The sequence below is a fragment of the Bactrocera dorsalis genome, chromosome 3, assembly GCF_023373825.1.
Source record: "Bactrocera dorsalis isolate Fly_Bdor chromosome 3, ASM2337382v1, whole genome shotgun sequence".
NCBI classification, from domain to species: Eukaryota; Metazoa; Arthropoda; class Insecta; order Diptera; family Tephritidae; genus Bactrocera; species Bactrocera dorsalis.
The window spans coordinates 13,570,154-13,688,955 of record NC_064305.1 but is presented as its reverse complement, the minus strand read 5'-3'; the positions used below and the strand labels follow the sequence as shown (position 1 = coordinate 13,688,955).

The 118,802-nt window shown below is 37.9% G+C and overlaps 9 protein-coding genes across 19 annotated transcripts; 4 read left to right on the top strand and 5 right to left on the bottom strand.

Annotated features, from left to right (window-relative positions):
* The first annotated feature begins 63,151 nt into the window (after nucleotides 1-63,151).
* Nucleotides 63,152-64,121, top strand: LOC105225084 (uncharacterized). Its single transcript, XM_011203420.3, has one exon. It carries the CDS (start codon nucleotides 63,250-63,252, stop codon nucleotides 63,817-63,819), a length of 570 nt encoding a protein of 189 aa, XP_011201722.1. The 5' UTR covers nucleotides 63,152-63,249; the 3' UTR covers nucleotides 63,820-64,121.
* Nucleotides 64,122-65,158: 1,037 nt separating this feature from the next.
* LOC105225082 (facilitated trehalose transporter Tret1) lies at nucleotides 65,159-66,797 on the bottom strand. The gene has a single exon (XM_011203419.4). It carries the CDS (start codon nucleotides 66,655-66,657, stop codon nucleotides 65,296-65,298), a length of 1,362 nt encoding a protein of 453 aa, XP_011201721.1. The 5' UTR covers nucleotides 66,658-66,797; the 3' UTR covers nucleotides 65,159-65,295.
* Nucleotides 66,798-67,084: 287 nt separating this feature from the next.
* On the top strand, nucleotides 67,085-67,604 carry LOC105225081 (protein PET100 homolog, mitochondrial). Its single transcript, XM_011203418.4, has one exon. The coding sequence runs from the start codon at nucleotides 67,198-67,200 to the stop codon at nucleotides 67,441-67,443; it is 246 nt and encodes an 81-aa protein (XP_011201720.1). The 5' UTR covers nucleotides 67,085-67,197; the 3' UTR covers nucleotides 67,444-67,604.
* A 154-nt stretch (nucleotides 67,605-67,758) lies between these two features.
* Nucleotides 67,759-69,805, bottom strand: LOC105225080 (uncharacterized). 2 transcript variants are annotated; one of them, XM_011203417.4, is made up of 4 exons: nucleotides 69,714-69,805; nucleotides 68,870-69,426; nucleotides 68,606-68,805; nucleotides 67,759-68,528 (listed from the first exon to the last, which is right to left on the bottom strand). In XM_011203417.4, exons 2-4 carry the CDS (start codon nucleotides 69,175-69,177, stop codon nucleotides 68,011-68,013), a joined length of 1,026 nt encoding a protein of 341 aa, XP_011201719.1. In that variant the 5' UTR covers nucleotides 69,178-69,426; nucleotides 69,714-69,805; the 3' UTR covers nucleotides 67,759-68,010. The 2 variants fall into 2 exon arrangements, with proteins under 2 accessions (XP_011201719.1, XP_011201718.1); XM_011203416.4 differs by lacking the exon at nucleotides 69,714-69,805 and having other exon boundaries at nucleotides 67,759-68,537; nucleotides 68,870-69,427.
* Nucleotides 69,806-69,900: 95 nt separating this feature from the next.
* On the top strand, nucleotides 69,901-81,090 carry LOC105225079 (SR-related and CTD-associated factor 4). Of its 2 annotated transcripts, XM_011203414.4 has the most exons (9): nucleotides 69,904-70,176; nucleotides 70,982-71,548; nucleotides 71,718-72,224; nucleotides 72,680-72,844; nucleotides 72,932-73,018; nucleotides 74,816-75,116; nucleotides 77,437-78,846; nucleotides 78,913-79,158; nucleotides 79,254-81,090. In XM_011203414.4, the coding sequence occupies exons 1-9, from the start codon at nucleotides 70,147-70,149 to the stop codon at nucleotides 80,114-80,116; spliced, it is 4,176 nt and encodes a 1,391-aa protein (XP_011201716.1). In that variant the 5' UTR covers nucleotides 69,904-70,146; the 3' UTR covers nucleotides 80,117-81,090. The 2 variants fall into 2 exon arrangements, with proteins under 2 accessions (XP_011201717.1, XP_011201716.1); XM_011203415.4 differs by lacking the exon at nucleotides 71,718-72,224 and having other exon boundaries at nucleotides 69,901-70,176.
* A 758-nt stretch (nucleotides 81,091-81,848) lies between these two features.
* LOC105225078 (U6 snRNA-associated Sm-like protein LSm1) lies at nucleotides 81,849-82,731 on the bottom strand. Its single transcript, XM_011203413.4, has 3 exons — nucleotides 82,503-82,731; nucleotides 82,249-82,433; nucleotides 81,849-82,192 (listed from the first exon to the last, which is right to left on the bottom strand). The coding sequence occupies exons 1-3, from the start codon at nucleotides 82,555-82,557 to the stop codon at nucleotides 82,019-82,021; spliced, it is 414 nt and encodes a 137-aa protein (XP_011201715.1). The 5' UTR covers nucleotides 82,558-82,731; the 3' UTR covers nucleotides 81,849-82,018.
* Nucleotides 82,732-83,201: 470 nt separating this feature from the next.
* Nucleotides 83,202-101,740, top strand: LOC105225077 (mitochondrial proton/calcium exchanger protein). 8 transcript variants are annotated; one of them, XM_011203412.4, is made up of 6 exons: nucleotides 83,202-83,349; nucleotides 84,199-84,398; nucleotides 97,283-99,195; nucleotides 99,296-99,400; nucleotides 99,469-99,747; nucleotides 99,809-101,740. In XM_011203412.4, exons 2-6 carry the CDS (start codon nucleotides 84,314-84,316, stop codon nucleotides 99,968-99,970), a joined length of 2,544 nt encoding a protein of 847 aa, XP_011201714.1. In that variant the 5' UTR covers nucleotides 83,202-83,349; nucleotides 84,199-84,313; the 3' UTR covers nucleotides 99,971-101,740. The 8 variants fall into 8 exon arrangements, with proteins under 8 accessions (XP_011201714.1, XP_011201709.1, XP_049309874.1 ...); XM_011203407.4 differs by having other exon boundaries at nucleotides 83,213-83,470; XM_049453917.1 differs by having other exon boundaries at nucleotides 83,213-83,470; nucleotides 84,153-84,398.
* A 2,679-nt stretch (nucleotides 101,741-104,419) lies between these two features.
* LOC105225075 (uncharacterized) lies at nucleotides 104,420-110,581 on the bottom strand. 2 transcript variants are annotated; one of them, XM_011203403.4, is made up of 8 exons: nucleotides 110,303-110,581; nucleotides 109,800-109,991; nucleotides 109,460-109,686; nucleotides 108,552-109,388; nucleotides 108,312-108,487; nucleotides 106,827-108,164; nucleotides 105,200-105,534; nucleotides 104,420-105,061 (listed from the first exon to the last, which is right to left on the bottom strand). In XM_011203403.4, the coding sequence occupies exons 2-8, from the start codon at nucleotides 109,934-109,936 to the stop codon at nucleotides 104,527-104,529; spliced, it is 3,585 nt and encodes a 1,194-aa protein (XP_011201705.1). In that variant the 5' UTR covers nucleotides 109,937-109,991; nucleotides 110,303-110,581; the 3' UTR covers nucleotides 104,420-104,526. The 2 variants fall into 2 exon arrangements, with proteins under 2 accessions (XP_011201705.1, XP_049309869.1); XM_049453912.1 differs by lacking the exon at nucleotides 110,303-110,581 and having other exon boundaries at nucleotides 109,800-109,992.
* Nucleotides 105,543-106,720, bottom strand: LOC125777864 (uncharacterized). The gene has a single exon (XM_049453932.1). It carries the CDS (start codon nucleotides 106,712-106,714, stop codon nucleotides 106,208-106,210), a length of 507 nt encoding a protein of 168 aa, XP_049309889.1. The 5' UTR covers nucleotides 106,715-106,720; the 3' UTR covers nucleotides 105,543-106,207.
* Nucleotides 110,582-118,802: the final 8,221 nt, after the last annotated feature.

Here is a 118,802-nt window from a genome sequence, read left to right as displayed (position 1 = left end):
TGAGACAAGATGAATTTTGTTAAGGGAAAGAATTTTGCAAGGATCTTCCAAGAGCGGTTCGTCGACCAACGCCTGCCAAGCGCACGCTTTCCATTGGTCGTGCAAGAGCGTCCCCTACTGCTAGTTTATTAGCTTTGCAGTTGGCGGCGATTCCGACCACTCCTCCAACCTTCCTTCCTAACTTTGATCCACACGTTAAATCGTTAGTATGTTAGCACAGAAACCGTCTTCAGGAATAGGCTCTGCGATGTAGTGGCCCAAGTTTTCAGGGATACAATTGTAGAAGGAGATATTTTCAGCATATCCTTGTTGTAATCCAGCAATGTACCTGCCAACCTGTGTATTCTGTAGTGCACCGGAATTGCCAATGAGAACCGCTCTTTGGACACCTTCAAACTTCTTAGCGAGTGTATACTTTTTGAGTGCATTCAACCAGACGAAAACATCTTAGAACATTATTGACTTTCATAGAGCCAAAACATCATCTTCGGTTTCCTCATAGCTTCTCTAAAACAATATAGCCTATGACTCTTTACTCCATCCTCAATATTTGACATCCATAAAGGCTTTCCATCCCAGATAAGCCTTAGGTGTTTCATCTTATCAATAGGTTTAAGATTGGAGCTTCCGAATGAAAGAATAGGAAGGTCTGAAATCTTATACTACATCGCAAATAAAATAAAATCACTTTTACTGGGGCTGATGGCTAAGCCGTGACCAGATTTTGATCGATCGGTTGGTATGGCAGCAGTGCATGTCCTATAGTGGGTCGATATCGGCGGTTCCGACAAATGAATAGATTCGTTAATAGACTAAGTAATATACTGCAGGAAACGACAGTTTGCCTCATTCCATGGCGATGTGATTCTGAGTTATTATAGTCAATTTTGGTCAAACTGGAAACCTAAACCACTATTACAACGTAACCGGAGGACCTTTAGACCAAAGATTATTAACTTGGTACCAGTTACAATGATAAAAATGATATAGCTGCTGATGCCGATGTAGCTAGCAACCCCTTCCGATTAACGTTATGCCCGCAGGCTGCTTGCTGAGATAATCTAAGGGCCTACAGTACAGTAGCGAACCACAAGAAGCCAACGCAACTCCTGCCCGTTCCCATTCCGTAGTTATTGAGACTGAAAAACCTGTCCTAGCAAGCTCATAGCCACCGGCTAGCGTGTGTTCGATTGACCATTCTCTGCTATACTCTTAATGCACATAAGCTGGCGAAAAGCTTTTATCTCCAGGTAATTAGCCATCTCTCTCAATCTCCAAATATTGAAGAGCCCAGCCAGCAGAACACTCTGCTTTTAAATCCGCGCTGTACTTTCTGATTGGTATGTAAATTTAGACAGCAAACATATTGCCACATATTTAGGAAATATGCTACTAAACTTGAAAATGAAAATTTCACTTAAAATAATTGGAAACACCCACTATAATAAACGAGCAGAAACTTATGCTCGCATGTCTGTGCAAAAACTAGCACTTCAAAGTTTCAGAGTAATATTTTTAATGCGAAACAAAAGAGGAAATTGAAAAGTGTTTCAATATTGCAGAAGATTGAGTGAAAGTGGAAGTGGAAGTCGCTGCAGCAAAGAATGCACTCAAGTAACTAAAAGTGCAATTTATTTTATTTTACTTTTACTTGCAATTTCGTGGCAGCAAAATGAAGTCAAGACGGATGAAGAAGCAGCTGCTGCAACTACCTCGAACATACAACATGACTACATATAGTATATATACTTATATAAATATATATTTGACATGGGTCAATATATAAATATCGAAAGCAGCACAGGAAGCAAGTGAAAATGGAGAATACTTGGCGAGAAAAGTGTGGAAATTTGGACCAACGGCACGCGGTGTAGTTGCCTTAAAGAAGTGATAATGCCCGGGTCTTAAGTACTTACATGACAGGTCAATATGTAAACACGTGCACATAAAGGGTGATCCATTTCCAGATTCCCTACTTTTTTAAAGAATTTTTCAGAAACTTCAAACTTAATGAGGAATATTTATTATCATTCGAAAGAACATTCCTCGCCATTTATATTTTGAAGATTATCTCTTTCAAATGTTGGCCGCGGCTAAGTCTCAGATGGTTCATCCGTTGAGTGTAATTTTCGATGACTCATTCGAACATTCCGACTGGGAACTGGCGAATGACACGTGAGATTTTTTACTCCCAATCGTTCGAAAGGTTCTCAAGAGTATCGCTCTGTACTTTCCTTCAAGCTGGTCTTTAGTCTATTCACAATTGTTAGGAGGTCTACAGCTCCCAGGACCATCACATAACTCTAGAAGACTTGGTAACTTTTATCCACAACAGTGGCTTGGTAACTTTTACATTTTGTTTCAGCAAGCGAAGAAAGTAAGATGTTTTGCTCCAAATTGTTCGAAAAGTTCTCAAGAGTATCGCTATGCACTTTCCCTTCTTCATATGGTCCGACCCCTCAAAACAGCACGTTTCCAGGACCTACCGTCGACCTAATCGAACCTTACCACCCAAACTTCAACAATAACAAGAACAAACATACTTCGTTCGTCCAGTCGTCTGTTATGCAATATTCGCTTGGGTGTTAAAGTTCGAGTTTGCAGTCATTGAAGTCTTCTGGACTCTGGGGCCTACATTATAGGAATGGACCGGAATTTTTATCCGATCAATGACTTTCAATTTCGCAATATTCTTCAAAACTATTTTAATTCCTAGAACAACAAATGCATAAGTACTGAAAGAACTCTTAATTCCGCAGTTTATGATTGAAGATGTTGAACCCAAAATGGAAATAGAAGCTCGTATAAATACGAGGGCTGTCCGATAAATAACCGACCTAACCATGATGCACGCGACTTTTTCAAATTTTTTTTTTTATTTTTCTACATAGTCTCCTTGTAACTCCACACACTTCTCCCAGCGATGCTCCCATCTCTGCAACCCTTCCAAATAGTACTTGGCGTCTTTGTCTGCAAAATACGAGTTCACGAAAGAGATTGCCTCCTCATTCGACGAAAATCTCTGGCCGCCGAGCGCAGTTTTAAGTTGAGGAAACAAAAAAAAGTCGCTTGGGGCTAGATCCGGTGAATAAGGTGGATGGTCAAGCAGTTCGAACCGCAATTCGTGGATTTTCGCCATGGCGACTATTGAGGTGTGAGATGGTGCGTTGTCTTGGTGGAACAAGACTTTCTTTTTTTGCAAATGTGGCCGATTTTTCGAAATTTCTTCCTTTAGTTTGACCAATAATGATGCGTAGTATGCTCCTGTTATAGTTTTTCCTTTTTCAAGATAGTCGATAAAAATAATTCCATGGCTGTCCCAAAAAACACTCGCCATCATTTTCCCAGCCGAATACACAGCTTTAGGTTTTTTTGGGGCTGGTTCCCCCTTTTCAATCCACTGTTTAGATTGGTTTTTTGTTTCGGGCGTATAATGATGAATCCAAGTTTCGTCTACAGTTATCAATCGGCGTCAAAACTCGGTCTTATTGCCTCTAAACTGAGCCAACAGAGCGCTGGAAATGTTCATGCGCGCACGTTTGTGGTCTAGCGTAAGCAAACGCGGCACCCAACGCGCGGACAGCTTTCTCATGCCCAAATCTTGGTTTAATATGTGACAAACAGTTTCTTTTGACATCTTCATAATCTCAGCTATTTCCCTAACTTTAATCCGGCCGTAGTCTAGTAACAATTGATGAACTTTAGCGATGTTATCGTTAGTGGTTACAGTTTTTGGACGCCCAGGACGTTCATCATCTTCCAAGCTCCTGCGACCACGTTTAAATTCAGCTGCCCAAAATTTTACGGTGGTAAACGATGGTGCAGAGTCACCATACACAGAGTCCAACTCATCTTTGATTTGTGAAGGCGTATTGCCTTTCAAAAATAAAAATTTAATTACAGCTCGATATTCAATTTTTTCCATTTTGGGGAAATCACCGAAATAGACTCACAAAAACGACTGTCAACAGATAATTGCGCAAGATAAATTTCTGAAATTTTGGCGAGTAGCTATTATAATATGCACAATTTGAAGTAGAAACTTTTTTTTCAGATGTGCCGCTAGCTTCACGTTGAGGTCGGTTATTTATCGGACAGCCCTCGTACAGCAACTGCAAGCTCTTATCGCAAATTTTGAAATCTGATATAATGTCGACGACCAGCTGCGACCAGACTCGATAATAGCTGCGTAATATAGAAGTCTGCTTCTCCGTGTCGTCTCTCAGTCCAGGCAAGGAGAACGTATCACTTACGTATCTTTTTTTTTTCTGGCATATCCCGTAACGTTCGCCACTTATCGAGACTCGTCGCCCTTTATTTCCTTACCCTCGTCCGTTGACGTAAGACCAGATATGACTGCATTCTAAGCGCGCTGACGACTCTGAGGGCGCATAGCCTGATATTATGATGACGAACCGTTGCTGTGCTATCTGAGAAACTTTTGACCCCCTTAGGACCGACTTCTTAACCTAACCGAAACTAAGCTGATATTCTTTCTTAGAGCCAGATGGAGGTCTTATGTTTCAGGGTCAGAATCCTTAACTCTAAAAACTTCTCTCTAAAAACTCCGGCATGAAACCTCTAAGTATACGGTTCACCCTTATTTAAATATTTGTCTGTGTGTATATAGTTGTTAATGGGTCCACATGGTAACCACGAGTCTGCAAATTATTAATGTAAGTCTGTTGTCGGAGACTGTCAGCAAGTGACTATATCGACTCGACTCGACTATGTGTGTCGACATATTCTCCTACATGTATGTTTGTATGTGCACCGCTATGCGTGCCTGGAAAATGCACTTAAGCGGCGACACAAATTGATAGATGCGCTGAAGCTATGCGCCACTTAAATGCACATTCAAGCGGACAGCGAGCAGAAAAAGCAACACGCACGGAATTTTGCGCAAAAAAAGGCGCAAAAAAATCCACAACAGTGGCTATAAAAGGCAGTTCACCACCACATTACCGCCCCATTTGCTGCTTAGAGAGTTACATGCGACACGCCGCCACTAGGAGCAACACCTCACACGACCGCATTGTCCTCGCATGTCCTGTCGACATGACTTGTTACAGTTTGGCTGTTCGTTGTAGTATCTGCGACATGCGGAAATATCTGTCCATGGAAACATGAAAAATGAAACCAATATGTGTGAATATATTTGTGGGTTATAGGTTGAAATGACGACAACAAAAAGTGATTGTCAGCGGTGGGCGAGTGACTTTGGTAACATGAACAGAGTTTTTGGTTTTGTTGCTCGTCTTTTGGCCACCGAATTTTTGTGCAATGACCGTTGATGTTTTTGAAGTTTTTTTTTTTTTTTTATTTGCCATATTTATTTTTGAAACTGTGTCGCAAATTTTCTCCGTTGGAATTGTTATTTTTGAGTTGGTGGTGCAGTTTGAGGTGTCTTCTGACCCATTTTGCGTTGTTCGATGTGAAATATTATCATGGTCAGCATGAAAGTGAAGAATTTGATAGTAACAAGTCGACAAGTTTCAGTGAAAACGAAAGTAGCTGTCTTAGTTTCAAAAGGGACGATAAGGTCTTTACAATTACACAATCGCCATGGGGCCTCTTTCTAGCTGCAGTCAATAATAGGCTTCAAAAATTTGTATTCAAGTCAATTAATCGGCTAACTAGCCGTTCATTATGTCTTTTAAATTGGTGCCAATAATTCTCACTCGCCAAATTTGGGTCTCACAGTCGCACAAGTTTTGTTGTCGCCCAGCGCGTTCCAAAATCATGCATGAACCAATGCTAGAACGCAAGACGACAGCGGAGTAACGACTCGTTGTCAACCTGCTAAAATCGAGACAAGGGTCGTAGTGGAGCTCTGTCATCAGAGTGAATGCACACCTTGGAGCAACACATCTACTACTGGCAATAATAGCAACCACCACCTCTTGGAAGCCACAACGATAGTCTGGTAATGTGTAGCTAGAGTTGATAAGGAGCGCTCGATAGAAGACCTGACCTCCCACCTTTCCCCTAAGCTTCGATCCATCCGTGAGAAAGCACACTGAAACTCTTCTCCAGCGACTTCTCTGCCACGTATCCCTGCCAGGTAAAGGTGGGCACGTTACAACTATCCATAAAACATGTTTGCCATGACTACTATATCATGAAGCCCGAATAACACATAGGCTATAGTCACGAATGCTCCTCTACAGTATTAGTAATATAAGGTAACCGATCCAATCCCGCCGGGAATAAGCCACAAGTATTTCATCTTGTCCTCAATTTGCCGACTAGAGCCTCCCTATAAGAGGTAAGAAATATCTGTTATTTGGACTGCTCAACCACTTCTGTTTGCTGTGGTTACCACATACAGGTAACCTTGGGTACTCTACTAGAGAAGTTTAGTAATTTTCCTTTTAACAAAAGAGCTACACCATCCACGTAGGCAATCACTCGAGATGCTCGTTCCTCCAACTCCTTCCCTCCAGGAATCAGACTAAAGGAGATGGGGTTAGATTGAAATTTGTATAGATCAGCCTTTAGGGTCTAGAACCCGCACAAAAAAATTATCGTTGCAATGTGCATTTCACACTTTTTTATTTTTTCGAGCCCTCTGGGCATATGATTCTCCACTGCCGTTCTTTAATTCTGAGTTCTTGGAGCACTATTGCAGCCCACTCTTTCATTTGAACTCACACAAATTCCGATTGCGATTTATGGTTGTTCCCTCCACTACATACCTTGAGAGGAAGAAACAAATATGTTCTGCACTTTCCTCGGCGCTGCTGCAGGAGCAAGTTGCGTCACTGTGGCCGAATCTGTGGAGGTACTTCCTAGACAATAACACGATAACAACAACGGCACATAGATGTCTGCCTTTCCGTCCGCAGCCATGTACGTATATTTTTTTTTGTGTTGCAAGAGTCTTTAAAGAATCCGTAATTTTCCGGTATGATTCCTATTGTCCGCTAAAGACACACCTCCTTTGGGACCACACCCAAGCAGGACTTGCGGTACAGTACGCCTACGAACTAAACCCTGAACTTCGTTGTCATTGCTTGTATTCTGCACACGGGACTACCGTTAGTATGGCCAAGCTTAGCAATTCGACACTTCAGTCACTCATATTCCCCCTAAGTCCGGTTAATTCTCTGCTTTTTGGCGTTGCCCCTTTATCTTCCTTATCTCTTGTATTCCCACGCTCTCACTCTGTCCCAGACCACCTTCGACTGGATCATGTGAGGGACGTTATTCTCCGACATCACTTGATCGTTCATCAGCTTCTCTATTTCAAATCTCTTTTTTCATACTTTGGCCAGCTACTTCGTCAACGTTTCCATATTTGTAGACATATATACCTTGCCCTGTTGAAAACTGTGCGAGATAGAAATTAGTTTCCCCATGTTTCCGTTCTACTCATACTTGGACGCTTCCAATAAGTCTGTGCGTCTATCTCCCCGTCGTTGCTTCGTCCCATCATTTCTGCCATTCGTTTAAGCTTGTTTGTTTTTCTTGCTTACTCTCTTCTTTCGTTAAGCGAGTGCCAGTGCTTTTTGTTTTATCGAATACTCGCTTAATTTTCATGGCCATTATGTCTGGTGGCGTGAGACCTGCCATGACCACAGCCACCGGTCGTGATACAGTTCGGTAGGCACAAGCAATCCTGATTACATTTAGTCCTATTATTGACTTTCGGAGTAGGTTTTCTGCTGCAGTGCTGTTCCTTATAAATATAAGCGCAGCGTATATAAGTGTGGACTGTCCTACTTTGGTCAAAAGGGCTCGTGGAGATGTTTCAGTGACTGCGGTGTCGTAATGGTATAGCCATGAATCCATGAATCGTTGCGTGTGGCGACCTCTAGCTTCTTTCTTCTTCTTCTTCTTCTTTACTGGCGTAGACACCGCTTACGCGATTATAGCCGAGTCAACAACAGCGCGCCAGTCGTTTCTTCTTTTCGCTACGTGGCGCCAATTGGATATTCCATGCGAAGCCAGGTCCTTCTCCACTTGGTCCTTCCAACGGAGTGGAGGTCTTCCTCTTCCTCTGCTTCCCCCGGCGGGTACTGCGTAGAATACTTTCAGAGCTGGAGTGTTTTCATCCATCCGGACAACATGACCTAGCCAGCTTAGCCGCTGTCTTTTAATTCGCTGAACTATGTCAATGGCGTCGTATATCTCGTACAGCTCATCATTCCATCGAATGCGATATTCGCCGTGGCCAACGCACAAAGGACCATAAATCTTTCGCAGAACTTTTCTCTCGAAAACTCGCAACGTCGACTCATCGGTTGTTGTCATCGTACAAGCCTCTGCACCATATAGCAGGACGGGAATTATGAGCGACTTATAGAGTTTGGTTTTTGTTCGTCGAGAGAGGACTTTACTTTTCAATTGCCTACTCAGTCCGAAGTAGCACCTGTTTATTTGTACTTCCTTGGGCAATGGGTAAGATGTTCCACAAAAGTGGATCCAGGACTGAGCCTTGTGGAACTCCGCTCGTCACTTTACTTATAGCTTTGTTGGCCTCCGGCTGTGTCATATAGTAGTAGCCTGTCCGACAGTTAGTTGGTGATGATCTTCAGCAAAGAGAGCGGTGTTTTTTCTTTGAAGAGCTCTTATTAAATGGGACCAATAGGCCGAGTTGGAGCCATTTTTAGCATCGAATGTGACTACTGACAGTACTTGCCTTTTGGCTTTGCCATGTACTTACGTATATGAAAATATATAAGTATATATACGTGCTTTGTTGTTGCCACATTTACATACATGCTAACGGCAGTTTTGTAGACGTCACAGTCAACTTGGCAGCTTTCAATATTCCATACGCTTATCAGCAATAAGACAGTAATTGCCCGCAAATATGGCTTACAACCATTATCGTTTAACGCGAAGAAGCAGAGAGAGAGAAAGCATTGACGGTTTCATTGAAATCTTCATACTTCGGTACACATTTACATTTCCTCAAACTCCTCTACAATGAAAGCTGTCATACACCAACAAATGGTATATTTCTGTGGCTTGTGATATGCCGCCACAACATTTTCATGAATTTCATTCAGCACTTAGGGCGCGTACACTAAGCTGTCTCTCCCTACATTGGCTCAACTCAAATATACATATATAAATTTATATATGTAGGTACATATACATATATACTCAAATATAATATATATCTTGATTTTATTGTTCAATCGTCGTTGAACAATATTTAGCAACATGTAAGCCCTGTCATTACATTTAGCCCATTTTGTTAACAACAAATCTCACATATCATTTCAGCTCAGCCCCCCGGCAGCCTGGCATTATCGTCGTAATATAAATGTGAATATATTATTACAGAATGAAAAATCGACTGTTTACTGAACTTTCAACCTGATGACTATGCAAACTGCATATTTACTCCTCATACTTGAGAGCACACGCTTCCTGGCTACATCCCTGTGTGGGCCACTCAAGTTCGTACTTCCCGCCGTTAAGGCCAACAAATGAAGCTGAAAATGCGCTCGCTAAAATATCATTTATCATATTTTCTGAAGTGGCAAAAGCAAAAAATAAAATCCAACGGCATTTTCAACATAAATAAACAGAGATTTGTGCAGGCGTAGACGCTCCCCGTGCCGTATACATTGTGGCTGGACGTGTACGTCAGAGATTGTGGTTGCTGCTGCCGCGCTTTGTACGTTTTACGGCATATTTGCTTCAACTTTTTCCACGCTTTAACCTCGGGAACTTTGCGAATTTGTGTCTGCATGACTGCCTGTTGTTTGCCCTAGCCGGTAATTATTGTGATTTCAAGTGTTGGTGGGCTGTGTGGGTGTGATTTTTAGTCTCAACGCCTCTTCGGTCTTGCTTTATTCCCACCAGTGTCCGTCTGTTGGCAGATGGTTCATACCTACACTTTCTGTTCGTTTTTCCGGCATTTCCACAGCAGATATTTTTGCATTTTGATGTTATCTTTTGCTGTCAGATGTATTGTTTTTGTAGTTGGAGTGAAGCAAATTGTTGAGGCTTATTCTTATCACAAGTAAAAGTTTTTTATGGTCAATTAAAATTATTTTTCTTTTTAAAGCAAGTGGCCAGAATATGAAATACAGCCACTGTAGTTAATAGAGGTACCTCAAAATTCTCTGGTTTTTGGATGAAAATATTCATTTTAATACAATCGACTCTCACGCTTCATATATGTTTTGAGAGCAAATCTATCGAAGAATTTACGAAGGAGATTCCGGGCAATTCGGTTTCCAGAAAGAAGGAAGCACAGTTGATGCTATAAATACTGTCACCAAAATAGCTGGAATGAGTATTAAAAGGGAATAGGTGACGTTGGGATGACAAACAGTACTGTATAGTCATTACCCTGGACATTAAAACCGCCGTCAACTCAGCGAACTGGACTCTAATTATTAGAGCTCTAACAGAGTTAAAGGTTCCTGACTACCTTTTTCGAATTATGGCAAGAAAACATAGTTCTGGTCAAGGACACAGAAGTTGGATCTGAAACGTACAAATTTACAGGCGGTGTTCCGCAAGGGTCAAGTTTCGGCCCTGTACTCTGGAACGTAATGTACAGTGGTGTTCTGAGAGTCACGTGCCGGATGCGGTAAGCACAGTAGAATATGTGAACGATTATGCGGTCGTAGTTGTAGCGAAACCCCTTGACGAAGCGAGGAATAAGTATAATGAAAGCATCAGCAATATTAAAGAATGGCTCGAGACTGCTGGCTTACAACTAGCTGCTCAGAAAACTAAAGTGCTATTAATGAGTGGTCGTAAGAGAGTTGGAACAATTGAGCTTTGTATTGAAGAGCATAGCATAAAATCGAGCCCTGATCTCAAATATTTGGGAATGATCCTGGATCAGAGACTTTTATTCAAGCGGCACTTAAGAGCAACACACACCAAAGCGCCGAGGTCTGTGTCTGAAATTGCTAGACTAATTCCCAATATGCAGGACCCAGACAACCAGTGAGAAAGCTGCGGACAGGAGTCAGTAGTTCGATTATTCTATACGCGGCACCAATTTGGTTATCTGCGACTAGACATAGCTGGTATATGAAAGGAGTTACTTTGGTACACAGACGGGAGTCATTAAGAACCTGCTACGCGTTTAGAACAGTACCGGATGATGCAATCAATGTTATATTGGAAACACTCTCCATAGATATAGCAACAGAGCTTTACTCATCAGTCCAAGACATGAGGGGCTAACGAAACATCTAGCTAATATACACAAGAACTGGCAAAAATGTTAGAAAAGTGCATCTAGCAATAGCAGAAAAGATATGGAATACCTCAACAAAGGGTAGCTGGACCCAGTCTCTGATATGCGATATTATAAACTGGGGATCATGCTGATGTGAACTACCACCTTACGCAGTTTTTATCTGGTCATGGCTGCTTCAGTCGATTATGGAAAATATTAGCCAGGACCGTCACATAAGCAGCCAAGACATCGCTAAGGAACTTAACATTTATCATCATACGGTTTAGAACCATTTAAAAAAGGCTGGCTACAAAAAGAAGCTCGATGTTTGGGTACGACATGAATGGTCTGTGAAAAATTTAATGGACTGTATTAACATCTGTAATTCTTTATTGAAACGAAATGAAATAGAACCATTTCTGAAGCGAATGCTAATACGAGACGAAAAGTGGATCAAATACAAACAATTATGTGCGAAAAAGATCATGTTCCAAGCCTGGTGAAGCTCAACAAATGGTCGCAAAGCCAGGATTGACGCCTCGAAAGGTTATGCCGAGTGTTTGAAGGGTTTGGAAAGGAATCGTTCACTAAGAGCTCCTCCAGCCTGTTCAAACGATTGATTCTAGATTTTACTGTCAACAATTGATGAGATTAAAGCAAACAATCGAAAAAAATGGCCAGAACTGATCAACAGAAAGTGCTTCGTCTTCCATCAGGACAACGCTAGACCAGACACACATCTTTGGTGACTCGGCAAAAATTGGGAGAGCTTGGCTGGGAAGTTTTGTTGCATCCACCATATAGCACTGACCTTACGCCAACGAATTACTATTTGTTTCGGTCAATGCAGAACTCCCTTAATGGAGTAAAGTTGGCTTCAAGAGAAGCCTGTGAAAATTACTTGTCGCAATTTTTCGCTGATAACACTGGTGAATGGCAACTGGTCGACCAAAATGGTTCAAAAAATTATTCACACCATAGTGCCACACTTTAAATTTTCATTGCAGTCCATCGCTTTAACTTTCGTGCCTAAAGAAGTTTCTTTTCATAGAAATTATTTTTATTTATTAAACATAAATTTCACATTACAAACACTTGCCAATCACGTCTATTAACTAACCAATTCTAAACGCATTGAAGCCGCAAAAGAATTCTATAAATTCTACTTCATATTTCTGCCATAAAAATATCTAACCACATAGTAATTTATTTACGAAAATTACTAATATATTTGCCTCTAAGTATCCAACGAAATTTATGACTCTAAAATAAACGAGCTTTTCATGGTTTGTTGCTCTTTTATATGACATATGTTTTTTGGCGAGAGTTTTTTATGCTTTCGCCATTAAACTTTCGTGGCACGCTTTTTTATTGAGCTCTTTGCGCTTTTCGGTTGTGTGTATGTGTGTGTGTGTGTGGCATTAGATTTAATAGACAATATATCATAAAATATTAGTCTTTTATTGCTGACTATGTATTCGTGCAGAGTCATGCGCGATTTTGCAGTGTGGCATGTGGAGAGCGACATTCCTTTGGCAACACGCAAATTAATAGACAATTTATCAAAAACAAAAGCAGCAAAAAAAAACGCAACAAAAAACGGAAATTGTCATTGTAAACAAAATGAAACATAAATCAAAAACTATGTGTCGAGAGAGTGGGATGCGAAGAGTGTGGGGAGTGAGTAGCGGCTGGAGTACTTCCGGTTTACAAGGCGCATAGCAAATTATTTCTATGCATGCGAGTATATACATATAATATAAATGACAATAAATATGTATAACGGATAGTCAAAATTATGTTTGCTAAGTGAACAGTAAATTTCAAGTGCGGTAGAGCGAGGTAGCAAGTTAATATGATAGATAGGATAAGCGAAGTAGGTAGATAGGCAAGTAGAGTGATTTTCTCTCATTGTAAAACCACTTCGCTCTATTACGTCCTCTCTGAAACCCTGATGAAGTTCATCAATACTCGTACAAACAATTTTAATTAAGCAACTTCTGGGAGATCATTCAGAAACCCTCGACCGATAGTAGAGATCAGATGTTAAGGATCGCCTCGTCTTGAATCTGGCTTAGTATCAAAAGTTTCCGAGTGGTCCGTCCCTAACTTGATGCGACGTTTCGGACTTTGCACATGATCATTCAGCAAAATTTTGCCGAAGTACCAAGCGTAGACAATGCGACATACACATGCCATATCGCGCTATCGACAAGGGATCTGTGATCGACGATGAAATTGAGTGTGTCGTTTTCATCTTCTATTCCAGGACTTCCCGCAGTCTGAATATTCGGGGATCTGTGATCGACGAAGAGATTGAGTGTGTCGTTTTCATCTTCTATTCCAGGACTTCCCGCAGTTTGAATATTCGGGGATCTGTGATCGACGAAGAGATTGAGTGTGTCGTTTTCATCTTCTATTCCAGGACTTCCCGCTGTCTGAATATTCGGTCAATGTCCATCATAACGCTATTGGCCATTGACTCCACCGAGAGTTCTTCTTCTTTATAGCCAGGTTCTTCTCCACCTGGTCTTTCTAACAGAGTGCAGGTATTCCTTTTCTTCTGCTTCCTCCGTCAGGCACTGCGTCGAATACTTTCAGAGCTGTAGTGGTATCATCTATTCGAACGACATATAATAGCCACCGAGATTTAGCTATTTATATAACATATTTGTGGATTAGATATCTACAAGAAGCCAAAGACATGAGTAGCTCATTCAGCTCGCGATTGAAGAACACAAGCTATGAACTAATACCTCACAATTTTAGGGGTTCTTACTGAACACTGCCGAATAGGCATTCATGAGGTAAGGCTAAAAATCTTTTAGGACGCTAGATTTCACAGTTGGATGTAGGAGCTGGCAACATCCACCCGCTTTCTCCTCCACTGTCCAGCCTTTGCAAAGCTTAGGCTGAGACATCTCGGTAGTCTTACTCTAGGCAAACCAGAACACATAGACGAAACTAACTTTAGTCGTCTCACAACTATATGATAGGCTTAAGGAGCTTTGTCGATTTTTAGCGGTCTCATGATTTTCTTCTTTTCTGGACGAATATTATATATGAGTTTTAGGTACCACAATGGAACGACGTTCTAAGCTATCCAAGTGAGTTGTCTGTTAAGAACGACCTCTTAACCTAACCTATCACCTCACTCATATACAAACTCTCATCGCCAGTTTCGAACCCCAGCTATTACTTTCACTTTCCCAGGCTCGTGGGAAAATAATTTCAGCACTTCAAAATACAACCTCTAAATAAACATTCACCATTCACTATTTATATGGCATTAATCTCACCTATCTATTTCCTTCGGCAAATAAAAAATATTTCTACTTTACCAACACACACACACACACACTCAATAATCCCCGCCAGCTCGCGAGCATACCGAAAATTTGCACTCCAATAGCTTGCCTCTCTCCCACTGCTGCACAGTATCCATACACCGCAAACTTGCTCACCAACACGGTGTGCACCGTTACAAATTAATTCGCTTGCTTTCGCGTAAAGTACACACTGTTGGTGTGGCGCCACCACTGCCGACGTCATCGCCATCACTACATCACCGCAACAGCCAGTGAGAGCGGCAACTGTCGATTGCCAACGATTGCTAGCAATTGTCATTGCGGTGCGCCAACAACGAATTTCACACCCGAACGGCAATAAAAATTGTTGAACTCGATTTATACTCCAACGCGTTGCCGCTGTTGAAACAAAAGCAAGGAAAACTCCGTTGCATTACACACGAAGCCGCTCAAACGAGCAATAAAAAACCCAAAACAGCCATTACCACCTGCAACCGACGATGAACTAATTTTTACTAGGGCATGCAGGGGTTCCTACAAATACGCGTTGGTCGTGGTGAATCGAGGCACAACGGAAGCGGGTAGAGATTCACGAAATTTAATGAAAGCTGAAAGTTTGAATGGGAATTTTGAGTCGCGTGGTTGTTTGGTCTAACAGGAAATATAAATAAAGCAGAGTAAATAGCAGTTAGGGAAGGTATAAGTTTGTCGGGAAACATATAGGAACTGGCAAAGGTGTTCAGTTTTCAGTTAGAAAAAATGTAGAAAATTTCGGCTTTCCGCTTTTTTAACTCGTCCGGGAGGACATAGGTTGAAAATAAATCTCAAATCTGCAGTGTAACCCTCGACTCTTCCACGTACTTGTATATTTGGATCAACCGATCAATATCGCCAAATTAGTTTTTCCCAAGTTATCACTGCCGTAAAGAAGTCTCTACTAACTGATTTATATCTTATAAGAAAATGATTTGAAATCTGTTTCGCAGGAGGATCCGACTAACTCTTCATAACGCACAAGGTTAGAAATACCTACTCTCTATTGGCGTGGTGGAGGTAGAGGGAAACCTGTCTTCTGTAAACTTCGATTCACTGTCGTATTGAAGTCTCTTGTATGACTTATATCCTGTACGAATCTTAAAAAAATGATTTGGAACCTGTACTGCAGTAGACTCCGTCTCACTCTTCCCGATGCACTAAGATAGAAATCACTACCCGCCAATGACGTGGAGGATACGTATGTATGTCGAGCTATTCAGCATCCGCGCAAAAATTCGCCAAAGAATTTCTGTTCATTGGTATCACCAAGAGGTAGAGGGAAACCTGTCCTGTAGACATTGAAACTCTGGGAAATCAGTAAACTAGGAAGTTCTTCAATAAAAGCCTATTAACTGAAAATTATTGGTTTACACTCGTCGACATTAAAGTCGCTAATTGGCGCGTCCAGATTCTGTCGTTGTAGCAGACGCAGAGCATGTTCTGGGTCCACCACACGAGGTATGGTTACCTTCGCTTTGAGCACCAATGGAATACTGCTACGATCCACCATCTCCAGTTTCAACTCATTTCCACAGTTTTAAAAGCATATTGACCGCTTCCCTTACCCAAGTTAGTTTCGGGTCGTCGGTCTGTGAGCGCGACAGTCAAACGTCGTCTCGCAATCTCTTTAGCTACCACCGCTGCCTTGGACGTTGTCGTTTTTCCGCGTGCTTGACATCTAGCTTCCCGGCTTCTTCTTTACACTTCCTATTTTTCGAAAGCGCCTTCTGCTCACACTCCGTCGAATGCTGCCTTTTGACAGCCACATGCTCCTTAATGCGATTAGCATACGCTGGATCCGAGGCAATACACCAATTTCAAGTGGCAAAGAGGGCTCGGCCATTCTTAACCTCCTCTCTAACCCAAGCCAGCCGTTTCACCTCTTCTTCTTTCAGGCTGGAATTGCCCTCGAGACGGTTACATATTCCGACCGCCGTGCAAAGTTTTTGCCTTCAACCCCATCTTGCTTGACTTCTTCCAGAGTTCTCTATTGTAGCCAGAGTTGACACCCTCAGCTGTCTGCACAAGAGAGTGAAGAAGCTCTTCTGTTTTTTTCTACGTTAATGCTTATAGCGCTTTCTTGGTCCAAGTCTTCATGGACTGTTGCACCCGTGCGCTGTAAAGCTGGTTTGGCAGTAGTACTACAGCCACCGTAACCCGCTCCCGTTGCAGAGGAGGTGTGGCCGCTGGCGACACAGGTCATACGATCGCTGTGCCCACCGGTAGTGGGAGTCTCGTCTCCAACCGACGTGTGGACTGATACCCCAGTCCGCTATGTTCCTTTCTTTCCTCCAGGATAAGTTTTTGATTCGAGGGTCTCTAATCCTAGCGTTTTATAGCTACCGCCCGGTACAACTGAACGCAATACCTGAAAAAAAGTTAACGTTGGCGGCATCGAAGCTATAGTACTTTTTTCATCGGCTCAGCTCGTCGCACCAAGGTAAAGCGGTTCACAAAAACATAGCGAAATAAAACCCGTCAGCTTTCAAACTATCTCAAAACAAAATTTCAAACTCATTAATAAAATAAGCCCAAAAGTCCTACGCTTCACACCGACATTCACACTTTTCCTGACGGGTACTTTGTCCAATAAGCTGACGAGAACTCACACTAGTGCTACTAACAATTTCCGCAAGCGCCTAAACCACAGCAAGACAAGCGATTTGGTCACTTTATTTGTACAAGTGTGTAGATGCTCCTTGGAAAACTGTTGGGTATGCCCAAATAGAAAAGCGAAAGCTGGAGAAAAAAGTTGCGAGCACACTTGAAAAAGCGTTGTGGCTTGCAGCAGGTAACTAGCTACCAACTAGCATTAGCGCAGGTGTCTAGTGTGCGGTAAGCATGTATATAACTGTCACATGTGTGACCGCATCGTAAGCGCCATAATCCGCTAGTGGAGCGCCATGAAGTGCCACAGCAGCCGCCAGCCGCGTTGTTGCCAAGTTGGGAGCAGCAATTGTGATTTAAGTTGCTTTGCGGCAGGTAGCGCCATCTGTGGCGCTGATTAAGTTGTTCCACACAATCTTTTTTACCCCTTAGTAGCTGTATTGTTATTGTTTGCTGGAGCTTGGCGTAAAGTGCTTTCTTTTTATTTGATTTTTTCAACAGACTTTCTTACCTTTTCATTGCGCTATTTGCCAACTTTTATTTCTAAACATTTATTTGTTTTCACCACACCATTGTAGACCATGTGAATATGTAAGGCGACGTGGAGCGTTGTGTTTGTTGCCGAACAACCATTGGGTCTCATTTTTTATTGTTTTTTCTTCTTCTATAAGTACACAGATACCACATTTCCGTTGTGGTTAATCGCTTAACTTTGGCCGTGGCGCTCAAGCAGACTTCCCACGGCATCCGCCAGCAGCTTAAATGCCATTCCACACAGTTTATCTTTGCTTTCGGTGTAAACGAAAATGTTCGCGCATGCACACACACGATTTATGTACTCACACGTCTTATAACGGCGCTGCCAACACGTGTTAAGTCATACTACCGTTACTACTGGTACTCCGTGCACATTTACCCACTCACCACGAATGCCACTGTTGGACTGTGCTTACCGCTGGCAGAACATGTAAATGCACTTGTGAACTTTATACCTGCATCTCACAGATGGCAGATGTTTATTATAAGACTGTAGAACTGACAATGGATGACTAGATGCTCTGGGAACACTGTATCGAGTTCTAGTCCATCCTTGGAGCTATACAAGCAAGCCGTTATGAAATTTTTTCACTTTCCTAAGCTCGAATGTTAACATTTATTTCGGATTGTTGATATTCTTAATAAGATCACAGAGGTCATAGCTTAGAAGATCCTTTTAACTTTAAAGTTTCCCCGGTTTCCCAGCGGACATGGCTAAAAAGTTCCATTTAAGTTTAAAGGTTCATGGTTTCTCCTTTGTTTGAGTTTAATATCTGAGGTTATATGAGATAGTGGTAAGCCAGGTAACTTTAAAACACTAAAGATCTCTAGACAGCACGGTTTTTAAGTTTCACCTGGCAGTTTTTCTGACATCCTGTTCAAATGACTGTCGAACCAACTGAAAAAACTCTGGTCCACAAAGAGTAAATATCATAGTCGGGTTAATCTAAATCCAATCCGGTTAGTAAGTGACATCCGTCTTCTTCATGATATCATAATGAACTCTACTAAAATATATGTATCACTCAGAGACTTCTCTACGACAGCAATAACTGATGAAAATACTTATTTGGAGATATTGTTCAAATGGTTCAAATATTCATTAAAGTCACGGAGGTTACGAGAGCTCATCTGTGAAAATATCTGAAAGACTCTTAAAGAAAAGGATCTATATTTCTACAGCACTTCATATTTATTTTAGTGCTCTGGTTTCCTGGTCAGGTTAAGAAAGCGGAACGTAGATCTGCCTACACAATTTAAGTACTTTGGTTGGTCTTAAACTGACTGGTTCATCGGGGACCACCAACAAAAACAGCAGCCTCGAACTCCGGTCTGTGTAGGCAATTGAGAAGTAAAGTCCTCTCTCGACGAACAAAGACTAAACTCTACGAGTCACTCAACATCCCGTCCTGCTATATGCTGCAGAGGAATGGACGATGATAACATCCGATAGGTCCGCGTTACGAGATTTCGAGAGGGAGTTCCTGCGAAAGATTCATGGTCCTTTACGCGTTGGCCGTGGCGAATATCGCATTCGATGAAACGATGAGCTATACGAGATATACGTCGACATTGACATAGTTTAGCGTTTTAAGAGACAGCTGGCTAGATTATGTCGTTCGAATGGATGAAAACATTCCGGTTCTGAGAGTATTTGACGCAGTACCCGCCGATGGAGGCATAGGAAGAGGAAGGCCTTTACTCGGTTGAAAAGACCAGGTAAAGAAGGATCTGGCCACACTTGGAGTCTCTATTTGGACTAATAGCGAAAAAAAGAATGAGCGGTCTCCTCACGTCAATAAAGAAGGGGAAGTATTTCTATGCTGATATTTCTATTACGATCCACATTATCTAAATTCCGTTTCCGGTCGAACCTAAGCTAACTTACTTTTCTACAAACTGCAGCCGCGACGTGACCTACAAAAGCATAGCGAGTATGCGTTGAGATTGGCCCAAGCCCAAATCGGTAAATAGGTATAAGCTGCGAACTGGAAAATATTGAAGATTTTTCGTTTGCAAAAACAACAACGCACAACAACAATATGTGGCAGTGTTATCAAAACTTGGAGTGTTGAAAATATTTGTGGACTAAGGCATACGAATGCGTAAAAAAGCGGTAGACGAACAATATTTGCTTATGACCTGGCAACTTATTCTCCATAAAACTCTTCGTTTTTGTTACCCGCGCGGCGATTAGGCATTGGAATGCAAAAATTCATTTCTTGGCAATGTTTTCGTTTGTGCCGTTATGTGTGAGGTGGCTTGTAGCACTTAAGCCATGTTGGAAGAGAAAACGAAAAAGCAATAATGTGAATTGAGCGCCAAAAATAACAGTGAATTACTAAACTTCAGCGCCGAAATGTGTGCATTTGCAATTCTTCTTACATTTATTGATTTCTTTATACGGTTTGTTTTCTTCCCTTTTTTTCAGAAAATCAAATGTTTGTGTCACGCTCCACTTGGCGTCGTCCGTCTGGGCGTGTTGATTTATTTTTGCCTAAAGCTTGGCAAGCTTTCGCGCTTACTTTGCAAGTTCTTTTGAATTTTGTGCTTCATTTTTTTCTACTTAGAACTATATTTACCTCTTAATCTGTTAGTTTAGCTCACATACATTTTCTTTATAATGCTACATGATTTTCCTTTTTATTATGTTCGCCTGCGTTTTTGTGTAACAATGATTTTTTGGTTTAGAAAAGTTCTACCGTTATTTGATTTCGTACACAGTCTGATAAAATCAACATCTTAATATGAATTATTTTTACTTTCTTAACTGCTGTGTCTGAAAACTGCTATACGAAGTTAGACTAGTACTCCATTTTTCTTGAACATTCTAAAATGTCAAAGAATCCTTCGAAGAATCTGTTATAATTTCAAAATAGCGTATCTTAATTACTTTGGAAAATCAAATCCGATTGAACTTAGATCAGGACTTCGTTATTTGGAGTGAAAATGAAAATAAATCAATTGGATTCGAACACAGATTTATTTGTTTCTTCTTTATTGGCATAGACAACGCTTACGCGGTTATATTCGAGTTCACAATAACGGACCAGTCGTTCTTCTTTTTCGCTGTATGGCTTCAATTTGAGATACCACCGGGTCCTTCACCATGTAGTCTTTCCAATGGAGGCTTTCCTCTACCTCTGCTTCCTCCGACTTTGAAGTTAAGACTGCCAACAGAAACATGGGAACCAAGTCGCGAATGCGACGAGTGTCTGTTCGATGACAGGAGATACTTCGTCTTGTTCTCGTTCGGTACCATACGCTGTGCTGCCTTATCCAGTTTGGAGAAAGCAGAACTAACGTCGCGGTTGTTGAGGTCACTAATATCGGCGTCCTCACTCTAAAGATTATATCTTCTCTATTTAGCTCTGCAACTCGATTATTTTCTCCAGGAGTAGATTGTCTGAAAACTCGCTTGGTATCGAATCAATCGAAGAGGTCAAATTCCGACCTAGCTACATAAAGGCACTTTCCTTTTTTTACTATCAAAAGCAGCTTTGAAATCGACGAAGAGGTGGTGCGTGTCGACACTCGTTTCACAATGAATATCGGAACAGTTGTTGATTTGCCAGGTCTAAAGCCAAACTAATAAGGTTCAATCAGTTTGTTGACTTTATCTTTCCCACAATTCGCTCGAGAGAACCTTATATGCGATGATTAGGAGACGTCAACTACCGGCGCAGAATGTGGGTCTCACTTTTTCACTTCCCCCGGCGAGTACTGCGTCAAATACTTACCCTCGAACAGAGGTGTTTTTATCCATTCGATAAACGAACTGCTTGGACCTTATCAGTGTGGCTTTAGTCCTGGAAATGAGAAAAGTATACATGATTGTAAATGGCTGTCTGACGATGCACCCAGGTCTTTAGGAGTCTCATTGTGAAACTACCGCGACCAAAATTCGCTCACCTTAAGCCCTTCACCGATGGTTACATTCACTTAGAAGCTGTTTTATAGTCTCCGCTACTGCCTCTTGATAGCTTCTACAATAGTTATCGTCATTATTAGTCAGCTGACATTTCAGCAACTTTAGTACATCCAAATTTTTTGCGTTTCGACACATGTAGGATCAGACTCGAATAGTAAAGATTTAATTTGCATTCAATCAATGGTTTAGTGACAGTATGCACTGAGTAGTTTGCTTCAAAGAGCTTGCCTTATTCAGCATTATAACTACATTCTCCCTCATTGAATTGCATTATAAACGGAATTGCATATTCTACTTCCAATAATTCGAGCAAAATCTAATTTTTACCATTTTTTTGCACTTTTCTTCTTCTCTTGAATCCCTCACATATTTCTGAACATTTAAACTACTAATCAGTGCCACCAGCCACCACTTTGCATAACTCATGCTTAGGCGATAGCATTAACGTCCACAAAATCATGAACATCAGACCACAATTGACCGCTAACCAAGCTGTCCAAGCACGCTGCGCCGCCACGCTTCACGGATGACAAATTAACCAAATTTCAATTGACATTTTGTGCACTTAAGCGCAACCGCATGTGAATAGCGTGGCAGGAGCAGTGACAGCACGACATTCTGTATTGTATGTCATACAAATGTATACGTAACGTATATGTGGAACATGCATAGAGATATACTATATATCAACAACATATTGTATATACAAACATATATCGAAATATGTATTTTTGTATTTATGACATTAAACTTGGCAGTTCGGTAAGTTTTGTCTAAAGCTTGAATAGCTGCGGTTGTGATTTAGAATCACGAAGGCAACGTTTGAAAAAAAACTCAGTTTAGACCGCTAATGAAGTAAACAAATTATATAATCAAGTTTTAAATCGCGTAATTCAACTGGTTTCTGCAATTTTCGAATTAAAAGTATGGAGGGTGAGTGTTTACGATGCGTTCAAGCCTTTAGGGACCTTTTTGAAACAATCGGGACTAAGATGCACTCAAAAGATGTTCTATAGTTTCTCCTTCCTATAATTCTTTATAGCTTCTACCATAGTCATCGTATGATATCGCCACTCTGTTGACATGTCTGCCAGTTAGGCAGCGACCTCTTAGCACTCCCTCTGGAATTCTTATGTCATTTCTTTTGAACTTTAAAAGTCGACATGTTTGAACCATATTCCATTCATGGCACCTTTGCTTGCTTGTTGAGCAAGTTAGGTATTAACTTCATAGATACTCAGATATATGTGACATGTCTGTCGATCAAGAGAACCCATGTCATTTGAGCAACACTTTCCCATACTTTAAAATCTATCCGTAATGTCGGATGAGTATATTATTTGCGTAAAAAAACCAACATGATGAAGGTGAAGAGATCAGCAGATAAAGGATCGCCTTGTCTTGAGCCTGGCCTGCTAACAAAATGTTCTATGCGGTACCTTCCCATTTTGATGGCGTTGCAGGAGCTACCCAAGATCATTCTATGAGGACGCAGAAATTTCAAGCTCAGACAATGCGGCATACACACGATTCTTATCACGCTATCGTTAGCTCCTTTGTAATCGACCAAGAGATGATGTGTGTCGTTTTCATTTTCTCGTCGCAGATTTTTTTTCAGGATTTAGTGCAGTCTGCATATTTGGTCAATGTCGGAACAACTCGTATCCGTAAGGTGTCATAAGTTTTTTCCAAGTGGCTTCAGTCTTTCACACGATCCGCTTGACTGGACCATTTAACTTGGCAGTAGGCTGATCTCTCGTTTTTGGCACAGAACGGATCAACGCTTTTTTTTTTTAAACACCACACAATAAACCGAGGACCCAATCGTTGGGGTTTGCAGGTGAGCTAAAACCGACGGCCTTGAACAGATTCGCAGAGAGACTATACTCGCCTGTCGCTGTCTTTTTCTTAAGCCGTGTTATAAAGGGTGATTTTTTAAGAGCTTGATAACTTTTTTTAAAAAAAAAACGCATAAAATTTGCAAAATCTCATCGGTTCTTTATTTGAAACGTTAGATTGGTTCATGACATTTACTTTTTGAAGATAATTTCATTTAAATGTTGACCGCGGCTGCGTCTTAGGTGGTCCATTCGGAAAGTCCAATTTTGGGCAACTTTTTCGAGCATTTCGGCCGGAATAGCCCGAATTTCTTCGGAAATGTTGTCTTCCAAAGCTGGAATAGTTGCTGGCTTATTTCTGTAGACTTTAGACTTGACGTAGCCCCACAAAAAATAGTCTAAAGGCGTTAAATCGCATGATCTTGGTGGCCAACTTACGGGTCCATTTCTTGAGATGAATTGTTGTCCAAAGTTTTCCCTCAAAATGGCCATAGAATCGCGAGCTGTGTGGCATGTAGCGCCATCTTGTTGAAACCACATGTCAACCAAGTTCAGTTCTTCCATTTTTGGCAACAAAAAGTTTGTTAGCATCGAACGATAGCGATCGCCATTCACCGTAACGTTGCGTCCAACAGCATCTTTGAAAAAATACGGTCCAATGATTCCACCAGCGTACAAACCACACCAAACAGTGCATTTTTCGGGATGCATGGGCAGTTCTTGAACGGCTTCTGGTTGCTCTTCACCCCAAATGCGGCAATTTTGCTTATTTACGTAGCCATTCAACCAGAAATGAGCCTCATCGCTGAACAAAATTTGTCGATAAACACATTTCGAACCGAACACTGATTTTGGTAATAAAATTCAATGATTTGCAAGCGTTGCTCGTTACTAAGTCTATTCATGATGAAATGTCAAAGCATACTGAGCATCTTTCTCTTTGACACCATGTCTGAAATCCCACGTGATCTGTCAAATACTAATGCATGAAAATCCTAACCTCAAAAAAATCACCCGTTAGTATTGCAGGCTATGTCATGGTATTGTTGGATTAATACCATTGTTCTCTATTCTGAACTTTGGTTTCAGTTTATTGCAGACAGTTTTTATCGCCAAAAAGTAAGATTGAAAAGTGTGGCCTCCATACTATCATTACGTATTGTGCATCTGTTACTTGAACTACACGTTCGTCGCCAAAGCTCCCTCAGTCTCATGATCTTCTAATCGAATTTCCGAGCTTCATTCTTGGCTTTACATACCTCAATCTTCTTCAGCTCACTTGCTCAGTTCAGCTTTTTTGGTTAGCATTTCTTTACGTTATCGGGTTCCCATAGAAATTTTTGTTGATGCTTGAGGTAGTATTTCATAAAAGCTCCATTGTATTGGATGATATCAACATCTTTTTCTATTTAATAGACAAAAAATATATACATCTAATTTTCTTTGACTTTTCAGCTTTATCCTCAAACAGTTTTAATCACTATTTACGATACTTGGTTTGCTGAGAACAGTCCTTTATGAAGTTAAAACATATAAGTAGTCCAATAATCCTTGGCAAGGCGCCTTGGAAATTAGCTTAGGCCTTTTATTTCTTTCAAAAATCAAGTAAATGGCTACCGAACCAGTACAGGAAGGACTGACAGACGGATCATGGTGAGATGCTATGTCCTAAAGACTTGCAGAATCAGCAAGATCATGTGCAAGACCCCCGAAGTAAGAAACGCATGCTTTTTAGTGACACGGTCTTGAAAAGACTGCAGTACGGTTGTTGTTCTACAAACAGGACACAACCTACTGGCATCACATGCGAGCCGGATGGGCAAAGTTAACGACATGACACATGGGGAAACTGCAGAAAAATAGGCATGAGTAGGACGCTGGAACACCTGCTATACTTTTGCCCAGTCTTATCAAGAATTCATCTTAGATATTAAGGAGCTTCACTCTAGATAAAGTATCAGAACTAGCTTTAAAGTCCATCTGAAAGTACTCATGGTAAAATCAAACTCACATGGAACGAGCTATCTGGGTGCGAAACTACAAAAGTCATGTGTAAAACGGTAGATCGGAAGTACACAAGATTCCTGTTGGTACGCGATAGAAGAGACTGTTGGAACATGATGAGAATACTAACTGCTTCACTGTGCGCGAAGTATGGAACATCCCTTGTGCCCTGTCCCGCATTGGCAAGACCACGCTATAAGCATCTGGGATCCCCACGGTATGATAAACAGGAAGAGGTAGCGATATTGAGACCGCAGAGTCTGTTTAAACTTGCTTCAGGCGCAGGCGTTCTAAGTTATGACTACTCCTCGTGGACCTAGCAACTGAGTTCCATCTGATATCGCAAAGGACCAAAACTGGTCAATGCGTGGCTTATTGGCCTACCAGATTAACCTAACGTAACCTAACCTAAACTACGCAAACAGTGTTGACATCCGGTATGACGAATACTTCAGCTCAAATTAAACTAAATCCCCAGCTGGCATCACTAACGACCAGTGGGTCCATGTATGGCGTGTCAGCCGGTCAGTATAAGCTAACCTAAACTACTTATGAAAAGGTCAATTGTTTGCTCTCTGCGATGTACGAGCACCCAAAGATGTCAAAGGAAGTTTTGCCATAAAATCAGATCCATGATTTATACCCTCTTAACTTCCAGCACTTCTGCTGTGCGCGGAGACGTTGTTGAGCTTTTCGAACGACCCAATTTTTCCATTTCCAACGCTGTCGCAGTGCTTTTGAAACCTTTTCATTCACCCCTATTTACTTGCCACAAAAGGCAACAAATGCATTTTATTTTTGCCAACCAACCAACAATACCACAGGGATTTCACACAATTGATACGAAAATCGCATTTCAATTTGATTTGAGCAAACGAAGAGTAACAATGCATGCAATCATACGAAAAACATGAAGACACATTGCCAGCACAGCACACAGCTACTGCCAACAATCCCAGACACATACACACGCACACAGTGCACACGCAGCGTTGCATGTGTGAGTGATGGGCCAACGGCAGCCGCATGACCTGACTGAAAGTAACTCAACACCGGGTTAGCGTGTTGCCCGCAGACATATTCTTTCTGTTTATGTTGATCTGTCGTTGACGCGGACGCGGGAAGAGAGACGACAACGAAAGGCAAGCGGACGAGGCAGACTTAAAATGCAGCGCGCAGCTACACTTACTTGTTGTGCCACCACGGCAGCGGCAGACTGAAGTGCAACTGTTGGCAGCATTGCATCCTTTCGCTGTGTTCGCAGAAGTGATTTCCCGCCTTCAGCGAACACAATCACATTCGCATTCGTACCACCGCCACAACCATACATATGCATGTGTGTGTTCGTGTGGGTATGTGTGCTTGCGCAATCACATATTCCTCATTCGTCGCAAATAACAGTAAGCAAACAAACGAAATATGAAATGGCACGAAGCGGCGCGCGTAAGAATGCGAAGGCGCTGCTGGCGTGTGGAAGGATGCAAGGGTGTAAGAGGTGTGTTGAGTAAATCATGAGCTTACAAACAAACGGTTGTGCGGTATGCAGCGCTTTTCGTAAGCTTGGCAAAAATTAAATTTACCGTTGCAATAAAAGCGCATACAATTGGAGCGCTTCCTTATGCGCGTGCACGCTACATCGCGTGAAATGCTCGTATTTCGACTGTTGTTGAGTGTGTTGCTTGCAACATTTTGTGCGCGAAATGTTCAGAGCGGAGATTTTGTGGGTGTAGTGGGTTCCGATTGGTTATGTATGTATGTAAGTAAAACTGCGGAACTTGAAATTTGCTGAATTTATGAAAATGTGTAAGTTCGTACTAGAAACATGACACTAAGCTAGTTTATTAGAGAGTTTTATTTTACCACAACTTCGCTTAACTTAAACTAACCTATCTTATCGCGACTTGGCTCCCACGTCACTGCTGGCAGTCATAACTTCGAAGTAGTAGATAAGTTCGTCTATCTTGGAATCAGCATTAACAACAACAACTTCAATTTCGAAAAATGACGTGGAATAACTCATGCCAACCGGTGCTACTTTGGACTGAGTAGGCAATTGAGAAGTAAAGTCCCCTCTCGACGAACAAAATCCAAATTCTACAAGTCACTCATTATCTCTGTCTTTCTACTTTGCGAGCTAAAGTGAAAAGCCGAATCATCCCTCGTCAGGGTTATACTTTGAGTTTGGGACCCCCACATAAAAAACACCACAAATGAAAAGAACAGAAGAGCCTCGGTTGAGAGACCCACCTTATCCGTCTGTCAGCGTTTCACTGTTTTTCTCTTCTGCCGACTTACGAGTACATATTTTCTGTACTGGTTCCTTAGCCAAGCGCATGGCATTTCTGGAAATCTCAGTGACTCATTCGGTACGAGGAATACCCTTGTGGCCTGGACCCAAAATATATATATAGCTTTCTAGCAGCGACTAAAGCTACTGCCTCCTTGCTCTTAAGTTGATTCACTGACACAATGCGATATGATATTAGTGCTTCAGTTGCCGCTGAGTTATCGACGTTTATATTGGTGTTCTTTATTTCGTTTCCTGCGTTATTATCTGTGTCAGCCAGCAGCTTTCGTTACCATAAAGAATTCTGCCTGGATGAGACTGCCGTAATCCGGTAGTTTGAAGCGTCAGCTGTCTAGCGACAGCCATTTTTGATCCGTTCGTGTAGCAACCCCAGTGTATCGAGCTATAGCGGGGCGCTCTTGTGGAAAATCCAACTTATGTCGCCAATCGGGCAGCAGATTTCACTGCAGGGCTTTCCACTGCAGTCTCCATTGCTGGCTAGCTGAGTAACCTTACCGTTGAACAGGCACAACTCATTATGCAGAGAGCAGCGGTCGGCTGTATACGTTCTAATGGTTTCCTGTATGAGATATTGGTGGCAGCGGTGTTGAGTCTCTAGTGTATCCGTCTTACCCGCATTTTTCTTTAAGTTTGCCAATACTTCCCAACGCTGTCTGACCTTTACAGCGCTATTCATTACGCTAGGAATTGTGTCTAGGAACTTATCCGTCACTAGTATAGCTTCATCGTCTGCATCAGCTACCAATTTTGGTGCTCTTCCTTAAAATTTTCCGAGAAGCTCATTTGCTAAAAGTGACCAAAGGAGAGGCGACAGTGAAACTCCTTGAGGAATTCCTTCTTTCCTTAATCTGAGTAATCTGGCTCCGTTTCATTCTGTATTCATGTTATCATGGAGGGGTCTCACGCAGCTACTTTCACGATTATTATTATTAAGATTGAGCCACTGGGACCATTATTAAATGATCTGCTTGAATCCAGGTCATATTTCTTATACTTTATAGCGCTCCCTTTGTTTAAGGTTAACGAGTACAAGGCAGTCTCAGTGGATCATACACAGATGCGAATCATTCCCTCAGATTTTGAGTTAGTAATCTCTGAAAATTTTCCAAAGCACTTTTCTTCCAAAGGCGCTTCTCATTGGCCGATATCGGATGACTATAGCATATAGCTGCCATACAAACTTAACGATTCAAATTAAGTTCTTAAATGAAAAACTTTTTTATTTGAAAAGATATCTTCACGAAATTTGACATAGATAATTTTTTAAGACAGCACTATGACATATAAAGAAATTATCTAGATCGGACAACTATATCATATAGCTGTCATACAAACTAAACGATCAAAAGCAAGTTCTTGTATGAAAAACTTTTACATTTGTCAAGATATCTTCACGAAATTTGGTATAGATCATTTTTTAAGATAATACTATAATATCTGCAGAAATTTTCTAGATCGAACAACTATATCATATAGCTCTCATACAAACTAAACGAACAAAGTCAAGTTTTTGTATGAAAAACTTTTACATTTGTCAAGATATCTTCACAAAATTTGGCATAGATTATTTTTTAAGACAATACTACAATATCTGTGGAAATTTCATATATCGGGCAACTATATCATATAGCTGCCATACAAATTAAACGAACAAAATCAAGTTTTTGTACGAACATTTCTTTATATGCTTGTGAAGAGTATTTCTTTATACGTGAAGTGTATTCTAGTGCAGCTCATCTCTTACAAAATCTTAAAAAATATATATTAGCTTTTCATACTTACAACTAATGAGCTGCAAGCACATTTATCTCTTCCGTATTAGAGATATATAGTACGTGTTACAAGATATATCAGCGAGCACACACTATCTAGCAAATGAAGCTATGCCTCAGCAGCATTTCCAGCTATTAATAGAAGCACAGGCCATTAGTTCACAGCAGCCTTATGAGCACTAAAGATACACACATACACACAAATTTACTTACACACACAAATGTACTTACAAAGCATACTATGTGTGTGAGATATTTGCGCTACAGAGCGTATGAGTAACATTTGAGCTGTTAGCTATTTGAATTCATAGAAGCTTACATAAAATGCTTATTGAAAACAAAAAAATAATGCTTTTCAAAGCACGAGCTACTATTACGGTTACTAAATATGCGCATACAACAGCTGCTATTAGCTTAAGCCTGCTGGCTTAAGAATATTTATAAAATATGAAGCATAAATGCCAAGTAAGCCTCGAGATGGTTGTAGGTAAATGGATACTGGAGTAAGTCTAAGGCACTTGCATGCCAAAAATATATTTTTGTAAAGTGTATTGTAGATTTTGTAGCGCATTTGCTGCCTGACAAGTGCAATTTATAATAAATAACTTTTTCACATTTTAGAAATTTTAAAAATTTCAAGAATATTTTTTGCGGTGAACTGCATTGCAGGATGTGAGAGAGTTTTAAACTAGTTTATGTAAAAATCGCATGCAAATTTCATGCAAATATATACAAATATAGATTTTAAAAACATTTATATTTTGTAAATATATTTTTTTTCTCTGTTTGTGTGACTGATTTTCGCCATAAAGCCCCTACGTAGGCCACTTGAGCACTTGCAGTGATTCAAAGCCTTAAAAAAAAAATTCAGGCATGTGTGAGATTTGTGACAAACAGGCCGGCAAGTGTACGTAGTCATGCGAAAATGCTTGGGTGCATAGCTAACAAATACTTAAGCATGCCTTAATTTGTATGCCGGCATTTGTCTGAACAGTTGAGACAGCTGTGCCGACCATTGGTGCAACAAACTAATTGGAAACGCATTCTCTGTTTGCCACCACTGTTGCCACAGCAGTCAAGTGCATTTGTTGCGTGTTGCATGTGGCATTACAAGTCGCATTGGCAACATTTTCTCAGCATGCATGTGTATGTGTATGTGTGTGCGTGTGCACTTGCTGCTGTGCATTGTAATTTTGAGTGCGTTGCATAGTCATTTGGCATGCGGCAAGTTTGTTATTGTTGTTAATTGTATGGTCAGCCAAAGCTAATGGAAGTTTTATGCATTTTAACGCATGACCAAATAAAATATATTAAGAATGCCAGGCAGCAAAAACAAAATGGGTTAGCGTTAGGGGAGTTGTAGGTAGGTTTTTTGAAGAAAAAATAAAATAAAATTGGAATTAAAATATGTGAGAGTTGTGTGGAAATATTTTTGAAGAAAAAAAAGCTAAAATAAAGTAAGGATTCGAGTCCACTCAAACATTTGTACGAGTTTCCAAATACAAAAACTCATAGTCGTGCCAATATTTTCAAGTTTTGACTGAAATTATGTTAAAAAATCTAGAGAAGAATTTTAACATTCATCAATTTATTAGCTTACAATCTGATTTAGTATCTTCTAGCGTTGAAAATATTTAAAGTCGGCTGTACAGACCGAACTCCATATATCGAGTGTAGTGAAAGACTTTTTCTCAGCAATGTCATTTTTCGAGCGTGGCAACATACGAGTTCCACAAATCTGCAGTACTTACCTCCCCTGCATACTAAGGAACACCTGTGCCAAGTTTCATCAATCTATCTCAATTTATACTTAAGATATCGCTTGCATGGTTTAGTAGTTATTTATGCGCTGAACTCAATTCCTTCCAACTCGTTATACATAGGTATTACAACAACAATAAGACGATCTGATCATTTGCTGTTACGGAACACAACTCTGCATAGTTGTTGTTGTAATTTGATCGAAAAGTTGCAATATGATCGTAAAGTCACTTGCTCGGTTCCAAGCTATAAAGTATACGCCATGGCGTGTGAGGTACTGTGGAGGTGGCGTATGAGTAACATTTGAATGCATCTGAACATTATGAAGAGTATATATGAACATTTTTGAGTTATCGTTCTGAAAGTTTGCACACGTACTTTTCTCAAGAAAAATTTGTTTAGTTATCAAAATCGCCGATATCGGACCACTATAACATATAGCTGCCATACAAACTGATACATCAAAATCAAACGCTTGTATGGAAAAGTTTTTTATTTCGCAAGATATCTGCATGAAATTCGGCATGAGTTATTATCCAAAACAGTGCTACAAGCCTCGAATATATTAATCAGATCGGACCACTGTAGCATATAGCTGTCATACAAACTGATACATCAAAATTAAACGCTTGTATGGAAAAGTTTTTTATTTGACAAGAAATCTTCACGAAATTTGGCACAGGTTGTTATACAAGGCAGTGCTAAAACTTCCGTGAATATTGTTCAAATCGGACTCCTATAGCATATAGCTGCCATACAAACTGACCCATCAAACTCAAATTCTTGTATGAAAGACTTGTTTATTTGACAAGATATCTGCACGAAATTCGGCATCAGTTAATATCCAAGACAGTGCTATAATCTCTGTATATATTGTTCAGATTGGACAACTATAGCATATAGCTGTCATACAAACTTAGCGATCAAAGTTAAGTTCTTGTGGGAAAAACTTTTTATTTCGCAAGATATCTTCACGAAATTCGGCATGAATTGTTATCCAAGACAGTGCTAAAAACTCCGAGAATATTGTTCAGATCGGACCACTATAGCATATAGCTGTCATATAAGCTGAGCGATGCAAATCAAGAAAAATATCTTTTAAAACCTCTATTCCACAATATAAACGCCTGTGGGTGGTATTATAGCTTCGGTTAACGTTTTTTCTTTTCTTCTTTCGTCAAAAACATCTATTTTATTTATCTATTTAATCTCCGCAGCTCACTGCACCTCTTTCTTAGGCATCTATTTTACCTCACTAGCTCACCGTAGCGCTTGCTTAGCGATCACTTCGCTGTGGCATACCGTTCGGCAGCGTTTCAGGTTCACTAAAATCCAATTAAGCCTTCCACTGTCATATAAACCATATAAATGTGCTACACTTTGCTCTCAGTATTCAATGTGAATATACTTAGTTCAATTGCTGCTTCAAATTCGTCATTAACTCATCGAACTCAATATGCTAGGGTGTCTTCATATTAACTCGAAACCAGCTCATCTGCAATTCGAAATCACAATTAGTTGTCTAAAATTTTAATAAGTCGTTTATTGTTTGGCCCCAGAGAGAGCAAATTGAGATATTTTAGGGCATATGTAATGTGGTCAAACAACATGAAAGCCTAATAACACATATGTACATATGTATCTAAGTAATTGCTTGGTTTATATTGCGTACACAAGTATATCATATTCATATACCACTTTGTACACCATCTACCTCTAGCTGTGCAGATTTTGCAAATATATATGCATTTAATGATAGCACAACTGATTCAATTCATTAGGCAACAAGCCAATACGCATACAAATGTAACTTATTGAAAGGCATTCCCCAGCGTCTGTCGGCATTTGTTTGGTGTAAATTTTGACCTATGGGTGGCCAGTTAAATTGCTCTGTGTTTTGCGCTCGTTTAGTATTTGTTGCTGCGCTTGGGATTGTGGCAGGTATTCAGCTGAGTTTATACAAAGTGAGGAGTTTACACAACTAGCGTATACTTTTATATATATAAATATTGGCCACATATAGCTTTCAAGTGCGGCCTAAGTGTACAAATATGGAACAGAACACAGTGTGTATTGAGAACAAATGCAAAGCACTCTGTTTCTAAATGCCGTGGTCAGTTTGAGTACAAAGCAATTACGCACTCACACACTCAAACGTGAATGAGTATATACTCACTCGTGCATTCATGAGTACTCTTTTAGATTCTTGTAATTTCTACTATTATACAGGCAACTTAGTGTACGAGTATGCCTTTCAAATTTATATGTGAAATTTGAGTTAGTGATTTGATTTTGTGAATACTCTATGGTGCGAACTTACACACTCTCAGACACCTTCAAACAGCTAAGCCATCAACTCAGATTATAGCAAATATTCTAAACATATCGAAACAATGAATTGTTTTACTTGTAATATCGTTATGTGGCCTACAGTGATTCCAGCCTTCTTAACTTGAGTTTAATACGCTTCACAAATAAAACAGTTTCCATGCAAGTACTGAAATTTGATCGATCAATACGGCTTCCATATGAATAGTGATTCGATTTTAAAAAAGAATTATTCGCAGATTATAACCTTCTTCTTCTTGGACACTGCAACCCCCGGTAGATCTGTGCTGAGACCACAAAACTTCGCCAGTTGTCTATAACATTTACGAGATCACGCCAGTTGTACGTACCTAATGTGAGTCTCTAGTCGAAGTAGCTTTCAGCTGGATCATGATCTTCCTTACAAGCAACATGATCTAACCAGCGCAATCGTTGGATTTTATGCGCTTAATATAACCATATCTCAGCTCATACAGTTTGTGGTTCCATCCTCTTCAATTTACATCGCTTAAGCGAACGGCTACAAAAATCTTGCATAAATACAGTACTCTCGAAACCTCAAAGTGCTTTTTCATCTCGGTATGTCAACGTCTATGTTTCTGCAACGTATAAAAAGACGGGAATAACGAGAGACTTATAGATCACAGTTTGGGATCTGCTTCTCAATCGCCTTCCGATCCCAAAATAACACTTTTTGACAATAATTATTTTGGGCTTGATCACCAGCCTCATATTATTGGTGGAATGTATGCTAGTTCCGAGTTATACAGAGTTCTTTACTTTTTCAAATATGTAGCTGCCAACAGTGACTTATTCCCAAGCCGCTAAGAATCTTCACATGTGTCCTCCTTTACTTTGTCTTGGCCTCGTTTACCACAAGGCCAACCTCTTTCACTTCTTTTTCTAGGCTGAAAAAGACTGCGCTGACTCAGTTGTTAAGACCTACGATATCAATATCACCTGCAGGCCCCATTATCATAGTACGTTTAGAGTAGACAGCACCACTGCGGTTCAGATTACCGGTTCGGAGAAGCGCTTCCTGCTTTTGATGGAGCTGTTGGTTGTGTTCTAAGTCAAGCTGCATACCGTATGAGTTTCGCAGGGCTACCAAATTTAGTCATCGCGTCGAATAGTTCCCATCAGTGCTGCCGAGAAGGACTTTGAATAGGCAAAAAGGTGATAGGTGTCGATCTCTTTGTCAACTGTCTTCTTCAGGACTTGACGTATGATAAAAATCTGGTCTATGGTGGGTTTTCCATGCGCCTTTCTAACTCCTAGCCTAAGTTTAAACAGTTCAGTAATCCATTGTCCAGCTTTCGATGGGCTGTCTGACGTTTGGCCGAAGCTGCATTGAGGCGTGTGCCCACCTTGACTGCAACGAGATAATGATATGTTTAAATTTCCCATCCGTCGATCCAAAGATCTCTTCTTTGCCATCTTGGGGTTGAAATTGCCGCGCTCGATCTTAACATCGTATCGAGGGCATTTCCCTTATGCTTTCTCAAAGCCTTCGTAGAATTGCTCTTTCGAGATGCCGTCCTTTTCTCCGGTTGGGACGTGTACACAAATCCTTTCTTTTAACACATTGAAGTGAATATGGAGAGGAGGTGGCGAAGCACACCGCATCGGCTTCTGTGCAGCAAAAAAAGGCACGTCAACAAATACATACAAGGAAGGTTCGACGTCGAGAAACTGCAATCACAACAGACAGCCCAACGATTTTCCACACGACTTGCACTCCTGTTCTTTGAGAGCGAAATGCAAAAGAACAGCTGGTAAGATGATGGTGATGGAAGTGAAAGTATAACGCCAGGAGAAGGCGAACCCGATTCCCCAGTCGATGACGATGAAGCAGACGTTCCATTGTCCGACCATAAAATTATTCGAATAACAACGAATACCAGTCTGAAGAACAACAAAGCGGCGGGGGTCCGATGGAATGCCGGCCGAGCTGTTCAAAGACGGCGGCGAAGAACTGGTAAGGAGTATGTACAAGCTTTTTTGTAGAATATAATCGGACGAAAGTGACGATTGAAATTTAAGTGTTCTCTGTGTAACTCTTGCCAACAGGTGCTACTTCGGACTGAGTAGGCAATTGAGAAGTAAAGTCCTCTCTCGACGAACAAAGATCAAATTCTTCATATCACTCATCATCAACGTTCTGCTGAATAGTGCAGAAGCCTGGGCGATGACAACAGCTGAAAGACGGCGAATATCGCATTCGATGGAACGAGGAGCTGTATGAGATTTATGACGACATTGACATAGTTCAGCAAGTTAAAGGACAGCGGCTACGCTGGCTAGGTCATGTTGCCCGAATGAACGAAAAGACTCCAGCTCTGAAAGTATTCGATGCAGTACCGGCTGGGGAAAGCAGAAGAGGAGAAAGACTCCCAATCCATTGGAGAGATCATGTAGAGTCGTTCTTCTATTTCCTTTCCTTCCATTGGAGACATTAGGTGGAGAAGGACTTGGCGAATAGAAAGAACGATTGGCGAGCTGTTGTAAACGTGGCTATATAGTACAATATAAACAAGAAGTTAATAGCTACCGTATGTTATAAGAGCCGTGATCAGGAGTTTTCTTTCTAAAATTCTAAACATTGCTTTGGGTTTCTTTTTGTACAGTCAAGTCTCTCATACTATTCAGTCGACCAATTCTTTACTTGGTATAGCAGCCTTTTATTTTTCCCACTTCGATTTATTGACTATGGAACGTTCATTTATCTCCATGATCTGTTCAATAGTATCTTAATAAATCTCTCGGTTTATTTATTTTTATTTTTATTTCACTTCGGTATAAGTAGTTTATAAAAAAATACTACTTATACATATAATACTTTATTTTTGACAGAAATATTGTATATATGTACACATGTAAGTTATACACCCACTGTGAGCAACATCTTCAAGTTGTAATAATCGAAGGTATTTGCCTTCCTGGCCAACTCTTTTTCCTCTTCGTCTTCCACCTTAAGCCTTAAGCTTAGCTGCTCGGTCGTGCTAAGCAGCCAATGCTGTGGGGGTTGTGGCAAAGCCGAAGCCGGCAAAGCGTTGAACGACTTGCTGCTAGCAAAGTGCGTTCTCGAAGTCGGCATAGGCCTTCCAGGTGGTGTCTTACCATAAAAACTACCGTTAGCAGCATTTACGAGGTAATTCGGTCGATACCAACGATCGTTGCTCTTCTTCTGAACTCTCCTCCGTTCGCAATTTCGTTCGGGCGAAGAAGGCTGGTAGTTATGCTCACTACCAGAGAAAACACCGCTTTCAGTGCTACTAGTACTGCCACTACTAAGTCGACGAGGGTCCAGTGAATATTTTTTTGAACAAAAGTTTGAAAAGAACGGCTGCTCTTGCTGCCACTTCTCCTTAGGAAGAGGAGAGGAGGTTGCTTCTCCTGTTTTCTCCAGTACTTCCTCACTGCCCACTTCCTTGCTGTCACTCTCCACTTCAACAAACGGGCAGTGCTGAGGTGTTTGTGACACGTTCGATGTCGCTGACGCATCACTGGTGCTGTCGCTATCAAGCTGAGCTGTGTCACATGACCAGCTGTTGGATAATCTCCGTTTGATGGGCTGTACATAGTTATCAAAACTAAGCTGGTCATCATATGACGAGGAGTATCCACCATCACTGCTCGAATCCGTGCTCAGCCTGGGTACAAAAGCTTGTTGTTTCCTGGGGCTTAATAATGCCTGCGCGCGAACACTTGCTCCACTACACGATGAGTATAAGGAGCTCGATGATTTTTTTAATGCGATTGGCGTTGAATGACTTACCTGATAATTTTTTTCTAGGGTACGAAAGGTTTTTGCAAGGTATGCAAAAAAATTATTTACACTTTGCGTAGTTAATCCTAGCCGTGATAAGTTGTCAATGCATTCACCATCACAACAGCTAATGGTTGTGCTCACTTCGAAATTATTATCTGGTGTTTTTTCAGAGATTGTCATGTTAAAGCTTAATTCAGTGTTGATTCACGTGACTATGATATTCTGACTTTTTAGAAAATATTAGCTCTTTTCAGGTACGTATTCACCGCCTTATGATATTTGTAGATACTTATATTCGCTCTTCAGGTAGTTCTTCACTTCCTTATAAATTTTCTAGAAACTTATAACCGCTTTTGTACCACTTGCGAAGATTTGCTTGCCGCGTTCGTTTCAGTAATGAAGACTGTTTGAAATTTCACTGACTTATATACAAAATCCAGGTAGACGCTCGCGTCGACGGTAAAGTTGTACCTGCTTTCGGACTTGTTTACTACCTTGCGCTCTACCTTGGTGTACCTTGTCTTCTTTGTTCTAAGAAATTCTACAATTCCCCAAAATCTTCTAAAAAATAATACAAAAGCCTATTTTTATGGCTTTAAATAACATTTTGCTCCGTAAGATAAGATTGAAGATATTTACAAAGGCGGAAACGGAACGTTTTGGAAACAGAAAGTTGGTTGTTGAAACCATAATTTCACTTTATTCTTCGTATCAAAGAAATATTAAATTTACTTTGAATGATAGACATTAATGCTTGTAAAGAAATCACGAAATTTCCAGTGCATTCTTGACATGAAATTTTGAGCTGAGATTAGTTGAGATAATGGAACAAGTTGAAAAATGTGATAATTTCTACTTTGTATAATAAAGTTGAGTCGCATATCCGATATAGAACGCATGGCTCAACGTTTCTGTTTTAGCATAAACAAGTATAATACATATTGTGACAAAAAAGTAACCGAAAATTGTAATTAAATTTAAAAAAAAATATATTCTGCTAAGTTGGTAGGACTACTCGTAATTACTATACCAAATATGAGCAGCTGCTTAAGTCAGTACACCTCAGTAGTGCGTTGCGATTTTTACAGTGGATCAGAATATAGAACAAAGAAATTTTCTCAAATTTTGTATTCCTAATCAAAATTAGTGTGCGGTATCATTGTGAATGTTGGAAAAGGCTTACGGTGTTTCAGTTTTATCAAAAACACAAGCCTACGCCTAGTACAAAACCTTCAAAGACGGTCGAGAGATCGTTGTAAACATGCCTCGTTCTGGACTAACTTCCACCTTTTCAACTGATGAAAATGTAAAGAAAATGAAGAATATGATGCTTCAAAATCCTCATATAAGTGTTATAAAGATATCCAGAGCTCGTTACTACTCCACATGAATGGTTGTGGTGGATATTTTGGGTATGAAACGCGTTCTTGCTCGACTTGTCCTGAAGCTAAGCTGTGCTTCAAAAAGAGTATTGTAAACAGATCTCTTTGGATATGCTTGATCGTACGAATTGTGATCCCGTATTCATGGAGAGCATTATAACCACCGATGAGGCATGGGTTTATGAGTTTAACATGCAAACAAGTGAATATCCAGCGGAATGGAGGGAAAAAAACGACACCGTAACAAAAAAAAATCCGCCAAGACGCTCATTGTTTTTTTGATATTCGTGAGTTGGTGCATCATAAATTCATTCCGGAAAGATTGGCAGACAATAAAGAGTTCCAACCGGCCAAAATTGCAGGAGAACAATTCATGAATTTTAGGTGATAATAATGCATCATCGTATCGAGCACCGGTTGTGGCCGAATTTAAAGTCAAAAACGAAATAAATACCTTCGATCAACCACCGTAATCACCAGATTTGGCTTCGTGTGATATTTTCTCGTTCCCCAGAATGCATGTTGTCATGCAACGGAACCACTTTTTCGAGCCTCTTCTAATATTGAGACCATTTTTTGCATATAGCTGCTTTGAAATAACTGAACTAGTGACTCCCAATTCTGAAGCAATGCAAGTATCCTCTTAGAGCAACGGCTTCACCGTCTTCAAAGTTGTTTGGTCTTCATTCACACGGACGGTCGTTAATATCGAAATCACCGTCTTTGAAGTGACGAAACCAATCACGACGCATCGTTTCACTTGAAACAGCACCACCCTAAACTTGTTGACTAAAAGAAGAAAATTAACATTTAATAAATAACGATTAATTTGGAAAAAATCGGACATAGTATTAGCACAACCAAAGTATATGACACATAAACAAAGTCGCTAATGTGGAAACGCAGCTTCTTTTTCAAATATCTTGGTTAAGTTTATCATGTTTTAATAAATCAACTGCTGCAGAAATTTATTGACAAAAAGCGCACCAATATTAAGGGAACATTTCAAATTCCAAATAATCTCGTTTTAATCAAATTTTCAAATTGAGGTTCGCCGTCTTTCGTTATGATGATTGTTTGAGTCTTTCCTAAATACGACGGCCAAAAGCCAGGTCATTCAAAACCTAGTAATCGTGCTGAATTAGTGGAAAGTTCGTGAAATTGTTGGTACCAATGCAAATTTTACTACAAAAATGTTGGTTGAGGGATTATATACGGGTAAAAATACTAAAAAAAAAAGTGTGAAAACACTATTTGGAGACTTTTAACTGAAAATTTGAGTAAAAGTAAGATCTGAAGGGTTTGTATACGAATTGCATGAAGACCTAAAAAGTGTACGAATCTTTGATGAAAAAACGGAACGCCGTATTTGCCTGATCTACATATCACCGTGTGCTTATTTTCTATTCTCAAAACTAAAAAAACATGAAAGGAGTATTTGGTGATATTATCCCAGCCATTCTAGCAACCGTAAAAATAACATTAAAAATCTATGCAGGCACTGGTTAATCCTTCCGGACATTGTATTGATTTTAATGAATTTTATTTCTAGTGCATAATAGTTTCAAGGTCAACATAAATAGAGATTTCAATGATAATATAATGTACAATAAATGCTATAATCAAAAAGTTCGATTATTTTGTAGTACAACTTGTATATCGATTAATATTTGATAAGACACGGCGAGTTTAAAATCAGTTTATATCTTCCCCTAGGTTTCATATACCAGCAGCATGTGTGAACTTAAGCCAATCTATTTAATTTGAAAGAATTCATATTTCGTAATGAAAGTATTGTAAGGCCATATCTTAAAAAAATCTAATCGTAATCGAAAAATATTTTTACTAAATATACTGAATACCTGTGTAGTATTCTATTTTATTCAGTAATTTTTTTGAAAAAATGCACATAATAATAATAATTTCAAACTACTGTACAGCCATTAATATTTAAATATTTCCAGACGAGAGCAAAATATTTTTTTGCAAATATTTATATACATATGAAAAATATATATATTTCACTTATGTCAATCCTACATTTGTTTACAAACATATTTTGCTCGATGTTTTTGTTTGGATCTTTGTTATGTAATTTTCTATTGAATACCTAAGGAGCTGGGCGTGGTTTCAACATTGTTAAAGAACAAAGGAAAATGTATCAAGGTCATTGTAAATTATAAATCGAAGTTTCCAGACAAAGGTCGGTTTGGTAAATTCTGGATTTTTTTTTTACGTCTCGAAAAGGGTAATTTCACAGGTAAACTGGTTTAAGTTGAGAGAAGACGAAGCGCTTTGTTTTAACGAAATCTCAACCAAGCCAGCAGTAGCAAAAAAGTTGGCGATAGTGACGGAGAAGATTTCATTTAGTTCCATAGAAATAATAATTTTACAGATTTTCTATACATACAGTTAACAATTTTACACAAAAGTAAAAGGAAGAGCGCGCATAACTCAACTCACACAGAATAAAGCTAAAATAAACCTAAAATAAACACAGTTCACTTATGCCAAAGTGAAAGTAAAAAAAATCAAGAATTTTCCAAAATCCAAAGCAAGGAATTCGAGTTGACAAAGTGAGAGTACTAGCAATGGCAAACATAACAGCGAAGGAGCATCCATTCAGCATAGTAATTAAGTCTTATAACTACTGCGATAATATCATTACACCGTCCGAGAACTCTAACGTCAATCTCAACTCCCAACTCTTGGAAACAATTACGCCAATCTCAATTGTGACTTCATCAACATACAAATCCATCTTCTGATAGTTCATCGCCGATTCTTAACACGAATGATTTAAACCGACCAAACCAACTCTTGAGAACACGCCAATCTCAATCGTGACTTCATCGTTATCTACAAATCCATCTTCTTACAGTTCTTCGCCGATTCTTAACTCAAGTGATTCAAACCAACCAAACTAACTCTTGAGAACTTCACCAGTCTCAAACATGACTTCATCAACATAAAAATTCATCTTCTGACAGTTCTTCGCGGATTCTAAACTTAAGTGAATCAAGCCAACTCTTGAGAACTTTAGCGCCAATTTCAATCATAACTTCATCGACATCAAAAAATTCAATTTTTGTCAGTTCTTCGACGATTCTTAAGTCAATTGATTTAAGCCGACTCTTGAGTAATCCAGCGCCAATCTCAATCGTGACTTCATCAACATACAAATCCATCTTCTGACAGTTCTTCGCCGACTCTTAACTCAAGTTATAGTGTGCTTTGTAATTTCAAGCGAGTCTAGAAGCTTAATACAGAGAATATTTTGTGTTCAGGTTAAGCTATGATAAAATTGCTATGAATATATACACTAGAGCGGATCGATTTACAGGGAGCCAAAAAACTAAAGAATAGCTTATGACGGCAAAGATCTACGAAACATTCTAAAAAATGAAAAACTCTATATAAATCGTTCTATGGATTGTTCTTTGGCTCATTCTGGGCAACTTTGTTTAAGAAACTCTGAGTCTAAAACCGTTTTTAAGTCAGCTATTTTCAAAGTACAACTATTGCATTCGTATGACTTACATCATATATGGATTTGTTACAACGTAAACCTGCCACGAAAGTGTTTTCAACAGTTTTTATAGTGTATGTGGAGCATTATCTGCATTTCTCGTCATTCATTGAACAGTGGTATGTTGACTATTTTGAATTTTCTGTGAAGAATCAAGATAAATACCGCGTTCCACATAAATAAACGTGTGTGAGACTGATAGTGTATTGAACTTAACAAAAACCCAAACATGGGTATACAGTCCTATCAAACAAAGTGCTGAACTGCCGTTGCCAAATGATGGCAGTGTAATTGTACCATATCTGAAAGAAAAATTACCAAAACTCAACAGAGAGTCATTTCGGCGCCGTTCGTAGAAACTTGGACTCACGTATGGAATGACAAGGCGCACTTTACGTCGAGATCTTAAATTGAAAACGTGCAAAATACAGCTTGTGCAAGATCTAATCGATCCTTCCAAGCGCCACTATGCGACTATCGCTTCCCACCATGGGCTCTTGAGAAGTTCCAACAAGATCCGACGTTTTTGAGCCAAATTTTGTTCATCGTTGAGGTCCATTTCTGGCTCAATGGGTATGTAAAAAAGCGAAATTGCCGACTTTGAAAGAAGAGCAACTTGAAGAGATTCAATTTCATCTCGAAAAAACAACGATTTTGAGCTGTTTGTGGACCGGTGAAATCACCGGTACCGTCAATGCCGACCGTTATCGCACCATGATAACCGACTATTAGATGCCTGTAATTGAAGCTGGTGATCTCGCTATGGATATATAAAATCTGTCTCGGTGTGGATATATAAAATCTAAAGTTGCAGGATATCCCGCTTCGTTTCATTCGCCTGTTACTAGTCGAAATGCTCGAACGAGTCATGGAAAATTGGACTCAACGGATGGACCATCTGAGACATAGCCGTGACCAACATTTGAAAGAGATAATCTACAAGAAATTAATTCCGAAGGAGACGCTAAGACAATAGAATAAGTATACTCATTTATATTTACTTTTTTTAGATCTTCAAAGGCCGAAAGTTTAAATGATCCGTTAATTAAAATAAATTCATTCACATAACTATAACAGTTCTTTATTTCACATTATTTATTTTTACAATCGTTTAACCCTTTCATTTCGCTCTAAAGCAATCGTAGATTTTACTTTTAACAGCATTTTCAAATTTTCTGTAGCCATGTCCAAATCGCTAAGATAAGCCATATCGCAGAGTCGCACATCTCCGTTTACTTGAGCGCTGAAAGTGGAATTGCGTCCTGCCAACGTTTCTATGTTGCTGGTGTTCCTCCCTTCTTCATTTGCTTGAGCGCTGCTATTTTTTAGCAGCTCTATGATATTCTTCTTCCCAGGTCGTGTATCCCCATTGGAGCACGCTGCATTCCTTTCGGTCTGCAAGCGGCTATTCATGTTTTTTACCGCTCTGGTGGTCAGCCAGTGTGCCGGTGGCTTCGGTAATTCGGAAGGAGGCGGTGAATTGTAATGACCCAAGCGTTTGTACCACTCTTGATTCACTCTGAAGTGAAAATCATTCTGATATTGCTGCAAACTAGAGTCTTCATCATCAGAGCTCCACTCAGATTCAGTGCTACTAGAAGGTAATAATGACAAGCCGCTCATATATTGTGTTCGTGTCGATACGTCGGACGACGTGCTTGATGTTGACAGCTTTCTAGACCTTCTATATCGTAAGTGCTTAAAACGGTCAGCAAAATTATTTACAATTACTGTGGATAATGGCATTGATCTTGAGACCACGCCTACATATTGTTCATCAACTTCAATGCCAAGTAGTTTTTTTAAGTGTATTGTGGCTACAAGGTCATTTGAATCCATTCCAACTCGAGCTCTGTATTTGTTACATCCAAATATTCTCTTTTTAAGACGGTTTGGTGGTGCAGAAAAGCAGCTTCCACTACTAGTAGAGGCTCTCGACGACGTGCTTGATGGTGAATGCGATCGCTCATAAATACCAATGCCCAGTAATTTTTTTAAGTATATAGTGGCTGCAATATCGTCTATATGCTGCATTTTGATAATCAAGAGACGTTTTAAAATTGTTTGATGAATTTCAAGATGAGATCTGAACTTAGCTCGTTCGATACGCTTCTGACGTCACGTAGATTAAAACGATCATTTATATACTATTTCTTAGCGATGGACTAATTTCGAGGTATTAACACACTTTTTCATCTTTTATTCATTCGAACTAAACGTCCCTTTTCTCTCTCTCTCTCACTCTTTATCTCCGTCTCTCTTCGTTCATTGTTACGTAATATGAAACAAAGAAGACTGGTTAAAGCTCTCTTTCACTAATCCCCTTTTTCTGAGAAAGCAGGTAGATGAAAGAAATGCAAAGTCATTGAAACAGGTATCTTAAGCTATTTTGACCCTTCCTTATTTAATTTAATAAATATAGAAAATCCTTATAAAAACATTTCATACAAAACATTTACATAGAGTAGTTTTTAAAGCATGACATTTTCAAATCCCCATCTTACTAAGAGCATTACAAAATTTTCGGTTGATAAGCATCTATTTATAAATTTTTCAATAAACAGTGTTCCAGTGTTGTAAAGTGTTTCTTAGTTTTTGGGATGCAGTGTTCTAAAATATATGATATGTATGATAGATTGTGGGAACTAAACAAAGGTTTTGAGGCGGACATCGACATCGACGACAAGAATTGAAAACAGAATAGTGCAGTTCTGACCAGGTGTGGAAAAATTTTTAAAGAATCGATCGAAGTCTGTACGAAGATATACGAAAAATATAGCACAAATCATCTCATGAGAGCTCTATAGACCTATTGAAATCAATTTATTCCGGATCAGAAGAATATTGCGATCACATAGCCAGCTCTTAGCTGACTAGCGCTGGTCGTGCTTATCTGAGGCGCAATCATCCAGTAGTGAACTACAAGCAGTCAGCTCCTACCCAATTCCATTCTGCTGATAGTGAGACTGAAGTGACCTATAATGCTCATCAACCCGCAATACCGTCGAATTTTGTTGCAGCCATGCTCCAAAACCAGTCGAATAATGAAGCAACTTGATGCCAGAGAGAAGGAAAAGAAATAAGAATAGACACTCCTGCCATTCGTCTCGAACCTACGATTACGACTTCAGGACTAAAATCGAGGACCTATGTACTATCCTAGTGAATAGTAACCAATCTGAAGGAAACCGCGCTTGAAAGCAATAGATCTTGTTAATAGAGAAAATCTTTGAAACTCCCTTGGATGCACCAAAGGACCGGCAGTAAACTGTTCAAGTGAGATCCCTGTTACTTAACGATCAGAAAAGATATTAACCAATAAACAGCCATAGGCTTGGATAGGCCAAGACGATATACAAATTTCACTTCAAAAAAACTGATTACATACTATATATTCACGTAGAACTAGTTCAGTGAATAGTTCTCGAAGGCATTTTAAATAAAAGCAGATCGATCATATTGTGATCAATGAACCTAACATCTACTAGGAGACTCTATTACAGCGAAACGGTTTTCTATTCGACTTGCACTCCTACTCTCTGAGAGCACTAATCAGCAACTCGATATAAGGGAACTGCTCAAGCTCCTTACATAAAGATGCAAGCGGAACCATTTGTTTTCATAAAAGTCAAAAGAACCGCTGATACGATGAGAGCTGTCAAATCGCAGTGGACAGAAAGCAGATAGCCTACCTTGCAATGTTGCGGTTGACCACAACACGAGCGAAGTGGGATTGATCTCGGGAGTTTAAGAGGAAACGAAACGCATAAGCAGGCAAAATAGACAGAGGCCGAAATGTGTGAGTATGAAGAGCTCGAGAAGCTGGACGTCAGGGAGAATGCTCAAAAGTTACACAAAGAGATGCGGTGACTAAAGGAAGGTTTCAAGACCGAACCATACTCTTGTAGTTCCCAAACTGGTGACCTAGTGACTGATGCCCAGAGCGTATTAAAACACCAGGAGATTGTGAACACGATTCCACAATCGATGACGCTAGATTAGATGTTCCATTGCCCGACTGGCTTACTCCTAAAGAGAAAGAAGAATACAAACAAAATATAAAAATAATAAGCCAAAAAAATATGCTTTGAATAAAATCTTTATTTCATTTTAAAATCTACTTTATTTCATACCTAAGGGATTTTATAAGTGAAAATATATTATTTGTTGAACATAAGTTTAACTTTATTATTACCTATTCATACATATATCATAAAAAGAGATTACAAATATTATTCGCCGGTAAGCAACATCTTCAAATTATAAAAATCGTAAGTGCTTGCAATCCTTGCCATTTCACGCTCCAATTCATCTTCCATACAGCCACCCTGCGATCTCCCAAGCAACCAGTGTCGTGGTGGTTGAGGCAAAGCTGAAATCACCGGCACATTGCTGGCACAGTTACTAGGTTGAGCTGAGTTTTGGTCTCCTAACTGTCCATAGCTATCAACAGATAGCAATTTCTTCAAGTTATAATAATCGAAGGTATCCGTCTTTTTTGCCATCTCTTGCTCCTCCTCACTTTCTTCTTCTTTACTGTCATATAGCGTTCTCAGCCAATGTTGTGGCGGTTGTGGTAAGGTCGAAGGCTCCGCCGAATTACTGCGGGTCTCATTACTAGGTTGAGGTGAGCCGTTATTAACACATAGCAGCTTCTTCAAGTTGTAATAATCGTAGGTAGTCTTTGCCATTTCCGGGTGATCCTCATTGAGCTCTTCCTCACAATCAAGGTCCGCTTTTTCAAGCAGCCAAAGCTCTGGTGGTTGTGGTAAGACCAAAGTTGGTGACACATTAATGGAACTGCTGCCAGTAGCCAGTGTTGATTCGCTGGACATTCTTCGGTTGTCAGTTGACGTTGAGCTGCTCATGAGTTTACTTGATTGGTTGGTGTCCTGGTTGTCCGAAAAACTATTTCCAAAACTTGGCGTCGTAACACCGGACTTTTGAAAATCCTTAGCGCTTGACATCGTTAATGTTTGTTTGTAGTGGATTTGGGTTACTTTGATATTGTAGCGGTATTTTATGTCCAGTAAATTTAGAGCACTTTACTAACGCCAAAAGTTGCTGCTGAATTATTGCGTAGAGTTCTTTAAACTTGATAATATTTATTATTTAAAAAAGTAAGTTAATACTTCTCAAGACTTTTGCTTTGCACGCTCGATTTGAAACTGATGATATTGCTGGGTTTTCGATGGTTTATATTACATAAGAGACAGGCAAACGATTTCTTTCCCTGAACTAAATAATTTGATTACTCAATGCTTTTACGGAAAATCGGTGATTATTCCCTAGGAAAGGTTAGAACATCTTTCAATAACATGTCTGAAAAACCCTTTCTGCAAGAGAAAACAAAAAAAAAGAAAAGTAGTTAAACACATTTCAATTATTAATACCATTTTTACCTCTTTAATCCTTTATCGAAGGTCAACCAAAAATAAACTTAATTACACCCAAAACAGATAATGATGAGCTTGGTTCGGGTTTAGGTTATATTATATGAGTGATTATGAAACAAACAAAAGAAAATGATCTAATATTTAGATTTGGTAAAGTTTATTACCTGCTTAATCTCTAGCTAAGAGAAGGCGAAGCGTATTTAGCCAGCGAAAGTTCAAGAAAGTTATGCGCAACAAACTGAGCGAACTGAAACCGAAACATAATGTTTATATTAGCTAGGTTTCAAAATAAAATTAATATTTTATTCAAAGCAGATTTGTAATATGCTCTACCTTGGACAAAAAATGTAAATATTTTCATTTCTAAAATTTTACGATATGTCTTAATCTCAATATTTATAATCTAGGCGTAACCTCACATTCCCTGGCGACCAACCCCTTCAAGCCACTGATGGCGAAGTGGTGCAATTTGCGGAATACACCTAGGAACACTTTTTTGAATTATGGTTATCAATGATCTTCTGGAAAAGCTTGAGAAACCTAATTGAGGTTAACATTAAGTAAATTTTTAAATTTTATTCAAAACGTATTTGTTATTATAATACCCAACGATAACCTCCTTCCGCCCAACGGACGCAAGGGGCGCAATCCGCGAACGAGCGGAATTCGTCGAGACATAAAAGGCAAGCGAGTTTTAAGCGTTGCGATTTTAAGCTGCTCAGCTACAGAAACAAAAATTTCAAAATTTTTTAATGGTAAAGAGTGAGTCTGTTAGATCAAATGTGCTGGAATGAGAATGGTTCATTTAACTCAAAATTTGTTCTAGAAATTTTTAAAAATAATGGTCTAAACTGCCCGATAGAGCGAACGGGAACGTTAAAATTAATATCAAATAAGAAAGATGGGCTACAGACTGACCCACTCATGTGTTTTACAAAAAATATTATACCAAGCATCTCCCTACGACTAGCGAGTGTCGGGAGATTTATAAGTTTTAAACGGTTAGTGTAAGGGGGAAGATTTATACAGGAATCCCAATGCAAATGATTTAAGGAAAAAAGTAAAATTGTTTTCTGAACGGACTCTAACTTATCGGAATGAACTTCGTAACTAGGGCTCCAAACCACAGAAGCATACCCTAATGTAGGTCTCATCAGATATGTAAAAATAATGTTTGTTTTAATCGGATCTCTAAATTCTTTAGACCAACGTTTAACAAAACTAAGAGCGCCTTTAGCTTTAAAAACCGTGGAAGATGCGTGCAGATTAAAATTGAGTTTGGGGTCCAGAGTTACTCCCTGATCAACAAAATTGCATACTTGCTCCAACCTACAGTTTTGTATTGCGTATGTAGGGTCTACCGCTCTACGTGAAAAGCACATCCTTTTACATTTTTTAAGGTTCAATGGCATCTAATTTCTATCACACCAAGAAACTAGGTTGTTTAAGTCTGTTTGCAACTGACAGCTTTCGCTCTTTGAAGTATATGTATGTTTTAAACAGTTTTACATCGTCAGCATATAATAAAACTTTTGAAAACTTAACAACAGATGATATGTCATTAATAAATAACAAGAACAGAATTGGACCAAGATGGCTACGTTAAGGAACAGCTGAAGGAACATTGATTATGTCAGAAAAATTATCGTTAAATATGACTTGTTGAATTCTTTTACTAAGATAAGAAGCAGCCCATTTTAGAAATATTGTTTGAAACCCAAGAAGATCAAGTTGATTCAAAAGAATTGAATGGCTTTACTTTATCAAAGGCTTTACTAAAATCTGTGTATATAACAACAGTATTCTTATCCTCCCTTAAGCCCGCTGATACATTTGATACAAATTCAAGCAAATTAGTTATTGTAGATTTCCCTTTACGAAAACCGTGCTGAGAACAAGAAATTAGTGGAGAGATCCGGAAGGTTATATCATCTGTTATAATTGCTTCAAAAAGTTTAGGTATTGCAGACAACTTTGCTATTTCCCTATAGTTTTCAATAGATGACCTAAATCCACTCTTATGTAGAGGAATTATATTTGACTTTTTCCATATGGATGGAATTAAGGCGTGCGTAAGAGATGAATTAAATAGTTTTGTTAGGGGTTGGTATATATATTTGGCACATTTCTTACGAAAGCGTGAGGGTATCAACTCTGGGCCATAATTATACGATTGTTCGAACATATTTAACTGATATAAGACGTCTGCTTCGGAAATGCTAGTTGCATTAATGACAGAAATCGGACAAAACTTGTGCTGATGCGGAACATTTTTTTGGAGATATTGGAGCGTAATTGGACCTAAAGAATTCAGCGAACATATTAGAAATGGTGTGATTGTCACTAGACATACTAGACTTATATTTCATAGCGGACGGAAAATTAGAAATCCTGCGTTTGGAGTTGACGAAACCATAGAACAATTTTGGATTACGTATAATATTATTTTTTACTTTATTTATATAATTATTACTAGAGGACCCGCTTACGTTTTACTGTGGCTGATACATAGATAGTACTACTAATACCATCTATATGATTTCTATTAGTTAGATTATAAGTATTAGTTAAGGAATAATCGCATTTTTGATGAAGCAACAAAAATGAATCAAAAAGCATTTCGTGCGTTAAGAAAGAATTGGTTTTTGGGTAAAAATACTATTGAATTTGGGCTGTGCATCAGTGAAATCAATCGAGTCCAATCGATTGTCAGCCTGGTGGACTGCATATTAAGAAACGGTTCTCAAGCGTGGAAAGACAAAAAAATCGGCTGGCAAGGTTATGGCATCAGTCTTTTGGGATGCCCATGGTATATTATTCATCGAATGATAAATGAGCCAGTTTTAATTCATTGCATTGTGTATTTGATTGGAGTTCTATTCTACCATTCCCAATATTTAGCAATTTTATTATTTTTCAGGAAGGATCAGTTTGAAATTGTACGCATATATGTATTCAGCGTTCCCGTTTAAATATTGTATTGCTCTGTGCAATGCTTCGAAAAGACTTCTGTATATCTCAAATTTTTTATCAACACTTCAGTTATGCCGCTATTTTTTTACGCCAGACCTTTTGCAATTTTAAATTGCCTGTCCAGATACCCCCTCCAATAGTTAGCAGGTATGAAAAAAATGTTATAGCTACCCATAGATGTATTGAATCACCCAATTTATTACTTAAGAACGAACTCTGTCCTCAATATAAAAACTTGATACACAGATGTCGCCTTTTACTTTGGCATCGTTTTCTTTAATGCACGTTTACGCCAATTTAAGGTTTGAATATTGGATACTGCGATGGTAGAGCCATCTATCGGTCAAACATTCCAAAATTAACAATTGATTAAAAATGAAAAAATAATTTAAAAAACATTTTCCAGTGGACCAAATTGTAAATCTAAACCATTCTCGAATCTCCTTGAACATACACAGAAAATTTCATCAAAATCGGTCCATCCGTTTAGGAGCAGTTCAAATGCAAATTCACGATCAGAAGATTTATATATATAAAGAATAACATATTTTGTTAAGTTCAGCAAATTGTCGACGCAATTTAGAATATTTTGAATAGTCAGCAACTAAACCAGTTTTTTTAAGTTTAAAAGCACGGATTATACTTAACTCTTGTTAAGCTCATATTTCTTTGTAAATTGTTCTTATTCTCCGAACTCCACAAGGGGTGGATTAGTCAAAATATTTTTTTTCCCCCAAAAGTAGAGCCTTATTTTGTGTAACCCTTATATCATATCAAAACGCGACTACATATTTTTCTTATCAATAGGCATTTTCCTACAGAGCATTCATGATGTAGTAATATATCACTACTCCAACATATTTTCTGCCTAAATCTTCCGAATAGAGAAATTTATATATACAATATCACAGCAAATTTGCTTTAAAACTTATTTAATGAAATGTTTTTAACCAAAAAAATATGTGAAATGATTTTATTGAATTATGTTCATTATTTACAACCATCAAAAGTGATTGACTTGACAGTCTTCGTGTTTGGTATTAGTGCAAAAACAATAACTTAATTAGTGGTGAAAATATATTCAGCAAATTGTTAATGCAACGAAAGGACAGCATCAGTAGCGGATTCAGAATTTCTTTCTAAGGGGGCTCTACAAAAAAAATTTTCTACATGGAGGTTAAGATCTGGAAGCAGCGAACACGAGGCAAGATTTCAGAACACTCTCAACCAAATAGACATTGTAAAACAAACCTCTTTCTCTCTTTTATTAAATTTTTCGTAAATTCTTACCGAACTATCATGCTTCGGCTTTAGAGAGGTTCGACACCCAAAACCCCCAGCGAATCCGCCACTGGACAACATATTATTCGCCACTCTGGCTACTGCTTTTAGTGGCTGACAGAACTACTGACAGCTAAAATTTTTTGCGTGACGTCAATAATATATGGAGATTGCAACAATTTGACAGCAATTGAAATTAATTTTGTTATCATAAGAGCGTAAAATATGTAAATGCGTTCATTCTGATTTAACTAAAGGGTGATTTTTTAAGAGCTTGATAACTTTTTTTTAAAAAAAAACGCATAAAATTTGCAAAATCTCATCGGTTCTTTATTTGAAACGTTAGATTGGTTCATGACATTTACTTTTTGAAGATAATTTCATTTAAATGTTGACCGCGGCTGCGTCTTAGGTGGTCCATTCGGAAAGTCCAATTTTGGGCAACTTTTTCGAGCATTTCGGCCGGAATAGCCCGAATTTCTTCGGAAATGTTGTCTTCCAAAGCTGGAATAGTTGCTGGCTTATTTCTGTAGACTTTAGACTTGACGTAGCCCCACAAAAAATAGTCTAAAGGCGTTAAATCGCATGATCTTGGTGGCCAACTTACGGGTCCATTTCTTGAGATGAATTGTTGTCCGAAGTTTTCCCTCAAAATGGCCATAGAATCGCGAGCTGTGTGGCATGTAGCGCCATCTTGTTGAAACCACATGTCAACCAAGTTCAGTTCTTCCATTTTTGGCAACAAAAAGTTTGTTAGCATCGAACGATAGCGATCGCCATTCACCGTAACGTTGCGTCCAACAGCATCTTTGAAAAAATACGGTCCAATGATTCCACCAGCGTACAAACCACACCAAACAGTGCATTTTTCGGGATGCATGGGCAGTTCTTGAACGGCTTCTGGTTGCTCTTCACCCCAAATGCGGCAATTTTGCTTATTTACGTAGCCATTCAACCAGAAATGAGCCTCATCGCTGAACAAAATTTGTCGATAAACACATTTCGAACCGAACACTGATTTTGGTAATAAAATTCAATGATTTGCAAGCGTTGCTCGTTAGTAAGTCTATTCATGATGAAATGTCAAAGCATACTGAGCATCTTTCTCTTTGACACCATGTCTGAAATCCCACGTGATCTGTCAAATACTAATGCATGAAAATCCTAACCTCAAAAAAATCACCCGTTATAAGCAATAGTCGTTAATTGAATATAATAAAGGATGATCCATTTCGAGTTTCCCTCCTCTTTTTAATGAAAAAAAAAACACACAAACTTGGGGAATGTTTGTTATCATTCAAAAGAGCATTCTTTGGCGTTTATTTTTTGAAGATTATCGTTTCTAAATGTTGGTCGCGGCTACGACTCAGATGATCCATCCATTGTGTACAATTTTCGATGACTCGTTCGAGCATTTCGACTGATAACTGGTAAATGACACACATGATGTTCTGCGCCAAGGCCTAAATCGAAGCGAGATCGCCCGTATAGACTTTACACTTTACATATCCCCATAGGAAAAAGTCGAACGGTGTGATAGCATACGATCTCGGTGGCCAATCGACGCGCCGAAAACATGAAATTATCTGCTCATCGAAGTGTTCTTGCAATAAATCCATTGATTGTTGCGATGTGTGGGAAGCGGCGCCGTCTCGTTGAAACCAGATGTTGCCGAGATCATGGGCTTCAATTTTAGGCATCAAACAGTCCGTTGTCATTGAGCGATAATGGTTGCCATTGCCGGTTACGTTTTCACCGGCATTGTTTTTGAGAAACATGGACCAATGATTCCACATACCCATAAACCACACCAAACCGTTGATTTTGCTGGATGAAATAGCAGCTCTTGAATCTCTTCAGGTTGGTCTTCGTCCCAAATGCGACAATTTTGCTTTTTAGGTACCCATTGAGCCAAATATGGGTCTCATCGAACGCGAGAAACGGAGGCGCTACGCGAATACCAGGAGTGGCTGATATCAAAAGGTGAAACGATTCACGTCGGAGTAGTAAGCTTTTTTCAATAAATTTTCCAGAGATGATGAGCCCTCTTCACAAGTAAAGACGCATTGGGGACTGTACCAAAACCAACGGCAGAAGCGGTAATAGCTCGTGAAGGGATAAACACGAACATCACCCCTTCAATCGCTTGGTGGGTAGCGGCCTCGCAAAAAATCGCGCAAGTAGAGAGAAGAAGTGGACTCGGAGGGGACAAAGACTGGCGGATAGTCGTTCCCGACGATTTGACGACCCGCTGCGAGTTGAAATGAGTGGAGCTAATGTAAATTGGTACCTAAGACACCTGAGGGATGGACAAGTCATCCAGTGAAGCAAGGTCCATTGCACTGGATATAAACATAGGAATTCTCTCAAAGAACAAAGCGTGTTCGAAGGAAGCACGTCACAAACAAGCGCGCTCTCGCACAAAAACTTGCGCCTGCTGCAAAGCGATTAAGCGAGTAAATTAAAACAAGTGCACCTGGAGGGAAGAGGCACAAGCAGCACGCTCATCCACAAGCGATTGCGAAGAGAAGGTCAGCCCAAGCGGTGGTAGTGCACAGGCCAGCAGCTCAGACCGAAACTCTTATGCCATCAAAAACATCTGAATGGCGATACTACCGAAAAACTACTCAGCTGAGGTCTTGAAGGCCGAAGAGCTGACTACACCGTAGGAGGTCATTACGGATGAGGTGTTCAAAGGCTGGAAACATCCACTTGCCTTCTTGGAGGGTTTTTACAGATCAGACACACTGATAAGGAAGCAGCTTCTTGACTGAAGGAGACTGCGCAGAAGCTTGTATCAGAAGGAGGGAAGAAATACCGCCAATCAGCTTCTTGGCTGACGGAGACTGGTCCGAAGCTGGAATCAGAAGGAGGATGCAAACAACGCCAACTCATAATGATAATAATGACAGTTTTAGTCCTCATTTGCGCATTTAGAAAAGTTGACTACACCCTTGGCCTGAAGAGTTATTAACAGCAGTGACGAAGATGTGGGCTTAGGCTGAATGCTAGTTAACGATCAACCAATAGTGATATCGCCAGAACTGCGATAACTTCAACTACTATTTATGGAACTGGGTTTAGGTTGTGTTTAATATCTGATTAGGAGTAAGTTTGCCAGGTGTAAGGTTACACTCAGAGGATTCAATCGATTTTTTTCTCATTCGTGATCGATTATTCGATATTTACTATGTTGTTTATGTATGTGTAGTTGAAGCATATAATGAGGAATCTCCACTTTTGGGTAGTATATGACACGCTTAAATCCCTAAATCCTGCTTCTTCATACCAAAATCACTTATTATTTACATTCCCTTGCAGCGATGCTGAATTTTCGGCTTGATACTAATGCAGTAAACTTATTTTAATAGAATTATGCGTTACAAAGAAAAACTCTTTGATTAACACTTTTTCTATTTGCCTCTACCTTTTACTCGTTCCTTTGGCTTCGCAACGAATTTGGCAACATGTCAGTGCAAATAAAATGAAACGGACGAAAATAAAGCGCAAAGTCAGACATTAAAAACATGAAAACTTCCACAATAACCACACGTTTCACTTACAAATGTTCGCACGCACACTACTACAGCTCTTTCTATACTATATATAAATGTGTGTGCGTGCATAAAATTACATTACGACTACATGTTAACAAGGCTATGCATACATCTCTGCATTTGCGGGCAATAAAGAACGAAGAGTTCTATGTAATGCCGAAAGCCAAAAGCGAACACTGTCAACAAAAAGAAAATGTGTCAAAGCAGACAAGCACGAACACAAATACACACGCTTGAATACATACAGCCGACACACACACACAAAATGATGGCATAAATGAGTAGTAAGCGCACTTTTACCACTTTCACCCCACTTTTTTCGCATAGAATTTTATGGTACATATACACAACGGCAGTGTGTGTTTTGGTTGAGTGTTGTGCGAAGCAAAAAAAACCACAGCAGTGTAAAATAGTTTTTAGAAATTTATACAATTTGAAAGTCCCACTTATACATACTTTGGCGTGCGTGTTTTTATGGCTCACACATTACCGGCAACCTTGTGCCTTGTACCTTGCACTTTGCGTACCACAAAAACAACGTAAAAAACGTTAACTACGGCGGCACCAAAGCTAAGATAGCCTTCACAAATAAATAAATTCTATTAGAGGACTTAATTTTGATCCTACAGTTTGTATGACAGCTATATGCTATTGTTGAGCGATCTGAACCATTTTCACGGATGTTATATTTCGGCCTTGAAAAATAATTTATAGCAAATTTTATGAAAATATCTTGTCATATAAAAAAGTTTTTCATATAAGTATATGATTTTGATTCTGCAGTTTGTATGACAGCTATATGCTATAGTGGACCGATCTGAACAATTTTTTAGGAGATCGTTTTATGGCTTTGGAAAATTATGTCTGCCAAATTTCGTGGAGATTGCTTGTCATATAAAAAAGTTTTTCATATAAGGATATGATTTTGATCCTGCAGTATGTATGACAGCTATATGCTATAGTAGGCCGATTTGAACAATTTTTTATGAGGTCGGTTTATGGCTTTGGAAAATAATCTCTGCTAAGTTTCGTGGAGATAGCTTGTCAAATAAACAAGTTTTCCATACAAAAAATTAATTTTGATTGATAGGTTTATATGGCAGCTATTTGTTATAGTGTTGCGATCTGAACAATTTTTCTGGATATCGTATTATTGCTTTAAAAAATCATATCCATCAAATTTGGTTAAGATTTCTTATCAAATAAAAAAGTTTTCCATACAAGGATAAGATTTTGATCGTTCAGTTTGTATGACAGCTATATGCTATATATGACCAATCTGAATAATTTTTCTGGAGATCATATTATTGCCTTAGAAAATCATATTCGTCAAATTTCGTGTAAATATCTTATCAAATAAAAAAGTTTTCCATATAAAGGTATGATTTTGATCCTACAGTTTGTATGACAGCTATAAGCTATAGTTGACCGATCTGAACAATTTTTCCGGAGCTTATATTATTGCCTTGAAAAATAATCTCTACCAAATTTCATGAAGATATCTTTTCAAATAAAAAAGTTTTCCATACAATATACCATGTTGAGGGTATAAAAAATATTAAAAACTACATGCAAATTGAATAAAAGTACACACTAACCTTTGTGTGTGTGTGTGTGTGTTGCCATGGTGTCTACTACATGTAAAAAGCATATAAATACGACTATCACAAAGCGTTGTCATGGGGTGGGGCGGGCAGTACAAGGTGGCATTGAAATGACTGACAATATCGTCAGCATCAGTGAAATTGTGTGCGGTCGAAATAAAAATCTGCATAAATTTACCAGTTACACATACGCCCTGGCGTGCTGTCGACCAACCAACTAACCGACCAAGCAAACAGGATCATAGACGACAATTTGTTTGGCAGCAAGGAACGGAGTAAAAAAGCTTACTTAATTTAAAGCCAGTGGCAGTATGGATGACAGACTGTGCGTCGAATTGATACTGCATAAATTTTGTTTATCTACCGACACAAAAACACACACACATTCACAAATATATACATACACATACAAATAAGTGAGGTTATGTGTATAAGCAGCAGGTTGTTTGTGGTCATACTTGCGGTGGCATGCATGCAAGTGAACGGCAGCCACAGAAAAAACTATACATATGCATAATAATTTAGTGAAATATGTGTTTTGAAGAAGGACCTTCATTGGTTCAGTGGCTGCCAAAGTGACAGCCAACCAGACAGCTAAGCAAACAGTAAGCGCGCACAGACAAGCAGACTAAGTCGTTGCCAGTAGCTTAGGGAAGGCGAATGTGCTTGGCATTTACATAGTTGAGTTTTTATTGTTATTTTATTATTATTGTTATTATTTTTATTATTCTATACGTTGCATCATCTCAAATTGTGGTTCTGTTGTGTGCGGCAGTATTTACAAAAAAAAATGAAGAATAAAACTGCAGAAATGCTCAACAAAGTTTTCACAACTACACAGTGGTAAATATTTGCGTATTGGAAAGTTTTTGAGTAGCGCTGAAGTATGGGTTTTTAAAATGGTATACTATTATCTACATGAGATTCACACAAAAAAAGCAATAATACCCTTCACAAATGCTCTTATTGTGGCATAGAGAGTACAAAAATTCTTTATCCTGATTTTCCGTGACCTATTTATATAACAGTTATACCTTATAAAGGTCCGATTTTTAGAATTAGTTCAAAGATTGTAGCGTTGCCTAGCAAAATAGGCAATGCGAAGCTATCTTGATCGATACAAAAGGCATGAGGTGACTGCGCGGGCAACTGGCGGCCAGCTGGCTCTATATAAGTAAAGCAGGCACCGTGCCTAGCCAGTGCTTAAGCGACTGTCGCGCAGCGATGTGTTATGATTTAACAGTCATGAGGTGACTGCGCGGGCAACTGGCTGCCAGCTGGCTCTATATAAGTAAAGCAGGCACCCTGCCTGGCCAGTGCTTAAGCGACTGTCGCGAAGCGATGTTATGTGATTTAAAAGTCATGAGGTGAGTGCGCGGGCAACTAGCTGCCAGCTGGCTCTATATAAGTAAAGCAGGCACCCTGCCTAGTCAGTGCTTAAACGACTGTCGCGCAGCGATGTTATGTGATTTAACAGTCATGAGGTGACTGCGCGGGCAACTGGCTGCCAGCTGGCTCTATATAAGTAAAGCAGGCACCCTGCCTGGCCAGTGCTTAAGCGACTGTCGCGAAGCGATGTTATGTGATTTAACAGTCATGAGGTGACTGCGCGGGCAACTGGCTGCCAGCTAGCTCTATATAAGTAAAGCAGGCATCGTGCCTGGCCAGTGCTTAAACGACTGTCGCGCAGCGAAGTGTTGTGATTTAAAAGTCATGAGGTGACTGCGCGGGCAACTGGCTGCCAGCTGGCTCTATATAAGTAAAGCAAGCACCGTGCCTGGCCAGTGCTTAAACGACTGTCGCGCAGCGAAGTGTTGTGATTTAAAAGTCATGAGGTGACTGCGCGGGCAACTGGCTGCCAGCTGGCTCTATATAAGTAAAGCAAGCACCGTGCCTGGCCAGTGCTTAATCGACTCTCGCGCCACGATGTGATGTGAGTTAAAAGTCATGACGTGACTGCGCAGGCAACTGGCTGCCAGCTGGTTCTATATAAGTAAAGCAGGCATCGTACCTGTCCAGTGCTTAGGCGGCTGTCGCGCAGCGATGTTATGTTGGATGTACTGAAAAGCCACTAAAAATTTATTCGAGTCCTTCAATAGTTAATTAACTTCAGAATTCTTTCTAACCCTTTGCGCGATCATTCAAGACCCAACTAGTGATGAAAAACTGACTTGCTCTCGAAATTTAATAATTTCCAATATTCTACAAGGACTTGTATGCCTTTTTTATGAAAACATGCATTTTTTATGTATTATATTCAACTTTACTTTTCATCTCCATATACATATGTATGTATAAATTTCTTATACCGGGTTTTCAAATAAGGATGATGGTATTTCTAAGTGTCGTTTCGACCAAGAACCATTCAAAGTAGTGAAAATATTGCTGCCGTTCAGGCAAGTCTTGGCGCAAGACCGCAATTTGTCGATACCAAGACGGTTTCAAGAATTCAGACTGTCTCACACCACAACCTGGCGGATTTTGGAGAGGCATTTGGTTAGCATCCATATAAAATTGTTCTCACTCAAGAACTGGAGCCATCGGACCACCGTAAAAGTCATGAATGTGTTGTTTTTGTTTGGGACAACTTGAAGACCCGAAATGTAAAAAAAAGGTTGCGGACTTGGCTAAATGTAAATAAATGAGGTTATTGACCCCATAAAATATAAACAAAATTGCTAATTACTTCCTTGGACCAACTTGAATACGATAACGTTTTTTTTTATGAAAATCACCTGTTTCGTTGAGACTCACTTTCATCTGAGTGCTGAAGTACATAAACAAAACTGTTGATCCTGGTAGGAAGAAAATCCACAAGTTATTCATGAAAAACTACTGCATTCACCTAAATTGACAGTGTGGTGTAGTTTTTTGATCTGCCGGAATCACCGGTCCGTACTTCTTTCGAAATGAAGCTGGTGACCGCATTACTATCAATGGAGAGCGGTATAGATCGTTAATAGCCAACTTTGATGGCCTCAATTGGAAGAAGTTGATCTTGACAACATCTGGTTCCAACAAGACTGGGCTATGTGCCTCACATCATGTACAACAACCGAATTATTACGAGGGAGGTTTGAATATTCGATTATTTAAAAAAATTGTGATATTGAATGGCCTCCAAGAAGTTGTGATTTGACAACATTAGACTACATTTTGTGGGGTTAACTAAATTCGTTGGTTTTTAGCAATAAATCAGACTCTCTTCAAACTTTAGAAGTCAATATTGAACGTGTTAATCATGACACAGGACTTTATTTAGTGGAAAAAGTGTGCGAGCATTAGGTTCATTGAATTCATGGAAAATGCCAAAGAAGTTTTGGAGACCATTTGAATGATGTTATATTCAGGACTTATTTGTATCGATTGTACTTCACATTAAGTTAATCATATCGCCCCTATTGGCAAACCCTGTAATAATGCTTCCGCAAATATTTAAAAGCCCGAAGCAAACCACAGAATCAACGGTATTTTGTGCAGCAAAAATGAAACTCCTGCGTCGACACACACATGTATACTTTCTGCTATTTACATACTATACATGTATGTGTGGGGGGGGTTAGGCGTGTGCGTGTATGTGTTAGAAAACATCTGATGGATATGTTTTAATTAAAGCCGCCGTTGTTGCCGCAAAGTTGCCGTTGCAGATAGCTGTTGTTGACACCGGCTTAATGAAGTAAACAAGCAAAGGAACTCATCATAGCAAACCGCAACCACAAATATTATGAATGATTTTGCCAGCGCTCACACACACTACTTATCAGGCGAGTATATGAAAGCTTAAGTAAATACTCAACAAGTATGAGAATTACAAATATTTCAATAAACTAAAAGATAAGTTCATAGAGAAGATTTAATAACCTAAAAGTTGTTGTTGGCATTGAACGTGTTCTATGGTGATTGAATTGAAATGCTGCGGAAAATAAACAAATAAAGAAGAAGAATAATAGAGCAAAGCCGAATTTTAAGTGAGTTCTTTGAACTCAAGTTCTTTATTTTTTTTTAGAATTTAGCATTATTTTAAAGATAATAATTACAGCCGAGGGGCCCAATTTTCGACCACAGCCATGCATTAATCTTACGAGACGTCAATCGTCTCGGGTTTATCTGCGTAGACAAACGACTTCACAGTCCATAAAGGGAGGGATAGCGCTTCTCCCTGTGGGCAGCTCTTTGTGCCCCTGTAGTGCCGCGGCGAATTCTGGTATCTACTACTGAGCCTTCAGGTTTCTGGTGCGCAGTACGGCCTCTATCCATCTGCGTACCGGTGCTGCCACATTCCTTTTCCGCAGCGCGTCGGCTACGCTCTGTCCTAACCTGCCCTTGTGATGTCTAGGAAGACGCATAACATTACCTCCCCTTTTTCCAGCGCATTCTGTATCTCCAAGGCTAGCTGGTACAGAGCAGTATTGGTCGATATGCCTGCTCTGTAAGCATGCTAGTTGACATCCAGGGGTGTCGTTTTCAGCGCTTTCGACCTTATTTCGTGTTCCACGATCTTTTACATACTCTTTACTTTTGTGGAAGGAAATTAGTCTAATTCGACTGAAGAATTTGGCCAGTAAGTAGTTCTTCATTCGGTACAAAGATCACTTCTGCGGTCCTCCATGATTCAGAGAAATACGCCAGCACCAAGCTATCCCTCATCAATTGAACAAGCTAGGGCAGTAGAACCTGCTCTTCCTATTTCAGAAGTGCTGGAAAGATGCCATCCGCCCCCGGCGGCTTAAATTTTGAGAACGAAGCCGTAGCCCACCGGACTGAGTTCGCAGCAAACAGTTGTCTTGCGACTACCCAATCTGAACGAAATGGCTTGTGTACGACTACAGGTAGACACTGGTCTTCCTTAATTATCTCCGGATTTTGCGCGCGCAGCAGTGCCGTAGCTTTCACCTCCGCACTGATCGTATAGGTTCCGTCACATCTTTTCATGTGTCAGTCTTTCTCTTAGCCAGAGCTCTGTGTAGCCGTGTTGCCCTTGTGTCGAGTAGAGGTTTTCACAGATATTCCTGAAAACTTTTTGAGCTGTATCGCTGAACCAAAATTTTTTTTGTGAAAATCGGGCCCATTCATTAAATGTGCGACGCGTTTGATGACCGTTGACTTCAATTCTTGTACGAGTTGGATTTTGTAAGCCCGCAAGCTAAGATTCTTCCGTAAAATCTAACATATTTTGAACGGGCACTGCTCCAATTGTTGCGCACGGAGGCGGATGGACTCATTCGAGTCTTTTTCGATACTCCGCACTACTGCAGTAATGGCGTTCTCGTCTCTGAGGATGCGTATTATCCTTACTTCAAGTAATATCGCACCACACGTCTCACAAGACAAGATGCCTAGTGTCTCTGCCATCTCTGTTCTAACCTGTAAGTCACTTAACCTTCAAGTAGATAGCTGAGGGCAATAAAGACTATCTCGTCTTACTGCTTAAAATTATATAATGAGGCACTGCATTAGACTTGCAGTGAGAAGTTGAGTAAATTGAGTTGGTCCGCTCGAACGCAGCCAGGAATGTTTCCATTGCTTCAAGGATTGAGCAATGAGCTCTACATACAGGTTCACCTCAGATTTAAGAACACTGCGAACACAGTACATAACATACTTTGGGGTAGTATTAATGACAGAAATAACAAAAAGTATCTACTTGTCGGTAAAAGGAAATTATGTATGTAATATTGTAGGGGTTTTCACAGGGCATCTACCTCGAAGATCCCACATTGAAAAGCTTATTAAAGTGTAAATCACAGAAAACAAAGTCTGCGCAAAGGATGACAAGACGCTAAAACATTCATCCTGTGTTTGCCCAGTCTCAGTCGGTTTTCGACAGTATATCCGCGACCTTCCAACTTAAAATATAATGGGGAGTTAGGGTAGAAATAGTCATACGTTTTGTCAAATCCACTGTCCCAATTATGTCTTAAATATGCCCGCTCAAGGTCAGAAGCACCTCTTTAACCAACCGACCGACCAACCAATCCACAACCGAAAGTTGTGAAACAACCCTCCTCATTCGAAGTGCTTGAGCAATCATCACTGTGTATAAATTCAATTTTATGTGTTAAATTCGAATATTTACTTTTCCTATTATCAAAAGTCACTCAGTTTATTTTATGAATTTTTTCGCTGTAGACTAGCTTAACGTATCGTTTATTTGCACATTTGAGATGGCGACAAAATTGAAAAGTCCAAACACAACAACCAACTTGACGGCTCAAACCACAGCCAAGCATAAAAACACACGTTCCTCAACCAGTTTCGGCGCATCCACCACCCGGTCCATCAACTCAACGTCGAGCAGCATCAGCTCCTGCAGCAGCCGACGCTGTTACGACAACAACAACGGCAGTAAGACCAGCAAAAGTTGCACCAACACGTACAACAGCAATGCCTTTGGCGACAGGCGCTTCAACGCAAACGCCGCGGTCAACGGCCGCACCTCACTCTTTCGTTCGTTCATTACATCGGGACCGCGTGTACGCCAAGCAAAGCCGCAATCCAATGACTTCGCTTACGATCTCTCCAAAGATGAATCGAAATTCATGGGCACATTTAAGGGACCCATGAAGACCGTGCCGGACAATGAGCGTGAACTGCTGAAGAGTGGACAACGCGGCGCCTACCTAGCGTTGCGCTACGAGCATTCACCAGATCGCAAATACAACTATCCGGAGGCGACTAGCTGGCGCATTGGCTGGTTTCATAACCAATTGACGCGGCAAGGTCTAGCAACTTAACGGTTTTATATTAGCTTGGAGAGTAGCTGACGCTTAAGTTCTGTAAATGTGCGCTGAAATGTTTCTCTAAATTCAGGTCGTTGGGCCTGTTAGTATTTCAAAATCAATCCTTTGATGAACTGAGCCGATCGATTGTGTGCTTGAAACCGTCGACGAATTGACGTTGAAATGCTGCTCAGCTCATCGACCCAAATTATTTATGTATGTGTTATTGTTTCGTGAGTTACAGTCTTCTCATGCTAAATTCATAATTTTACTGTTACTAAGCCAATAAATTATGCGAAATTGGAGGTTAAGAAATACCGGGGAAGTTGAAATTATTTGTGGAAAAGGAAAACAGGAAAAATGTTGAAGAGCTGATTAGATACTAGTGAGACGATTGAAAGGCTGTTTTGGTTAGGTTTGATACTAGAGCTGATCATAAAAATTAGGCTCATACTAGGACGACTAAAGACGGTCTTTTATGAAACCAGAAAATTACGACAGGACCAGACAAAGTACTATGGACCCACCAAACGTTTTATTTCTATTCTCGTAAGTTCTCCTGAATGTTAAAAGGTATTTTAGCCTTGATCCCTAGTCAAGAAGGAAGTGTTATAGGAACTCTAGCTCGTCTGTTTCCAAGCAACTTCCACAACCGACATCCGGTAAGTTCTTTGACCTTACCTTCGGAACTCCGATTGGAAAGTGGCCAGTCAAACGTGTTATGACAGGCTCCCGTGCTGCTTTGAAAGGCTAGCCTTACTAAGAACCAAGAGCTCACTAGAGCTTTTGCGTGCTACTTCGAACCAGAAGGATCTTACAACTGCACAGATCTTAGTAGCTGAAATGGTTCGCCAAGCCAAGACAACGTCAAGCGAAAACAGTCGTGGTGGAATCGCAGTGATCCGGCGCAAACGGTAGCAAGCCAGGGTTTACGGTGAGGAAAATGGGATTGATAGGGAATCATCTGATATCAGCCGTTCTTCTACCGACAAACTCTTGCGTCGGACCTCCAACGAAGAACGAAGCAATTGCTCAGAAGCGACCTGGCCAATAGTAGAGGAATTGCGTTTTAACGGGACAATTTCAGGCCACAGACATCAATAGTGACTGCTCAAAAGCCCTAAGAGTCTGATTGAGAGGTTCTTATGCATCCACCTTAAAGTTCGTACCATCCACAAAACCAATACAACATGTTCCGATATCTGCCGAATAATTTTGCTTCTGAAAAATTCGACTCAAGAGAAGCTTTGTGAAAATCCACTGTCCAAGTTCAATGTCAATAGGGACGAGTGCTCGAGATCTACAATAGTTTTTACGAATTAAATCAACATATTTATAAAAAAAAAGTCCAAAATATATGAATGTATTTTGCCAATAGAGCGGGAATTTACAAATCATACGAAGGTACTTATTCACATGGCGATAAATAATATTTGATTTTTGTGTTTAAAAATTGATATATACTCAAATCCTTTCTTCTGCTTTTGCCGCTTAATCCTTCTTTCCTTCCAATTCGGCTTGAATTTCAGCAAAAGTTTTTCCCTTCGTCTCCAGTACGCAGAAGTAAATATAAACACCGCCCACAGCGGAAATAATAGCGAAAATCGCAAAGCACGCACCGCCACCAATTGACTCATTTAGAATTGGGAATACTTGAGTGACAATAAAAGCGCACAGCCAATTAGTGGTGGCCGATATCGAACCGGCAATACCCTTAACATCCTCGGTGAAGACCTCAGCCATGAAGACCCATGGTACCGGACCGAAGCCGACGGAAAACATTAAGATATATATGCAAATGCTAAGCAGTGGCAACCAACCCAAGCCTTCCACAGACTCTTCATCATTGTCTTTCATAAAGAAGTATATCGATAAGCCAGCGATGGAGATCACTTGAAAAACGGATGATAATAATAAGAGCGGTACGCGACCATATCTGTCGATAATGAACAGTGAAACAACTGTGGCTGCCACCAACATTACGCCTATAATCATTGTGCTAAAACGTGGCTCCAAACCGCCGGCTGTAGACTTGAAAATGCTTGAAGAATAGAAGATTACCGCATTGATGCCGGAAAATTGTTGTAGTACCATCAGTGATATGGACAGACCTAAAGCTTTGAGCGTGACTCTGCGGCATAGTGCCTTACCCAAATTCCCGGAATTCTCCTTGAGTTTAGCATTGTCGGCCTTCATTTCGTTAAACTCGGCGCTGAAGTCGTAATCTTTGCCACGCAACCATTCCATTGATTTCTGTGCCGCTTCCATGCGATCTTTCTTTATTAAGAAAATCGGTGAATCTGGACAAAATATAAATATGACAGCGAAAACGAGTGGCGGTATGCTACAAATGATACTGAACATGAAGGCTTTTGTGAAGCCACCAAAGACGAATGCAAACAAAACACCATTGGTGATGAGCAGCTGGAAGAAGCTGCCGATAATGCCGCGTACCTCCTTCTGTGAAATCGCCGTACAATACATGGGTGCACAAACGCAGAAGGAACCGCCTGCCATGCCGGTCAAAAAGCGTGCTGCGTATATCATCATTTGATTTTGCGCAAATATCAACAGTGCCCAGCCGATCTCGAACAGTATAACCATAAGCATCATAGTCCATTTCGGGCCGATGGTCGTTATGAGCACACCAACGGGAAAGCAGACAAAGGCTGCACCCAAAGTCATTAGAGAGCCCGTCCAGGCGTATTCCTTGGTGGAAAAGGTTATGCCGTAATCATTTTCGCCGGTAAATTCGTCTTGCACCGGCGAGGACCAGCCTATTGTTGCGCCACATGCAAGTGCACCACCAGCCGATGCCAAGCCGGCAAAGTATTGGCGATAAACTTTGGCCATTCTTTCCCGTATTTATAGCAAAATATATAGTAGGTATTTGTAGTCAATTAAAAGGATGTTTAAGTATTTCGTAAATGTATTTGAGCAAAATAGGAGTTTTGAAAAAAATTCTGAGAAAATTTTCTGAAATGACTGGAGAATGAATATTGGCTTGACGTAACATTACATTTAACCCGTTAGAAAACAGTTGAAGTATTGAAAACCTGAAATTTTATATTAACGGTACATAGCAAATATGAAAACGAAATTGCGAGTATTAAATACCGTTACTTCTTCCTGAGCTTATTTGAGGGAAGAAAAAACGTAATACACGTTCTCTACTTTAGCGTTTGAAGTTTCATTGTGACGTCTTTAAGAAAAAACTCTTAAATATCCCAATTATTTTACATAGTTGGCAGTGCCGTCGGCTGCGAAAATTTCCCAAAATAGTTGTTTTGTGCTCCATAAACAGCTGATCAATTTTAACAATTTTCTATTGCTTTGTAATTTTAGTGTAATTTTTGCTCGTTAATATATTGATTGTTAAAGAAAAGTGCAAAAATGGGTAGCTGGCAATTGGAAGTTTTTAAAATGACTTTGTACATGTCCTTTCCCGTGGCCATGTTTCACATCTTCAATCAACCGGCTTACTTTGAGGAATGGGTGACTAAGACAAGACGCGAGCTATATCCACCAGAGAGTTTAGGTCACCGGGAAGAGATACAAAAAGCCATAAAAGATGTGCGCGAAAAAAGAGATAGAGAAATGATGAAGGCATTAGAGGATATAGAAAAGCGTGGAAAATAATTATTTACTACAAAACAATAATTGTTGCCACAAAAGAAGTGTGCTATACTAGAATATTATATAAGGTTATTTTTGTTTTTGTAAGTTGCATTATTTACCTTTAAAGAACGCTTAAACATTTGCTATTGGAATATAATTGAAATAATATTTAATTATAAAAATGATTTTTATTTAGTACTTATGCATAAATAACTTGAATAATGCTGCTGTACAAATATATTTCCTCGCGGCATTAAAGTATATTCATAAAGTGACATTACCAAACACTTGACAGAGACCTGGCATATATTTTACGGATTTTAACAGGTATACGTCTTCTTGGAAGTAAAAATAAGTTTATTTTTTCAATATATACATAAATCTTAATCTATTTTTTACATTTTCACTTAATTCAACTTAAATATGCATAGAATAAGCGATACGTAAAGAAATTGTAGATTCAAAACAAAAAATATTTAAAAATGCGTTTTAGAAACTTTACTTAAGTTGCTTATGTGCAATGGAAGTACACACGCATATATATTTCATTTTCAATTAAAGAAAAATAATGTAACTAGTTCATGGCTTCTAGCCATTGTTAATATTCGCTGCTTTTACTGATATTCGGACTTTTTCACTCTCTTCTAGTTCAATGTACTTTTCCAGTATTTGAAACATTTCGACTTGTGCTTTAATTTTGTGACGACGGGACAATTGCTTTAAGTACACGGCTATTGATTTACCGAAAAGATCATCTTCCGTTTCCGGAACTGTCACATTTGAATACACATTGGTGTCTAACTGGTTTTGAAAATTTGGTTGTTGAGGTCTTGCCTGTGGGTTAGCATATAAATTACGCGTTTGTTTATATTGTGTTGCTTGCGATGCAATAGCTGGGCTTGTCTTTATCACCATTTGCTGTTGTAATTGATTTTTGGACAGCGTATGTATTGCACGGTTTGTATTATGAGGCAGCGCAGCTGTTGATGTGATCGGTGCAATCATTTGTTTTGAGTTAACTTCGATACTGGTGTGATTAAGTGTATGTTGTTTTGCATTTGTTTCAGTAATAGGCGTTTCTACACACTCCTCATAAACATCTTCACCTGCGTCCACTAAGCAAATTTATTATTAGCAAAGAGCAATAATATTTAGTAATATTCCAAAAAAAAAAAGAAATTACCATCAACAAATTCAGGATAATCCGATTCCATGGTGTTTTCATCAATTTTGCCATCATAAGTTTCGGATTGTTCATCATAGTTTTCTAAACTGTAGTCCTCTTCTTCGTCGTTTTTATGCAAATTTGGCCCATCTTTGTTTACCTTTTGTTCTTCAGTACTTTGATATTCATATTCAACATATCCATTGCGTCGACGATTTCTTAGATATAAAAATTATAAAATATAAAAAAAATTGTGTTAACTAAATAGCAAATCATAGAAACCTTCGCTTTCGCACAAATTTGCGTAGGAAATCCATTTGGCGGAAAAAAGGACTATTACCATACTCATTCTTCTCCGGATGCAAACGCAATTGTTTTAGCTCACGTGAATAACGATCGCGTAGACAAGTCCAACGTCGTCTTGCCTCTGTTGCTGTCATCCCTATCATGGCACCAACTACTTCCCACTCTTGCTCTTTACGATAGGCGAGACGAAAATCTAAGTTTCTAGGATCGTACAGTGAAGGTGTCATTTTTACACGTTCAATTAATGCCATGTCCGAATCTTCCAATGCTCGATGGCCAGTCATGTTCAGTAAACAATAGTGTCACGGTGTTGTAGTTAAAATATACTTTTCTGCAAATTCTACACAATTTATTATTTATTTTACGCATATATGTGTATATGGCAGTTGTTTGTTTATCATTTTCTTTAATTTGTTGACAATTTTTACGTTGCACCGTATTAACAATGGTTGCGTGAGAAATTTCGCTAAAATCATAAGGTTATGTTGACGTCACATAATTGTTAGCGGTGGCAATTTCTGCGTTGGATGTCGCTGTTAACGAAACGTAATGTAGATAATTGTTATTTTTTAAGTCTTTTTATTAAATAAAACGTTTTGAAAAAACGTAAATGTATCATTTATTCTTTTTTCTTCAATTTGGTTTTATTCCCAAATAGATTAATCATATATTGTCATATTAAGTCTAAATCATAATAATCATAGTGATACTTAAGTATGTAGATAAACCAATTACGTATAAACTGTTATATTAATTATAAGTCGTCACCATTTTTATATATTTAAACTTGTCGATACATAAATAAAAGATTTTGACTTACCCAAATATATATTTTCATATATTTTGTCTCTCCATATATTATGAAATAAAATTTTTGGACTGTATATTCTTAAAATGCATCCCTGAAATTCTTTCATAGCGCGTCACCTGCAGTCAAATAAAAGTTAGCAAATGTCAAAACGGTCGTTAAAAGAAAATTAAAGAATCGCCATTTTGCTTTTCAGTTTCCCTGAAATTGTGTGTGTGTAAATTTAGCCGAAATTTTAGCCGCACAAAAAATTTAACGCGAATTTGTTGAAAATAATTCACAAATTTAGTGAAGTTTTACAGGAAACTGGGTGAAAAACGCGTACTAGGCACTAAGTTGTTTAGTTTATTAGTGCAAAGAGTGTTATGAAGTGAGTGCAATTCTTCGAGGAAGTAACCAAGAAAAAATTTGGCAGTGGCTCATCGGTGTATCGTGCTCGTGCGAAATGGAAAACGTCGTCGCCTTTAATAATGAGGTAAGTAGCGCAGGAAAATATAAAAAAGTGCTTTCAGAATCTTGGTGTGATTTTAAAAGTGGAAAAATTGTGGTTTCCGAAAACAATAAATTGAAAAGGATTGTCGGCGCACAAAGCTGTGTTCCGAAATTTGCGACACTGCGGTAATGAAGCTAATGTGAATTTTTTTAGCTCACAATTTCTTTTTTGTGAAATAATTCATACTAAATTTTAATAGTGACTTCTAATGCATTATTTTGCGCTAGCAAGTATGTAAAAGTCGAATTTTTAGTCAACGCTAATTGCTACGCTATTGTTCGGAGCCATTGCATATTCCGCCAATTGTCATAGAACTACTTGCATTCCATTCCACCCTTGGAAAACAAAAATGTCAGCGTGGTTGTCAATCAAATGTAACACATAGAATTCAAACTTCTCAAATTTTTATGCTGGCCTATGAAGTTAATTCAGTATTTTCCTTTAATCTATTTCTCTCATCATATAAATTGTATCAATTAAAGGTATATGCAAAAAATTTCGATACATTTTCACGATGCATAAAAATTTCGTAGACTGTTTTCAATATACTTATATAGTGTATTATCATATATTCATACCGCCGAAATTTTGAAAAATCTATTAAATGTTTGTATAAGTACTTCCAGTTGCAAAATTTTTATTAACCTCTGTAAACCCAAACCTGTTGTAGGCTTTTTAGTTTTATAATTACAGATATTCTTAAATACATAATAAATCAAAATAGATTATAGCTTTCATTTTAGAACTATACATATTTATAACTTAATTAATTTTTCGATTATTACAGCTTTCTAGCCTCTATGATCAGAAGCCGCCTATTTCCAAGGCCAAAATGGCCGCCATCACTAAATCGGCGATGCGCGCCATCAAGTTCTACAAGCACGTCGTTCAGAGTGTTGAGAAGTTCATACTCAAATGTAAACCCGAATATAAAGTTCCCGGACTTTACGTCATTGATTCAATTGTTCGCCAGTCACGCCATCAATTTGGTCCCGAAAAAGATGTATTCGCGCCACGCTTCGCCCGTAACATTAAGGAAACATTTGCGAATCTTTTTCGCTGCGCACCTGATGATAAAAGCCGCATTATACGTGTGCTTAATCTATGGCAAAAGAACAATGTATTTGCCCCCGAAGTTATACAGCCAATTTTCGATTTAGCCGATCCAAATCATCCAATTTACCAATTGCCACCAAGTGGTGGTACTGGTGGACCAAACATGACTGGAAGTAATTTAAATGATATTGCATCGGGTGGTGCAAATGGCCTAAATCTATCGTCTACCTCTATGGATATTAGTATGAATGCAACGGGATCCAACGATGATAAGCATGGTGGCATGCCAGAAATTACGGTAAGTTTTACAATTACAAAACCTTAATAAAGTTTATTAGAAGCACAAATTCACAATTTTTTTAAACTGTGATTTTATCTTTCTGTACATGCATACTAACAAACTGCCTAAACATATCAATCAAATTTAACAAACCAAACAAAAAATAAATAAACAATGCACTATATAGACAATATGTCATGAAAAAGCGCAAAATATGCTTGATAACAGTACATTGCGTCAGTTGGAACATATGCAACAATATCTCAAGCGTCATAGCGCATCAGCAACAACAACTGGTTCCACTAAAGCTACACGCGAAATGCGAGAATCGCGCGATTTGCGGGAAATACGTGAAACTCGAGAACTACGCGAAACACGAGAAATGCGTGAGCCGCGTGAGCCGCGTGAATTACGTGAAATGCGTGAGTCGCGCGATTTGCGTGATTCACGATCAGATAGAGATGCACACGAATATGCTCGGCTAATTGATAGCGGAGCTGGTGGCGGTAGTGGACGAAGTGCAAGTAACGTTGGAAATGTTGGCGCTGGTGGCAGTGGAATCTCCAGTAGTGGCAATAAATCCCAACATACTGAATCCTATATAAAATATACAAAAAGCAGCCATGAGGTTATACTGGACGACAACGATGGTCTAGATAATAACTCGCCGCAGCATTCATCCAAACTAATCGATGTAAATTTTCATTTGTCTACCACTAGACTGTTAATTAAATTTCTAAATATCCACACATAATTTGTCGCGTACAAAATAACGGACACAATTTTCTTGTTTACTTTATTATTTGTAGTCATCAGTTGAAAAATTTAGATTTTACGTGAACAAAAAATATTATTTTCACATAATTTCTTAAAAAGTAGTTTTCCATTTAAAATTAACTTTTTGATTTTCAAAAAATGTTAATTTTACATATTTTTAATAGTTTTACAACTTTGGCGCTTTTCTCGTTTTTCGTATGAAATTTAACACACACACACATGTTTAGCGTTGCCATTTGCTGCTGTTGAAACCACATTTGATTTGATATTGCTTTGGTAGCCTTAAAACATTTAAAATTTTCTTAATATATGTATTTTTTACTTATCATAATTAGTATGCCTAAAATTAATTAATTATATATAATTTTTTAGAACAATAACTTGCAACAACTACTTAACGATCCAAATGTCTTGCTACAACTGCAAACGTTGCAGAATTTCCAAAAAATGAAACAACAAGAGGAACAGCAATATAAAATAAACGAAATGCGTATGCAAGAGAAAGAATTTGAGAAACATTTACAAAATGTTTTGAAGGTACTGTCATATTAAATACCCTTGTTTTAACATAATTTATTTGCTATGTTTTTATTTTTTCTTTCTGCAATTATATTTACAATTTAGACGCAAGCTGGTGGGCATGTCGTATCCGCTGAGTCAAGTGAGTTCAACAAAGAAGTGGAATTCGTATCGGTGGAACAAAAAATTGAGGTACATATATTTTTATGTAAATAATTTTAAGTTATTGTAATGTTTTAGATGTTTTATTTAATTTTCAACTTTACAATAACTCTCATTTGACACAATAAAACGCAGTTTTTTATGCAAAAAAAGTTTATCAAACAAATTTCAATTTAGTTTTTTTATGCAAAAAAAAAAAAGTTTATCAAACAACTTTTAATTTATTTGAAAAAATATTAAAAAAAAATATTAAAATTGAATTAATTTGTTAAATTATTAATATTAAAACAAATTCAATACGTTTAAAAAAAAATTGTTTAAAAACTTAAATTAATTAAAAAAAAATTATTTTTTTTTGAATTTGCAAAAAGTTTTGTAATTTATTCTAAATTAATTTAGTCAAATTTCATTAAATTGCATAAAACACTACGTTTTACTTGTGCTGACGTGCGGTTGTTTAAATTTAAATTGAAAATAATAACTAAACTCGACGAGATCACTGAGCGATTAATCAGCACCAATACCTGATGTTGTTATACCCAAGCAAAAAATGAGACTTTAAATGTGTCACCTATGCAACTTGCAAACATATCATATTTTAATTCAAAACTTAATGAACGCTAACCGTCCAAATAAGCTATACTCTTAATTATCCCCAAAAAACTTTAAAATGTAAACTAAAACTAAATTGGACAGGGCGGGCAGCACTACCAAAACATATGTTAGTTTGAAAGATTTAGCACAATTTCTTAGTCTATTATATTAATATATGCTAAATAGTGTAGCCACACTGATTTTAACCACTAATTTGAAATTTTGAAAAACATATATTTTGTGGCTTAACGCATACACACATGACCCATACGAACGGTTGAAGAAAAAACCATTTTTTCCAATAAAAGAAGCAGCTATAGCATGCAAAGTTCGTAAATATTTGTAATTGGCAAACAAAAAAGTAATATTTTTGATTAAAAGTCCAAAAAATTAAAAAAAATTACATCTACTTTTATATACATATAAAATATAAATTCGAATTGAATTGACTTTGACTCCGTTTGGCGTCGGAATTTTCATCCAACGGCTTATGCGCCCGCGCATAATCGTTGAAAAGGTAAGATTTAAAACTGATGAAATTCTGCCGGACTTGGTGTGAGACGTATAACAACGTTTGCGTAGCGATTGCTGGTAAGTTAACTCTACACAATTTTTTGTTTAACTTTAAATTTAGAAAAGTTATAGAATCAATAATAATTAAATAGATCAATCGAAATGTAAACGAAATATTTAAGCGTTTAAAAGTTAAAAACAAAAACAAAGTAATGTGAAATTTGCTCAAAATAACTACGTCAAACAAATATAAAAACGTTAAAGCGTAAGCGTGTAAAATGTACACGAATAAATTGAAACACACGTCAACACGACTCTATGCCACGCCCTACAGCCAAACCTAAGGGGCTTGCTTATTGAAGTAACAGTTTTCTTATATAAACTATTTATTTCAACTGCGTAAAAACGTACATGTCATCCACCACAAAAACATAACCACAAACCACATAAGTTAACACCCTCATAAAAAAAAAAATAATAAACTCCCTGAACCATTACTCATAACTAATTAAAACATCCATTAAATAATACCCCAAACCAACCAACTAATGTATTCGTTTCCCACAATCCTCCCTTTTCACTTTTTTCCCTACATTATTCTCCTTACACTACCTTCTTCCCCCTCCTCTCACCTCTTTTATACTCATTTTTAGTTTTCTTTTCGTTTTTTTTTTACGAAAATATATATCTTGACTTTGCGCTCCTACTTCCACATCATAGGTTATCAATTTGGATGGCAACGATTCACGCAGCCCGTCGCCAACACACGATCGTGATCGCTACAAGTCTTCTCGTCGCCGCAGCAGCCGTAGTCGTAGTCGTTCGCGGTCTCGCGACCGTGGTCGTCGTCGGCGTTCACGTTCCCGTTCGCGCAGCCGTTCACCACGTGGTTCATATCGACGTCGCTCATCGCGTGATCGGGATCGTGATCGCAGCGTAAGGGATAAGGAGAAGGAGCGTGAACATGAGCGTGAGCGTCGCAGGAAAGGTCTGCCAGATATCAGGAAGGAGCATTTAAGCGGTAAATTTAAAATAATGTTTACATATTTATAAAATCTGTCTGCGTTTGAAATCACATTTATCACTTCTTTTCTTTCAGTAGCAAATTTTTTTTATTTTCAGCTTTATTGCGTTAATGTTGCGGCTCTTAGAAGCCATATAATGCAGTCGGGTCATAAAAACACTTCGTAACTGTTCGTTACACGAAGTTCAATCGATTTCAATTGATAAGACTGCTCTTGTTCTCAAACAATATTTTATTCGAATATGTCCGCATATTCTTCAATGGTTAAGTACAAGCTTACTGAAAATCGCTCATATGCGACCAGAGACATATTATAATTTTTTGAGTCTCTCTTTAAATTGTTCCATTAGTTCTTTTGAACAATCCAAAACTATTTTGGGAACTCTTTTTTTATGCGTAAAACCTTTTTTCAACGCAAAAGTCTCACTTTCAATAACTGCGTTCTGGCTAAATTTTCTTTATTAACTAAATTTAGTTCAATTATTTTGTGTTTGTAAAGACCAACGTTATGAAAAGCCAATACAAAATAACTGAGTAAGATTTTCGAATCTGTAGATCATCAAATGGCTCAGCAGAGACATTTTAAACAACCAACATGAACGTCGTGAAAGCCAATACGAAAGAACTGATCAAGATTTTCTTCCTCAACAACAACTGATCAAGATTTTCAGTTCTATAAGAGCTTCAATTGGCTACGCAGAGACTTTTTAAATAACCTCAAATTTTCAACATTACTTCATTTGTCTTCGAATCGAATTTGTTTTCTAACAGTTACTAATGATTTGGTTTTTTCCTTTCAGCTCTTCTTTGGCATCGCTATTGTTGGCTGACGTGTGTTTTGTGTGTTAAAAAAAAAAACAAAAACAAATTTAAACGACTAGTGTTATATTGACTTCCTAACTTGAAGTGTTTTGTGTATGTTTTGAGCAAATTTCACAAATCGACGTTTTCTAAAATTTTTAATAATCAAAATAATGATTAGAATGCAAAATAGTGAAATATCGAACAGCTTTTCTTAGAGAAAAAGCGAAAAATTATGTTTATAAAAACATAAAATTAATATTTATTGTAGCGGTATAAGTTAACAGTGATGAGGCGATTGCTATATTTATCGATAACTATCAATATCGGCGAATGATTTATAATCTTTCGCATAATATATTTAGTTGCTGGTCATTTTTATCATTTAAGATAAGATACAGTAAAAATAATAATTCTAATAGTAGATTAGGAAATTAATGAAAAACAAGAAGAAAAAAATATTAACTCCGACGACACTGTAGCTAAAATACACTTCACAAATATGTACACAAAATTCCATACAAGTGCCTGTGATTTTAATAGGTTAGTTTGTATGGAAGCTATATGCTATATTTGTCCGATCTGGAAAATTTCTTTCGGTATTATATTGGTGTCCATCCCTCATGCCAAATTTCGTGAATTATGTCTTATCACATAAAAAAGTTTCCCATACTAGGGCTGGATTTTGGTCGATATGTTTGAATGGCAGTTATATGCTATAGTCGCTCGATCCGAACAATTCGCAGATATAGTTTCTTAGAAAAATTATCCATGCCAAATTTCAAGAAGATATCTTATCGAATAAAAAAGTTTTCCATGATGAGACATGATTTTGAGCGTTCAGTATTTATGGCAACTATAGACTATAGTGATCCGATATCGACGATTCCGAAAAATCACAGCTTATTGAAGAGTAAAGGACGTGTACGTGTACACAATTTCAGGTCCATAACTCAAAATGCGAGGCACTAATTCGCATATAAAGCCAATTTGAACTTATCCCTCTGGCTGTTACAGACTTTATGTCAAACTTAATATGCCCTGTTCAGATTTTGCAAATATTAGCCAGAAACATTTACTCGATTTTCGTCAAAGCTTCATTTTAACGGTATACGCTTTGTTATACAAGCAATTGAGAATCCTATAGCCTACAAATGGATGATAGTAAAAATTGATAGTAAAATTTTCACTCAGCCGTAAACACCGAGTAATCGATAGATCTGCTCCAAAATATGTTTAATACATTTTGAGTAAAACTAGTCTATAAAATAAATAGACTAGATCTAGAAAACTATAACTAGGCAGTTTAAACATTAAATATTGAAGATTTCAAAATTTTTGTTGGAATATTTCCTTAAAAAAAGAGAGACACCCACAAAAATACAAACGCACGTCAGCAACAATAACTTTTTCTATTTATTTTTGTATTTAATTACATTTTAGTGATAAATTATAAAAATTTTTGTTACTTCACTTACTAATTTCTGGATTGTTTGCATTTTTTTCATTATTCTAGTATGTAGTACCACACTTTGGGTGGGACATCTCTCAAAACTGGTTTATCAAGAGGAATTATCCGACACTTTCGGCGCCTATGGCGATATCGTGAGCATTGATTTGATTGTGCCGCGCGGTTGTGCATTTATAGTGATGCATAGGCGTCAGGATGCGCACAAGGCTATGCAAAATCTGAAAAATCACAAACTACAAGGACGCGCTATCACCATCTCATGGGCCGCGGGTAAGGGCGTCAAAAGCAAAGAATGGAAAGATTTTTGGGATCTAGAATTAGGTGTGACCTACATACCTTGGACTAAATTGGATGGCGATACAGATTTTGATGCATTAGAAGAGGGTGGCATGTTCGATGAAGATTCCATGCCCGGCTGGGTGAAGGATAAAATTAATCACATGAAGAGTCTTAAAGAAAAAGCTTCAGAGAATGCCGCCAATATGCCAACCGGCGCACCACCAGGTCCGAATGCGGGAAATACTGGTTTATTATTTGGCATCGACACTACACAACCACCACCGGGGCCACCACCTACTAGTGGTCCACCTCCAAAAATGCCTATGGTAGCAGTTCAATTCCCAATGGCACCTCCAATGGGTGGACCGCCACGCATGTTGGGTCCCATGGGACCGATGCCTTTATCTGGCATACCTATGCCACCGAATATGGTGCCCGGTATGCCGCCGCCACACCCGATGATGATGCAAACTGGTATAATGCCGCCAGCTTTTCCACCTATACCCGGACAGGTGGCTGGTGGTAGTGGTCCGCCACCGGGCATGGGACCACCTATGGGAATGCCACCACCTGGTCAGTATCCACCACCAGCGGCAATGTCGTCCGGAGTACCCCCGCCAGCCGTTGGCAACGCATCATCCAGCGACGATCAAATGGATATTGAAATGGATGAGGAAGACGGTCCCAGTTCTGCCAACATACCAGCACCAGTTAATGCGCCAGCGATGAATTTCAATCAGCCACCACCAATGTTTGGCGGACCAAGTGGTGGTCCCGGTGCCGAAACTGGCTCAGGCGATATCTTTAATCGTGACCGAAATCGCGATCGTGGCGGAGCAGGTGGTAACAGTCGTTGGGGTGGACGAAGTGGCGCCAATGACGAAGTAGATTTAATTGAAGCTGCAAAAAGATGGCGTGAAAACGGTGGTCAGGCCAACTTCAATGAATCAGCCGGTATGGGCGGACCACCCAATTTTAACGATGGTGCCATGGGAGGTCCACCGAATTTCAACGAGGGTGGTATGACCGGTGCACCACCTAATTTCAACGAAGGTGGCATGATTGGTGGACCACCTAATTTCAATGAAGGTGGTAGAGGCGGCCGTGGTGTTGGACCTATGAATATGCCCCCACATGAAATGAACAATCCACAACATCGTCCTGATTTTATGAATGGTAATTTCATAGGAAAACTTGAAGAAAAAGAAATCTATAATTGAATTTAAATTTTTCTATTTTCAGACTTTGATGGTCGTGGTGGACCACGCGGCGGTGGCCCACGTGGGGGCGGCAATCACAATGGCGATTTCTATCCCAATATGCAGAATCGCTTCAATCAACCGACAAGTCTCATGCAAATGCGTATACCACCACCGAACGCGTTCAATCAGCGCATGGGTGGACCCGGTGGTGGACCAATGTTTATGCGTGGCGGACACGGAGGACCAGGAGGCGGTCCTGGACAAGGACAAGGGCCGGGGAGACAAGGTTTGTATATATATATATCAAAGAAGAATACCATTTAAACAGCAAAATTTTACAAAAAAGTTGAAATTTTTATTAAAAAATTAAAATGTTTGCAGGTTTCTTTAATCCACGCAATCCATTTGATCGTGACATGCCTGGTCGTGGCGGTAGAGGTGGTCGTGGAGGCCGTGGTGGTGGGCGCGGCGGTATCGGTGGTCATGGTGCGCCAGGTAACTGGAGCGATGAAGAGGGCGAAGATGGCAACGCGTTCAAGCGACGTGGTGGTGCTGGAGCCAGTGGGTCCGCTGGCGGCGGTGGCAATCGTTTTCGCGATCGTGATGTACCCGAAGATTGGCATGGACGCGGCGGTCCTGGTGGCAACCGAAGAGGCGCTACCGGCGGCAATCGAGACCGTTCCGAACGCGGTGATCACCGTGACAACGAACGAGGTGACCGTGAGCGTGGTGGCAGCAACCGACGTAGCTCGCGCGATACAGCACGCGACATCACAAAATCAAGTGCTAAACCTGAAGATACTGAAGATGATTGGGATCTAGAGTTGGAGGAATACAAACCAGATGGCAACTCGTCAGCAACGGTTAAAACAACGTCATTGTTTGAAAACTCCACAACAGCGCAAGATGCCGAAAGCAGTAGAACAGCGAAAGACAAAGAGCAATATGTAGAGAACGCTGGCAAGAAGCATAGCGAAGACGTGCAGAAAAGCGAACCCACTATCAAGGCGGCGAATGAGCCAGTAGTGCCGGAAACAAAAGGAGAAAATTTACCACTACAGCCAGTGCAACAAAAGGAGCTAAGTGAGAAACCCGTAACCCAACCAGCAAAGGAAACACCTGAACCGCCTGCGCCAGCCGTTGAAAATGTAACGGCACCTGCTACAGCTGTAGCGCAAGCACCAACAGCTGCCGCCGACATACCGCCACCAGCCGTCACGGCAGAGGAAAAGCCAAGTGAATAAATAGAACTTTGAAGAAGTTATGATTTGCGTGAATAGAGCGCCAACTCAACTCACATACATATTAAATATTAGCAAAGCAATTTATAATTTTTATTTTATTAAACATAATTCTATAAAAAGTTACCTAAGAATAGACAAAAACAACATTTTGCTTAATTTGTAAAAAAAAATCGTGTGTAAAATGATTAATATTATTATACTTTCCAATACTTTGAAGCTTGTGCTTCAATCGAGTCAAGTTAAAAGAGATTAACATTTTTAAATTTAATGTTTGACAAGGACACACGCTAGGGAATTATTTGAGTTGTAAGAGATACGCATATAAACGCAAATTGCATACATAAGATTCCCCAGTGGAAAGCAAATCAAATGCGATAGAGGCAAACAAGCAACAGCTAATATGTGTTAAACAATATTTTACTATTTTATTTTACTGATAGTATTCTGAAAGAAGCGAGCAGAGCAACAATTTATCACAAATCCAACTAAGAAGACAAACTTAATATTCCATATGTACTATAGCCAAGTTAATACAATTTAATGACATTTTATTTTTAACTGTGGACACTTCCACATGCTGGCAATACTGTTAATTGTGTTAAACATAGAACATTTGCAGTGCTACAAAGCTTGGCTTACAAAGCAACCACTTTTTGCGCCAAAAACAACATTAAAGTTATGTGAAAGGGATTAAATTGCCGAGCGTATCATGTTCGTAATGTTTATCCCAAAGTTGAGCCAACAATCAAACAAATCACTAACGATTAAAGTGATTTGTTATTGAAATTCATAAGAATTTTTTTTTGTTTTGTTTTGAACGTCATTCAAAAGTCACATAAATAAGTGCATACAAGAATATGAATCAAATTTAAGATTTAGTATATAACCTATTTAGATTACTGCAAATTATCGTATATGTATACATATGTAATACGAATATCATTTGAAGAAATAAATATGCAAATTGAAATGCACGTTTTCATGTCATTTGGTGGTGAAAAGCAAAAAAAAAAAGATGACTTCGGCAGCAGAAGAAGAAAACAGTTGCCATACAGCGAGTTTGTTTTGATTGCTGAATATGTATGACAGCTGTTATGGGATATTACTTCGATCTGAATAATTTCTTCAGATTTAAACCGTTGAATTCCACAAGAATACATGCCACATTTGTGCTTATTGTAACGGGTACCTAATCCCCGTTAGGATGGTAAGGATTAGATAAGTTTTCGTCGACGTAATCCAACGTGCTGTTTCATCGAGGTCGGACCAAAAGCAGGTGTTAGATGAGTAGGGTTAGTGGGGCATACAAAGTGGTGGCTTATGAAGATATCTCGTCAAATAAGAAAGTTTACATACAGGGTGTTTATTTTGATCGACCAGTTCATATGACAACTACATGGTGGTTTTCTAACGGCAGTTTCGACAAACAAGCAGTTTTTTGCGGAGAAAATGACGTGTGCAAAATTTCAGATCAAGATCTCACAAACTGAGAACCGTTTTTTAGGTTATAATAATATGACAAGAAATTGCAAACTCGTCTATTTAAGTATAAATTTCTAAGCACAAAAAGCAATTAAATATAGTTTATAAATTGATTTCTAAGTGACATTGCAAATATTGCCATGGTACTTCACATAACGGTGTTTTTAAAAATAACAATGAGGAAACAGTAATTGATTTTGTGTGACGTGAAATATTTATAAAACAACACAATGTATGAATGCACTTATATATGTATGTATTGGCATCAAAAATTTAATGTTATTTCTGGTATGATTACATTCACATTTTAGTTTCATATATTTTAGTTTGCTTCCAAAATTATAACAAACATTTACATTTTTTAAAAATTCCTTGAAAACATATATTTTTAATTTATAATTATATTGTGAAGTTAATAACTTAACAAAAATCCTCATTGATTATATCTGTATTAACCGCTAAGCCACGTTCCTTCAACGCTTTCGATATAAGTCGATGTTTCTCTTGCCTTTGTTCTTGTTCTCTACGTTGTGCATCCAGAATTTCATCGACTGATATCTCTTTCAGCGGCAATTTGGATTCTTTTTCGCGATCCTAAATATACGAAATAATTAGCGTTCCCTGTAGGTATTTTTTAATTGGTAACTTACAATTTCGCCCAACAACACAACATTTTCTCCACGTATGATAAAAACTCCGCGCGGTATATCGCCGTATTCATTGCCTACGTGAATACGTTCGATTGTTCGGTGCAGCACTAAATTCGCAAATTGATCCACGGAACGCAAGTAACCAATGAGTGTGCGTCCATCACGCAGCAATACCATCAGCTTTTCTATACAATGGAAATACGACTGGTTATTGGTATTATAAATTTTATTTGGCCGGCACCAGCTAAACTTACTGTCCACCTCTTCGAGTAGATGCGCTGTACCGGCAAGTGGGTTTAAGTCATCCATTGTCTTCTAAAGCGTGTATTGTTTTTAATATTCCTTCTCTTAATATTTTCAACACATATCTTAATCTTTCAACACATTTAATATATTGGGCAAAAAATAAAATAAAATGTTTACAGAATAGCAGAATGTGGCTGACAGGTAGTATGCCTTGTTAACGTCAGTTTGTTTGTTATTGTTTGAGGGCAGTGTTGAAAATTAAACAAATAACACTGGACTCCACTTCAACTTTTGTATTGCGGAAAAATATTTAAACAACTTTTAACATAACGTAACAACATTAAATGACGTTATAACTTTCGTATGAGGAATAACTCTATGAGTCGTAAAGATATAACTCAATGAGTCATGTGTATCAACATTTCAGGTTTAAATACCATCCAAAAAATGAAGCGACAACCTTCAATAAATACGTCTTCCTACGTCATTTTAATTTGACGTAAGCTCATCAAATATATAAAATAATGTTAATGTTAATAATAAGACAAATGTATTTAGCACCACTTTTAGATGAGCAAATTAGTAAGGGGGTTAAGTAATAGGTTTTATTCCGATATATAGACGTATACATTTTTTGGAGACCAGAAAAATATTTTAATGGAAATTGTACGAGCTGGCAAGCTTCGTTTGTAGCAAAGAATACGGTGAAATGACATGACAAATGGCAAAAGAAAGAAATTGTTGGATCGAGTAACTTCGCTGCCTGTATTTTGGTGATTTTATCATCAGTTTAGAATCGAATGAGTTCAATGAAAATCGAATAAAATTAACATAAAAATCAGAAAACGTTCCAATGTACGGTTTGTAAAATAAATGCAATAAATAAGTTATTGGCTAGAAAACGTGACGGAAATACTGTGAAACGAAAAGAAGCTGCAATCAAAACGCGGTCGCGAATTTAAATAAAATATTTTGTGTAAGAAAGTAATATAAAATATATGCATATTAATGGAAAAATTGTAGATGATGGAATATTTACTATTCTGCTTTAATACTTCGTGTACATGTAAAAGGGAGCAGTAATCTTTTAGTTCTTTGGTTTTGCTCATACTTTTTTGTGTTGTGCACTAAGGGTCCAGCTGGTAGGCTAGTCTGGGGCTAATCAAATGAAAATTTCGCTGTAGTTGTGTAATGCGGCCACTGCCAATCGACCACGTTACCCCACTTCAGCGCTGATTATTTAGCAAAACTTGAGACAGCGAAAATTATGTGCTGATGAAGCAGAACCAAAGCATACGTAAATGGCTACAAATACAATGCATAATAAAATAGAAAAAAATCAAGACATTTGAATTAACTTAAGAGAAAAAGAAGAAAACTTCAAAATTCTGCTTTGAAAAAATTGTAAATTGACAAGGAAAAATGGTAAAGAGCAATAGGAAATATATAAAAATGCGCAAGCTGTAAATTCAGAATACATTTCCATAACTTGAAACCTTCCAATTGCAGAAAGGAAATTTAACCATTACGCGCTTTAAGTTATTAGAAATTATTTGTGCTGATTTTGAAGTTTTTAATTTTTCAGTTGTGAAAATTTGTGCTTATAAAAAATAATAAAAACACGAGAATCGATTTTTACAACGCGACTATTTTGTAAGGAAACTTTGCATTAATAATTACAACAATTATAATATACAATAACAGGCTACAATAATAAACATAAAGCTGGCAAAAAAGAAAAATCGACAGTATATAAGAAATTGTAAACAGAAACGTTTGGATAAAAGGGCAAACAATAAGGGCAACGACAATAATAACAATGAACACATTCGTACGTCATCAGCCGAAAATCCTGCGTAACGGGCAGACCTGGATGACATTCAGCAAAGATGGAAATAGAAAGTGTGAGTAAAAGAATACAACTACAAAAACATAAACAACAATTGTATTTTACAGTGCATTTGCTTGTGTTAAATTTTGCACGTAAAACTTTCCATTCTCTAAGTTTTTTTATATTGGATATTCGTTTTTGTTTGTAGTTATATTTCTATCCCCAATTACCTCATTCCTCGCAGCTTTGCTTTACATACGTTTGCGACGACGCATTGAGCAGCAGCCGATTAGAGCATCAGCTGATTTTTGTGTTATGTGCAAAGTCCGAACAAATTAACAAAATGAATAAGAAATCTTTTTATGCATTTTTTGTAGTTAAAGAGGTTGGTAATGGGCACTGATAAGCGACTTCATTGTTTTTTTAGTTTCAAAACAAATTTGTGCATATGTAAACATTTATGTACATACATACATACATATCGCTCATTTGCTGCAAGACCGGCATAATTCAAAAAACGTGATTTTTGAGTTAATGCTGCAGAATTGTTCGTTATATCATACTTCATGTTGAGTGAAAAATTCATATGAATACCTCTTATATGCTCCGCTTGAGAAGAGGTGTAAGGTTGGAGTCACCGTGTAAGGTTGTAGTAAGTTGAAAACTTTAAACGCGTTTTCTGGCGAATCGATTTTTTTGACTTATGCCAGTCTTGCAGCAAATGAGCGATATGTATGAAAATCTAAGTATAAATTCATATATAAACTTAAACATGTAGAATATGTAGAGTGCTTTTAAATTTAATTCTGCGGGGTTTTATTCCTAATCCTAAATGAGTTATTATAATTATTTGCATGCTGATTAGCATATTCACTTATATACATATGGACATATGTATGTATGTGTTTAAATATTTTAAGTACCCGGTTCTTTCCTCTCTGCTTTTCATCATTTTACTTTTATTATTTTTGCAAAATGGAAGTAAAAACCTCGTTAGATTTGATGTGTTTGGTGTTTTTTTTGTTTTGTTTTGATATTTTTAGCTGTTCAGTGAAATGGCAGTTTTGTGTGAAATGTGCCGATAAAATTTATGTTTTTGTGAATAGTGAGTTCGATTAAGTTTATTATTGTAATTTAAATGGACTCCAAGGAAGATAGGCTTTTGATTGTTGGGCTTAGAAAGGAGGGAAAACCATTCAAAGACAAATAAAAACAATCCTTTTGCATCCTCTAGGGAAATAAAAGAGGAGCTGAAGTTGGGGATCAGCGAAGTATCCATTCGACGACTGATTAATGAAAAATTTAATTCGCGAAGCCCACGAAAGGTGCCTTTGCTCAGTCAAAGACATATCAAAGCCCGATTGCAGTTTGTCATAAACCATTTGAGCTGGCCAATATCAAAATGACGTAATATCCTTTGGACAGATGAGTCCAAAATTGTCTTGTTTTGTGGAGTAGGCTCTAGACAGTATGTTCGCCGACCCCAAAACACTGAGTACTAATCCATATAATAGGTGTTGCCAAGACAGTACCAAAATGTTATTTAGTTCAATTAAGTTAATTAATGAGTTATATTAATTTTTGCAATATTTTTTGTTAACACTGCTATTTCACTGAACATCTCAAATTAGCGCTTTTATTTTATTTTTCGTTCATACTTAAAAAATATAGAATAAAATAATTTCTAAGTCATGCAAAAATAAATAATTTATCACTTCCAAAACATATTTTATTTCATATTGGTCTTTATAATAGAACTAGACCATACAAGTCCTCTGCACAGCAATTTCAATGAACACAGCTATACATGCGGTATATAAAAGTGTTTGTTAAACATTTTTTGATATCTTAAGTTAATTGTTTTTTGTGTTTACATATGTACTCAATATTAATTTTCGTCTTGCATAATTTATTGTTTAAAAATTGTAATCGCTACTTTTTCCGTCTCCCTTTTATTTATATTTCATCGAATTTTTCATTTTACAAATATACATAAGCATATTTACATATACTTTTACTTTTAATTTTTTCTCTATAGTTCGTGTAATAGAAATTCTCACCTTCAATAGGTTCAAGAACGCTTATGTGTATTTGAGTTGACTTGTTGCCAAGAAAATGTCAAGTAGCGGGGAAAGAACAATTGCAAATCTTCTGCTAACTAGACGTGTGAAAGTGGCACATATTTTATACACATGCATATGTACATATGTGTACATACTTATGTAAAGAGTATATAGCCTTGCGTGAACCTCCGCTTAAATGATAATCCCTTAACAAATAGATAATATCTCTAACTATTCAAATAAACAGTAAATATGAGTATAATTACATGTGAAGATTAAGAAGAAATTAAGAATTTTTCTTTTCTATTCTGTTTTGTTTTTACATTCATAGTATATTTTAAATGTGACATCATCTTACGTACCTTTGTTACAACTTGGCAGTAGCAAGACAGCAGAGAAAAATTAGATATTTTAGCTAACAAATTCATTTATTCAAGTGTTTTATATAAATATTGCATTCAATATGGGAAATTTTCAATTCTGCTGCTTATTACGAAGTCAACTCATAACACTTTATGATAACAAATTGGCTGCTCAATTCTCAAACAAAAGTTTTGCCACTTTGAGGCCATAAATCTTGTTTTTTCAATAAATTATATGTTTTATTTTTAACTCCTTGTAAAAGGTTAACGCTTCTTCTGTTATAACTGATCTGTATTGCATATAAAAAACCACGCTATCTTAAATTTTTAACTAAATTTGACACAAAAGCATTTATTGTGCGAACGCTGAATAAGGAAATTGTTTTTGTGCCGTCAATACATAATTCAAACTGAGTAATTATGCAGTGTCTTTTCTTTTATGTACTAAATTTTTAATTTTTAAACATTTTAAAATTAATTACTTGAATTTGTCTCACAAAAAACAATGAAATGAAATGACTGTCATGGCATCTTGTGCACGTTTGCAATTCGTGTGAATTCTCATATTAAATGCTTATACTTACATATATGTATGTATGTACATATGTATATAAAACCTTATTGTTGTATACTATATTAATCCATGAAAAAAGTGAATTTTATTGACCACACAACAGCTGTTCAAACTGCCGCGTCCATTGACATTTGTGAAAGAAATGCGTCGCAAATGTGTTGTGGTGTTGACTGCAGGGAGGGCGGCGCAATAGCGCTGCCTCTAGTTATTAGCTTGGTTCAGTGGTCGCTAAACGTAGACGAATTGACGCCAATAATAGTACAACATGCAAGCGATTATACGTACATATGTACATATATACATACATACATGTGTGCAAGTACATAGCATGTTATATGTAGACACGTTGCATGGGCAGTTATATTTCTTTCTACTATTATCACAATGTAGAACGTTAGTTGAAATTTGTGTGATTTAAATGCTTGAATGTTTTAATATTTATAAAAAATTTTAAATTGCCTATTGCCCTAACATTTTAGCTGTTAGGAAACAGAATGATGCCTGGCTTGTTGTTATACGATTTCTATTTATGTATATACACTTGCATACATATATACATAAGTGTAATTTAATCAATTAACTCATAAATGTGTACAATATTCCATATCTAATTCAATTTGAGATACCACTTAATCTCCGTTCATGCGTAGCCTTCAGTCAACTGTTAAAATTCTTCTACATTTGTTTTGTTATGAAACTTCTTTATGTCATTTGCATGCATTCGTTCTGTAAATTCTTGTTTGACATGAAAATGTCACTTAATAGTTGTGAAAAATTATAAAAAATTAATTTTAAAGAAAATAATTATCAAGGGTTTTCCTCTCTTTCCATCACCATCTACTCTCCTCTTTGGGCCCCAACTTGTGTGTGACTTGCTCTATTGAAGTTAGGTGCAAAAATAATGTTCATATGTGTGTAACATTCCACAACTACTAACTAGAATATAAATATAATATTACAGAACTACTTTTGGAGCTTAATGTAATTATTTTCATGTAAACATACATATGTACATACATACATATTACATTAGGATGTCCGAAACAAGCTGTTTAGTTTTAATTTAAGCCGTGCTTAAATCATTTTTCAAAGTCTTACAGATTTTTTCATAAAAACTTCCCTTAAAAATTATACGTTGTTAGTTATGAAACAAATTCATGAACATTCATGCAGGTAATTCATACATTTTGTGTTGCTCATACGACATGGTGTACTATATAGTTACATAATAGCCCTATATACATACTTTACCTATACTTATTCTAATCGTACTCTTGATTCTAACTTAGTCTTACTCTTATATTTAATTACCTATGCTTACTGTTATTTAAACTACTCCCACTCACACTTTACATACTTTCTCCAACTCTACACCCACACGTTCTCCCCCACACTAAACATACATACAACATATTCCCGAACATACATTGTTACCTCTACTCTCTCTTACACTCATTAATATTATTGTAAAATAGTTAAGCTTATAGCTATTAAGAATTTTTGTAAAGAGTTAGTTGAATAAAGACACTTGATAGAAGAAAACATTCAACATCGTTTCTGGCGCAGTCGATTGCGAACCTGACACGCACTGCAAATTTAAAGTAAAAAGTTTTGAAAAAAAATTTAAAATAAAAAGTTTTGAAAAAAAAAATTTAAAAACAAAAAGTTAATTACATAAAAACATAACGTTCGAAAAGAACACGTGTTTTAAAATCAAATTTATTGTGATTAACGTGACTCGAAAAGAGGAAATCTGAAGAACTTATATATTTTCGGAAAGAAAATTTAAGAAAAATAAATTACTTAAAATAAAATAAAAATAAAAAGTAATGAAAACGACAAAATGTCTCCATAAGAACTTTTGTTATATTGAAGCCCAAAAGAAATTAAAAAAATTTTTTTTCGATATAAGTGTAAGAAAAGAAAAAAACTGTAAACAAGAAGCCGTTTCAACAGTAAATAATCCGTTTTAGAGAGAAATCATTCTACGAGTATTTGAATAATTTCTGGCACTCAAAGAGAGCTTACGGCAGAACAGAAAAAAGTAACCAAATCAAAATTAAAGAATAAAAAGCAGGAACAACAAGAGAGGTATTGCCGTTATTAAATGACAACGAAGGCAGTAAGAAAAAGGAAACTGCAAAAACAAATCAGAGCAGTACAACGCTTGCATGGAGATGTAGAGCAGAAAAGAACAGCACATTTTTTTCCCCCTCTCGTCAAGATCAAGGTCACCTTCATCAACGCTGCAGCAAATTTTGGAAGGAGAAGCAATTGGAAGTCAAGAGAAAGTTCGTCACACTTATGTACATATATATAGGTGCATATGGATACGTATGTATATAATTTGCATTAAAAGCAATACAAACACACCGTTGTGTACATACCAATTAAAGCTCGTAGTTTTAAGAAAGTAAAGTTTATCTATTTATTTGGCATCTTATTTAATTTAGTTTAGCAAATATGGATAGTTTAAACATTAACGAAAAATTTAAGCTCATTTCCACCAACATAAATAGCATTCCTCCATATGACGGAAACAGAGATGCACTATTAAATTTTGTACAGCGTATAGATTACATGTGTCCAATGTTAGACAGTTTTACTGATGAAGAATATAAAATTCTGTTAGTTGGCCAGATTAAAGATAAAATTATTGGAAGTGCTAGAAGATCAATTTTAATTAATGGAAATCCACTTTCATGGCCAGAAATAAGAAAAGTCCTTATAGATAATCATGGCGAAAAGAATTCAGTCGATGAACTTATTGACAAAATTAGAATTTGTAGATGTACTTCTACAATTGAAACTTTTTATAATTCCCTTAATACTTTATTATGTCGGTTAAATAACGCATCAACTTTTTGTGACAATAGCTCTTCTAGTATAAATAGTGAAAGCAATGCTAGGATTGCTTTAAACTCATTTAAATATGGTTTACCCGAGCCTGTCAAAAGCATTATTGTAAGCAGGAATCCAAAAACTTTAAAAGACGCATATGAAATTATAAAATCAAATGGTTACTTGAACTATAAACATCACCAAACAGCTCATGGAAAGAATAATTGTGAACATACTCGTTATGTTAATAACATGAATTTTTCTTCTCATAGGCAACATAATAATTATAACAGAGAAGCTAATATGAGCAATTATGTTAATCAACAGAATAGTCAGCTATTTAATTACAGCAATAGAGCAAACGATACATTTAGTCAACAGCATAGACAACAGAACAGCAACAATAACATTAATAACAATCAGCGACAAAATAACTCAAACAGTGCAACACTAAACTCTTCTACTCAACCCAGTTTTAATAGCAACTACAGCAACCAAACATACAGAACTAATCGCAACTCGAGTAGTTTTTTTAATCAGAATAATAGTAACAATAATGCACGACTGTTAAATAACAGAAGTAATAATCGTTTTCGCAGTGAAACAGGCATAGAGCCTATGGAAATAGGAGTCCATGAAAACGAACAAAATTTTCAATTAGAGGGCCAAGGAAGTTACCCTATATAACAATTGAAACAAACGTGAGAAAACTTAAGTTCATAATAGATACAGGTGCAGAATTTAGTATCATAAACCCAAATATCTGTAATCCCAAATGGAGAATAAAATCACCTTTTATTACTTTAAAAGTTATAAATCGAACTGTTACTACAGACGTACAGTATAGCTTTCCATTGTTTAAAGAATTTCATAAACCAAATTTTAATGTTAATTTCCTAGAATTTAAATTTCATAACTACTTTGATGGTTTAATAGGTAACAATATATTGCTTAATTTGAGTTGTAAAATCGACTACGAGAATAGAGTTTTAATAACCAAAGATGCATCATTACCAATTTATTTTTGCGAAGAAGAAGAATTAACAGTAGATGATTATCAAAAAAATAAACATTTGGAAATATTTATTAATGAAGAAAAAGAAATAGTAGAACATTCGTCACTTAGTATGTTTCCTAATCATTTAAATTCTAAAGATCAAGAAGTTTTAAAGACTGTTATAAATAAGTTTAAAGATATTTTTTATAAAGATGGTGAAAACTTATCTTTCAGTAGTGAAATTCGTCATCGAATAAATACAAAAACTGATACTCCTATATATAGTAAACTGTATAGGTACCCTGTCATACATCGGGCAGAAGTGGACAGGCAAATACAGGAAATGCTAGCGCAAAATATTATCTCTCCGAGTTGTAGTCCTTACAATTCCCCATTATGGGTTGTGCCCAAAAAACCAGATAACAGTGGTAAGCAAAAATGGCGAATTGTAATTGACTACAGAAAACTAAATGAACAAACAGTAGACGACAAGTTCCCACTTCCAAATATAGAAGATTTATTTGATAAGTTGGGAAAATGCTGTTATTTCAGCACAATTGATCTTGCTAAGGGATACCACCAAATTGAAGTTCACCCCGACGATAGGGCTAAGACAGCTTTTTCAACTGCAAGTGGCCATTACGAATTTAATCGGATGCCATTTGGCCTTAAAACAGCCCCTGCAACTTTTCAACGATTAATAAATCATGTATTAAGAGATCATATAAATAAAATTTGCGTTGTATACCTAGATGATATTTTGATATTTTCAACAAGTTTTCAGGAACACATAGAGTCCATTAAAAAAATATTTAGCACTTTACGAGATACAAATTTAAAGATACAAATAGATAAATGTCATTTTGCTGCATTGACCACAAAATTTTTAGGACACCTTGTAACAGGTGAAGGTATTAAACCTGATCCCTCAAAAATTGAAGCAATAAACAGAATGCAACCACCTTCAAACATAAAGGAAATCAAAAGATTTTTAGGAATCACCGGTTATTACCGCAAATTTATGCGAGACTATGCGAAAGTTGCATTCCCCATGGTTCGTCTTTTAAAGCAAAATGCTGTATTGGATTATAGAAGCCAAGAATTCCTAAATTCATTTGAAACGTTAAAAAAACTTATTACTAGTGAGCCAGTGTTACAAGCCCCAGATTTTAATAAAAAGTTCATCCTTACAACTGATGCTTCACAATTCGCAATTGGGTCAGTTTTAAGCCAACAAGGCCACCCAATTTGCTACGCGTCTCGAACGTTGTCTGACCATGAAATTCGTTACTCAACCATAGAAAAGGAAGCACTTGCTGTTGTCTGGTCAGTGAAATATTTTCGCACATACCTGTACGGTCGCAAATTTCTAATTCAGACTGACCACCGACCATTAGTTTGGCTACATAATATTAGAGAACCAAATATGAAACTACAAAGGTGGAAAATCCTACTTAATGAGTACGACTTTGATATATCGCATATTAAAGGCAAAGATAACACAGTCGCTGATGTTCTAAGTAGATACTGTGTAAAAGATGAAGTTAAACATTTAGGAAATGTAAATATTTTTAATAGCCAATTACGTAAAGAAAACCAAGTTAATAGAGAAAGTGATGAACGAGTTGACATTATGTCAACAGCTGCAACAATACATAGCGCATTTGAAGATAACTTGGATTATATATTTATAACAGAAAAAGCAATCAATTATTACAAAAATCAAATATACTTAAGTTATGGAGAGAAAGAAAAATGTGTAGTAAAAATTGTAAACAAAAAGATTCAAAATCATGTAGAAATTACTCCGGAATCTGATCTTTACAATATTATGCAAGGTATAATAATAGACAAAGGCATCATGTGTATCTATTGCGAAAATGATGATCTTTTTATCGCGTTTCAAAGTGTTTTTGTTCGTAAATTCGGTAACAGGTCTTTGACATTGTATCGATCAAATATGAAGCTAATTGAAATTACTGACAAAAACGATATATTGACTATCATTGAAAATGAGCATCTTCGAAATAACCACCGAGGCATACAAGAAGTATTTTTAGAGTTAAAGAATAAATACTTTTACCCGAAGCTTTATAAAACAATAACACTTTATATTAATAATTGTTCAATTTGCACTATAGCTAAGCACGACAGAAATCCCCTAAAACTTCCCTACCAAATTACAGAAACCCCTACACACTTTAATGACATAGTCCATATAGACATTTGGTACCCTTGTAGGAATAAAATGTATCTCACCACCATAGATAAATTCTCAAAGTATGCAACATTTCATAAATTAAATGATAGAAATTGGATTGCAATAATAGCAGCTTTAAAAGAACGTATTTTATTTTTAGGGAAAATGAATAAACTTATCTTCGATAACGATCGTTGTATATTACACAGCGCTGTTAAATTATTTTTAAGTGAACAAAATATTGAGTCTCACGTAACTACGCCGTACCTAAAGACAGGTAATTCTGACATTGAAAGATTACACGGTACACTTAATGAGCATCTAAGGGTATTAGAAGCAGACACTAGCCATAAAACGAAAGATTTGGACGACAAACTTTTTGAAATTTTTAACGCATATAATAGAACAATTCATTCTACCACAAAAAAGCGACCAATTGATTTTATAATAAAAAACTTTGATAAAGAAGAGATAAATGAACTATGTAAAGAGTTTGAACAACAAAAAATTCAAAGAGTAAATAAATTGAATAAAAGTAGAAAGGCTGAACCAAATCAAATAGAAAACATTGTATTTAATAGGCAAATTGCGAAAACTAAACCTAAATATAAGAAACTTGAAAATTATTATCGCCAAGGTAATTATGTTGTGGATTCTTCGAATAATAGAAAAATAAAATATTACAAAAGTCAATTTAAACGAAAATATAATTTGAATAATGAAAATGTTAACTAATTTTATTGTAACTTCATTTAATTTAAATTTAAAATAATTTGTAATAAAACTAAATACCCTGTAAACTAAATATTTGCGAGGACACAAATAACTTAAGGGTGGAGGAGTTACATAATAGCCCTATATACATACTTTACCTATACTTATTCTAATCGTACTCTTGATTCTAACTTAGTCTTACTCTTATATTTAATTACCTATGCTTACTGTTATTTAAACTACTCCCACTCACACTTTACATACTTTCTCCAACTCTACACCCACACGTTCTCCCCCACACTAAACATACATACAACATATTCCCGAACATACATTGTTACCTCTACTCTCTCTTACACTCATTAATATTATTGTAAAATAGTTAAGCTTATAGCTATTAAGAATTTTTGTAAAGAGTTAGTTGAATAAAGACACTTGATAGAAGAAAACATTCAACATCGTTTCTATATGAATATGGTTTAAATTTTAAATGAAGAGCATGCTTATATTGGATCTTTTTTTTAGGGCAAAAACTATAACTACAAAAAAAATCAATTTGTGAAAATAACGGACACCTTAATATACATATATCTCTTTCTGAAATTTATGTGAATATTCCCTTAGGCTCGTGTTTACTTAACGTTGACATAATAAAGATAACACGTAGAAAAAATAAATAGAAAGACAGTAGGTGCTAATTGCTGATAATTCATGGAATTGTTAAATATGGGGAAATTGTTAGACATTTCTGTGTTTACCTATAGGAATTCGTGGTCGCTTGAGTAAATATCTAATTAAGCCGCACAGCATTTCCTGACCATTTCCAGCTGTTATCAGCTTCTATTTTCGCATTATTGCTGTTATGATTATTATTATTATTGTTATTACTGTTGTTTTTATCATTTTTAACTCTTTATTTGGTATAATGATTATGGTGAATTATGGTAGCCATATGAAATTTCTAATCTCAAATATATACTTACATATTAATTTAATTTATGATTATTATTAACAAATAAAGAATAATGGCGGAAAAACATAAAGATTATAGCGAAAGTTTCTCGAATAAAGTAAAAGGTTTTAATAATTCGCTTGACTGAACAATTTCTGAATTTAAAATTAAGTAGCTTTTAACTTCACAACTAGGGAATCTTCAGTCGTTCTTCCTTTTCGCTGCTTGGCGCCACCTGTAGATTCTAAGTGTAGCCAGGTCCTCTTTCACCTGATTTTCCCAACGGAGTAGAGGTCTTCCTCTGCTTCCCCCGGCGGGCACTGTGTCGAATACTCTCGGATCTAGAGTGTTTTCATCCATTCGGACGACATGGCCTAGCCAACGCAGCCGCTCATGTCATCGTTCCATCGACTGCGGTATTCGCCGTTGGCAATGTGCAAAAAACCATAAATCTTCTGCAGAACCTTTCTCTCGAAAACTCATAACGTCGTCACTCATCAGATCTTGTCATCGTAGATGCCTCTGCACCATATAACAGGACGGGGATTATGACCGTTCCCACGACAGTCGGGTCTACGTAACCGGAATGGATCCGGATTTTTATCCGGCCAAGGACGGTCAACTCGGCAGAATTCTGCCGCTACAACAACAACAACTACAGGGATTATGAGTGACTTGTAGAGTTTGGTCTTTGTTCGTCGAGAGAGGACTTTACTTCTCAATTGCTTACTCAATCCGAAGTAGCACCTGTTGGCAAGAGTTATTCTGCGTTGGATGTCGATGCTGACATTGTTGTCGGTTAATGTTGGTTCCAAGATGGACGAAATTCTCGGCCGGCAATCTATCTGCCCCCGTCGCTTTGTTGTTCTTCAGGCGGGTAATTACTATTCGATTGCCCCTGTCGGCCAGCTTGTCAAGTTCTTCATACTCACGCATTTCGGCCCTTCTATTGTTTTATCTGGTAATGCGTCTCGCTTCCCTCTTCCACTCTCAATATCTATACCATCCCGCACGTCTTGTGATCGATTGTAACGTAGCGAGGTAGGCAGTTTGTTTTCTCTACACAGCGGCATGGCACTGCTCATCGTACCATCTGTTCTTCTGCCTTTTTCGAAAAACCAATGGTTTCGTTTGCAGCTGTACGTAAAGAGTTTGAAATGCTGTCCCACAGTTCCCTTAAACCGAGTTGCTGATGAGTGCCCTCAGAGAGCAGGAGTGCAAGTCGTGTAGAAAACCGTTTCGCTGTCCTTCTCTGTATATGTTGACGGGCGTGCTTTACTGCACAGAAGCGGGTGCGTGTCTTTAGTTGTCCGAGTCAAAGCTAGGACCTCGGAGCGTACGTGCGCCTATCACAACATGGTCGATCTGGTTGGCGGCTTTTAAATCCGTAGATAGTTTGATGAATATTCATCGATTTTTGTGCCTTCCCATCTATCACATGGATTTACAACGGCCCAGCATTCTGATGAATTCCAGGATGTTTACATATTACTTACCGTTCCAAACACGATTAGATCCTCGACAACAACTCTTGGCCGGGTAAAATCCGGGTCAATTTCGATACCGGAGAACCGGCTATTGAGGAAATTCATGAAGGTTTGGGATTTTGCTTAGCGCTATTCAGACAATGTGCACCTTCTTCCGATATATAGAACCAATGGGTTTTGTTGCTCTTTCTAAAAGCAGGTGCTTCAGAGTTTCCGGCTTCATGTCGCAAAACCGGCAGATTGCGCAATACATATGTACATATTTACATATGCATGTATATGGATTTCTTGAGCTAGCCGGTATATGGTATGTGTCTGGGAAGGTTTTGAACCTTGTGAGGTTGTAACGTCTCATTAGTAACCACGCCTGTCACATGACTGTAGATCCAGTATCTTTGCCTGTCCTCTTTCCTTCGGAATAGCTGCTTTATGCATCCTTTATTTTGTGTCAACCCATGGCGAAACAAAGTTTCGGACACACCATTCTACCACGACAATCGGGTCTACGTAACCCAAACGGATCCGGATTTTTATCCGGCCAAGGACTGTCAACCCGGAAGTAATCTTCCAAATTACTTCAGTAATGTTTTCTGCCGCTACAACAACAACAATGTGCTGTAGACACGTTAAGTTCTCGGTTACCCTTTTGTGACCCGTCACCTAGTTAAGTCCCGGACAGAAGGCCGTTTAGTAGTGCTATGCATTTCTGCACCTTTGTTTATCCTTTCTAAAGATTAAAAGATGATTGTAAATATTTTCTTTTGCAGACTCCACACCACAATATTTACCCCGCTATGCGCTGCGACGACTCAATGGCAGTTCGGCAAGTTCAAGTTTATGGACGGGCGGCAGTTGTACAGGTGCACAAGTTGGAATGCAGTCAATGTTGCTTTCCCGTTGGAATGATATCAGTGAATCCAGTTATCACACTGAGAACAGCGGATTGTATTACACAACCAGAAAATTCCATTTATCACGTCGTTTAGGTGAAAATGCTTCGTCAAAAGTTGAAGTGACCGTCAAAACGATGAAGGAGAAACAAAAAGAAAAGGTCGAAGAGATCATAAAGGAAGCAAGCGCGCCGGCAGTCACTAAAGCGGTCGGTGAACCAGTAGAAACTGGAAAAGCAGTTGCTACTGAGCCACCAAAGGCGGTTATCGCTAAAAAGCCGTTGGGCACACGCATCTGGGAAGAATTGGTGCATTATTATCATGGATTCCGGTTGCTTTTTATCGATATAAACATTTCACGTAAACTACTGTGGCGTATACTTAATGGAAAGACGCTAACGCGTCGTGAGAATAAACTACTTTTGCGCACCACCTCTGATCTGTTCCGACTGATACCCTTTTCGGTGTTCCTAATCGTGCCGTTCATGGAATTGCTCTTGCCATTCTTTATACGTTTCTTTCCGGGCATGTTACCGTCCACGTTCCAGACCGCCAAGGATCGCGAAGACAAACTGAAACAATCACTGCAAGTACGTCTCGAGATGGCGAAATTCTTACAAAAAACACTGGACGAAATGGCTGTGCAGCATAAGGATCACAAAAGTGAGGATGCCAAACAATTTGCTGAATTCTTCGAAAAGATAAAGGATCCCAAAGAGCACGTAACGATTGAAGAGATCATCAAGTTCGCCAAACGTTTCGAGGATGAAGTCACATTGGACTCATTGTCACGCGAGCAATTGGCCGCTTTGTGTCGCGTGCTCGAGCTTAACACCATGGGCACCAGCAACTTGCTACGCTTTCAATTGCGCGTTAAATTGCGTTCGCTTGCCGCTGACGATCGCGTAATTGCGCGTGAAGGTGTCGACGCATTGGATCTATTTGAATTGCAGCAGGCTTGCAAGGCGCGCGGTATGCGTGCCTATGGGCTGACATCGGAAAAGTTGCGCTCACAGCTACAGGAATGGATTGATCTGTCGCTAAATGAAAAGGTACCACCGACGCTACTCTTACTCTCACGTGCACTACTGATTTCCGAAGAAGCCGCCACGACGCATAAACTGGTCGAGACACTTCGTGTACTACCCGAAGCAGTGGCGACAAAGACGAAGGAAAAGATTGGCGAAAGCGAAGGTAAAATCGATAACAAAACCAAGATTGAAGTGCTTAAAGAAGAAGAGCGTAAAATTAAGGAGGAGCGTGAGGAAGAACGCGAGGCTGAAAAGGCCAAATTGGAGGAGGAGAAGGCAAAGGCAAGCGAAGAATTGCTCAGCAAAGTACCCTATTCTAGCACTTCGTCTATCACTGAGGAGCGTAAACAAGCAGAAGCCAGCAATAATATATCCTCAAAAGACGTGGAATTACTGTCCGATGCACTAAAATCATTGTCGACGGATAAGAAGATGATGGTTGAGAAAGAGACACTGAAAGATCTCAAAGAGGAACTTGAAGATTACAAGGAAGATGTGGAAGAATTGCGTGAGGTGCGCAATGTGGTGAAGGAACCAGTGCACGAGAGTCGCGCGGCGAAATTGCTCTTCAAGAAGGTGAATAGCATGATAGGACACTTGGATAAGGTGTTAGTGGATTTGGAGAAGAAGCGCGAAAGTAAGCAAAAGAAAATTAAAGCAAGCACGGAAGAAGTTTTGGCTGGACCATTACAAAGCCAGGAACTTGCGCAAGACGAGGACACGGTGCACATCGAAGAGCTTATGAATACTATAAAGAAGGTATGTGAATTAAACCAAAACATCCGAAGTTACAATCTTCATCATGTGTTTTTGTATGTCTTTCCTCTCCTTTCCTTTCCTGCATCTTCCCAAACTACAGTTGCAAAAGACTTCCGATGAAACACGCTTGAAGCAAATCGAAAAAGTGCTAAGCAAAATCGATGCCGACAAAGATGGCTTGATCACCGTGGATGAAGTGCTGAACGTGAGTATTGAATACCGTTGCTTAATATTTAAACACTTATTTATTATTTATTTATGCTCACTGTATAGGTCGTTGAAGCGATCAGTCGCGAAAACGTGAACTTGTCAGACAAACAAATCGAGGAATTGGTGACATTGCTCGATAAGGAGAACATCATAGAGGCGGAGGAACGCTTGGAGAAGGCCATTGCGAAGAGCATTAAATTGGCAGAAAAACAAATTAAAGATCAACAAAAACTGGTAGAAGAACAGAAGACCGCAGATGTGCTGAAGGACACTGCACCAGAGCTGAAGGATAATGCCAAGGACTTGAGCGCAGATTCTCAAACGAAGGTTTTAAAAACTGAGGTAAATTAACTAATAAATAGTAAATGCAATAACATGTAATATGTTCCACATTTATTTACAGGTGAGCAACGAAAAGAGTCCACTCTTGGAGGCCGCAGAAAAGCAAAAGGAGAAGATACTCCCGAAGAATGATATATCCGCGCAAATACCACAACAGCCGCTACCCGCACCACCACCGCCACCAACAGCGACCCAAGTGAATCCAAAAGATAAAATGCTATGATTTGAGGATGATGGTGATAAACCCAAAAAACAAACCCCAGATAACAGTCGTCGAAGCAAGTAAAATTGTGTTGAAAGAAAAACAAGACAAAACATTAGGAAAAAACAACATTTGACGACTTGGTTGTTTTTAGGGCATAAAATGTGATGTGTAAGCGTGAGTGTGTGCTGTGTGATAATGAAAAATGTGACTTAGATGATTGTTGGCGGACTATTGTGGAAAATAAAACTGGAAAGGTGTAAAGTTAGTTATTGAAGAGAGATGAAATTTAGTTCGGTGTTGCGATGAGCAAGCTTAAATGATAACAGCTCTTAATGAAACTGATGCGATGGAAGGCATTTAAAAGCATTTGCTGCACAAATATTAATTAAGAAAGTGGAGGAAGACAATATAATAATAACAATAAGTGGAAATGAAGAAATACTATTATCTCTTGTTTTTATTATTATTATTGTTTGAACATTCGCTTTGTTGCGTCGCAAGTGCTTTTAAATAGTTTCCAATGTCAAAAGATTGCCTCTCTAAGCAGCATGCCTATTATTTATCACAACCAAAATTCTAATTTTATTAATTCCAAGAATTCAAATTGTTTTGTAAGCTGTAACGTCATGTATTTGCAGTAGAAGAATGCTAATAAATTTATAAAACTAATTTTGTGCTTATTTTTGGCAGTTCTTTATTTATAAACAAAATCGATAACAAATAACTTTGACAGTCCGCTGGCAAATGTGACATTAGGCAATAAAAATGGAATTTTTTGCAAAAACGCATAAAGTATTTATAACATCTTTCACTGTTGTTGCTGTCGGTCTGCTTACAAAACTCAACCACAAATTCTGAGGCTGTAAAATTACATAAACATATTAAAACTTTTTAAATTTATTTTAATTTTTTATTTGCTTTGTAACTTCATGTGTGTTGTATAAATTAAATTATATAAAGATATTGTAAAAATTTTGATACTAAATGTAAACAATGTATATGAAAGTTGGTTAATATACATACAGAAAGAAAATCAGTAAAATCCATGCAAAACAACTACAACAAATTGTAAACTGCTCCAAATATTAGCAATTGGAGTAAGTACTTAACTGCTAGATATTGTAATTTAATATTTAAAAGCAAACAGTTTAAGTAAAAAATATATAAGTGATCTAAATATAAATGGTGAAATCGGTGGGTTAGTGCTAAAACATATAAAATATGTGTATGTACATAGTTACTAAGTTTGTTCAACTTTATTCACAATGGACGAAAAGTAACGCTCGACTTCAAAGCTGTTTAATTTTCTTATGTAATTGCTTTGTTTTCTATTCGCTGATATGCATAAAGTGCTATTGTTATTAACAATATAATTTAAATTAATTTTTTTCAATAAAAAAATATTTTTCAGTGCTTCACGATATCATTGATATATCCCACAGAATTGCTGCCTCAAGTCGGTATTATATAGCTTTGCAAAATGTATGTATGCCCACGGTTTCGAGTAGTAACAATAAAAGCCCCTAAAATTGTAAAATGGGTTCCTAAGCATTAACTGACAACAACAAAACAAATTAATATGTATAATATATGCAATTGCTTTAGTTGTGCTACAGCTACTAAACATACCAATTTATGTACATATGTGTATGTTTGTGTATATGTATAACCGCGATACTTCGATGCACATGAATTTATGCTTTAATTTTAATTATTTGTAAATTACAAACTTGTATATTATGAAATTCTAATGATATAATTGAGTACAATAAAAACGACATCTAAAAACACGAAGATAAAATTATTTTTTTTTCGCACTGGAATACGCTAATATTGTTTTGTTATTTATGTATATTTACAGTTGACATTTGGTTACTCTGATTGAACAAGACAGCTCATGCGCTTTGTCCATAATGAGTACTGATTTGGCTCCTAGCATATAGTATGTAGTTCACAGGAATTGAGTGTGGGAGGGTGAACGCATTGCTTTGTATCATAATAGCAGCATGCAGAGCTTGTGTTAGATTTCTTAAAGTGAGGTTAGATTCCTTACAGTGTGAAATCAGGAAAGATCAGTTTTAATTCTAAAATTCAATGTTTTTGGAGTTTTTAGCAAAAAATGTCTTTTTCAATTGTATTGAGAGGTTAATATCGCTCTATTTTTCTGAAAAGTGTTACACAGTTGAGATACTACTGTGTTGTTGTGGTAGCGATGTACTTACATATGTACATAAATAACAATCCTATCATTTTGTATGGACTGATAGAATTCTAAATTCTAAATAAAGTTTTACATTAAAAAAAAATGATACAATTAAAAAAAAAATTAATAAAAGTAAAAATTAAAAAATAAAATAAAATAAAATAAAAATAATAAAACTAAAAAAAAAAAAATAAAAAATAAAAAAAATTAAAAAAAAAATATAACTAAAAAAAAATAAAAATAAAAAAACTAAAAAAAATAAAAAAATTAAAAAAAAATAAAAAAAAAAATAAAATAAAAAAAAATAAAAAAAATAAAAAAAAAAACCAAAACTTAAATTTAAAAGTTAAAAAAAAATAAATAAGTAAAACAATTTAAAATTTAAATAATAAAGAAAATAAATAAAAATAAAAAAAATTAAAAAAAAAATTAAAATAATATTAAAAAATATAAAAAAAAAATTAAAACATTAAATAGAAAATAATGTATGTATGTACATACACATGTTTAAGATTAAAAAGAATTAAAAATTTAAATGGAAATAAAAAATATTTAAAAAAAATATAAAAAAAAAAATAAATAAAAAATATTAAAAAAAATAAAAAATATTAAAAAAATAAAAAACATTTAAAAATTAAAAATAAAATTAAAATAACAATAAAAAATGGAAAAAAACATAAAAAAGATTAACAAATTAAAAAAAAAATAAAAGAAATTAAAAAATAAAAAACTATACAATTAAAAAATAGTAACAAAAAATTTTAAACAACTTTTTTTTTTTAATATTAAAAAATTGAATAAAAAAGAATATGCAAATGTATAGAATTAAAAAATAAAATAAAATAAAAAATAATAATAACAAATAAAAAAAAGACAGTATGAAAAGAAAAAAATACACAGATTTAAAAGATAATAAATAATATTTTTTCATATCAACAATATTAAAATAACGAACAAATTAAAAGCAAATAAAAAATGTAAAAATATATATAAAATTAAAGAAATTCAACATAAAAAATGAACAAAATTAAGGAAATAAAAGAATATAAATATAAAAATATTAAAAAAGAAAATTAAAAAATAATAAATAAAACATCTAAAAAAATAAAAAAATTAAATAAAAGTATAAAAAAATAAAATTATAAAAATAGAAATTAAAACAAAAATTGAATAAAATAGTCAAAGAAAAATTAAACAATAAAAAAATAAAAATTGTAAATATTATAAAAAAAATTAAATAAATATTATAAAAAAAATTAAATAAAAATTATAAAAAAAATAAATAAAATTAAAAAAAATAAATAAAATTAAAACAAAATAATTAAAATAAAAAAAAATAAATAAAATTAAAAAAAAATAAATAACATTAAAAAAAAATAAATAAAATTAAAACAAAAATTAAATATTAACAATTTTATTTAATATTTGTTTTAATTTCTATTTTTTAAATTAAACAATAAAAATAAAAAAAAAATTATAAAAAAATAAATAAAATAAAATTATAAATAAAAATAAAATAGTTAAAGAAAAATAAAAAAAAACATGTTAAAGAAATAAAAAAATATAAATAACATTTTTTTTTAAATAAAAATAATTAAATAAAAATTATATAAGAAAAAATTAAAATTATATAAAAAAAATAAAAGTTATATAAAATATAATAAAATAAAGGCTATATAAAATAAAATAAAAATTTAAAAAATAAGTAAAAATTATAAAAAATAAATAAAAATTATAAAAAATAAATAAAAATTTAAAAAAAATTGTTAAAAAAAAAATATGTTATGCCTGATATGCAATAATTTAAGTAGAGTTTCACACAAAATTTCTCTTTCAAAATTTAAAAAATATTTTATTGAATGAATATTTTACATTTCTCAACGCATAAGTGACTGAGTATATGCAAAATAACATATGTTTTAACAAATTACATATTTTGTAGAACTAAATGTTAATATTATAAAAACTTCATATGGTATAAAAATAAGTATGTATGTATATAAATACACATAATTAAGGAGAATACATGAAAATATGCAAATGAAATTTTGCCGACAATTCTGCACTTAAACAATATAATTTGCAACTTCTATTGGTTATGTAATGTTTACGTGTTTACGTAAATAGGCACTAATACTAATTTATATTTAGTTTAAATTGTTATTTTTGTTCTGTAAAAGTGGGAAGCATTTTGAAATTCGAGTTTGATTTGAAAATAATACGAAATGTGCACACGCTTAACCAATCAAGGTTAAAGTACACATCTTACTTATATTAAATATATATATATATGTATATGTTTACATGAAATTAATATGTTTAAGTTATAGAATTATAAATTAATTAATATAATGGTAATCTAGTAACTAACTTAAAAGGATGTTTCGCCGGGATACTCGCTTATGAGCAGTTTTCTTGAGCGCAAGTAGCCATCCACGAGTTCCATATTCTCTTTGTTTGCTGACGCCTTCGTGCTGTTATTTCCAATGTGCGCCAGTTCGCTGCTGTTCGGCGCTGTGGCAGCCGTTATTATGGGAGTTTGTGTGATCTTGCTGTATTCGCTGTTAGCAGCACGTTTGCGTGCATTGTTCATGGCGAACAGCCGATTGCGATAATACGAATTGTGTGGTGTGCAACATTTGCTGCCATCAGCTTTTACATTCGTGCTATTTACGTTTGGCGTTTGCTGCGCGTGCGCGTCATTTTTTGGTTTAATTAATTTATTATCGTCAGCTATTGCAACTTCATCGGGTTCATGGCCGTCAAGGCAATACAGTAAGCTCGGACTCAATTGTGAGTCGTTCAAATCTTCAATATTCTGTGGTGAACAGAAATCATCGGGTTGACTAGAGAACGACGAGTCAACTGGACTAGCGGTGAGTACGCTACGACTGCGTAGATATTCTCTGTAAAGGTGTTTGAAAGTTATAAACATATTTATGAAACATTTTATATAACTTCGGCAAGCTTTCTTCTTCTTAATTGGCGTAGACACCGCTTATGCGATTATAGCCGAGTTAAAAGCAACTACAAGCTTTACTTACTTAAAATTACTGCTTAGTGCGTCGACCTTCTCCACACTGCGTTCTGCGTCGTGATTAAGCGCTGCTAAGACTGGTTGACGCGCACGCATCAATTCCGTGTAGCTGTCCAACGAGGTGGCATCCTCGCACTGCAAATGCGGCGCTGCATCCATTTCATGCATTTCGGTTTGCGTGAAGTCGGCACTGTTGTGGCTTTGTCTGCTCTCATCCTCGTCCTGCTCGCGAAAACTGGAGTAGTCCGTTTGACAAATAGTCTGATTTTGATCGCCGGAACTGTGCGTGGTTGTGGTTAGCACCATAACTGGTTTGCGTGAGCGTGGCGTCATTATTGATTCCTAGAACACAGAAATTAGATGGAAATTATGAACCGAGTCGATTTCTTTAAGCCCGACTGTACGAATTAGTTCCAAATTTTTTAAGATATACATAGATCTGTCTTTTTCACCCCACGAAGCAGCTCATTTGTAAGGATTATCTAAGTAGCCGTCGACGTCAGCCAACGGGAGGCTCCAGAAACGTGGTGTTTCGATGGGGTCGGACCAAAGGGAAAGGTTGTCAGATGAGTGGGGTTGGCAGGGCATGCAAAGAGGTGGCCAGTGTCATACGGAGGCGGCAGGACATACATATGTTGGGTATGTCGGGGTCTATTCTGGACAAGTAGGAGTTTAACCTGCTACAATATCCAGAACGAAGCTACGCCAGGGTCGTTTCTCGCGCCAACTCGGGCTCTTCGCCTGCAATGGGTGGTGATTTGACTCCATGAACGCCATTCACCGGAAGGGAGTCGGTGAAGGGGTTGATGGCTCCACTGTGAATGGCGGTCAGTACCTGTCGGAAGTTCGTTGCGTCCGAAGTCCGGTCGGCGTATTGTTCGATGTCGTGGACGTAATTGAGGAAAGATATCTTGATGTTCCTGGGAGGCGGTTCCGCTCCAAGCAGGTGGCTGCAGGGGTGATTTCTGTGAAAACATCCCAGCTGGAACTGCTTGGAGAGGAGTTCATTATGCTCCTAAACTGGAAGCATAAACTTCTCACTATGTAGGTGTTCAATGGGAGACATCAGGGGGCATCTTGTCGTATTCCGGAGTGCAGTGTTTTGACAAGTCTGAAGTTTCTTCACCTGCGTTCCACTGCATACAGGTGACCGTATTGGTATAGCGTAGTTGAGGACCGGCCGACCGATTGCCTTGTAAGTTCCCAACAACGTTTCTTTGTCATTTACCCATGTGCTGCCGGCTAGCGACTTGAGGATTTTGTTGCGGCTTTGTACCTTGGCGATAATCGCGGTCGTATGAGGAGTGAAGAAACATTGACTATCAAAAGTTACTCCTAAAATCTTAGGATTATTGATAGACGGAATCTTGTCGCCAACGACTGCAATACTAAGCTCAAGTCTGTACTCCTTCGTCCAGTTCGGAAATATGATGGCTGTGGATTTTTTAGGGAAGAGTTTTAAGTTCCGTGCAGAGAAAAATCGAGAAAGGTCGAAGAGATAGCCGTTTACCTTTGAACACATGCCATCGATTCCTTGGCTTGACGACAATATCGTGGTGTTATAGCTTCGTTACTTACGTTTTGAACTACAAACTAACATGGCTGCAAGACTATTAAATAATTAGTGTGCTTACCTGCATTGATTTGGGCATGCGCTGTGTAGACTTCGTAATCGGCGACATTGAGCGCCTACCGAGCAGCAATGACGGCGTGCTCGTTATTAACTCCATACTTCTATAGACGCCACTCTGTTGCAGCAAAAGCTGCTTGTGATAGCGTGTGGTGCTGTTGTCACTCGAATTGCTATTGCTACTACGCCCATCCACGACGGTCACACCAATGTCATGCACTGCTGCATAAGCGCTTTCGTAGTTATCTGCCGCCGCCTCCACTTCTTCCTCATCATCCTCCACAGCGGGATCACTATCGCTGTCCAGCTGATCATCGGGGTTATCTACAAAGTTTTCATCGTCCAGATCCTCTAGACTCTCGCTCGCCGCAGCTGCTATTGATTGCGTTGCTTTGGCAGTCGCGTCTACTTTGGGTAGCTCATCGTCGCCTGCTGAGCGTCTACGCAACGTAGAGGAGACTGTACGTACCAACCGCTTCGTTGACTCGGGTGTGGCAAATGAAAACTTTAAATTGCCCATACTTACACCTTTCATGAGTTTGCGTGTCAAGGAACGACTGCCGCTGGCATACTTTGTAGCGCTCTCTTGCGCACTCGTTGCCGTGTTGACAGCCTCGCTGGCGTAACTCAGATTTGGTTCCGACTTGTAGCGCGACTTGTACTCGGCAGAATTTTGTTGTATGGGTGTGCAGGGATTCGATATCTCCTCGATGTTTAAGAGATGCGCATCATCCCAAGCGACCGTTTTGCGCGCATCCGCGTTCGTGGCGTCCACGTGTGCTAACCCTTTGGTCGCATGTGAAACGAACTTTAGTGGCGTACAGCAATTGGCATCCCAGTGTGCGGCTAGACGGTTGGTGGCGCTTTGCGTCACATTAGTTTCGTCCGAATTCTGACGACTGACGGGCGCGGAAACGGAGCAGTCGTACTTCGGCGCTGCTGTTGGTGGCATACCATCGCTGCTGGTTGAGGAGAGGGAAGAAGATTCAGACACTTCATCGTTGTTGATATGGTGTTGAAGTGTCAATTTGCGCTGTTGCTTTACAGACGAGTGCGAAAGCAGTGAATTTGATGAGATCGATTTATGTAATGGATGTTGTTGTAGTGATTTAATGGAATACGGTGTGTTGGACAATGAGGTATTCGATGATGTGCATGAAGATGTTGGTGTGTTAGTGAGCGTGCGATTAATAGCATGCGTAGATTGGTTGGTTGTTGTTGTTGCTGTAGATCTGATGGGTGTATTGGCAAGCGGGTAGTTGCTGCTGATTTGGGAGGGCGCGGGACTGCGGAATAGTACCCGCATTTTTGGATTTTTGTGTGTACTTGCAAAATTTGGGGTCTATTACAGGATTTAGTTGAGGAAATATGTTTGATAAAAGGGTAGGTACAACACAAATGCGGAAATAAAAAAAGAAAACAATAACAAAGATGTACATGCGATTAACACAAAAAGCATACGAAGATAACGGTTAACAATGAAACTTACTTCAACGCCAGCTGGTGTTGTTGCAGTGGTGGTGGTGGTAGCTGGACGTTTGGGGGTTCTTGAGATGAGACTTTTATGGAAAATGTGTTTCTTGATAGAGTCGCCTATAGATTTGGCGCTGCGCGACGCATCTGTGCCCTTCAATCGATTCATAACCACCAATTGGAGCGGTGTACCTGCCCCAAAGGGAGACAAATTAAAGCGAAATGCTTAAAACATAACACCAAACAAGACACTTACCCTGTCCATTTTGTTTATTAAATTGTTTGATGAGACGACGCTTCTTCGAAGACTCCGGCAAGCTTTGTATATGTGCATATAATTGTGCCAATTCGGTATCTGTATTGTTGGCTGTATGTGCCGCCGCAGTTTTCTCACGATCCACGAATGTATACACCGTATTCACCGTTGACATATCCGATATGGACTCGTCAAGTGTTTGCTCAGGAGACATGGTTTTCTTGCGTTTACGTTCCACGAAATAGGCACGTATGTCTGTTGATAATTTTGCTGGCATTTCGAAGATCTCTTGCCCCTTACAAACCATATAAGCAATAATACTAGACATCGTTTTGGATATATAGTGTAGTGCCTCTGGCGGCAGTTGGCGTGGACAAATGAGATGCGGCGCAAAAATTGTAGCCAAATTTTCTGGTGTCATTTTATTTTGTTGCTCATGCGCAGCCACAGCATTGAGAATTTCTATTATATGCTGCAGCAATTGGCGATTTTCATCGGGCAGCAACAGTAATAGCAACTGTATGGAGTTGAGCAGGTGCTGCTCACGTTTAATACGTTCCGGATTATGTGGACGTGTTAAAGTGCCGGTACTGCTGCTGCTGCACGAACCCGAACCCAAACATAACGGCGCTATTTGTTGATGTGCCGGGTAATGAGCGTCCGTGAGCAGTGGTTCAGGTAAGTCGGCCAAATAGCCTTTAAAAACGGTAGCACAATCGTGTGCTGAATAGCCACCACCTTCCAAATCGAGGGGCTTGTCATTTTGTACCTGCTGACGTAGCTCATTTTGTCGCGATGCTGAGCCGGTTTTGCGGAAAATGCCTTCTTGCGTTAAATCTGTTTTTTTTTTTTATAAAAAAAAAATTAATAAGTCAAATGTGAAATCTTATTTGGCTTGCTATACATACTTTTCTCAAGCATTAGAAAAGCTTTTAACTCCTGCAGATGCATCAAGAAACCAGCGTTAATTTGTTGGTGCAATGCTTCTACCGGACTATTCTCAGCACTAATAGAGCCCTTTGAACCTGAGCTTGTGCACCCAGCGGCGGCATGTTTCTGCTTTTTAGATAAGCGATTCCATTTCTTCAATTTTCCTTTATCTTCATATACAATCTCATGGCAAGGTAAGTCAAATCTACAATACACACATATTCATAGATTATAATATTAACACAATTTATTTTTATTTTCTAATATATTTTTAGTGTTATTCACTTAGATAGATAGATTAATCTGTTATTGACTTACTCATCCGTATTCAAGTCGAGTTCAAAGGATAGATGCATGCGCACCAGCGACTTGAATTTTTCATAATTTAATTTACGCATATGCGTTGCTATCTCGGCGTCCGAGAGTCGATTTAAATTCACATAATCAAAATCCATTGCCTTGGAAAACTGCCAGTTTAAGCAGCTGCGCCTGTGCGGGTGCTTCAAAATACAGGTATCCCTCGAATAACACGGTTAATTGGTTCCGTGTTATTCGAAATCGTGTTATTTGAAATTTAAAAGGTAAAACTTTATAAACGCAATAATTTTTAAATTACATATGTTCAACCACTGTCACTCTCCAAAGATTGATTTGTTTTTCCTTGAAGAGGTAGAGGATCCTTAAATTTCAATTTTTAAAAGGAATTTTCGCGGCTTCGTGTAATTCGAACCCCGTGTTATTCGAGGGTTGTCGCAATTTTTAACCGTGCTATTCGAGATTTCGTGCAACTCAAGTACCGTGCTATTCGAGGGATACCTGTATATATGTGGACAGCGTTGAACAACCAACGCCTATGTGGTGTTGTTGTTTTGCACTTTTACTGCAATAATTTTTGGCGAAAGTCTTGTACCATATTTAATAAAAACTTATATAAACGATGTGTTTGTTATACGCGATTTCAAAACGTTTATATTTTGAGCAACTATATTATCCTTATATTGTAAAATCTATATACCAAATTAGTAAATTAACTCGAAAAGCGTGTACAAAATTTAAGCGAACGCAGCGAATTCCAACTGAACCGCTGACATTTCAAATATGAAAATAATATCAGTGACAGCAAAACTGTGTTACAAATAGTTTTGAGGGCATCGTAAATGTCGTTCAATTTCTAAACATGTGAAAATGGAAAAAGCAGGGTGTTTCCTAGTTTCTAATATTATTTTATTCTTAATTTTTTTAAATTTATTTTTTATATAATTTTATTAATACGCAATAAAAAAGTGCGAATACCAAATACTGCGAGTTTATAAAAAATAATGTAGATGAAATTGTGCACAAAATACTAATTTTTATGTAATTTATAAGGTGCTCGATAAATGGTGACCACCGATGCTAGGTAGACTACGAAATGTTAACTCAGCCGCCGTATTCTCCAGATTTGGCTCCGTACGACCTGCTTTAAAACCCTCGAGAAAACATTTTTTACAAATAAATTGTGACTTCTCAAAAAAAAAAAATTATTTTTTATTTTAAAGCCCAAAGTGGCTTGAAAAATCGAAATTATTATTAAAGACCGTATTCGATCGATCATTCTTCTTCTTATTTGGCGTACATTTACATCAGTTATTTCTTATTTTCTTATCAAAAAACTAGAAAAGTCGATTTTCACAAGCTTCTCTCGAGGCTATTGAGCAAAATCATTCGTAACAGTCAAGAACAGGTAGTGCAGTCCTTTGTTGCCAGGTCCAGACTATATAGTAGATGCATGAGAACCACCCAAGAAAGCTTTCGAAGCTTCTGGCGTGCCACTATCAATGTTTGTGTCTCGGCATTGTCCTGATGGAACACAATTCCTATCTTATTACTATCTATCTATTTACTATTGCATCCTTCAGGCGATCCATTGTGGACGCTGAGGGTCCAAATTAAAAGTTTGGCTGGGAAGCACTCTTTTTAAATGATTCCTTGGCAAACCCTTCAAACGCAAAGCAAAACTTTCCAGCCATCAATTTTGGCTTGACCACCGTTTGAGGCTAATCCCCACTATTCGACCACGACCATTTTTGCTTGACGTTGCCGTAACTGTTCCACTTTTCATCACCAGTAACCAGCTTCTGCAGAAATGTATTGAATCCGCTTCAAAGTGTTGATGGAAATTAGGCACATGCTATATTTTGTGTTAGCTTGTGAGCCACCCATACATAGAGCTTCTTTCTACATCCAGGATTCTCGTGACTATAAATCTCTTTTCTTTCCACAACATTCTTTGAACGTAATTAGGTCTTATCTAATAAAATGTTGCACAACATCTCCATCGTAAAACTTTCGAAGTTCCACAAAACGTGAATTATAAGTTATGGCTTTAACTGTGGACCGCTATAACGCTATTAACGGTAGTTTGAAATAATATGGCATTTCCCCTTCGAATTACAGATAATGTTGCCCATAACTCAGTGTAACATAACATCCAACAGTCAATAACATAAAACTGTAAAACAACTCTCTCAAAATGAGCAAACTGAGAGCGGTGAAAGCGCACGCTCAAAGTGGATTGCGAGCGCAAGGACACTTTCGAACACTGAAATCCATATTCCACATGCTGTAAAAGGTGCGCTCTGCTTTTTTGAAAGACCGAAGCAACTCACGAACGCTTTTTAACAGTTATGTTTGGCGAACACTCGTAAGATCCACACACAGTTTTATTAATATACGAAGACCGAGTGCCACTTTTAGTTCGAAATACGCACACAAACACACACGTACGCATGCCTATGAAGTGACACCTTTAAACATTTAAGCGACCCACTGCCAAAGTCACGGATACTCAGGTGCAGTGGCAATCGGTTTGATGTGTGCTTGCGTGCCTCTTTTTGGTTATTACACCTGCACACACACACACATACACGCATGTTGCGAGTATTTTCATGTGTATTTTCGATACATTGAGCCCAAATAGCACAGTGCTTGTAAATGGCAACACAGAAGCGCTGATAAATAGAGCGCACACCGCCATTTACAGGAGGATACTACTAGTTCAAGCATGCCGATGCATACATACATACATACATATATATTTTTAGATATGTGTTGTAGTTGTATTACGTTTTTGCGCTATTTCCACCGGCCCAGTCATGCTTAGTGCAGACATTTCGCAAAGGTGAGCGGCGCTTCGGCGCTGCTGCCGCCTGTTGGCCGTGTGAAATCAATTGAAACTTGCTGGAGAAATGGCTTACAAATGGGCTAACAAAGCGTCGGCGGCGTGCGGGGCACTTGATATGCCGTGTTTTATTTCATTATAAGGGGTATGTTTGGCGTAAGGTTAGATAAATGTAGGTCAGGTTGTTGGTGGGGTTGTGAAAATATGCGTTTGGGGTAGGGCAGTTATGAATGTGCTTTATGGATTGTGCGGTTTTGCTCGTCATGCGAATAGGCCTTTTGAGTGGCATTTAGAATATAATAGTATTATGCATTGAATTCGCCGATTTGCCGCATATAAAGCAGGATTATAAATAAAACGGCACAAAAGCTTTTGAATGAAATGTAATAATTGGTATTGGTATACCATATTTTGGGATAAAGGCATGTTTTATTATAATTATTGTTTGCCGGCGATTATTTTACAATTTTTAAGATAAACCATGAGTTTAAAAAAATAATTTGTTTTATATATTATAACATAGTTCCAAGCATAGTCTTTAACATAGTTCCTTGACAGCGGTTACATTGGCTAGGTCATGTTCTCCGAATGGATGAAAACACCGAAGTTTTGAAAATATTCGACGCGATACTTGGCAGGGAAAACAGAGTAAGACCTCCACTCCGTAGGAAAAACCAGGTGAAGTAGGACCTGGCTACACTTAATATCTGCAACTGGCGCCAAATAGCGAAGAGGGGGAACAACTGGCACGCTATTTTAAACTCGCCTATAACCGCGACCCTCTAACTTTTCGTTACCACTTTTATAGAACGATTTGTCCGGAGTCATCTCTTCATTCGATGAAAATTTCTTGCCAGCGAGCATTCTTTTGAGATCTAAGAACAGGAAATATTCGCTGGTGGTCAGATCTGGAGGATGGAGTCATGTGTAGAAGTTCACGCAAGTGAGGAAAGTTCTCTCATCGCCATTCACTTGGGAGTGGCCAGAAACGATTCCTTTACATATGACTCAAACAGCTCACGACTTCCGGTCTTTGACCAAGTATCCTCTGGGTAGCCTAAGAACATCCGTATGCTAAAGAGAGAAGGCGAAATATTCCCTACTTAGGGTTGTACGCTGGTTTTGGGACCCGCCACGTAAAAAAACACCCCCAATGAAAGGAAACAACAAGTCTCGGATGAGCTGTTGTTGACTCGGCTATAATCGCGTAAGCGGTGTCTACGCCAGTAAAGAAGAAGAAGAAGGTCAGATCTGGAGAATACGTTGGATGCAGTTGCAATTTGAAGCCCATAGATTTCACCACCGATTTCACTGAGTTGTTACCCGGTGCATTATCTTGGTGAAAGGTCGACTGTTGTATTTTCCCACACTTTGGAACGGCTTTATCGTATGTAGTCCACTCGGATGACTGTCGATTAGACTTCGGAGAGAAATGATGGAGCTATGTTTCATTCACTGTCACATATCGACGCCAAAACTCGGGTTTATTACGCTTGAACATCTCCAAAAACTGCTCGGAATCATCAACTCGTAATTGTTTCTGGTTAAAAGTGAGCTTATGCGGCACCTACTTTGCACAGAGCTTTCTCATATCCAAATATTCGTGAATTATCTGATGTCTGTTCAGTTGATTTCTTTAGAGTGTCTGCTATTTCAAAAACCATCACCTTACGGTCATCCAATATTATTTTGCGAACTTTTTTTGATGTTTTCATTGGTAACAGCCACTGTAGGGCGTCCACTGCCTTCATCGTCCTCGGTACTCATTTCGTCAAGTTCAAACTTATCAAAACACTTTTCAACGGATCATTTCCCTGGTGAAGTCTTCAAATAAGGTTGATCAGTTCAAAGCTTGGCTTCAACAGTAATTCTTTTCCCCAGAAAGCGGTGCTTTATTAACACATGAATTTCCTTTTGATCCATCTTTTGTAAAGTTGCTTCAATCAAAATGATATCATTCACAAACTAATGATCCGAGAGCTGTCAAATTTATACACGCGCCTTTAGAAGGTTAGAGCTGACTAAAAATCATAAGGACTTAATTCTAGTAGCGTCATCTTTGTATGACCTGTTAACTATAGGGGCTACCAACAAGAACAAAGTGATCTTAAATCGTTCTCACCACAGTGGGGTCTAAGTAACCGGAACGGATCCGGATTTTTATTCGACCCAGGACTGTCAGCTCGGTACCTTGCCTTATAGAGGCAGAACTCCAATAACAACAACGTGATGTTAAAACGAAATAAAGCGAATTTGAACAAAATTTGTTGGTCTCTTACGTCCAAAAAAAAGGTTCGATAAATGGGTGTTAACCAAAAAAAACCTCATCGACCGAATTTCCATCTGCGAATTGTCGTTGAATCCCAACAAAATCGATTAGCTACTAGTTATAGCATACGATTACTAGAGATGGAAAATAAGTCACTTGCGGCACATCAAATGAAAACGGTCGTGGCCAAATCGGGGTGTGCCGGCGCAAATGGTGGCCAAGCCAAAATTGTTGGTTCGGAAGATTTTGGTATTTGCTTAGTGGAATTTGCAGGGAATCATTTAATATGAGCTGCTCCCCTACAGCCAAATTCTCAATTCGGACATGTACTGTGCATAATTGGATTCTCTGAAGGAAGCAATCGTCCAGAATTGGACAGTTTTGACCAATAGGCGATGAATTCTTTTCCATAAGGACAAAGTCAGGCAACATAGCATAGATGGTGACTCCAGAACCTTGGTTGGGTACTTCTTATGCATCCACCTTCTATTCCGCACCTAAAGCCAAGTGATTACTACCTTTTTCTGTCTACGAGGTTTGACAATTAAGTAATGAGACTTATTTTATTGCCGCGCTTGTTGTAAACCCGTGACCTTGAAATTCCCTTTATATTTTTCGGCATCCCTCCTCTCTCCATTGATATATGTACCATTGCTCTAGCTTGTTTAGTACGCCTGCTGCGTCAAGTTGAGTAGACGTGTATTTGTAGTGCTCGTCACGAAAATGGAAAAACGCAATCAAGAGCAAAGCGTCGCGATAAAATTTTGCGCCAGATTGGGCGAAACAGCTTCGGAAACGTACGCTAAAATTGTAAAAGTGTATGGTGATAGTGCTCTTAGTCGTGCCCAAGCTCACAATGGTTGTCTCCGCGCGCCCCCCGCCCGAAAAAAGCTCGAATAAGCAAGTCGAAGGTGAAAACGATGATTATTGCCTTTTTTGATAGCCGTGGAATCGTCCACAATGTATTCGTTCCACCGGGAAAAAGTGTGAATCAAATCTATTATTGCCAAGTACTCGAAAGATTGCGATAACGAGTCAACAGGGTGCGTCCAGACATTGCTCGTAACTGGATCCTTCATCACGACAACGCGCCGTGCCACACCGCCCTCAGCGTGTCCCAGTATTTGGCCTCTAAAAGGATCGCCGTGTTGCAACAGCCACCTTATACGCCCGACATGTCACCCTGTAACTTTTTTTGTTTCCTAAAACAAAATCGGTGTTCAAAGGAATCCATTTTGAGTCGATTACAGACATCCAGGCGGCCGTGACGAGGGTACTCGCGGACAACCCAGTCGAAGCGTTCCAGAAATGTTACGTGGGATGGAATCGCTGTATAGCTGCCCAAGGGGACTACTTTGAAGGGGATGGCAGAGTTGTAGAATAATTTTCAAATATACGGTTTTTATGGAATCAGTCTCATTACTTAATTGTCAAAAATAATATATTTCCTTGCTCTAAACAAAAAAGAAAAATTTTAATAAGTGTTTTAGCTTGTGTTTAGTCAAAGCATATACATATTCAAGTGTTACACATTTTCAGACAATTTAATATTTTATCAAACTCTGCTTAAATATAAAACAATTCGTTTCGTTTCGAAGTGTGAATCCTTGGCCACAAAATAACCACAAAAACACCACAACATTCATTTGAATCCATATCATTAAGTTAATATGTTTTTATTATTCAAGTAAAGCGTGCATTAATTTAAGCATTAAATTTAAAATTTTGATATCAAATATTTATACGAATTTTGAGGTTAAAGAAAGACATGCCATTTGCACGCAGACGTGTTTAATTGGCGTCTGACGGCCGCCCACATGATTTCTAAACGAAGAGTGAGTTTATTTCTGACATATTTGTGTTAAAATTAGTTTGAAAAGTTATTTCGGATATTGTAAACATACATATGTATATGAAATAACTGTAATTTCTTGCTTGAACAGAGGTTAAAAGTCTCAAATTAGAAACTGGAGCTTTGGATTTGGACAATGGATATATATAATTTTGTTTTGTGGAAAGTTCCTCGGTTTTGGAAATATCGATTTGAAATTTTTTACGCGTCATTTGCTTATTTTTGGTACTGGTGTTTGTGGGTTCACTATAGGATATTTTTTTTCAAAGAATGTGTGTACAGTGTCGTCTTCTTCGCGTCATTGTATATGCATGGCGGCTCTTTAACTTTTCCCCATTCTGTGGAGGTACCTTTTGAAAAATCTGTGATCGGATAACAGCTGGGTTGTGTAAAAATCGACTACTCCCAATTTACGGCATGTCCATAAGTTTCTTCTTCTTCTTTACTGGCGTAGACACCGCTTACGCGGTTATAGCCGAGTTAACAACAACGCGCCAGTCGTTTCTCCTTTTTGCTATGTGGCGCCAATTAGAAATCCCAGATGAAGCCAGGTCCACCTGGTCTTTCCAACGGAGTGGAGATCATCCACTTCCTCCGATTCCCCCGGCGGGTACTGTGTCGAAAATTTTCATCCATACGAACGACATGATCAAGGCACTGTCTTTTAATTCGTTGAATTATGTCAATGTCGTCGTATATCTCATACAGCTCATTGTTCCATCAAATGCGGTATTTGGCCAATGCGTAAAAAGAAATCTACTGCAGAATCTTTCTCTCGTCCATAAGTTTAGATCTTTTATTAGTCTGGCCGTCCATCCGCCGCGACTCTCATTCTCCCATCTTTGGTGTCATGTTGTTATGGTATTTTTCTTTATTTCTTCTATTGCGCTTTTCTTATTATCGGATGTTTTCTTTAGCTCCCATAGCTTCCGTATAATAGGACTCTGATTGTCGTCGACATTAGTAGCTTTCACTTTCCTTGGCTGAGGCCTCCAATGTTGGTCATTAGTCTGCTGAGTTGGCAGGTGATTTTCGCTGCCTTTCCTGCGGCGAGCTGGATTTGTGCCCCGAATGTTAGTCTGGGGTCCAGTTTTACGCTTACGTAGTTTACTACTTTCTGTGTTCTAAGAATATCCGTTTGCATACTTATTTTCAGGGATATGTGCTTATTTGTTAGCAGTAGTAGCTCTGTTTTTCCATAGCGAGCTGGAGGTTGTGTGAGACGAGCCGTGCTTGCGTCATGACCTGATTAAGTTTTCTTCACGCTTTTTATGTGTCTCCTGCTGTAATTACTGCTGTAACGTCGTCCACGTAGCTAATTAAGTACGATTCGTCTGGAATTTCGAGTGTTAATATAGCGTCGTAGCTGATGATCCTCAAGACTGGGTCTCGAATGGATACTTGTGCTGCTCCTTAAGTGGCCGCTGTCTGTCTTGATTCCTTTCTAATTTGTTACGGCAGTTTCCTGTTGCTAAGGTTGCTCCACACCACAGCTTTGAGGTATTCGTTGATTTTAAAACTTTTTTCGTGAGCGTCGATCAACAGCAACATTATTCTTTTGTATTGATAGCCGCTTCGAGTCTGGGTTTAAGTATTCTTTCATAGAGCTTTCCGCTGTTTGTGCTTTCCGCATAGTCGACGATATGCAGAAGAAACTTTTGAATCTTCTCTTCCCTTACTGATTAGCACCAACCGTTGATTTTTCCAGGATTCAAGGAATATTCTGACTTCAAGCAGGCGTTGTACATGTTCAATAGTACTGTGAGTCGCTCTGAAGCGATTATTTTCGGGATTTATGCTGGAATCCCGTCCGGGCCGGTTGATTTGTTGGCCTTGAGCTTGTCTGTGGCTAGTTGCAGTTCTTCGAGGGTAAAGTGGGGGATTCGCGGAGATCTTAGACTGCATTCTGGATCGCTAGCTTTTTTCGTGGTGGTAACGATGGCGTTTACAATGTGATCTTTTTGGACAGCGTTTAAATGAGGTGCCTTTGTTCGAGCGCTTATCGAGTTTTCCACAAAGTAATAGGACTGAGTCGAAAAT

Excerpts from the sequence above, each read along its gene's own strand:
- LOC105225084 (XM_011203420.3), top strand. The coding sequence starts at position 63,250 with ATGGCGACAAAATTGAAAAGTCCAAACACAACAACCAACTTGACGGCT.
- LOC105225081 (XM_011203418.4), top strand. The coding sequence starts at position 67,198 with ATGGGTAGCTGGCAATTGGAAGTTTTTAAAATGACTTTGTACATGTCC.
- LOC105225075 (XM_011203403.4), bottom strand. The coding sequence starts at position 109,936 with ATGGATTTTGATTATGTGAATTTAAATCGACTCTCGGACGCCGAGATA. Across the intron at positions 108,165-108,311 it reads CAACACCAGCTGGCGTTGAA|ACCCCAAATTTTGCAAGTAC; the intron begins GTAAGTTTCATT and ends ATCCTGTAATAG. Across the intron at positions 105,535-106,826 it reads GCATGCCCAAATCAATGCAG|GAATCAATAATGACGCCACG; the intron begins GTAAGCACACTA and ends TCTGTGTTCTAG.
- LOC105225078 (XM_011203413.4), bottom strand. The coding sequence starts at position 82,557 with ATGGATGACTTAAACCCACTTGCCGGTACAGCGCATCTACTCGAAGAG. Across the intron at positions 82,434-82,502 it reads TCTACTCGAAGAGGTGGACA|AAAAGCTGATGGTATTGCTG; the intron begins GTAAGTTTAGCT and ends TCCATTGTATAG. Across the intron at positions 82,193-82,248 it reads TTGTGTTGTTGGGCGAAATT|GATCGCGAAAAAGAATCCAA; the intron begins GTAAGTTACCAA and ends TCGTATATTTAG.
- LOC105225080 (XM_011203416.4), bottom strand. The coding sequence starts at position 69,177 with ATGACTGGCCATCGAGCATTGGAAGATTCGGACATGGCATTAATTGAA. Across the intron at positions 68,806-68,869 it reads AAATTTGTGCGAAAGCGAAG|AAATCGTCGACGCAATGGAT; the intron begins GTTTCTATGATT and ends TTTATATCTAAG. Across the intron at positions 68,538-68,605 it reads TTATCCTGAATTTGTTGATG|TGGACGCAGGTGAAGATGTT; the intron begins GTAATTTCTTTT and ends AAATTTGCTTAG.
- LOC125777864 (XM_049453932.1), bottom strand. The coding sequence starts at position 106,714 with ATGTGTTCAAAGGTAAACGGCTATCTCTTCGACCTTTCTCGATTTTTC.
- LOC105225082 (XM_011203419.4), bottom strand. The coding sequence starts at position 66,657 with ATGGCCAAAGTTTATCGCCAATACTTTGCCGGCTTGGCATCGGCTGGT.
- LOC105225077 (XM_011203412.4), top strand. The coding sequence starts at position 84,314 with ATGAACACATTCGTACGTCATCAGCCGAAAATCCTGCGTAACGGGCAG. Across the intron at positions 84,399-97,282 it reads CAAAGATGGAAATAGAAAGT|ACTCCACACCACAATATTTA; the intron begins GTGAGTAAAAGA and ends TTTCTTTTGCAG. Across the intron at positions 99,748-99,808 it reads CGAAGGTTTTAAAAACTGAG|GTGAGCAACGAAAAGAGTCC; the intron begins GTAAATTAACTA and ends ATTTATTTACAG.
- LOC105225079 (XM_011203414.4), top strand. The coding sequence starts at position 70,147 with ATGGAAAACGTCGTCGCCTTTAATAATGAG. Across the intron at positions 71,549-71,717 it reads GTGGCATGCCAGAAATTACG|ACAATATGTCATGAAAAAGC; the intron begins GTAAGTTTTACA and ends TGCACTATATAG. Across the intron at positions 72,845-72,931 it reads ATTTACAAAATGTTTTGAAG|ACGCAAGCTGGTGGGCATGT; the intron begins GTACTGTCATAT and ends TTTACAATTTAG.